Source organism: Carcharhinus amblyrhynchos, chromosome 6 (genome assembly GCF_965287045.1).
Source record: "Carcharhinus amblyrhynchos chromosome 6, sCarAmb.v2.hapA, whole genome shotgun sequence".
NCBI lineage: Eukaryota > Metazoa > Chordata > Chondrichthyes > Carcharhiniformes > Carcharhinidae > Carcharhinus > Carcharhinus amblyrhynchos.
The window spans coordinates 37,696,216-37,840,394 of NC_137329.1; the positions used below are offsets into that span (position 1 = coordinate 37,696,216).

At 43.1% G+C, this 144,179-nt stretch overlaps 1 protein-coding gene across 3 annotated transcripts; it reads right to left on the bottom strand.

Moving 5' to 3' along the window:
• Positions 1-18,486: 18,486 nt before the first annotated feature.
• Positions 18,487-77,573, bottom strand: LOC145343832 (uncharacterized). 3 transcript variants are annotated; one of them, XM_080190230.1, is made up of 7 exons: positions 77,165-77,573; positions 73,507-73,578; positions 68,835-68,930; positions 47,629-47,677; positions 23,358-23,615; positions 21,459-21,581; positions 18,487-20,889 (listed from the first exon to the last, which is right to left on the bottom strand). In XM_080190230.1, the coding sequence occupies exons 5-7, from the start codon at positions 23,575-23,577 to the stop codon at positions 19,478-19,480; spliced, it is 1,755 nt and encodes a 584-aa protein (XP_080046356.1). In that variant the 5' UTR covers positions 23,578-23,615; positions 47,629-47,677; positions 68,835-68,930; positions 73,507-73,578; positions 77,165-77,573; the 3' UTR covers positions 18,487-19,477. The 3 variants fall into 3 exon arrangements, with proteins under 3 accessions (XP_080046356.1, XP_080046354.1, XP_080046357.1); XM_080190228.1 differs by lacking the exon at positions 73,507-73,578; XM_080190231.1 differs by lacking the exons at positions 47,629-47,677; positions 73,507-73,578.
• Positions 77,574-144,179: the final 66,606 nt, after the last annotated feature.

The following is a 144,179-nucleotide window of genomic DNA, read 5'->3' on the forward strand; positions in this document are numbered from 1 at the left end:
GGTTGTTGAAGGTGAAGACGTTGTGGTCCAGGATGAAGCGGATGAGTTGTAAAATTGCATCAGGAAATTGGCAGTTGTCGGCATTGAGTACTGAGCAGTTGCAGCAATGCCATTGTTGTGGTTGGACTTTAACCTAGTGTCATGAGACTTCTTACTGTGTTTACCCCAGTCCAACGCCGGCATCTCCACGTCTGGGATTCAGACCAGCTCCTGAAAGGAGGTGAGCTGAAAATGCTTTGTAAGGAAAACTTTAGACATGCAGGACTTGGCAACTGAGCGTGATCATCAAATTCTGAGTGAACAGCTAATCCAATTTGTAAGATATGTCTTAGTTGCATCTGCCATTCAATGGACAATTTATAGTTTATATTGGGCTGATGACTTCCAAAGCATGTTGAGCTTGCTGCCTCACACTGAATCTGGAAGATTTCACACTCTGTTGTGGGCCCCTCAACTTTCCTCACAGGGAGTGCTGTTCTTGACAGCATGTCTGTAATGTAAATCTGTTCCCTTGCTTGTATATCACATCCAGATGATAATTTGCGAATGAAGTAACATTCTTTGCAAGCACTTTAGAGCAGGTAGTAGCAGTGTGAGAAAAACGCTTTGAAGAGGCTTGCGGTTGGATTCCGCTGTTACTTTGTCTCTCCCAAGCAGGTATTGATGATAATTCTCACAGGCAGAAACAGCAGCCAGCTACTCTCTTTCCTGATCTGATTGTAGTACTGTTTATTTTGCATTGATGCCTTGGGTGCAAATGTGGAATCATGGAATCCCTACTGTACAGAATGAGGCTATTTGGCCCATTGAGTCTGTACTGACCACAATCCCATCCAGGCCCTATTCCCATAACCCCACACATTTACTCTTCTAATCCCCTAACACTGAGGGGCAATTTTTCAGGGCTAATCAACCTAACCTGCACATCTTTAGACTGTGGGAGGGAACCGGAGCACCCGGAGGAAACCATGCAGACATGGGAAAAACATACAAACTTCATATAGACAGTGACCCGAGGCTGGAATTTAACCCAGGTCCCAAGCACTGTGAGGCTGCAGTGCTAACCACTGTGACTAGTTATCCTTGCTGCATCTGAGTTGTTCCCAAAACTATTATCCCACACAGCAAAGTGACTTCATCATTGACAGCATAGTTTGTCGGCATTGGTATGGTCAACACTACAAAGAATAAAGAACAAAGAAAATTACAGCACAAGAACAGGTCCTTTGGCCCTCCAAGCCTGCACCAATCATGTTGCCCAAATTAACGAAAACCCCCTACCCTTCCGCAGATCATATCCCTCTATTCCCATTCTATTCACGTATTTGTCCAGACATGCCTTTAAAGTCGTTATCGTTTCTGCTTCCACTGTCTCCCGGCAGCGAGTTCCAGGCACCATCCACCCTCTGTGTTGTACATCTCCTTGTCCCTCACACCTTAAACCTATGCCCCCTAATAATTGACCCTTCCACCCTGGAAAAAAGCTTCTGACTATCCATTCTGTCCATGCCCATCATAATCTTGTAGATTTCTATCAGATTCCTCAACCTCTGTCGCTCCAGTGAGAACAAGCCAAGTTTCTCCAACCTATCCTCATAGCTAATGGCCATCCATACCCGGCAACATCCTGGTAAATCTTTTCTCTACCCTCTCCAAAGCCTGCACATCCTTCTGGTAGTGTGGCGACCAGAATTGAACACTACATTCTAAGTGTGGCCTAACTAAGGTTCTCTAAAACTGCAAGATGACTTGCCATTTTTACATTTAATACTCCGGCCGATGAAGACAAGCATGCCGTATGCCTTCTTGACTACCTTCTCCACCTGTGTTGCCACTTTCAGTGACCTGTGTACCTGTACACCCAGATCCTCTGCCTATCAATATTCTTAAGGGTTCTGCCATTTACTGTAGTTTTCTTATCAGTATTAGACCTTCCAAAACGCATTACCTCACATTTGTCCAGATAAACTCCATGTGCCATCTCTCCACCCAAGTCTCCAGCCGATTATATCCTGTTGTGTCCTTTGACGGTCCTCATCACTATCTGCAAGTCCACCAACCTTTGCGTCATCCGCAAACTTACTAATCAAACCAGGAACATTTTCCTTCAAATCGTTCCTATATATTACAAACAACGAAGGTCTCAGCACTGATCCCTGAGGAATGTCACTTGTCACACCCCTCCAGTCAGAAAAACATCCATAGAAGACCCTTTGTCTTCTATGACCGAGCCAGTTCTGTATCCATCTTGTCAGCTCACCTCTGATCCCATGCGACTTCACCTTCTATACCAGTCTGCCAAGGGGGATCTTGTCAAAGGCCTTACTGAAGTCCATGTTGACAACATCCACTGCCCTGTCCTCATTAATCATCTTTGTCACTTCCTTGAAAAACTCAATCAAATTAGTGAGACATGACGTCCCCTTCACAAAACTATGCTGCCTCTCACTAATATGTCCACTTATTTCCAACTGGGAGTAGATCCTGTCGTGAAGAATCCTCTCCAATAATTTATCTACTACTGATATAAGACTCACCGGCCTGTAAATTATCCTTGCTACCCTTCTTAAACAAAGGAACAACATTCACTATTCTCCAATCCTCTGAGACCTCCCCTATAGTCAGTGAGGAAACAAAGATTTCTCTCCAGGCTCCAGCAATTTCTTCTCTTGCCTCTCTCAGTATTCCAGGGTATATCCCATTAGGCCCTGAGGACTTGTCGACCTTAATGTTTCTGAAGACCACCAATATCTCCTTTTTGATCTCAACATGACTCAACTATCTACACATACTTCCCCAACCCATCAGCCAGCAAATCCTTCTCTTTGGTGAATAATGATGCAAAGTACTTATTTAATACCACACCCATTTCCTCTGGCTCCATGCATACATTCCTCCCTTGTCCTTGAGTGGGCCAACACTCTCCTTGGCTACCCTCTTGCTTTTTATATATGTATAAAAAGCTTGGGATTTTCCTTAATCCTGCTGGCCAATGATTTGTCATGACCTCTTTTAGCCCTCCTTACTCCTTGTTTAAGTTTCTTTCTACTTTCCTTGTATTCCACGCTTGCTTCATGTGTTCCCAGCCTCCTAGCTTTGATAAATGCTTTCCCTTTCTCCTTGACTAGGCTCTCAATATCTCTTGTTATCTAAAGTCCCTGAAACTTGCCATGTGATGGTCCTGAATCCCTATCAATTTACACTTGAAAGCCTCCCACATGCCAGATGTTGATTTGCTCTCAAACATCTGCCCCCAACCTTCAGTTCTTGCTTCATATTGTTGAATTAGCCTTGCCCCAGTTTTGCACCTTCACTTGAGGACTACACTTATCTTTATCCATCAGGACCTTATAGCTTACTGAACTGTTCCCAAATTGCTCCCCTACTAAAACATCGACCACCTAGTTTGAGTTTAGTGAAAGCTGCTTTTTGTTCTGTGTCCCAATCCCACTTCACATTCTTGGCAGTGAGCTTGCATACTTGTTCACAAACTGACAAACAAATCAGGCAAAACTTTTGCTAATTTGTTCATAAATTCAACAAATCATTGCCCTGCTTTCACATCTAATGGTATCACTGCTGCAACTCTCACCCTGTCAGGCTCAGGGCAACAATGTTTTGGTGTCAGTATATAACCTATGTACTTGACTTCAGGAATCTTCAGTTGCAATTTTCTTCTTGTTCAGGTTCTGGCAAGCTCTCTCCAGCAGTTGTATTAAATTCTGATCATAGTCAGCTATGGCTTCTTCCAATGTGTCCCCATATCCATGGACTAGTAAAATATATCCATAGACTAGTATGGCTTCCACTCTGGGAAGATCATTGACTTTCTCATGTCTGTATTGATACTCTTCTGTGGAAATGCCAAGCAGCATGAATAACCATCCGTATCTCCTGAACACTGTTTTCATTCAGCTTCATTTGCATATAACTAACATTTGCATCTGGGCTAGTTAAGATCTTTGCCTTGGCAAGTTGTGGCAAACTCCTTCAATGAGTTATGAGAGCTCTCCATGTTTTATTTCAATCCTTTGTGTCTAAACATATTGGCAGCTTTCCAGGTTGTTTCATTGCTACTATGATGTTAATCCAGTCTGTAGGAGTTGTCACTGTCTTCATCATTCCCTACTTCTCCAGCTCTTCTATTTTTTTAGGTTTGATCTGAGGGCAGTTGGAACTTTTCTCAGCAGATGCTGAGTTGGTCTTATATACTCATCTACTTCTCGATGACATTCTCCAGATAGACATCCCAACCCTGTAAACACATCTTTGCACTCCTTTAGGATCTGCTCAGCAGTCAATTGTTTGTGCGCCATGACATATTGTAAATATTGGTTGGAACATTTAGGTTTACCAGTCCAAGCTTAGGCTTGTTCCAGCTGAGAGGAGTGGCTGTTGCAAAGGTCTGTGATATGGAATTCCCCAGATCTTCATTCTTGTCATTGCATTTGGCTTTCAGGCTAATTTGTCCTCTCGGTGTGAACATTGTGCCATTACATAGCCTCAAAATTAGCTTGGAGGGTTTAATTTTCAGAGTGCCATGTTGAGCCACTTCACATAGGTCAGTGAAGGTCATTATTGGGACTTTTAGACAGTATAAAGACGGATAAATCTCCGGGGCCTGATGGCATCTATCCCAGGCTGCTAAGGGAGGTGAGGGATGAAATTGCTGGGCCTCTGACGCAAATCTTTGTCTCCTCTTTGGACACAGGTGAGGTCCCAGAGGATTGGCGGATTGCAAATGTAGTACCGTTGTTTAAGAAGGGTCAGAGGGATAACCCAGGGAATTATAGGCCGGTGAGCTTGACTTCAGTTATAGGCAAGCTAATGGAGAGGATCCTCAAGGATAGGATGTATGAACATCTGGAGCGCTGCAATCTGATCAGGGATACGCAGCATGGCTTCGTTACAGGGAAGTCGTGCCTTACGAATCTAGTGGAATTTTTTGAAGAGGTGACAAAAACGGTTGACGAAGGACAAGCCGTTGATGTCATCTATATGGATTTCAGTAAGGCGTTTGACAAGGTCCCTCATGGTAGGCTGATAGAAAAGGTGAAGGCTCATGGGATACAAGGCCGGGTATGTAGATGGGTGGAGAACTGGCTTGGGAGGAGGAGACAGCGGGTAGTAGTGGAAGGCTCCTTTTCCAATTGGAGGTCTGTCACCAGTGGTGTGCCGCAGGGCTCGGTACTAGGACCTCTTCTATTTGTGGTATATATTAATGACTTGGAAGAGGGGGTAGGTGGTGTGATCAGCAAATTTGCTGATGACACTAAGATGGTTGGATTGGCGGGTACTGAGGAGCAGTGCCTGGCAATGCAACAGGACATAGACAGGCTGGTAGATTGGGCAGATAGATGGCAAATGGAATTTAATCCGGAGAAATGCGAGGTGATGCACTTTGGCCGGAATAATGTGGAGGGGAGTTATACGATAAAAGGTAGAACTATCCAGAGTATAGATACGCAGAGAGACCTGGGGGTGCAAGTGCACAAGTCCCTGAAGGTGTCGGTGCAGGTGCAGAATGTGATGAGGAAAGCGTATGGTATGTTAGCCTTCATAGGAAGAGGTATAGAATATAAGAGTAGGAGTCTGATGTTGCAGTTGTATAGAACGTTGGTTAGGCCTCACTTGGAGTACTGCGTCCAGTTCTGGTCGCCGTACTACCGGAAGGATGTAGAGATCCTGGAGAGAGTGCAGAGGAGATTTACCAGGATGCTGCCTGGTATGGAAGTGCTGTCTTACGAGGAAAGATTGAATGAACTTGGGCTGTTTTCCCTTGAGAGACGTCGGCTGAGGGGGGATCTAATAGAGGTTTATAAGATTATGAAGGGGATAGATAGAGTAAATGGTGGTAAGCTTTTTCCGCTATTAGAAATGGATAGAACGAGGGGTCACGGGCTTAGGGTGAGGGGGGCTAGGTATAAGACAAATATTAGAGGGCAGTTTTTCACGCAAAGGGTAGTGGGGGTGTGGAATGCACTACCGAGTAAGGTGGTGGAAGCAGGCACGCTAGGGTTGTTTAAGAGTCACTTAGACAGCCACATGAGCGGGCTACATATAGGGGGATATAGTAGGCCTTACTAAACATTGTAGGCTTGGGATTACGTTTTGCCTCAGGGATGTTACAGTCTTTGCCTGTTTAATAATGAATTTTTTTGTCACCACAGGCATTTAAGTCCAGCAAGGGGCATGCATGCGGCAGGTTGTAGTGGGCTGCTCTTGGACGTTGCTTCGGGAGTTGCCTATTGCTTCATGTCATTAGTGTGCTTAAACTGGACCATCTCGAGGGCAACATGACAGCTCAGAGACTATCTCTGTTACTGTGCGGACACATGGATTTGGGCCTGTGTCTGTGGGAGTTTGCACGTTCTCCCCGTGGTTGCGTGGGTTTCCTCCGGGTGCTCCGGTTTCCTCCCACATCCCCAAAGATGTGCTTTTAGGCTGATTGATTGGGTACTAAATTGTCCCTAAATTGGACCTCTCCTCGCACATTAGGCGTAGACTAAAATCATGAATAGGTCACTGAGACAGTGGGACGGCGGCGCGGGCTCGTTGGGCCGAAGGGCCTGTTTCCCGTGCTGTGTTGTTCTTTGTTCTGTTCTTGTTCTTGTTCATTATCATGCATGAAGGATCAGTGTCTCTCTGACAATTCATGATCACTTTATATTCTTCTCCTAGTTTCACCATGGTACCAGTCACAAACCATTTATCTCCAATAGACTTGATGGAACAGACTGATGTATAGTTCTTCATCTTCTTCCACTGATATATCTCTGGTGGCCACCTGTGTAGGTTTGTTTCACTTCTTTCTAGCCAAACACTTGTATGCAAAATGAGTTAGCTTCTTACATTTAAAACACTGCTTTCGCCACACTGGAAAATCCTTCTTTTCCTTTGTATGATGTTGTCCACAGTGTTTGTTCTTTGTCTGTGATTGTTCTGCTCTTTCAACCTGGAATGTTTTTTGTCATCATGTATCCCTGGTCTGTTCTGCCATACGTGTGCCCTAATTGGTGTTTTCCAATCTCTGCATTTCTGCACATGCCTACTGCTTCCTTGAGAGTAAGTTTCTCCTCTCTCAGTAGACTTGCTCTCTCTGTTGGATCTCTGAAGAGATCATCTATTGAGAACATCATTTTGTTGCCCAAATTGATATTATCCTGTAAGCTGTGTTACTACAGTCACATATTGATCAACAGATTCTTTTTCACCTTGAGCCCTGTTGAACAGCATACCATTCATAAGTTACACTGACTTGTAGTTCAAAGTATACTTTCAAGGCTTTCAAAATTTCTGCAGTCTGTTCCTACCAATATTGAGAATATTACAACCTCAGTTAAAAAAATTGTAAACAGGCCTATCACAAGCAACAGCCAAGAGTGAGGACTTAACTACCATAAGCAGTCTTCAGCCAGCAATTTGGATACAACATGCCTTACTTTTGTGTTGCCTCTGTCTACTGCTGTCAGAAATGTTATGATGTGGAGATGCCGGTGTTGGACTGGGATAAATGCAGTAAGAAGTCTCACAACACCAGGTTTATTTGGTAGCGAAAGCCACTAGCTTTTGGAGCGCTGCTCCTTCATCAGGTAAGTGGGAGTTCTGTTCACAATCAGGGCATATAAAGAGACAAACTCAATTTACAAACTGATGGTTGGAATGCGTGTCTTTACAGGTAATCAAGTCTTAAAGGTACAGGCAATGTGAGACAGCGTTAAACATAGGTTAAAGAGATGTGTACTGTCTCCAGACAGGACAGTTAGTGAGATTTTGAAAGCCCAGTTGTGGGGATTACAGATAGTGTGACATGAGTCCAGGATCCCGGTTGAGGCCATTCTCATGTGTGCAGAACTTGGCTGTCAGTCTCTGCTCAGCAACTCTGCGTTGTTGTGTGTCGTGAAGGCAGCCTTGGAGAATGCTTACCTGAAGATCAGAGGCCGAATGTGAGGTGGTGAACCTATAACACAGACAATGCTGAAAGACTTTGCCGTCGCACCTCTCTCACGCTCCTCAACCACCTCACACACCAGCTCTACAGCAAACACTACATCCTGAAAACCAAGATAGAGTCCATATTCTCAACTTGCGTTCAGGAAGCACAGCAGCTGCGAAACTCTGCCAAACAGATGAAACAAAGGAACTACACCATCTACATGCACACCAAGAACAGGAAACTTGAGAAACTCAGCATCACCACCAGCAGCAACCAAGCCTCCCCTGGTACCACAGTAGAAAACAGTACCAGTGCAGGGAAGTCCATTGTTAACTTGTTGGACTATGCACTTCAACTAGATGAAATTGAAGTTCTTAGCTGAGGGCTCAATTGCTGCCCCACCACCAAAATAGAACCCATCAGTCTTGCAGCAGACACAGAGGAATTCATCAGGCGAATGAGGCTGCGGGAGTTCTTCCACAAACCCCAAGAGGCCAACAGCAAACACAATGAGACAGCCAATGAACCAGAACAGCCGACAGAGAGATCTGCAGTGCAGCAACCGAAGAGGAAAGAGTCGAATTGGTTGAAGACCAATTGAAGAGTTGAAGAGTGAATCACCTGATGAAGGCCAACCCCAAAAGCTTGTGAGTTTACTATCAAATAAATTGGTTGGACTTAAACCTGGTGTTGTCAGACTTCTTACTGTGTTTACCCCAGTCCAACGCCGGTATCTCCACATCATATTTTGGTTTCCTCCCACAGTCCAAAGATGTACAGGTTAAGTTGATTGGCTGTGCTAAATTGCCCCTTATTGTCAGGGGGATTAGCAGGGTATATACGCAGAGTTAAGAGGATAGGGCCTCAATGTTGTTGGTGTAGGTTCAATGGGCCGAATGGCTTTCTTCTGCACTGTAGTGAGTCTATGATTCTATGTTGTTAGCAGCACAACTTGGTCTCACTTTATCCAGGCAATTTAACAACCTGTCGGTTGGAACTTTCCCACTGACAAACATCTTGCTTAGAGAAAATACTTCCAACTGCACAAATGAGGCCAAAATGTGAAATAAAGAATGTAATTATCGAGCTGAAAAATAATTTGTTAAAAGATGAGTTTTGGTGTACAAATTGATACGATTTGCAGATTTGATGAAAATTGTTTCCATTCATTTAATTTCTAAGCTGAGTGTTCTTAGTTGGGCAAAAGCATCATTGAAGTGGTACACAGTGAAATTACAGATTAGAGTCACTGATAGGCAGAATTCAACGCGTTATTGAAGAGAAATAATCTTTCACAATACCCCACCCAGTGAGATAGACATTCTCACTAGCAGAATAATCCCACAACAGAAAACTGTGCAGTTCAAAAATGTTAAACTCCTAAAATTATTGGCCAGAACTCTCTGGCCTCCCAGACATGTGTTTTCCACTGGTGGGAGGTGGTGGTTGTTTGCTAGCAGCAGGATTCTCTGGTCCCATTGCTGTCAATGGGAATTCCCATTTGTGTCACTCCATTCTGGTGGGTAACCTGCAGAGAATTCCAGCCAATGTATTTTAAACAGACTTGAGCTTTGCTTTAATTTTGTAGTCTCTCTATGTTATGTACAGATGTCCGTTCAATTGTCAGGTCCATTTACACATTAAATACAAAAACAAAATGAATTGGATATTATCTACAAATATGCCAAAAGATTGCATTAATACAAAAGCACAGCTCAAAACAACTATATTTAGTTCTGCTCCAGATCCAAATCACTGATCATTAATATTGGTACATTAGTTTCAATGCAAAGCTATGTACCAATGCAATAGTAACAATAAACCTCAGCTACCATATCCTGATCTAATCTGTGAGTGTACTAAAGCCAGGCACTGAGAGAGCCTGCCCCAACCACTGCACTGCATTATGGTGAATTTGCGACAGCTGAGTGATCTCTTGGGCCATTTCAGAGAGCAGTTAAAAGTCATACACTTTGCTTATGAGTATGGACACATGATGTGGAGATGCCAGTGTTGGCTTGGGGTAAACACTGTAAGAAGTCTCAGAACACCAAGTTAAAGTCCAACAGGGTTATTTGGTAGCAAAGGCCACTAGCTTTCGGAGCGCTGCCCCTTTGTCAGGTGAGCAGGAGTTCTATTCGCAAACAGGGCATATAAAGACGCAAACTCAATTCACAAAATAATGATCTTTGATATCACAGTGGTAAACTTCCTCCATATCATTACCAAAGGCTGTGCTACCCTTCCAAAAGTGTGGTGTCTAGAATTGTACACAGAGGGTGACGCTAGCAGGCAGAGGATTAACAGTACTTTGTAAATGTTTAGCCTTTCTTGTTTTTGTGCCCGATGCCCCTATTTATCATTTAAGAACATAAGAACATAAGAACATAAGAAATAGGAGCAGGAGTAGGCCATCTGGCCCTTCGAGCCTGCCCCGCCATTCAATAAGATCATGGCTGATCTGTCGTGGCTCAGTTCCACTTTCCCGCCCTCTCCCCATAACCCTTAATCCCCTCTCTTATCAAAAACCCATCAACCCGCTTCTTAAAAATATTTAGCGAGGCAGCCTCCACCACTTCAACGGGCAGAGAATTCCAGAGATTCACCACCCTTTGAGTTTATTCCTAGTTTATTCAGCTTGATTTAAAATCAAGTATCCCATAAGCTTTCTTAACCACCTTAGCAATGTGCCCTGCCACCTTCAAAAATTTGTGGAATGTCCCCCAGATCTCTCTGCTCTTGTACTCTCTTCATAATAGTATCATTTGGATCATGCACAATGACTTCCCAAACTGCAGGGAAGCAGTGAGATGAGATTTTGAGGTCATGAGCTCTGAGGCAGCAATGGCTGCATTAGAGATGGACTGATTTCCAATGTCTCTTTGAATTCTCTTTTTTTAATGTGGATATGATCTAATAGACTGGTCTCTGAGGCCTGATTGCTGCCTGTAAAAAGGTAGATGTTCATTTTCTGAATAGAGAACCTATCTTTTTTAAGGATAGATGCAAATTAAGATAGATGCAACAAATTTACTATCTCCTCCATGACCGTAACGGTTGAAGCTACAAATCAGTATAAATTTAAGAGATATACATAGAATCATAGAATCATACAGTGCGGAAGGAGGCCATTTGGCCTATCGAGTCTGCTCCGACTCTCTGACAGAGTATCTTGCCCAGGTCCTCTTCCCCACTCTATCCCCGAATCCTCACATATTTCCCATGGCTAATCCACCTAACCTGCACATCTTTGGACTGTGGAAGGTAACTGGAGCACCCGGAGCAACCCATGCAGACACGGGGAGAATGTGCAAACTCCGCATAGACAGTGACCCAAGGCCGGAAATGAACCCGAGTCCCTGGAGCTGTGTGGCAGCAGTGCTAAACATTGCGCATTGCAGTTTTAAAAAGTATATATTCATGCTTACTAAAAGTTTTATGAGCTACAATAGTTCCGTACCACACGGATTTGTGTTGTGCATAATTGCAGTGATGATCATAAAACCTCGTTCTGTGTGTAATTTGCGGTCATGTATATCACATATCCTGTACATGCTAAAATAGAACTTCAAGATTTAATGTTGCTAAGAAATATAGAGAGTTATAAAGAAAATTGTAAAGCGTTAATTACATATGAGTCAAATTTACAATGTAGATTTTGTGACATATCAAATTTTAGTTGAGGCAATTCCAAATATTTAGCTGCTTTAAGTGCTCTGCAATGATTGCTCAAGTGGTGGTAACAAATAGGATAAAAATAGATAAAAAGGAAGTGCAATATAGGTGGACATTGCTCGAAGTTAAAAAAAACATCTGGTCCAGATGGGATTCATCCAGGGTTGCTGAAGGAAGTTATGACTGTGATAATAAATAGAAGCTCTGAACAAAATCTTTCAGTTCTTCTTGAATACAAGTAGTGCCAGAGGACTAGAGGATTGTAAATATTCCACCCTTGTTCAAAAAGGATAAGGATAAATCTGTTAACAACAGATTAATTTGTCTGTCTATCTGTCTGAAGCCTCCATCAGTCCCACTCCAATCCAACCCCACTCAACAGCCCTCAAACCTTCCAAATTTTCACTCTGGGCTCATCCTGGGAACACATTTGGGAAGCACTGTCATGCACCTTCTCCATATTTCTTCCCAAAATTTCATCACTTCTTACTTCCTAAATTTCACCACTGCATTAAATTGTATCTGTCACACATCCATTCCTGTCATCAGTCCAGTCACACCCCTCGCCCCCACAGTAATCTGCTACTATTCTGCTCACCACATACAATATTGTCAAATGTTATGTCATTCTCAAGCTTTGAAATTATGTTTCATATACTCAAGTCCATTTTCATTCCATAGACATGCAAAGAAATACTCCAAATACTGACCAAGTGATCCCACTGCACACTTCTCTCTTGCACTACTCTGTGCCTTCAATCCTTTAGTCATGTATGTAACCAAGTTACCATTATTCCTTTAATACTGTGTGCTACTATTTTATGAATAGTCGTTTTCCTGCTATTTTATCAAATGTCTTTCGAAGATCCATCTGTGCAGCATCTACTGGACTGCCTTCACAAATCTTCTCCATTACATCATCAGAGAACTCAACCAAGTTCTCAGATATCATTTTTATTAATAAATCCATGCTGACCCATTAACTCAAGCTTCTCAAAATTAAATTTAGTTTTCTTCTTCCTCTTCTGCTTTGGTTGTATTAGCGTCACAGACTATATTTCACTTACATAAATGCACTTGCTAAACTAGATATGATCTTATAATATGGTAGTCCTGATAATAAACTGATACATTGATATACTGTCTTGGAAACATGCTTTTTTGTATTTTTGTCAATGACTACCTTCTGTTTGTTATTGCTGAAGGGCACTAGGTACTTATCTCTGTCAATTCCTACCAGCCCATTCCATATATTATAGAACGTGGTCAGTCTTTTCCAGCATTGACATTTGACTTATAAATCTCTAATCACCAGGTTGATCCTTCTATTTTTCAATAAATGTGGAATATTTATAGTCCTCTGGCACCCCTTGTATTTAAAGAAAACTAAAAGATTTGTTATCAGTAACCTAGGTTGAATCCCATCTGGATCCATTCCATCTAATTAATCTAGCCCATAGATGTTGTGGGGCAATTTTTACCATGGCCAATCCAACTAACATCTTTGGACTGTGGGAAGAAACCGGAGCACGTGGAGGAAATCCACACATGATATGGGGAAAACGTGCAAACAGGCAGTCACCCAAAGCTGGAATTGAACCTTAAGATACAATCATCAACTGTCCCTTAAATGCTTCCCTACTGTTACATGAGCTATTTGGTTCACCTCATTCCCACAAACCAAGTTCAGCAATGCCTCCTTTCTCATTGGACTGGATATATAATGCTATAGAAAATTCTCCTGGACACACTGTAGGAACTTTTGATTTGCTATGCCCTTTGCAGTACTACTATCCCACTCTATATTTGGATAACTATAACTATTCTATAATTTTTGCACTTCTCTGCAATTGCTTTGTACATTTATTCCACTACATCATCCCCACTATTTGATGGCATGTAGACTACAGCAATCTAATTCAACACTTTCTGTTCCTTAGCACTAGCCATATAGATTCTGTGCTTGACCCATTTAGGACATTCTCTATTTCCAGCACTGCAATGTTCTTCTTTGCTGCTCACAATGCCCCTCACTCTTTCCTGAACATCTTATATCCAGGAATATTTAGTACCCAGTCCTACCCTTCTTTGAGCCAGGTCTCTGTCATTGCCACAACATTATATTTCCACATGGCAATTGCCACCTGTAACTCACTAATCTTATTTACTACAATACATGCATTCACATACATGTACAGCAAGTGTGATTTAGACTCTATTATCTTCTCCCTCTTTCTGATCCCAACTATTAACTTACTATTCCTTATTTTCCTGCTATCTCTCCCAATTTTCAGTGCACCTTGGCATTTCTCTCTGATTTTGCATCTTGGTTTCCATTCCTCATCCAAGTTAAACTCTCCCCAATAGCAATAGCAAATCACCCCACATGGGACTCAGTCCTGGCTCTAGTTTGTGTAGTCTGACTGATCTGTACAGGTCCCCTCTTCTGCAGATCTGCACCCAATGACTCAGAAATCTACAGCCCTCTCTCCTGCACCATCTTTGCAGCTATTCATTCACCTGCTTCAACCTGCTATTTCTATACTCACTTTGGCATGGTACAGGGAATAGACTGAAGATTATGACTTCTGGTGTCCGGCTTGCTAATTTCTTATTTAGATCCCTAAATTCTAACAGCAGGGCGACATCCATCTTTCTGCCTACATCGTTTGTACGTATGTACCTATTCTGTACTCAACATTGTGTTCAACAACTTCAGATCATAACCACTGTTCTTTTATTCCCTTCCTTTTCGTTCTTTCTTCCTCTTCATTCCCCCTTCCCCTTTCCAACCCCCCCAGCCCTCACCCCCAAGCCCCCTTTCCTTGCATTTGTCTTGCTTAAAACCTGTTACATCAAGTTTTCACATTTTCTAGTTCTGTTTGCGGTATTTACTCTGTTTCTCTCTACAGGGTGACTTGGTTTGCTAATATTTCCAGCATTTTGTGTTTATATTTCAGATATCCAGAGTGTAGTATTTTTCCTTTTTGATTTTGTGCAACACTCATCTTAATCTGTGATTAATACAAGATTGTTATACTATAACTTGCATTTATACAGTCACTTTTAATGTATTAAGAAAACATCCAAAGCATTGTATTGATGGTCATAAAAAATGGATTTAGGCTAATCTAGGAAGATGGAGTTAGGAAGAATTGCTGAAGACTAGATTAAAAAGATGGATATAAAGGAAAGCTTTTAGCAGTTTCTCAAAGTAGGATCAAGATAGCTAAAGTCTCTGGGGAGAGGGCAATGTACAACAGTCCCATGGAAGATATTTGAGAGGGTCTGGAGGAGATTGTGGAAATCCATTGGATGGTGATTTTGCTTAAAGATAATTTTGAATTGATAATATTCAAGGTTGAGGAGCCAGCGTCAATGAGACCATTGGAGTTGGGGTTGGAGGGGTCCTACTGCCACTCAGCATAAAGATCGGGGCGGGGGGGAAGCAGGGAGGCCAGCGATTGGCTGGGGAACTGGTGGAGAGGGTGGGTTGGTTGGTAAAGAGGCCAGTCAGCCTGCTGGGTAGGGGTGAGATCAGCACTACAGGGAGGGGGGGGTGTGTGTCAGGAGGCCGGCAAGTAGTAGCCACTGCACGTGCCGATTTCGGCACTGACAGTTCAAGCACAGAAGCCCACTCAGCACACCGATTTCAGCCTTTCCAGTGGGAATAGGCCCCGCCCCCTGAAATTTAATAATATTCACTCTGGTGGCCTCTGCAAAGCACAAAGTGTGGGAGATTCTTCTCTGAACACCCACGGAAAGAATCAGCATGAATTAGTCCAGTTTTCATGCGAATTTGACACTTAGAATTTTTTTGGGAGAATTCCGCCCAGGGTCTACAGGTAAAAAGATCAGCTTCCTCAACATGTCTGAAAAGCACCAGGAGGCCCATGTCTTCACAGTAAATTGTTGCTTACATCAGCAGCCTCCTAGAACAGGACCTCTTTGCCAGGGTATGTCTCTGGTCATTGGAGGCCCATCACCAACCTACCTCACCCAACTCCACATCTCTGCCTCTCTTCTCCTACAAGAGGAGAGAGCAAGGAGGTGAGTGCTGGCATGTGAGCACAGGAGGGAAATACTTTGTGGAAGGTCAGTGTGAGGCTTGACTGCAGGAGAGAAATAGGCTGAGGGTTAATGTGAGTGTTGATTGTTTGAATGGTTGTGAGGTGCCCTCAGAGAGGGATGAGTGGAGGTGCAAGTCATGTTCACTGGAGAAGTGCAATGCAGGAGAAGCCGGGGTAAGTCAGACACTGGGATTGGAAAGCAAAATGCTGTGCGGCTCACCGATCATGTCCTCCCGGCATCCTGAATTCTTTTGGTGCACTGTCTCAAGGTTGAAGCAATCATACTCCTGCTGCTGACTTCCTTGGTCACTTTATCCATTCCTGCTTGGTTGGAGAGGTTGTCTTTTTCCACTTGTCCTCGGGTGAGTCACCTCACTGCAGCTGCTCAGTGGGAAACCTGGGTTTATAGGGTGGGGGGAGGAGGGGGTGTTGGGGAATGCGAGGTGGAGGGGGAAAGTGTGGGCAAAGTCAGTCTTCCCAGGTCAACTCCCTATGAGTGCTGCAACTTGAAAAATACAAATGCTGTGGAGCCTTTCTGAAACATGTCATGTTTCCTTTACATAGAGATCCTTCTTCTGACAAAATGGCTCCATCATCCCAACAGCACTCCCTCAGTAGTTGAGGAGCCTGGAGGAAGGCTCTCAGTTGGTTTGCTCTTGTTAAGGCCCACTAATTGGGAGGTTGGGTTTATGACCCATAAATGATCCTGATCTGGTGCCAGGGTCAAAAGTGGCAAGCTTTCGCTCTTGAAACTGGACAAGGGCTGAAACTTCCACCCCCTAATCGGGAACACAGATTCAGCAAAATTCTGGCTCAGGAGAAAATGCCCTAAATTTTCGCATTTTTGTTCTGGAAGGGCAGATCTGTAACAGGATTTGGGCCACCAACCCTGGCAAGTGTTCAGAGGCAGCCATGGGCTGCTGGCTATCAGTGTAGTAATTCAGCCAAATGCCAATTTCCTGTCACTGACATCCTTTATTGTACAACAAAGGAAAAGGCCGCTCCTGCTGCTTACAATCAGGTAGTCTTTACCTCAGGATCTACAACTCTGCTCCAAGTAAAGTTACAGTCTAAAAAACCCCAGCATGCTGCTTCCAATTGGGCAAGCCTCAGCTTGCTCAATAAGGCAGCCAGTAATCCACAAAGCCCATAGCTAGATCTATTGATGATCTCCTTCGTGGTTATCATAACACTGACCATTATGGAAAGGGCCATTGCTGAGGCTGTGATCAATGATAGGGTTGAAACCACTGAGGCTGGCAGTATCCGCATACCTAAATCCCCCTCTCCCATCCCACTTCTTTCTCATCTCAGAGCCTGGTCTGATTAAGAAACTGTTGATGTAAGCATGTGCTTTTTACTTTCGCCTCTTCCCTCAATACATCCCCAACTTTATCCGTCTTTTTATTCAGATATCCAAGAACCTCAATCTATCTAGGCAGTGAGTTCCAGGCACCCACTACCCTCTGTGTAAAAAATCTGCCTCATACATCTCTTTTAAACCTTTCCCTTCACACCTTAAACCTGTGCCCCTTAGTAATTGACTCTTGCACCCTGGGAAAAAGCTTCTGACTATCCACTCTGGCCATGCCTCTCATAATCTTGTAGACTTCTATCAGATCACCCCCTCAACCTCTGTTGTTCCTGTGAGAACAAACCATGTTTCTCCAACCTCTCTTCCCAGCTAATGCTCCATACCAGGCAACATCCTGGTAAATCTTTTCTATATCCTCTCCAAAGCCTCCACATCTTTGTGGTAGTGTGGCAACCAGAACAGAACACTATCTTCCAAGTGTGGCCTAAAAGAAAGAACAAATACCTCAGCCTCAAGTGCAGCCCAAGCAATACCAACCACTGCTCCCATGCAAGCTCAGACAGGTACCATCATGACATTTAATATCAGCTAGTAAAGGAGCTTTGCACCACCCAAGCATTTGTTCTTCAACAGGTTTGCTTTCTCAAAATCTTCTGCAGTTATGCTCTCCTGCTGAGGGCTCTTCGTCTTCCCTCTTCTAGCAGTTTGTCCTGCTCTGTGTAGCTTCTGCCTATTCTCCCAGTCATTATGCTCAATATCAAGAAGCTGCTCTATAAGGCCACCTTGTCTGTTCGCATTTGTTTTGTGTGCAAGACTTTAAGTCAGCAAAAATGTCCATCAGCATCAGCCAGATCACACTGTGTATATTACTGAAAATTTTAACAATTTGGAAAAAAGCATCCAAAACACAGAATTATAGCAGCCAGAGGAAATAATCCAACAACTGATCTGTAAGTAGGTAATGTTCTTTTGAAATAGCACTGGGAAATGCCTTCATGCCACTAAATATAGTTTAGCTGTGGAAGTTTAAAGAAAGCGCAGACTGGATAATGGAGCACCAAAATGGCAGTGCTGGTGTCAAATCAGCAGATCATGATCTGCCTGCTCTGAGGGCTTTGATGCATGTCCAATATGTATTCATGTTAATTCCTTTGCCAATATAGCATCCAACGCACCTCATATCAGAACACATGCTGCAGAAACAAATTTTACATACATAAGGGCTCTCATAGCACCTCAAAATAGGTGTTACTCAACCCAATCTCACCATTTAGTCTTGCTTATAGAGTGCATCTATTTTTCACAAAGTCTTTGTAACATACTTTTTTTTTGTTTTTATTCCAATTCAATCAAATCAAGTCCAATTCAGAGTCTCAACAAGTTGAGACATTCCCGATCCAAGCTGACAAGATGGGGCTCTCACCTCCTGTCTTGGGCTTGATCTAAATGATCCAAGCTGATTGGAATAGGCATAGCTCCTCCTCCAAGGCTTGATCTTATTTGCATCTTAGCCAAAAGTCCAAGATGCCGCCACGCCATGCATTCCATGTTTTGAAAATTAGTGCAATTGAGGGGAAGAGCAACAGACATCCAACATGCAGCAATTTTATCCTGATAGCTGCTGGGCTTTGCTCTATTGCGCCTAAGTTGCTGTTAAGAGACACCATATGAAAGACATATACTAATGTAGTACAAGTTGTGTGAGCTTTCTACTATTATATGTATCAGTTTTGGTCTTCCATGAAAGTAAATACTGTATTACAAAACAGCAGAGCATTTTCAGCAGTGGGATATAATCGTATCTCTGTAATTAATATACAGGAGCTATTTTAATAGTTATATGGTGAACTAAAACACAGGCATCACAAAATTATACACGAACATCTCCCAGAAAAGAGATGTAGATTTCAGAAATGTATGATTAAAAAAATTAAATTTTAAGGCAAGAAAACTGCATAGTGATAGAGTACAATTGTATATTCCGGCTCAGTGTTCAGTAGCACTGTTTCTTGTACTGTATTCCTGGGAAGGTTATTTTAGGTTACTGCATTGTACTCTTTAAAAATTTATTTTATTGCAAAATTCCTTTTTAATCAAAAATACATCAAGGACATTTTTAAATGAGACAGTGGCTGAAGCAGTTTTTTTTTGTTGTTGCATTTCAATCAAAGAGGGCAGTCCCCAAAAATATTTAATCAATATTAACAAATGGGAGTAGTTAATCTCAGGATAGCCCAAGTTAGAATCACAATACCTATTTTCATCATAGTAATACATGGAAATTCATGATATTTCAAGCAACTGAACCTCCAAAAGCCCCCCAGATGTTCCAGAATGAGACAGTACTGTTTGATTTATGGCACAAGTTGCTGCTAATGCGCACCATACTTTCGACCAATGTGTTTAGTTTGATGGCAGAAACACTCTCATTTCCGTAATGGAGAAGTGTTACGTTTCTTATATTTCTCCCTTCCCCTTTTCTTACATTTCTGAATCAGCATACATTCCATTTATTAAATAGTCCACTTGCATGTAGTCTTTCCTTTTATAGCTTTCAAAAGCTTTTTGAACAAACAATAGAATACTCACTAAGAAAAACAGCAGCCCAAATATTAGCACAGCTATTAAGGAGCTGGTGTCAGCTAGATACTTGATTAGGGATCCAGCAGGGGCTGAAGGGAAGATGTAATTCCTCTCATCATTAAAAGCAAGTGTAGTTCTGGATTTTGTTTCTGGTGGCTTCGATGCTTCTCCAGCCATTGTGAGGATGGTTCCAGGAGTTGAACTACTCATTTTGCTTCCACCTGTTATTTTCTGCAGTGTCACTGCTTCCTGGGTGAGTGGGATTGGTGATCCATTTGTTGGAATCACAGTCAATGTAAAGGTTTTGGTGGTCAGTTTTGGGGTCGATGATGGGGCTGCTGGTTTCATGGAATGTGGTTGAGTGACATTTGCAAGCAGTTTTGTAGATGATACATTTGTCATTGTGGTTGGATGAACAGCTGTTGGAGTTGGCGTAGTCTGTTGACCAGTTGATGCTTGTTGAGTGGTTTCCACTAACCTAGTTGTGGGAAGTTGTGTGGTATATTCAGCTGAAGATGTAAGTATCATTGCAGTTGGTTCAGTGGCATTAGTTGATGATTTTTCTGTAGCGAGGGTTGCTGTCATTGTTGTATTTATAGCTGATGGTGCACTTGAAACGTTTGAAGTTGTCAATGTGAATGTATTTATAACTCCTGATGACACCGTAGTTGTGGCTGTGGTTTTCATGGTGGTAGCTGATGTTCCAGTTACTGTGGTTGTACTGGTGACAGTTGGTGAAACTGTAGTTGTAGCTGTGGTTGTACTGGTGACAGCTGGCATTGTTGCAGTTGTGGATATACTGGTGACAGTAGGTTTTACTGTAGTTGTGGTTGTACTGGTGACAGTTGGTTTTACTGTAGTCGTGGTTATACTGGTGACAGTTGGTTTTACTGTAGTCGTGGTTGTACTGGTGACAGTTGGTTTTACTGTAGTTGTGGTTGCACTGGTGACAGTTGGTTTTATTGCAGTCGTGGTTATATTGGTGACAGTTGGTTTTACTGTAGTTGTGCTTGTACTGGTGACAGTTGGTTTTACTGTAGTTGTGGTTGCACTGGTGACAGTTGGTTTTATTGCAGTCGTGGTTATATTGGTGATAGTTGGTTTTACTGTAGTTGTGGTTATACTGGTGACAATTGGTTTTATTATAGTGATGGTTGTACTGGTGACATCAGATGCAGTGGTGATTGCTGATGATGCTGAAGCAGTTACCTCTGGTCTATGTGTTTCTGAAGCATCTTGTGAAAGCTTTTTATTAATTGTTCTCCTCTTTCGTATACGATTTAAAAAAATCTTGATTGGTAAACTTTGCCCTAGAAAACACAAGAAAACTCAGTTAAAAATGTTTAGTAATGCTACACACCTTCTCATTCGGCACACATTATTCCTGAACTGTTACTCGGAATGTTTACATTAAGACATATGATGGGTCTGCATGGGTTCAAGATCCTTCTACCCCAACCCACATAAATAGGAAGTTAAACCAGTGTCATTTCCAATACTTTGCAGCATTGAAAAAAACAATTGGAGGCTAACCATTTCCACACAGGACTGAACTACTTTGATTATGTTCGGCTGGTTGGTATTGGCAGAAGCTTATTCTCCTTTCAGTCACTGAATAATATCACGCACTCAAAAAGTCAGAGCAGTAAAGCATTGAAATGTACTTAATTTTAGAAAAAGGCCAAAAAAGTGTAAATTACTCTGGAAGATCCATCGACCATGTAATCTGCAGTCAAAAGAAAAAGCAATAAACTTATCAAAAGGTTTCTGGATTTAAAATCCAAAATATTTTACACGGTTGTTAGGTATTGTCAATGGCATTAACAAGTGCTAATTTTATGCAGTGAGCCCTTAAAAAGTAAACTGATTTTGTTCATACCTATTTGCAAAGCTTTAACATCTTCCACAGTTACTCCTTTACAGATCCGAACATCAAGACAGTGTAAATAAAAACAGAGGTTTTGTTTTTCTTCAATAACCACCCAGTTACACTGCAAGCCATCTGCAACAAAAGTGAAAAGTATGCATCATGTGCACTGCTTTGAACCTATTAACACTTCACAGAGAGATACCACAAATGGCTAAAACTAGGTTTGTGGCATTCCTTTTGGGTACGATGGATGTGAACAGAAGGAAATTTGCCACGGTTCTACATGGGCCAGGATGTTCTGAAAACACCCTCAGAAAGGATGAGGAGCAGGTAGTCACTGAAGACAATTCCTGGAGTCTATTCCTGGCAAGCTGGCAGCTATACTACAAGAAGCCTGTTGGTCTCAAGTGGATGGTCAAAATCAGTGAATGCATCATCAAATGAAGGATTTGAAATTTGGATTGTTAACAACTGATTTCTCTCACAGAGTGCATGTTGCACCACCAACTGTTTTCAGCACAGCCCCTGGGGTTCATCACCTTGTGATATTTAGCTGTCAGTAGGCCTATGTGACAGCACAATAAGACCGGTTCAGTTGCTTTTATTTCTTTCATGGGATGTGAGCGTCACTGGTAAGGCAAACATTTGATAAGCAACTGATGTGTTTGGACCACACTGGTCCATTCAACAAATTTGCAAGGCACTCACTAAAGATCAATTGTTCAGCTGTAAGAAGGGCTCGTGACTAACGTTATATAAAGGAACTGGCAACCAACTTGCAGCTAGGGTAATATTGAAAAGCCTCTGATATTGTCAATTATCTGAAAGCACCATGGAGTTGCTGTGCTGTGCTACTAGATTTGCAGGATAGACCTCTGCTGCATCTCACAGGGAGGGCACAAGGTAATCTATCCATACAAAGGAATGGAGCTGCAGTTACAGTATTCATTTTATTTAATATTCAAGTCCTCTGAGCTTTATCTAAAGGGACATGGCACAATTCTTCACTTACCTTCCCCGTGTTTCCAAGAACAGGGGTTGCTGGGTTCATAAGGGTCTAGTCTTGGAGTAGCTAAAATCAGGGCCGAGGCCTGACGCTTGCAAAGTTGTCCCTGCAACCCCTTATTGGTTCCTACCATTACCAGAAACTGTACTATTGTTTATTTCTTCTTCATGCCTTATTTTTCATTAAAGTGCACATTCTGACACACAGTTAAAGTACATTTTAGGAAAAGAGGATTTTACTTTAAAAGGGAGTTGAATGTAAAGTATCTATTGTGTAAGTGTCACTATCAAAACTGGACTCCAAATATGTGTGGGTTAGATTGATTGGTCAGGCTAAATTGCCCCTTAGGAATTAGCAGTAAATACGTGGGGTTACGGGAGAGGGCCTGGTTGGGATTATTATTAGTGCAGGCTTAATGGGCCGAATGACCTCCTTCTGCGCTGTAGAGATTCTACTCTATGGATTATATGAGAATTCTACACAGGTACATCTTCGGGATTATAAAAAGTAATAATACAGCTGTTTTATTATGACGTGATATATATGTAGTTTTAGGTGTCGAATTAAGTACCTCAAGAGGTGTGTTACAACAAAATAAGCATTTCGTATGAGAGACAAAATGTGGTTGTACATTTTAATAATTGGGAAAAGTGTTAGGGTTAATGCATGCTACTTGGACTGGTGATGTGTACTAGGGCTCAATCTTTATTCCTGATTTGGAGTTGAACGATCAATGTCAAAATTCCCTAACAACACATACGCAGGGGGCTTAGCAAATACTGAGAAGGAATGAAAAATACTAAAGGAGGTCATACACAGGTTAGCAGAATGGCAATGGTGGATAAAACATCCTCTGACAGTATTCTCTCGCCCTCATATTTTTGCACACTGACATTCTTTACCTTGGTCTGCCACATTGTCACAAGTTAGGTTACATTCTTCTGCATCACTGACACGAAGCGACTTCAGCACTTTGATTTGATTATTTTGTAAATTATACATTGAGCTTGCAGTCAAAGAGGAAATGGATATGTAGAGAATCAGACCAAGAGGAGTCCACATTTTTGGGGACAATCCAAACAAAGTCCTGATTTGGCCAGAACTGCAGCATGAAGGAGTCATTGGTGGACTGATCTAATTTTGTTTGCTCTTTGTCAAATCTGAAAGAAAAAAACAAACATTAAAAAAAAATACGCTTACTGATTTTCAGTTTGCAGTTGGGGGAGGCTGACAATCTATATATGAAGCTCAGGCTGCGGAGCCAAGTTCAAATCTCAGCATTGATAAATATTTGATCATGGTTCATCCCAGTGGGGAATGTTTTCTAGTTCTCAGCTTGGTTGCTTGCAAACAAAGTGCTTCCCAGCACCAATCTACCCTCGTCTTTGACAGGCAGACGAAACCAATTTCACCCAGAAAAATCACACCTGTGGTCAAACAATAAGGAAGGACACAAATCTCTGCCAATGAAAGATCTGTGTCCTTGATTGCATGGCTCCATACCTCCATGGGCTTCCTTAGTGACATGGCACCACATTTGCTTTCAAACTACTTTGAAAAAATATCCTGCTTTCTGTTAATATTACAAGAAGTATAATGGCAGATGGATGATGTATTTATAATCTACCAATCCTGCAGGTAAAACCTTTGGGGTAGCATTTTCTGTTGTGGGGGGGGAAGCGGAGGGTGGGGGGGGGTAGCGGAGGGTAGGAGGGGGCTGGTCTCCCGATAATCTACTATAACTTCAGCTGATCTACAGGAACCCTTTAATCTTTGTTTTAATCTCACCCAGCATGGGCAGCAGTGGCTCCTTCTCACAGTAAAAGCTTTTCGCCGGAATTTTACTGCCCCGCCCGCCATGGGAACCAGAGTGCATGTGGGGCAGTCGATGGAGAAGTCCTTTGACATCAAGCAGGATTTTCCAGTTTCGGGACGAGCAAGGTCAGAAAATCTCACCCGATACATCAATTTCGGGTATGTTTTTAAGAAATGTATGGGAGATCCTTTCGATTCCTTTGAGACTTTTTAACCCAGTTTGATACTCTATCACTGTCAACCTTACTTTCAGACAGTTTCACAAGTTTGTATCCTCTTGGACCTTGACTCTGGATTTATAACAGAATTTCTGTTGTTTCTGCCCAGTGGAAACTGTTTGGTGGCAATGTTGACATTGTTGTATAAATGAGTGCAACTTAGCGTGGAAAATGGAAGTGAAGTATAGTTCAGAAATTAACTTCCTGTGGCAGTTGAACGCACCATATTCACAATAATAAAGGACGATAAAGAAAAAAACAACCGTTCAGGAAGAGAGTGGCATGGTAGTAATGTCACTGGACAAGTAATCCTGAGGCCCACACTAATGCTTTGGTGAGATGGGTTCAAATCCCACCAAGGCAGCTGTGGCAATTTAAATTTAAATTAATAAATTAGGAATTGACAGCTAGTCACAGTAATGGTGACCATGAAACTATTAGTTATTGTTACAAAAACCCATCTGGTTCACTAACATCCAGTAGGGACGTAAAGCTACTGTCCTTATCTAGTCGGGCCTACATGTGATTCCAGATTCACAGCAATGTGGTTGACTCTTAACTGCCCTGAGAAACGGACAATCAAGTCACTCAATTCAAGGGACAATTAGAGATGGGCATCAGATGCTGGCCTTGCCAGTGATGCCTGCATCCTATGAAACAATAAATAAATAATAAATATCGAAATAAGCACAAAGCTAGGAGTAATATTAGCTGGTCAGTCAGCATATGTGGAGCAAAAGACAGCATTAGCAAATAGTTTTTGTCCAAAAATATTCAAGACAAGTAACATGACCAGAATATGCAAAGCAGTGTGCAGACCTAAGTGCTGTCACATGAAAGGCAATTTTAGCTGCATTATCTGTGGCTTCAACCTGGGCAACAAACATGTTCATCTAGGTACAAATCATGCAGGACTGAAAAAGCTGCAATTCAAAATAAGAGGTATCAGGAGCAGATTTATTTAAAACAGCATCTCTGGAATCAAGGGATAGAGGAATAGAACAGGAAAACAGAAATTAGGTTGAAGTGGCACCATGATTTTACTGAATGGTGGTGGCATAGTGGTTAGCACTGTTGCCTCACAGCACCAGGGACATGGGTTCAATTCCTGTCTTGAGCCACTGTCTATGTGATCTGCGTGTTCTCCCTGTGTCTGCGTGGGTTTCCTCCCACAGTCCGAAAGATGTGCTGGTTAGGTGCACTGGCCATGCTAAATTCTCTCTCAGTGCACCAGAGTGTGGCGAGGATTTTCAAAGTAACTTCATTGCAGTGTTACTGTAAGTCTACTTGTGACTAACAAACTTTTAACAGGCTCGAAGGGTCATATGGCCTATTCCTATTTGTTATTTGTGATCCTTATATTTGCACAAACACTAAGGTACATTCACAGCAACCTTCAGTACCCTTAACGATAGCTAGAAACTTCTGCTATTTTTAAGTTTGTGTCAAAACGCTGAGGGTGAGGAGCTGCAGCGGAGGATGAGTCAGAAGCTACACAAACACAATTCACCCAGTATTTAGAATTTTTCTAAGTTAAAAGGATCTTGAAATTGAGCTTTCTATTCTGGGTCCTTCATACGATAATACAACTGGCTACTTCAGACAATACTTGGGCTGCGTTTTTATCGGACATATACTTGGCGAAAGATGACTCAAAGCTCTGAAGAACTGAATTAAAATGGCCCGAATTTGGCTTCTCTTGAGCGTATTAGGGTAATTTCTTTGTAAGTTGAAAGAACGCATGGTGAGCAATCCCCCCATTGTGCAATGGATTGTGCTACAGTGCACACTCACGATCTCACACCAGTTTTCCCACTTCTGGCAATGTTGTTAAACCATGATAGGAGGCTTCATGATTCCTTACAAATAAAAATAAATTTTAGTCAACAGGTGAGTCACCTCAAGCCTTTTGGCACACCTTCCAGCAGCTGTTCAAAAGGGACAGAATATGCCGGAACCTGCCTATTCTAGCAGGGAAATGGTATGCAGCATGGAGGAAGGGGGTTAGCGAATAAGAACGATGTTTGAAGCTATAATCGAGTTTCCGATCAGATTTGTTTGAAACCACCTTGAGTGTAAAGTAGACATTGTTTTTTAAAAAGGAAAAGGTACAGCAACTGCATGAGTACAATCAACATACTTTGATTCAGCACTGCAGTCATCTGCAACACTTCAATAGTATATGACTCAAGAGTGCCCCCCGCAGGAAAACACCAATTCCCATCACAATCTTCACTAAAGTTAGCTCCCTGTTTCCGTGCTACATCAAATGATCTCACTATTTCACAGCTAAACATCAGCCCACACAAGAAAATAGTTATTTATTTCCTTTAATCTAGATGGAGAATACACTTCCAAAGCCAGATGATGCAAATTTCTGTGTGGGGCACGATTGATCAAAGAGAAGAAGGAAGCATTTGTCAAGGCTAGGAGGCTGGGAACACACAAAGCAAGTGTGGAATACAAGGAGTGAAGAAACTTAAGCAAGGAGTAAGGAGGGCTAAAAGGGGTCACAAAAAATCATTGGTCAGCAGGATTAAGGAAAATCCCAAGGCTTTTTATACATATATAAAGAGCAAAAGGTAGCCTTTTGAGGGTTGGCCCACTCAAGGACAGGGCAGGGAATTTATGCATGGAACCAGAGGAAATGGGTGAGGAATTAAATGAGCACTTTGCATCAGCATTCACCAAAGAGAAGGACTTCATGGATGATGAATCTGGGAAAGGGTGTGTAGTTTGAGTCATGTTGAGATCAAAAAGGAGGAGGTATTGGGGATTTTGAGAAACGTTAGGGTAGACAAGTCCCCAGGGCATGAGTGATGCAAGGGAGGAGGAAATTGCTGGGGCCTTGAGAGAAATCTTTGTATCCTCACTGACTACAGGGAGGTACAGTAAGAAGTTTCACAACAGCAGGTTAAGGTCCAACAGGTTTATTTGGTAGCACAAGCTTTCGGAGTGTTGCTCCTTCTTCAGGTGAGTGAAGAGTTGTGTTCATAAACAGGGCATACATAGACACAGACTCAATTTACAAGTTAATGGTTAGAATGTGAGTCTTCACAGGTAATCAAGTCTTTACAGCAATTACTTGATTACCTGTAAAGACTCGCATCCCAACTATTAATTTGTAAATTGAGTCTGTATCTATGTATGCCCTGTTTGTGAACACAACTTTTTACCCACCTGAAGAAGGAGTAACACTCCAAAAGCTTGTGCTTGGTAAATAAACCTGTTGGACTTTAACCTTGTGTCGTGAGATTTCATACATGGCTTATCCCAGTCCAACGCCAGCAGCTCCACATACAGGGGAGGTCCCAGAGGATTGGAGAATAGTCAATGTTGTTCCTTTGTTTAAAAAAGGTAGCAAGAATAATCAAGATAATTCCATGCTGGTGAGTCTTATGTCAGTGGTAGGGGAATTATTGGAGAGGATTCTTTGAGACAGGATTTACTCCCACTTGAGAATAAGTGGATGTATTAGCGAGAGGCGACATGGTTTTGTGAAGGGGAGGTCATGTCTTACTAACTTGATTGAGTTTTTTGAGGAAGTGATGAAAATGATTGATGAGGGTAGGGCAATGGATGTTGTCTGCATCGACTTCAGTAAGGCCTTTGACAAGATCCCTCATGACAGACTGATGCAGAATGTGAAGTTGCATGGGATCAGAGGTGAGCTGGATACAGAACTGGCTCGGTCATAGAAGATAGAGGGTAGCAGTGGAAGGGTATGTTTCTGAATGTAGGGCTGTGACAAGTGGCGTTTATCAGGGATCAGTGCTGGGACTTTTGCTACTCGTAATACATATAAATGATTTGGAGGAAAAGGTAACTGGTTTGATTAGTAAGTTTGTGCACGACACAAAGGTTGCTGGATTTGCAGAAAGCAATGAGGACCAACAGAGGATACAGAAAGATATAGATGGGCTGAAGGCTTAGGCAGAGAGATGGCACATGGAATTTAATTTGGATAAATGTGAGGTTGTGCATTTGGAAGGTCTAATAAAGATAGGAAATATTCAGTAAATGGCAGAACCCTTAGGAGTATTGATAGGCATAGGGATCTGGGTGTACAGGTACACGGGTCACTGAAAGTGGCAACACAAGTGAGAAGGTAGTCAAGGAGGTATACGGCATGCTTGCCTTCATTGGCCGGGGAATTAAGTTTAAAAATTGGCAAGTCATGTTGCAGCTTTATAGAACCTTAGTTCGGTAGCACTTGGAATATTGTGTTCAATTCTGGTCACCACACTACCAGAAGGATGTGGAGACTTTGGAGAGGATACAGATATTGCTGGGTATGGGGGGGCATTAGCTATGAGGAGAGGTTGGAGAAACTTGGTTTGTTCTCACTGGAACGATGGAGATTGAGGCGACCTGATAAAAGTCTACAAGATTATGACAGACATGGACAGAGTGGGTAGTCAGAAGCTTTTTCCCAGGATGGAAGAATCAATTACTAGGGGGCATAGGTTTAAGGTGCAAAGTTTAAAGGAGGTGTACAAGACAAGTTTTTTTTTACATTAAGGGTGTTGGATGCCTGGAACGCACTGCCGTGGGAGGTAGTGGAAGCAGATATGATAGTGAGTTTTAAAGGGCATCTGGACAAATACATGAATAGGATGGGAATAGATATGGTCCCTGGAAGGGTAAGAGGTTTTAGTTCAGTCGGGCAGCATGGTTGGTGCAGGCTTGGAGGGCTGATGAGCCTGTTCCCGTGCTGCAATTTTTCTTTATTCTTTGATTTGTCACATGGCTCCGCCAACATCCAGTAATGACTGGCAGAAATAGTCTCTAATTAACAATCGGGAAGTCTGAAACCACTTTCTTTGATCCCCACTACAAATTCTAACCAGTAATTCTAATAATCCCTCTGATCGGTGAACGTGGCTGCAATGGACCATTTGTAATCTTGGCATTCCACTGAGCTGAGTTTCTGACCCACTCTATCACTCAGACTGCCTACTTTCACCTTTGTGACTATGATCATGCCTGTCCCTCTCTTAGCTTCTCTGCTGTGGAAATATTAATCCGTGCCACTGTTACTTCTTGACTTGAATATTCTGGCATGGCGGAATATGGCAGCACAGTGGTCAGCACTGCTGCCCCGCAACACCATGGACCCCGAGTTCAATTTCTGGTTTGGGCCACTGTCTGTGCAGAGTCTGCACATTCTCCCCCTGTCTGCGTAGGTTTTCTCCGGGTGCTCCGGTTTCCTCCCCACAGTCCAAAAGATATGCTGGTTAGGTGCACTGGCTATGCTAAATTCTCCCTCAGTGTACCAGAACAGACACTGGAATGTGGCAACTAGGGGATTTTCACAGTAACATCACCGCAGTGTTAATGTAAGCCTACCTGTGACACTAATAAATAAACTAAAACTAAACTAAACTCCAACCATCTTCTGCAGCCTCCAGTCTTCCATCCTTCATAAACTTGAGAACATCCAAAACGCTGCTTCCTATATCCTCACTCACATCAAGTCCTATTCATTCAACACACATTTCTGACCCAAGCTCTGCAATTCCCTCCCGAAAAATCTACCTCTCTCCTCCGCAAAAACAACCTCTTTAACTAAGCTTTTGTTGGCCTGTCCAAATTGCATGGCTCAGTGTTTGAAGCACCTTAGGATGTTTTACTATGATAAAGGTGCTATATAAATGCAAGTCTCTCTCCTCCCCCCTCCCCTCCCCCCAGGGGTTATGGGGAAAAGGCAGAAGAATGGGGATGAGAAAAATATCAGCAATGATTGAACGGTGGAGTAGACGCGAGTGGCCTAATTCTGTTCCGATATTTTATGGTCTTATTTATGGTCTAAGTTGTTGTTGATGATGAAAGAAAATTGTTGAACAAACCAACATGATAAAAGATTTTCCAACAGGTTTCTGCTGTTATGGTCTGTCAACAGTATGCTATTTTACTGCTATTAAATTGGAAAGTAGTTGCTACATATGGCACAGAACATGTCGGGGGGGAGCACGGTGGGGGGTTGATTACTAAGATGCCATTAGCAGCTTCACACAGGTAAAATGCTGCTGTCACTTGATGTCTTAAATACATGAGGTCATTAAAACACTTCACTACCCACCCTACTGTCACCCCCTCAACATGCCTTGTGGCTCGAAATGCATCGTTTTGGCTGGTGAACTCGAAGTCCAGGATGTAGTCCAGGATTCTCTCGGACCATTGCACTGCTCAAGCAGCGCAGCAGGCTGGGATATACCAGTGTGTGGGCCTTTAGCAAGGTTCGCAATTGACATTAGGCTGGTTGCTAGTCCCCCAAGCATTTTTTTTTAGTGCAATCAGCATCATGACGGAAATCGGCGCGAAGCTGATTATTACATTGGAATTAGGATTTCAATGTGATTAGCCGGCCTGGGACAGTATTCTCCAGGCCTACTAGCATTCCCCTTCCCCCCAGGAAATGTTCCCTCCAGCGCCATTTACAACTGCTCTCTAACAGGGAACAGGCACCCTAACCATGGTGGATGGAACAGAAGCCATTGAGGCTCTCCCTGGGAGGTCGGAAGCGGGGGGCGGGGGGGGGGAGGTACCCCTTGGGCAGTGCCAGGATGCCAGATTGGCACTGCCCAAGGGGCACACTGGCCTGTCTGCTGGGCACCAGGCAGTGCCCAAGGGCTGGGGGCCAAAGGGGGTTGGCCATTGAGTGGTTGGACCTGTTCATCAGGGTGGGCATGGGGGGAGGGGAAATAATCAGTGGGACATCGGGGCTAGCCCAGGAAGGTCCAGTAGGCCAGCAATCACAGGGCTGTGGTGTGTGGGGGGCGGGCGGTGTCAGAAGGCCAGCAATCAGGAGGTTACAGGACTGGCCAGCAATCGGAGGCTGGCAATGGGAGGCCACTATGCATGTGCCAGCCTCTGCTCTGACAGTTCAGCACATGCGCAGTGGCCCACCCAGCACTGTGCTACCAGCCCCTCCAGCGGAAATAAGTCCCACCCCTGATTTCCAGAGTGAATCCTGGAGGGCACTCTGCAATACTCAAGAGTGTAAGAGATTTGCTTTGGCAATTATGCCAAAAAATCAGGCAGGAAATACTCCAGTTTTCTCGCCCACTGGGCACTATGTTTATCTTTGGGAGAATCCCAGCCCTAGTCTTTATCCAAACATCCACCATGTCATGAAAATTAAATCACTGTCAACCACATTAGTATTGCCAACCCCGCAAAAAGGGAAACAGCCATTTCTTTGAAGTTGTTTCCTGAGGCAGACAGGCTGAAGATTGACACAACCTGTTAAAAAAGGCAGTGAACTGGGTTTGAGTTGCAAGCAACCTCAAAACTCAAGACCACGACTTTATAGATCAAACATCGTAAGATTCATTTATGCAATTTATTGGATCAGAATGGTGGTTAGGGAGACTTCCGGACACAGGCAGTAGTGCTGCAGTTCAAACTGGAAACCCTAATTTGCAGACATTATCTCATTGCTCTGGGGGCAATATCTTTAGTCTGGATAGAGTACTGTGGCGGTTATGTCACCAGCCTAGTAATACAGAAAACATGAATTCAAATTCTACCAACGCTGTTTGACAATTTTAATTGTTTCTTTAAAATCTGGAAATAAAACACTTATTTCAGTAAAAGCTGTCAGACTGTCATTCGTTAATTTCCTCTGAAGAAAAAAAGACCTGCATTTATGCAGTTGTTCTGCGGCTGTACTCTTTATTGTTGAAAATATCATCTGTCAACTTTCAACTGATTGGAACCTTTGCAATCTGAACTAAGAGCAAATTGCTTAAAAATGCAAGGCTACATTCCAAGGTGAAGGTGAGAAGCCAATAAATCACCCTCAAGGGAGTGTGAAGGGAGAATTATTTCCTATAGTCCAGACATGCATCGAAACTCGTAACTGTCTCAGGAAAGGACATTAAAAATGCAAACTGCTGGATATTGAAACAATTGCTGTCTCAGACAGATGCACTAAAACCTCTTGGAAATACACAATGGGTGAGATATGTCAAGGCAAGGCTTCACAGCCACTAGAGGGAGGTTGCACGTGAAACAGGCAGTTGCCGGAAAGCCTTCAGCAGAGGAAGCAAACTGAGGACTGCTCGCTCTCCCTCCCTTTTGGAATAAACACGTCACCCAGTTCAAGAAGCTAACCCTACCAGAAACCTACTAGTGAACTGAGATCTGGGAATAATTACAACATCCTCTACATCTGACTGAGTTCAACAAGAAGTCTCACAACACCAGGTTAAAGTCCAACAGGATTATTTGGTAGCACAAGCCACTAGCTTTCAGAGCGCTGCCCCTTCATCAGGTGAGTGCGTACTCACCTAGTGAAGGGGCAGCGCTCCAAAAGCTAGTGGCTTGTGCCACCAAATAATCCTGTTGGACTTTAACCTGGTGTTGTGAGACTTCTTACTGTGTTTACCCCAGTCCATCGCCGGCATCTCCACTTCATGAGTTCAAGAAACAAGCTAAACTAATTCAGCTGAATGTTTAAAATCTATGCTTCAAGCATAATAAAAACACATTTACTCATATATTATCTTTATTATTGGACTCTAACTCTCCTTATTTCTGATTCCAGTGTATGAACATGTGTGTGTGTGCGTGCATGCATGTGTGCAGGTCCAATTGACCACCTTAGGCTGAAGGCTTGGCATTGTGTTTTTATTATTTTTCCCAGGTTTAATGGTTCATAAACTTGCTCTTTCTTTGACTCAGAACCTTGCTTGATTGGCTTCTCACTGCTCACAGCTTGAAAAGTTAAATACTTTCTGATTTGGAAAAAGCAAATTCTCAAAAATAAATTTAAACCATTATTGTGACCAAGAAGGAAGTTGAATAATTGGGAACCAGTTCATCCCTTCTCACCTTTTGTAACACAGCAGCTTTCTCAACCAATCTGTCTCAAAACTGGTTTACAAAGTGCTTTTGAAATGTAGTTACTGTTGCAAACTGCTGCCAATTTGTGCACAGCAAGCTCCAACAAGCAGCAATGTGGTAATAACCATATATTCTGTTTATGTGGCATTGATGGAGGAATTCTGGCCAGGACATGTGGGATAACTTCCTTGCCCTTCTTCAAAACAGTGTCATACATCTTTACGTCCAACTGAGAAGGCAGATGATGCGTCAGGTTAACCTCTCATCTAATGGTACTTCCAACGATGCTGCACTCCCTCAGTACTGCACAGGAGCGGCAGCCGTGATTTTTGTGCTCACTTCCCAGAGTGGAACTTGAATCGATAAACTTCTGACTCAGAGGCAAGAGTGCTACCAATTAAGCCATGGCTGACATGGTGAGGGAAGTCAGATCTAGCTCATATATGACTCCAGTACACAATGGGCAGAATTTAATGGTCAAGATGTTGGGCCTGCCCATTGGCTAGAAAGCCAGTGGCAACACTGCCGCAGCCATTTCTGGAAGCCCTGATGGGATTAAATCCCAGTCAGGCAGTCTGCTGTCAGAGTTCGTAGGACTGCAGGACAGAAAGCTGCAGGCCAATCAGAGGCTGAAAACTCTTCAGTATCAGCAATGGCACTGGGAGAAATCTAATGGCAGCAAGCCCAAGGGGAAGGGTCATTGATGAAACCTGGAACACAGACATCTGTGGCTGACTTGCCAGGGTGGGTGTAAAGGCTAGGCAAGTTTTACTGTATGGGCGGCCCTTGCTGGTAGCCGATTCCTCCATTGGGTACAGAATGTCTGAAAAGGTGGGACCCCACCATCCTAGCTGGCTGAAGGCTTCCTGGTTGCATGTCCATATGACATGGCCTCCACCTTTCACTGCTGATTGAATGCGTGGCAGTTTAAGTAGCCAATTAAAAGTCTTAATTCATCTTTGATAGGAAGAATATTTTGACTCTTTCTGCTCTGACTTGAGGCTTTTTATACTTGTACAAAGAGCTATCTTGGATCTGGTGCTATGTAATGAAGCGGGTAGAATTAGGGACCTTGTGGTGAAGGATCCTCTTGGGGAGAGTGATCATTGTATGGTGGAGTTTCTGGTGCAGATGGAGGAGGAGAAAGTGGGTTCCCGGACACACGTCCTTTGTTTGAATAGAGGGGAGTACGGTAGGATGAGAGAAGAATTGGCGAATGTGGACTGGGGGAGCACGTTGGAGGGAGGGTCTGTTGAGGAGCAGTGGAGGATCTTTAAGGAGATCTTTCTTGGTGCTCAGCGGAAATTTATTCCGATGGTCAAAAATGATAGTAGGAGGAGAGGTAATAAGCCTTGGATAACGAAGGAGGTGAAGGAAAGTGTTAAATTAAAAGCGGAGGAATTTAGAGTAGCTAAGAGTAGTGGGCGAGAAGAGGATTGGGAGAGGTTTAAATGTCAACAAAGATTGGCAAAGAAGTTGATAAAGAAGGGTAGGAGAAACTATGAAGCTGGGCTAGCGCTTAATATAAAAAAGGATAGCAAGAGTTTTTATAAATATATAAAAAGGAAGAGGCTGGCTAGGGTGAACGTTGGTCCTTTAAAGGATGAGAAAGGGGACCTAGTGGTAGGGGATGGGGATATGGCTAAGGTATTGAATAACTTTTTTGTTTCTGTCTTCACGGAGGAGGACGTGAATAATTTGCCAGGTGTTAGCGATGGAAAGGTGGTAGGACTGGAGGGTCTTAATGACATTACTGTTACTAGAGAGGCGGTGCTCGACAGACTGGAGGGGCTGATTGTGGACAAGTCCCCAGGACCGGATGGAATGCATCCGAGGGTTCTGAAAGAAATGGCGGAGGTGATAGTGGATGCCTTGGTGGTTATTTTCCAGACGTCGCTGGATTCCGGGGAAGTGCCGGATGATTGGAAAATGGCTAATGTTACGCTGTTGTTTAAGAAGGGTGCCAGGCAAAAGGCGGGGAATTATAGGCCGGTTAGTTTAACGTCTGTGGTAGGTAAAATGTTAGAATCTGTCATTAAGGAGGAAATTGCGAGGCATCTTGAAGGGAATTGCTTGATAGAGCAGACGCAGCACGGTTTCATTAAAGGGAAGTCGTGTCTGACAAATTTGCTGGAGTTCTATGAGGATGTGTCTAGGGCGATGGATAGAGGAGAGCCGGTGGATGTGGTCTTTCTAGATTTTCAGAAGGCGTTTGACAAATTACCTCACAAGAGGTTATTGCAGAAGGTCGAGGGACATGGAGTTGGGGGTAGGGTGTTAGCGTGGATAGAGGATTGGTTGTCACATAGGAGGCAGAGAGTGGGGGTCAACGGGTGCTGTTCGGATTGGCTGATGGTGACTAGTGGAGTGCCCCAGGGGTCGGTGCTGGGGCTTCAGCTTTTTACCATTTATATAGATGATCTGGAGGAGGGAACCGAGTGTAGGGTGTCGAAATTTGCTGATGACACCAAGATTGGGGGAACGGCAAATTGTGCGGAGGGTGTGGAGAGTCTGCAGAAGGATCTAGATAGGCTGGGCGAATGGGCCAGGAAATGGCAAATGGAATTTGATGTTGGCAAGTGTGAGGTGGTCCACTTTGGTAGGAAGAATGGTAGGAAGGACTATTACTTACGGGGCGAAAAACTGCAGCAGGCGACGGTGCAGAGGGACCTCGGGGTCCTTGTGCATGAGTCGCAAAAACCCAGCTTGCAGGTGCAGCAGGTGGTCAGGAAGGCAAATGGGATGCTGGCCTTCATAGCGAGGGGGATTGAATATAAAAGTAGGGAGGTCTTGCTGCAGCTGTATAGGGCATTGGTGAGGCCGCAGCTGGAGTACTGTGTGCAGTTTTGGGCACCGCACCTGCGCAAAGATATTTTGGCCTTGGAGGGAGTGCAGAGGAGGTTTACTAGGCTGATACCGGAGTTGAGGGGGTTGAGCTATGAGGAGAGGCTGAATAAACTAGGCTTGTACTCGTTAGAGTTTAGAAGAATGAGGGGAGATCTCATTGAGACGTATAAGATGATGAATGGGATGGATAGGATAGAGGTGGAGAGACTCTTCCCGCTCAAAAAAGACAGTAGGACTAGGGGGCACAGCCTCAAGATAAAAGGGGAACGGTTTAGAACGGAGTTGAGGAGGAACTTCTTCACTCAAAGGGTGGTGAATCTCTGGAATTCTCTGCCCGTTGAAGTGGTGGAGGCTACCTCGCTAAATATTTTTAAGACGCGGGTTGATGGGTTTTTGATAAGAGAGGGGATTAAGGGTTATGGGGAGAGGGCGGGAAAGTGAAACTGAGCAGCGACAGATCAGCCACGATCTTATTGAATGGCGGGGCAGGCTCGAAGGGCTGGATGGCCTACTCCTGCTCCTATTTCTTATGTTCTTAAGAGGGTGGCCAGGGAGAGGGTTGGCCCATTCAAAGACAGGGGAGGGAATCTATGCATGGAGCCAGTGAAAATGGTGAGATATTAAATGAATACTTTGCGTCAGTATTCACGAAACAGAAGGACTTGGTAGATAAGTCTGGGAAAGGATATGTAGATAGTTTGTCACGTTAAGCTCAAAAAGGAAGAGGTATTGGGGTTCTTGACAAACATTCAGGTAGACAAGTTTTCAGGACATGATGGAATATACCCCAGAATACTGTGAGAGGCAAGGGAGTAAATTGTTGAAGCCTTGAGAGAAATCTTTGTAAGCTCACTAGAAACAAGGGAGGTCCCGGAGGATTGGAGAATAGCCAATGTTGTTTCTTTGTTTAAGAAGGGTAGCAAGAATAATCCAGGTAATTACAGGTCTGTGAGCCTTACATCAGTGGCAGGGAAGTTATTGGAGAGGATTCCTCAAGACAATATTTACTCACCTGGATATATTAGTGAGAGACTAATGATTTTGTGAAGGGGATGTTGTGCCTCACTAACTTGATTGTGTTTTTTGAGGAAGTGACAAAGATGATTGATGAGGGTAAAGCAATAGATGTTATTTACATAGACCTCAGAAAGGCCTTTGACAAGGTCCGTCATGGCAGACTGGTGCAGAAGGTGAAGTCGCATGGGATCAGAGGTGAGCTGGCAAGATGGATACAGAAGGGGCTCAGTCATAGGAGACAGAGGGTAGTAGTGGAAGGGTGTGTTTCTGAATGAAGGGCTGTGATTAGTGGCATTCCTCGGGGATCATTGCCAGGGTCTTTGTTGTTTGTAATATATACAAATATGATTTGGAGGAAAATATAACTGGTTTGATTAGTAAATTTGTGGACGACACAAAGGTTGGTGGAGTTGCGGATACTGATGAAGATTGTCAGAGGATACAGCAGGATATAGATAGGTTGGAGGCTTGTGCGGCGAGATGGCAGATGGAGTTTAATCTGGACAAATGTGAGGTAATACATTGTGGAAAATCTAATACAGATAGGAAATATACAGTAAATGGCAGGACCCTTAAGAGTACTGATAGGCAGAGGGATCTGGGTGTACAGGTACAGAGGTCACTGAAAGTGGCAACGCAGGTGGAGAAGGGGTTAAGAAGGTACACGCCTTCATCAGCCAGGGCATTGAGTTTAAAAATTGGCAAGTCATGCTGCAACTTATAGAACCTTAGTTAGGTCACACTTGAAATATAGTGCTCAATTCTGGTCGCCACACTACCAGAAGGATATGTAAGCTTTGCAGCGGGTACAGAAAAGTTTTACCAGGATGTTGCCTGGTACGGAGGGTGTTAGCTATGAGGAAAGTTTGGAGAAACTTGGCTTGTTTTCACTGGAATGACAGAGGTTAAGGGGCGACCTCATAGAAGTCTACAAGATTATGACAAGCTTGACAGAGTGAATAAATCAGAAGCTTTTTCCCAGGGTGGAAGAGTCAATTACTAGGGGCATAGGTTTAAGGTGCGAGGGGCAAGGTTTAAAGGAGGTGTACCAGGCAAGTTTTTTTTTTACACAGAAGTGCCTGGAACTCGCTGCTGGGGGAGGTAGTGGAATCAGATAAGAAAGTGACTTTTAAGGGGCGTCTTGATAAATACATAAATAGGATGGGAATGGAGGGATATGGTCCCCAGGAGGGTAGGAGGTTTTAGTTCATTTGGGTAACATGGTCTGTGCTGACTTGGAGGGCTGAAGGACCTGTTCCTGTGCTGTAATTTTCTTTATTCTTCATTGGGGTGAGTCGTGAAGCTGATGGACTTTCCATTCTGAACTTAGCCAGCCCATTATACAACACCACAAGCCTCCCAACCTGCTGCTGTGGGGTGGGGGGACATTAAATGGCAAGCCATTCAGCGGTCCAAGAACATAGACTTAGATCAACTTGGTATAGGCAAATCAACCTTGTCAATGATGCCCAATGACAAATAATGACATTTCTAAAAAAATTGGAAGAGATAGGAAGCCAATCAGAAACAGCTAACTTGGTTAGCTGTATTCCAATAGTTATTGAATACAGAAATATATGCAACATGCCTGCATTGAAACACATCCAAAAAGAACATAATCAAATGAATGAGAGAATGAGAAAATAGACAATGGATGCTGAACCAACAAGAAATCAAAAACTCGAGCAGCCTGCACCTATTCAGATTTTATCAATCCTTATTCAGGTTTGACAGCAAACTTATTTGCATAATTTGACACTACCTTCTCAGTTTTTTCTGCCTATATCTTGATTTACAGACTGGTCCATGTTCCATATTTGCATACATATAACAAATATCCTTGTAGTCATAGCAATAAGTGCAGAATGCAGAAGAGTGTAAATAGTAACCTTTTGTGATCTGAATATAGTCTCTACAGACAAACCCTGAAGAAGAGCACCAGCAATGTAACTTAACCCTAAATCATGGGATTCAGAAAAGTCGACTGTAAAGAAAATCACAGTGAGAATAAACAGGGTTTGTATTCAGTTATCGGGTTGTACTGTGGCATGGCTATCTTGCAGAGCCAGGGACCTACGTTCGATTCCCAGTTTGGGTCACTGTCTGTGTGGAGGCTGTATGTTCTTCCCATGTCTGTGTGGGTTTCCTCCGGATGCTCCGGTTTCTTCCCACAGTCCGAAAGACAAGCTGGTTAGGTGCATTGGCCATGCTAAATTCTACCTCAGTGTACTCAAACAGGCGCCAGAGTATGGCAACTAAGGGATTTTCACAGTAACTTTGTTGTGGTATTAACGTAAGCCTACTTGTGATGGTAATAAATAAAGTTTATTCAGAAACTTGGTTCATCCTGCATGTTGATTTTAGTATAAAAATTAAATTGCATTAAATAAATGTTATTCATAGTATTTGGTTCCAAACAATTCTGTGGCCTGGCTGAATCGCATAGTGAATCATTCAGCAAACCTGTTAACTACATTGAAATTTTTTTTTTGTTTTCTCTATTGTTTGGACAGATTCAGTTAAAAAATAAGGAACTTAAAAGTAAAAGAAAGCCAATGCTGAAAACCTGAAATAAGAACAGGAAATGCTGCAAATACCCAGCACATCAGGCAGTATCAGGAGGGGAAAACTGTGTTAATATTTCATCAAAATTTGAAGGTTTTCCCTTTTGCTGGGTTGGATTTCAGTTCTTACACGTGTATTTCAGAGCTTACATCTCCATTGAACAATACATACAACAGATCAACAACCAGTTCTTCAGAGTTGAGAAAGGGTTAAGTTACTTTCCTGTCATTAGATCTCCAAGGAAATGAAAGCTACAGTGTAGAAAACATTTCAAGTTCAAATAATGAATTTTAAAATTACCTGATTGCCAAACACAGAGTACTCTTCCATTGTAAATTTTGGCAATCTATTGATATCATTCCTTTCTTATATAAAAGGTTCTGCAGTTGGATGCTAACAGGACATGAAGGAGCAGCAACCTTCGTGTCACAAAATAGGAGGGCGTATATTCATTTTCAGAATCTGCTTGGTGTCTGATCTGTGGTAGACCACATGATGACTGCGGCATTTCCCATAGCAGCTGAGCAAAAAATAGGAGTTCGGCTTTGGGAGTACCTAATGTACCCAGCTGCCAGCTAAAAAAGAATGCGAGTGTAGGAACAGACCAAGGTGTCCATTTGTTCACTTCGCAGCAAAATCATAAATTAATTGATGAAAGCAAAATAATTGGGCAAATCACCTGTTTTGAATTTTTTTTCTTTTAATTTCAACCATGGCATGAGCAGGGTGATGTTGAATCTCGCCTCACCCTGGTAATTGGGGGTGAAGGAGGAAGAACGGGAGGTGTTGCTGAGATGAGACAGGGAGTGGAGAAGCAGAAAAGGGAAAGAGCATGAGTCACATACTGACTGTAAGTCTGCTTATGTGGAGATCAACTGAGGCAGGATCAGGTTCGATTGTACTGTCTAGTCCAGGTGACCTGGAGAATGGTTATTTGCCTGAGTTACCAAAGGGCACTTAACATCTGATGGTCTCTTACCTGGCAAGGGGAGGAAATGAAAAAGACAGCAGATAATATTGATGAAGGGAGCAAGACAATTTTGGTTTAAATTCATGGGTACTCTTAGTTATGGACCAGAAACATATTAGTTGTTTATAAGAATGTATGAGAATTTTGGAAGGATACACTGTTTTGTAAGGATAGGAACTTATATTACATAAAGTATATTGCATTATTCTATTGCTATGGTGAATTGTGCACATCTGGCTTAATTTATAAGCCATGTTCTCATTGTTTTGAGTATGTACACCTTGCAATAAAACATGTTCTAATAAGCAGATTGTAAAAACAATTAATGGAGATCTGACTCAACAAAAGGCAGGACTGAGTATTAAATATTCCAAGATACAAGATATTCAGCTAAAATAGGGAAGGAAAGCAGGTAGCAGTATTGATTAGGGAGAATATTACAATGCTGGACAGAGAGTCATGGACATGTCCAGGAGTAGGTGGTGAAGGAAGTTTAAGTTGAACTACATCAGATGAAATAGACTCAGTGAATCCACAGTTGATTTTGCACCATGCCCAATCTTCTTTCCATTGAAGTTCACAGAACAATAGGTCAAACTTGTTTCGAAGCTTCAATTTTCTCATCTGTCACTTTTACTTGGTTTGAAATTAAACACTTTGCCAACATTTTCCAGGTCAATGGAAAGTAAACAGCACTATAAAAATTCAGCTGCTGATTTGCTATAAGCCTGCTGGCATATAGACCAATTTCACCAACCTTTCCTCTTTCCTTTAATTCCTGCAGAGGCATAGGATAAATCCAATGGTGAAGGACATTATCTTTAACTTGTTATTGAAATCTATTTCACTATCAGGTTTAGTGAACATGGCCAGAATTCTTCAATGTTGTCCTAGCGAGAACAGAGAATTTGACGCTCAGCCAAAACTCAATTCACTGTGGTGGGACCAGAGAATCCCAGCCACGGGCAGTAGAGATTGTTATTTTACAGCAATGCTTATTTCTGTGGATCTTGCCATTAGGATGTTTTATTGTGTTAATGGCCGAAGAAAACTAGAAACTGTTGCTGTTGAAGCTTGAGAGACAGGGAGTGATGAGAAAGAAGCTGCTCAAGTCCACTGTCGTACTCTTTCCATTACAGCTTGCAGTCAAAAAGGTGGTTCCATCCCTATTGGATTATGCCAAACTACCCACCAGCTCTTATCCAAAAGATAAAAACATAGGAGAAAGAAAGGAAAAGATGAGTGAGCATGTCTGAAGACAAGGTGGACAGATAAGTCATCAAAGATTGATAAGAAAGTGATCATATTTCCCTTTTCTTGACTGAATGCAATGCTAGGGAATATTGCGTGTTGAAGTTTCTCTTCCAAAATATGCTTACAATAAAGAAAGCCAATGATTTCAACTCTGTGAGACTAATCCCCTGCACCAGTAAAAGTATCCTTTATCATAGAATCTCAGAATGGTTACAGCAGAAGCTAGATTCATAGGGTGGGATTTTACAGCCTCGCTCGTCCCAAACCATAAAATCCCACCCGATGTCAACAGACCTTTCCATGGTCCACCCTTCAGCCACTCTAATTCCTGTGGCAAGTGGGACAGTAAAATTCTGGCCTCAGAGGCATTGAGAAATATAACTTGGAAACAGGCCCTTCAGCCATGCTGATCATGGTGCCCTCCCAGATAGTCCCAACTACCCACATTTGGTCCATTTCCTCCTAATCTTTCCCATCCATGTATTTATCCAAATGTTTTTTTAAATGTTGCTATTGAACCTGCCTCAGCCACTTTCTCTGACAGCTCATACCATATACACACTAGAATGAAGAAGTTGCCCCTCAGCAAATCTTTCCCTTTTCATCTTAAACCTATGCCCTCTGGCTTTCAATTCCCTTAACTGGGAAAAAAGACGATGTATGTGTATCCTATCTATGCCCCTATGATCTTATATATTTCAATAAGGCCACCCCTCATTCTCCTACCTTCAAAGGAATAAAGCCGTAGCCTGGCCAACTGCTCCCTAAAACGCAAGCCCATTAGTCCTGGCAACATCTTTGCAAATCTTCTCTCCACTCTTTCCAGTTTATCAATGACTTTCTCACAACAGAGTGACCAAAACTGTACACAATACTTCAAGTGCAACCTCGCCAACTGAGCAGCATGGTGGCACAGTGGCTAGCATTGCTGCCTCATTGCTCCAGGGACCTGGGTTCAATTCCTGGCTTCGGTGACAGTCAGTGTGGAGTTTGCACATTCTCCCTGTGTCTGCATGGGTTTCCTCTGAGCGCTCCAGTTTCCTCCCAGAGTCTAAAGATGTGCGGGTTAGGTTGATTAACCACGCACAACTTCCTCTTAGTGTCAGGGGAACTAGCTAGGGTGAATGCGTACAATTATGGGTAGGATTTGGTTGGTGCACTCTCGATGGGTTGAATGGCCTCCTTCTGTACTGTAAAGTTTCTATGGTTTTATACAATTGTAACAAAATTTTCCAACTCCTGTATTCAATGCCCTGACTGAGGAAGGCCAGCGTGCTAAATGTCTTCTTCACCACTCTGTCTACCTGACATCGCTTATAACAAACTACGTGCTTATACTCCTTGGCCCTTCTGTTCCTCAACACTCCCCGGGGCCCTACTATTCACTGTGTAAGTCCTACACTGGTTTGACTTTCCAAAGTGCAACACCTCATTTGGCCATCATAACCATACCAGCTGTCTGAACGTGTAACACAGTCAGTCCCATTCACCCCGTCTGTAGCTCTGCAAATGTTTTCTCTTAAGTTACTTACGTAATTGCTCTCTTCTGAGAGCCACAATTGAATCTGCCACCACCACACTCTCAGGCAGTGCGTTCCAGATCCTAACCACTTGCTGTGTAAAAATGTTTCCTCATGTTACCTTCACTTCTTTTGCCATTCATGTTAAATCAGTGATCTCTAGTTCTCAACCCTTCTGCCAATAGAAACAGTTTCTCTACATCTACATGCCAGGACCGGATGGGATGTACCCCAGGTTACTGTGGGAGGTGAGGGAAGTGATTGCAGAGCCCCGGCGATGATCTTTGCATCGTTGATGGAGACGGGAGAGGTTCCGGAGGATTGCGGATGTGGTTCCTATTTTCAAGAAAGGGAACAGGGATAGCCTGGGAAATTACCGACCGGTAAGTCTGACCTCAGTGGTTGGTAAGTTGATGGAGAGGATGCTGAGGGACAAGATTTATGAGCATTTAGAGAAGTTTAGAATGATCAGAAATAGCACAGCTTTGTCAAGGGCAGTTCATGCCTTACGAGCCTAGTTGAGTTCTTTGAAAATGTGACTGAACACATTGATGAAGGAAGAGCGGTGGACATGGTTTACATGGACTTCAGCAAGGCGTTTGATAAGGCCCCCATGCAAGACTTCTTGAGAAGGTGAGAGGGCATGGTATCCAAGGGGCTTTGACCTTGTGGATCCAGAACTGGCTTGCCTGCAGAAGGCAGAGAGTGGTTGTGGATGAGTCTTTTTCTGCATGGAGGTTGGTCACCAGTGGAGTGCCCCAGGGATCTGTTCTAGGACCCTTGCTGTTTGTCATTTTCATAAATGACCTGGATGAGGAAGTGGAGAGATGGGTTAGTAAGTTCGCCGACGATACGAAGGTTGGTGGTGTTGTGGATAGCCTGGAGGGATGTCAGAAGTTGCAGCGTGACATGGATAGGATGCAAGACTGGACGGAGAAGTGGCAGATGGACTTGAATGCGGATAAATGTGTAGTGGTCCATTCTGGCAGGACCAATGGGATGAAGGAGTACAATTATCAAGGGTAGGAGTCTTAGCAGTGTAGAGGAGCAGAAGGATCTTGGGGTCTGGGTCCATAGGACTCTTAAATCAGCCTCGCAGGTGGAGGATGTGGTCAAGAAGGCGTATGGTGTACTGGCCTTCATTAATCGAGGGATTGAGTTTAGGAGTTGGGAGGTAATGCAGCAGCTTTATAAGACCCTTGTCAGACCCCACTTGGAGTACTGTGCACAGTTCTGGTCGCCTCGCTACAGGAAGGATGTGGAAGCTATTCAGAGGGTACAGAGGAGATTTACAAGGATGTTGCCTGGATTGGGAGGCATGCCTTATGAAGATAGATTGAGGGAGCTAGGGTTCTTCTCCCTGGAGAGACAAAGGTTGAGAGGCGACCTGATAGAGGTTTATAAGATGTTGAGAGGAATAGATAGGGTGGATTCTCGGAGGCTATTTCCCAGGGCTGAAATGGGCACTACGAGAGGACACAGGTTTAAGGTGCTGGGGAGCAAGTACAGAGGAGATGTTAGGGGTAAGTTTTTCACTCAGAGGGTGGTGAGTGAGTGTAATCGGCTGCTGTCGGTGGTGGTAGAAGCAAACTCACTGGGGTCTTTTAAAAGACTCCTGGATGAGTATATGGGATTGGGAGTTACAGATAGTTCTATGGCTTGGTAGGTATAGATGTGATTGGCGCAACTTGTGGGTCAAAGGGCCTGTTTGTGCTGTAGTGTTCTATGTTCTATGTACTCTGTTCAGACCCCTCCTGATTTTGAGCACCTCTATCAAACCTCCTCTTAATCTTCATTGAAGAGAATAACCACAGCTCCTCCCCCAATCTTTCCAAATAACTAAAATCCCTCATCCCTGAAACTATTCTTGTAAACTTTTTCTGCACTTCCTTTACTGTCTTCACAACATTCCTGATGGCTGGTGCCCAAAATTGGATACAATACTTGAGTTGAGGCTGAACCAGTGTTTTAAAAAGGTTCATCAGATATTCTTTGTTTTTGCACTCAATGCCTTTATGTATAAAGCCCAGGAGCCAAATTGCCTAATGAACCACTTTCTCAACCTATCTCATCACCTTCAGTGAACACTAGATCCTTCTATTAAATTGCTTATGTACCACCTTTAGAATTAAACCCTTTATTTTACATTGCCTCTCTGCATTCTTCCAAACGAAAAGTAACATTTCATACTTCTCCACATTAAATTTCATCTGTCAATTGTCCTCCCATTTTACCAGTTTGTTTGTCCTCTTGAAGCTTATCACTCTGCTCATCACAGTTCACAATATTTCCAAGTTTGGTATCATTTGCTAATTTTGAAGCTGTACCTGCATACCCAAGTTTAGGTTATTAATCTGGATCTAGGAAAGTAAGACTAATACTAACCCACAGGGAACTCCACTGTAAACCATCCTCCAGTCTGACAAAAAAAACATAAATTGTACACTCTGTTCCCTCTCACTCAGCTAACTTTGTATCTATGCTGCCACTGCTCCATGGTCTTTGCTAACAAGCTGATTAAGTAGGAGGTCCATTTACACCACGTCATCTGCATTACTCTTTGTTGCCTCATCAAAACGCTGCAGCAAAGTTAGTTGAACAAAATTTGCCTTTAAAACAACTGCTGGCTTTCCTTAATTAATCCATATTTCACTGACTGGCTGTTAATGTTGTGCTGGATTATAATTTTTTTGATTTGATTTATTATTGTCACAGGTAATAGTATACAGTTGTTTCTTGCAAGCTATCCAGACAAAGCATGTCATTCATAGAGAAGGTGCAGAATGTACCTTCTAGGGTGTAGAGAAAGATCAACTTAATATAAGATCGGACCATTCAGAAGTCTGATGGTAGCAAGGCAGAAACTGTTCTTGAATCTAAACATTTCCCCATCACTGACATTAAAGTGACTGGTACGTAGTTGTTCACCATATCCTTACACAAAGGGGTAACAATTGCAGTTCCTTCCAAAGAATGGAAATTGCTTCAGCCCAAATTTCCTTAAATAGCCAAATTTTCATTAATGGCATTTCTGAGTTGCCATTTATTAAGGTTAAATACTTTCCATTGACTTAGTTTGCCTCACAATCAACTTTCTTACCTGGCTTTTATTGAATTTCTCTTTGGCAATTTTTTTGACAGTTTCCTTACTTTAGTTTATTAAATGGAGCAAAATGGCAATCTGCAATGCCAACCCTTCTCTCTGCAGTTGGGGTGTGGAAAAGAAACTAGCAGTACAGAAACTTGGATGCAACTTGTGGCCAGTTTCTGGCAAAATAGCTTCCACATCCTCTGCGGGTTGGCCAAGTAGGTTTAGTTTAATAAATAAGTGTCACAAACAGGCTGAGGGAGTACAATGAGGAAGGATTTAGTGTGGCCAACGCACCTGAACAGCACATCTGGGCTGTAGGAGGAAACTGGAGCACTCGGAGGAAACCCATGCAGACACAGGGAGAACGTGCAGACTCAGCACAGACAATGACCCACACCCGGAATAGAACCCAGGTCCCTGCCACTGTGAGGCAGTGGTGCTAACCACTGTGCCACATCAGCTGATGACTGGTGTGAGAGCAAAGAAAGAGGGGCTAAGTTAAGAGTACTAATGGTGTCATTAATCTTCCACTAGCCTATATTTGCAGTGAATGAATGTCAACCCCGAATTTGAATGAATGCAGAAAGAAGTGAATTCCAGTCAATAGTACTATTGGAGAGAGCCCACAGACAGCAGAATCAATGTTTGAAGCTGCAGCACTGGTAGTCTGTGCCTACGTTTCAGATCAGTGCAGAATAGTAATGTGGATCTACAGGTAGTAAGGATAAAGAAATAGCCTTGACAAGCAGTGAGCAATTATTTTGGTGCCACTCCACCTCTTAGCTAATGAAAGACTGACAGATCATTGCTAGGATTCTGAAATGGAATAGGCCTACTTCACATTCTGTTCATTTATACAGCTTTGTACAGAGTCCAGAAAAATAACATAAAAGACAGGTTTTATGTCTTCCTGGAAGCCTATCAAGAAGATAACATGGAGCACCACTGATAATAACAAGTCCATTACAGTAAGTAATTAATTCAAGAAAGGACAAATTCATTTTAAACATTTTAAAATATACTCACGGATTTACTTTAGGCTAGATGACTGTAGGGATCTTTCATCCGTCTTACGCTTTAACAACAAGAGAAAGAAAGTGAGTTGATTTCCCAAACAGAAGTATTCATAAATATTGCATTGATCATCAATCCTAGTGACACTGGAGGGGGTCATAGAACTGCAAGTTAGTGATGCAGTTACTAAAGAGACTGCTTACCATCCAGAGGTAGTATATTGCCTAACACAGTTCCCAGAATAGGATAAAGTTGTTTTTATTTTCTGTTAAGCCCAAATTTAATTAAATTTTAAAAGCCTACACATCTAATATCTTCCAGTGTGATCATTTCAATGTGAAAACAAATCCTGAGTTTTAAGAGGCTTTAGAGTCTGTTAAATGATTTTTAAATAATTATTAATGGGGTGTGGGCACAAGTGTCAAAGGCAATTTTTTTTGTCCATCGCTAACTACCCTTGACAAGGTCATGGAGTCCGTCTGGTGTAAATACATCCACAGTGCTGTCAGGGAGGGAGTTGCCAGCAACATGAAGAATGGCAATATAATTCCAATTCAGGATAGTGTGTGGCTTGGTGGGGAACTTAGTGATGATGTTTGATGTCCTTGTCCTAGCTGGTCCTTCTAGCTGGTAGAGGCGGTTTGGAAGGTGCTGTTGGAGAAGACTTGATGGACTGTGCATCTGCTATATGGTACACACGGCTGTCAATGTGCGCTAGTGAGTTAATGCTTAAGGTGGTGGATACTTTGTCTTGGATGGTATCGAGCTTCTTGAATGATGCTGCACTCACCCAGGCAAGTAGTCCACGTATATTATTATTCATAGCCTCCAAGTGACTTGAGCCTTGAATATGGTGGACAGGCTTTGGGGAGTCAGGAGGTGAGTTACTCCCTGCAGGATTCCCAGCCTCTGGCTTGCTCTTGTAGCCACAGCATTTAAATGGCTAGGCCCGTTCAGGTTTTTGGCCAAAGGTAATCAACCCTACAGTTGATGGTGGGAATTCAGTGATGATAATGCTGCTAAATATCAAAGGGAGATGTCAGATTCTCTCTTGTTGGTGACTGGCATTGCCAGGCATTCAGTGGGAATTCAGTGATGATAATGCTGTTAAATATCAAAGGGAGATGTCAGATTCTCTCTTGTTGGTGACTGGCATTGCCAGGCATTAGATCAAGCCCATATGTTGCCAAGGTCTTACTGTATGCAGACATGGACTGCTTCATTATCTGAGGAGTCATGAATAGTACTGAACATGTTTAGTGAACATCCCCACTTCTGACCTTTTGCTAAACATGTAGTCCACATGTGTTATCACTCATAGCCTCCAAGTGAAATTGCCAATTTTGTGCTAATATAAAGTTAATTGTGCTTTGTTAGATTCAACCCATCAGCAACTGGATCTAGCCAAAGCCCTACCACTTCAACTAGGATCTCAATAAGCCACCAGATATAAGCCATTTTTTCCTTCTGATATCCTTCCTCAGACTATTTGAAGGTGTTGAAGCTGCTCTGGTTCAGTCCCACTGGACAAGCAGCCTTTGAGTGACTCCCTCAAAAAAATGAGCACTGGAATATCATTCTACATGACTTCACAGATGAGCTTGATCCTAACCTCTTCAGACATCCACACACAACAGGGATCACTTAGTAACCACTGTCCATTCCTGGAAAACCTCACTCCTCTAATACTGCTGCCTTAAGTGAGATGGACTAGATCACCATAATCCAGGCATCCATCTCACAATCTTCTGTATAAATCAGGTTCAATTTTAACCTTTGGTTTTTTTTATCTGCAAATATGCTTAACAACAATAACAGGCCTTTAGGCGGATTTATATTTTGAATTAAAGATTACTTTTCTTGAAGAATGTAATCAATTAGTTGCTTCTGATCTCTGTTCACTGATCCTTGCTGTTGGTGAGTATATGGGAATGCTGAGTGAGGGCATGATCTGGTTTGGCTCTGATTTTTCTATGCATAACAAAGGCTGACAAATTTAAAAGTTTAAGAAGTTAAAAGTGTCACAAGTAGGCTTACATTAACTCTGCAATGAAGTTACTGTGAAAATCCCCGAGTCACCACACTCCAGCACCTGTTTGGATACACTGAGGGAGAATTTAGCATGGCCAATGCTAAATCCACTCCATTACTAAGACTATCTGCTTCCACTCCCATACATAATTGCCATTCTTTGCCTCTTTCTCACCTTATCTGCTGCTGAAACTGTTGTCCATGTGTGTTGCATCCAATCTCAACAATTCCAATGATCTACGGCTGGCAGTCTATCTTTCACCCTCCATAACCTGAGCTCTTCCATGCTCCATTGCTGCCTGTATCCTAAGTTAAACAAAGTCCTCTTCTCTCATCACTCCTCTGGTCGCTGACCTATGCTGAGGCATTTGGCAAATTTGGAGCCAAATTCAAAATTCTCACTCCTCGTGATCAAATCTCTGGCCTCGTCCATCCTCATCTCTACAATTTATGCCAGTTTTTGAAAATTCTGCATTCCTCAAATTCATGCCTTTTGTGCATCCCGACTTCTATCTCTCCACCACTGTAAAATACACCCTCAGGTATCTAGATCCCAAGCTCTGGAATTCCCTGTCTAAATCTTCCCACCTCTCTACTTATCTCTCCCCTACTGTGAGATGGTCCCTAAGATCTGCCTTTCACAAGAAGGTTTTGATCACCTGTCCTACTAGCTTCTTGGGTAGCTTGGTGTCAGATTCTGTCTGATAAATCTGTGAAGCATCTTGATATGTTTCACTATGCTTAAGACACTGCCCAAATGCAGCTTGTTGTTAATGCAGTTGCCAGGCAGCATCATACCTTAAACCACAATCCTCTTGCTACCACACCTGAGGTTAATCCTTATCTGGAAACTGGAAAGTTGTGACTGACGACATTATCAACCTCGTGTAGATAGGCAAAGAATACTGCCAGCCAGCAGCCACCACTATCAATTATTTACAATGCTGTACATGTATTCACCTAGATGCTTCTTGATGGGCAGGTTGTTGCCCTGCATTTAAAATCCTCAACACTGATGAGTTCTTTACTGTTGTATGTGATGTAGGAGCTCTGGACATTACTTCCCTTCAAAAAGCAAAGTCATAAAGAACGGTTAATATGGGTTACTCTCACATGTGGATGACTCTCAACTTCCCTCTGAAATGGCCTAGTAAGCCACGGAATTTCAAGGGCAACTAGGGATGGGCAATAAATGCTGGCCAGCCAGCGATTCATTTATGTCCCATGAATGAATAAAAAAAATCTAGAGTTGAAGATGAGGAAACTCTGGGAGCGCCTCTCCTATCAGCTGTCTCAGCTGTTAATGGTACACACCCCAGGGAATAGTGAAAAAATAGAAACAATTAAGAAAACCTGACTACTTTCAGAATACTGTAGAATGATGACATACAATCCAAATCTTTAATTGTTAAGAACAGCGTGTGTTAACATTTTGTCCTGTCTATTTCAAACATACATCAGGAAGAAAAAGGCATCACTCACATAAAATTATTGGATTTATTCTGACTACACAAAATAACTACAGTATTTCAAAAATAGAATATTGTATTGTTGACATGGGCCTGCGATTATATTCTGTGGGTCACTTAACATTTGCAGGTACCGCAAAGCGCAAAAGGCATTCCACACTTGGGAATAAACTCTTTTTAATCCATGCACGATACATTTTCATTAGAAGCTGGACAGGAAAGCAAAACCATTTTACATTCCACAGATTGGATGGTTCTGAGAATATTTGATTCAACATAGGGAACAAAGAGAATCGATTCAACGTAGGTAAAAATCAGTCAGAATCAACTGGGATTCTTTATAGGCATATGAATGGCCTCTCACTGCTCATGAGCAAAGAATACTGTTCTACACTTTCTGCAGCCTCCACTGTATACTACAACCACAGTAAAGAAAATAAGTTTGTATTATGATGTGTAATTGTGTCAAAGACCCAAATATGAGCACATTAATACCGTTTAACCATTTGAGACAGAATATATAGAGAATAAAGGCTCACTTTAGAGTCAGTTTTAACTGCCATGTAGCTTTTTCTTTAAAAACAAGGAAATTGCACATCTTTAAACCCAAATTTGTGTTTCTGACTGAATTCTGTGCAATTATATAACTTGTATGGAAGAATGATTGTGGAAATTTCAAGATGAGAACCAATAGCTGATTAAATTAACAGAAAACAAAGTCTCTATTTTATGCTTCAGTTATTTACAACTGTGAGGATTATGAATGTTTTTTAAACGATTCATTTATTGAAACAATTTCCTTCAAGATAGCAGAGTAAATTACAAAAAAAAAGAGGCACCATATGATAAACTTTCTCTGTTTCATATAAGTAAGTTACATTATTTATGGTTTGAACAAAAGAAAATGGATTTGCAAGCAACCCAGCGACACAGGTTACTGACTGCCTGCCTCGAGCCAGATGGTCTCAAGCTCCCAAAGTCTGTCGCTTCAAAGCCAATTAGGAAGAGACATTTTCAGCCCTTAGTTGGTACATTATGGTGAAAATAAAAATCTACTGGTCAGATTTATCCAAATTTTCATTAGCTAACTAGAAATCAGCACTGCCACTCATTTGAGAGAATTACACTGTGTATACAAAGTTTCCCATCTATACAATTCCTAAGGGAAATGATTGCCGGGATGGGGGTGGGGTGCTGGAAAGGGAAAGGAGAGAGGCGGGAAATAGGGAGAAGAGAGGCAAAGAAGGGATAAAGTAGAAGATGCAAGCAACAAGCCAGCCTTTTTAAAAACCAATGTCAAATAGAAACTAATTACAATTAGACATAATTTTAACATCTAGCTCCTGTATGGCCAAGGATTTATTAGTTTTGTGGCACAGATCCATCAGTATGAATGATGGATCCTAATGCTACATATATATTGGTCACGCTTCTCCTGAATGGCAGCAATTCTCCTGAACTGAATCTAGATGCTGCCGCCAGCGGGGAAATTGATGCATTTCTTGCTGGTAGTACTACAGAGGTGGGATTCAACGATGTAAATACTAAAAAAATGCCCCCACGTGAATTGCACCAGGCCAAACATGCCGGGCACGTGAGGCTCCTGAATTGGTGATCAGCTTTTCAGCTGACGTTCAAGAATGCTTCTGGCTTTTCCTTCTCTGAAGATAACTGAAGGAAGAATAACCCAGTCTCATATCATGCAGGAAGCATTTCATATCCAGTGTTTTATGAGGCCAACCTTTTTGGATTGTAACTGCAGGATTTACCTCTGACAGTCTCTAATGCACCAAAATCCCAAAAAAACGTTATTGAAGCTTGTAACTGAACTGTTCCCCAAATATTTAGTTCATTACATGACGAATTCGGTGTTCCACACAATGCCCATTTCAGACTTAATGAAGTGTGAACTGATTGTATCAACAATGAACTGTTTAATCTGCCCTGGAGTGTCAGAACAGCTTTAGGCAGCTAATGGGCCATTATTTCCTTGTGTAAATAAACCTTAGCTAATCCCCTCTTTCATCTGCTCTGGAACTGTCAATCAGCTGAGAATTTAGCATGGCCAAAGCACCTAACCAGCATGTCTTTTGGACTCTGGAAGGAAACCGCAGCACCCAGAGGAAACTCATACAGAACGGGGAGAACATGCAGTCTCCAAACAGACAGAGACCCAAGCTTGGAATCGAACCCGGGTCCCTGGCACTGTAAGGGCAGCAGTGTAACCACTATGCCACCATGCCAGTCACAGCAGCACATCATTATTAAACTACAAGAGGGGCGTTCATTGTCAGATTGAGAGTGGGTGAAATCCACATCAGTCTATAAAAAGGTGGGAGTTGCAGCATGTGGGAGAGAGGCAGACCACAGTAGTTTAACTTTGGGGGCTAGGGGATGGGGAAGCGCTCCTACACCTTCTGGCCCATAGACACAGCCGCTTACCAGCTGGGTCTGAAAGCTTCAAAAGCAACAATAAATCCTATCAGAAGCTATTAAATCAAAATGATGGTTGAAATCTAAGGTACACAGCCTCAGTAACATATTAAAAACTTACTGACCAACAATCGAGAGCAGATTATTTGTCCAGCCCCTCCGATCTCACCCATATCGTCCCAATTAAACTGAAAGTTGGTGCACTTAGTGGGTTGGGTCAGCTTTCCCATTCTCAGGAACATGATTTTGAGTTTAACTAGTTTCATTGTACAGTATATATAAATAAAGTAATTAGAGCACAAAGATGGCCCTATGAGACTGCTCCATTAGTCATTTAGATTTTCTTATCCCCAACTCTACCCTCCTGCACCAGCTCTAAATCCCTTGATTGCTTTAGTATCTAAAATCATTCGACCTTTGTATCAAAAACACTCACCGACTAGGCAGTACCCTGCAACACAGAATTCCAAAAGACTCACAATCCTTTGAGCAAATAGGTTTCTTCTCATCTCAGTTTTAATAGTTGGCCCCTTATTTTGAGACTGTGATTCCTAGCTCTAGACTCCTCAGCCAGGGGGAACATAGTCCTTTTCCTGGCTAGCATTTGAAGCATTTTATATGTTTTAATGAGATCACATCTTTCTTTAACACTCCAGGGCAGCATGGTGGCATAGTGATTAGCATTGTTGCAACACAGTGCCAGAGACCTTGGGTTCAATTCTGGCCTCAGTAGGCTGTCTGTATGGAGTTTGCATGTTCTCACCATGTCTGCATGGGTTTCCTCCAGGTTCTCTCTTACATCTAAATATGTGCAGGTTAGGTTGCTTGGCCATGCTAAATTGCCCTTAGTGTCAGGGGGATTAGCAGGATAAATACGCGGAGTTACAGGGAAACAACCTGGGTGGGACTGTTGTCGGTTCAGGCTTGATGGGTCAAATGGCCTCCTTCTGCACTGTAGGAATTCTATGATTTCCCAAATTTGGTTCCGTGGAACGTTGTAATCCCGTAGGACTCATCCAGGGGCTCTGTGGCAGATCCAGCTGTTATGAATTTGAAAAAAGCGGTCCTTTCAGCTTGTCCAATTGGTTTTTGCACTATGTTGATTCCTGATAGGAGCACTAGTCAGCCTATCAGCAGCCAATGCATTAAGGAACCAGCTCATCATTAGACTAGCAGGGAATAATGACAAAGCCAGTATTGAAAGTCCTAGGCAAGTCAGAGAACAAAGGCGAGTGGACAGGGAAGCTGGCAGAAGATCGAGATAGGCCATAGCCACAGGAAAGCAAAGCTGACTCAGAGGTCAGGGAGAAACCAATTTGGAGAAGGGATGGGTGGTGGATGGGGGTGTGTGTGTGTGTGGGGGTGGAATCAGTCCAGTGATCTTTGTTGTATTCCTTCAAAGACAAGTATAAGCTTTCTTAGGTAAGGAATAAATTGTTGAAGTTTGATTTCCTAATTGCTTGCTACATGTGCATGTCAACCTTCTGTGATTAATGTACATGGACACCCTGGTCCCTCTGAATTTCAATATTTCCCAGTCATTCGCCACTTATAAAAGCATTTTCTATTTTCCCCACAAAACTGGACAACTTCACAATTCTCCACATATTTGATTTGCCATATTCTCACCCTGTGTAAGTCCTTCTGCAGTCTCCTGCTCAATGCTTACTCTTCCACCTATTGTGGTTATTGTATGGTCAGCAAACTTGGGACACATTACAATCAAGCCCTCAGCTAAGTCATTGACATGAATTACAATGGGTCGGGACACAAGTATTGATTCTTGCTGTAGCTGACCTTATACAATAATAATTGCTCCCTGTCACTCAAGTTAGGCCTGGGCCACTCACTCCTGACCTTACTACAGTCTTGATCCAAACAGGGACAGAAGAGCTCAGGGATGAATTGAGAGTGACTGCCCTTGATGTCAAGGAGGCATTTTTCTAAGTGTGGCATCAAGGAGCCCTAGCAAAACTGAAGTCAATGAGAATCACGGGGATATGTCTTGTGAGCTGTTAACTAGATTGTTCCAACCATACCACTATATCGTTCTCTGATTTCTACTCCCCTCCCCGTCTCGGTCCATATCGTCATATCACTCACTTTAGGTCCAATGTCAGGACTTCACAGCTGCCAGTAAAATTGTGTTATTGTATGAGTTCTTACGCTTAATTCATTATAAAGAGCCGTCTTAGTCAACACACCTACCTACCTGATCAGCAAAAACCTATCATCACAATTCAGTCCCACTGTAAAAGAGTCTGGTTAAGCAAAGCCTTTTCAGATGATCTGACAGTAACAATGGCAGAATCTGAATGGCAACCTCCAATATTAACTAAGGAACGTTATGGGGAGAATAAGGGAGCAATTCCATATGGATCTGTACCCACTAAGTGGTGAATCTTCAAGTCATTAAGGGTCAAATATAATATTTATGAGGAGGAGAAAAAAAACTGCACAGGAAACTCTGTTTAGAAAAAGCTTCATTTTCCCGTTTGCGGCCAATGGTAAAGGATTCTGATAAGTGTTTGATCATTTCTGGGAACGATTTGTTGCTTTTGTTTCTTGCATGGGGAATTTATACACGTTCTGCAATGAAATTACTATATACCCGCAAAGAATGTAAAATAGCGTTTTAAGAATATACTTGTGAACGTGTAGATTTCGATTTGAAATTCTTGTGCTTATAAATCAAGTACATCATGACAGGATGATAAATATTTCTGCTCACAATACAAGCCAGAAATTTCTGACATGATACCAATCTTAAATTATTGGTTCAGCAGTATTTGGGGATATTGATCTTAGCTCACTGTTGGCCAAAACATACACTGTGTGTAATTAGTGCTGTGACAATGCTCACAGTATCATAGCCCCAATGCAAAGTTCTAATCTTCCCGAGTGTGCATGGAATTTCAGTTTGTGGCCACAATAAAAATCTAGCCTGTGAACTATTTACTCTAGAAGATGCTGCATGAAATTATAGTCACTGTATTGTAGAAAATGTCTGTCAGATAAAATACAGCGTGACGTCTAGCAGATGAGTGCCTTCCTCTGACTTTCACAGCCTAGCACCAAGCAAAGTATTGATTAAAGGAGCATGCACAGTATTAGTGGCTGAACAAAACAACTATTATTTGCATCACTGATGTTGTTTGGGATGTAATTACGTTGGTTAATCTACAGATAGCGGGTATCCTCTGGAACATTCAATGTACATGTCTGATAAGACTATCTTCAGCAATTGTTTTCTGAAAAATGTGATGAGTGAATGTTGTTTTCTGAAAAATGTGATGAGTGAATGTTGGTCAATCCAGGAATTTGAGTTGCACCATTTTGAAGTTCCAAAACACACAGTGTCACAGTAAACTCCTCGAAACAGTGTTGTCATAAGGGACATTGGGTAATTGCCTGTTCTGCAATTAGACTGTGGCAGAATAGATCAGACAGCTAGCCAACGTGCACTGTGTATGTGCTACTCAGACAGTAACACTGATAGCACGGTAGCATTTCTCCAGCGCAGCCTCTCAGTCAAGGAAGGTGTTGGGCACAAAGATGAAAGAAGTGGAGAAAATACCTGAATAGCATAAAAGCCAGAGTCAGGTTTGTGCTGGTTATTCAAAGCTGAAAGCCCACACTCTGTTGATAATTAAGATAATGGTAAAAGATCAGTCTATGAGCCACTCTCAAATATCTACCAGCTATAACTTTCTGTGAAGTATTTCAGCAAGGGAAAGATGCTGTTAGGGTGATCATCAAAATAAATCTCCTTTTGTTTTGTGACAGAACATTTTGCTTTTACTGTATTTTTTGAATAATGTTCAATTTATTAATGGTCACCTTTGAACCAAATACATTGTAATCTTCCAAACAGATTTGAGTTAAAGTTTTGTAGAGCTGAGACAGAACTTAAATATGGCAATTATATTGAAAAAGCTTTCACCAAACTCATGTTAATATGGGATTGTTTCACTGATAAGTCCTGGAATTTGTTGCCTGTGAGGATGTTGGAAGTGAAAACAATCAATAATTTAAAAAGAAAATTGGATGGACACTGGAAGGACATAATCTTGCAGGGACTGAACTGGGAAGTGGGGTTGACTAGGTTGCATTGTGGCAGTCCACAAGGATTTGGATGGGCCAAATGGCCTCCTCCTGTGCTGTAAATGACACTTAGTTAAAACAATTAAATTAAAAGGATTACTTGTCTCTTTCCCTGCCCTGATGTCCATAATACCTTTTAACGCAGAGTTTCTGTAGAAGTATTATTCAAGATCCTTCTTTCCTAGCTTCCCAAATTTTCTTCACATTTTGACAGAGATCTCATCTTCCCCAGTTTCTCGTCTCCTGAAAATCTTACCCTTGTTGAAATATATAACCACAGTATTGTAGTTCTCCAGTAACTTCTCCAAGTGGCTACTCTTCATGAATGAGCTTGGAAATATAATCAGCATCACATCTGAGCTTCAAACTATTCTCACTTCATATCTACATATATGTTCAGTGTCTAACGGCACTTGTTGTATTCCTAACATGGGTGGGATCCTTGCCGGGGCACAAGGCACCAATTCTTGTGTTTCAACTGCCAGCTCCAGTTTGGTCAGCTGACTCACCACAAGCCAGGAATCTAACATATGACTTTTTTGTTTGTAGGACAGATCAGTGGTTATATTCTTTACTTCAAAAGGGAATGCTCATCTTTGGAGATAGAATCATAGAAATCCTAAATGTAGAAGGAGGGCATTAGACCCATAGAGCCCACACAGACAACAATTCTGCCCTGTAACCTCATGTATATACTGTGCTAATCCTCCTGACACTAAGGGGCAATTTAGCATGGCCAATCTACCTAACCCGCGTATCTTTGAATTGTGGGAGGAAACTAAAGTACACAGGGAGAACATGAAAACTGCACACAGTCACCTAAGGCTGAAATTGAACCCGGGTTCCTGGCGCTGTGAGGCAGTTGTCCACTGTCCGCCATGTCACCCATAATTATTAGTTCAATTAATTACTACGCCAAGTTTAAATGCCAAGTCCTGAGTATGGTAGGTGTCAGCAGAGTGCAGAAAGCAGAATTTAGAACCGTAAACTGGTTCTAAATAGAATGACTATGACCGATGTGTAACATGACATAAATCTTGTCTCTGGGGTTCTAATTAACCAGCCGGTACTGTGAAAATGGCCAAGCAGTCTAACCATGCAATTTTATCTCAATGAACTTTAGCTCAATATTTTTAAAATTCATTTGCTTTTTTTCTGTGAAAAGAAATGAAGTGATTAGGGCTTATCTGCAAATTCTCTAAATTGCTGCTGGATTATGAAGGATTTGCCTCAGCAACTCCATATGGCTTATGTAGCCGACATGAAACTTTCCAGCTGGCAATTCAAGATCACATGCTGTTGTTAAAGAAAAAGAATGGAAAGCATCACTGAGATAAAAGCTTCTTACCAAACCTTGATACCTAAGTCTTTAATAATTTTATCAAGTTGTAATATGGAAACTATACACAAAAACCCAGAAATTAGCACTGGCAGTGATAGCAGACCAGCATGTTTCTATTGTCATTGACTTCAGGAAGCGTAAAGGAGAACATGTCCCTGTCTACATCAACAGGGACGAAATAGAAAGGGTCGAAAGCTTCAAGCTTTTAGGTCTCCAGATCACCAATAACTTTTCCTGGTCCCCCATGCCAACACTATAGTTAAGAAAGCCCACCAACGCCTCTACTTCCTCAGAAGACTAAGGAAATTTGGCATGTCAGCTATGACTCTCACCAAACTTTTACAGATGCATCATAGAAAGCATTCTTTCTGGTTGTATTACAGCTTGGTATAGTTCTTGCTCTGCCCAAGACCACAAGGGACTACAAAAGGTGGTGAATGTAGCCCAATCCATCACACAAACCAGCCTCCCATCCACTGACTCTGTCTACACTTCCCGCTGCCTCGGCAAAGCAGCCAGCATAATTAAGGATCCCACAAACTCCATATATTCTCTCTTCCATCTTCTTCCGTCAGGAAAAAGATACAAAAGTCTGAGGTCACATACCAACCAACTCAAGAACAGCTTCTTTCTTGCTGCTGTCAGACTTTTGAACGGACTTACCTTGCATTAAGTTGATCTTTCTCCACACCCTAGCTATGACTGTAACACTACATTCTGCACTCTCTCGTTTCCTTCTCAATGAGTGGTACGCTTTGTCTGTATAGCGTGCAAGAAACAATATTTTCACTGTGTGTTAATTCATGTGACAATAATAAATCAAATCAAATTCAATTTGTCTTTGAACACAGGAATAAATCAGTCAAGTTAAACAGGTTACCACCTTTGGTAAAATAGTAGATGGAGAAATTTCATATGCATATATCAGACAGTAATCACTAATCTCACCAACAGTAATTTTGAGGCTAGCGTTTTCAAGTACAGTTGTAGAGTTTGAAAGATCATCTTGTTTTGAGATGAGAACTTCTCATTTAGTTTACCTTGCAAAAAGTTGCATTTAAAAACCTATTCTCCATTAAATATCAAATTAAACACTTAAATAGTTCAATTGCACACAGACACTGACAAAGGGATCTTTAAAAATGATATTTACAAAAGGCTTTTCATGTTTAATGATAGCACTGGATAGCTTTTTGCCAGCGATGCAGTGTAGTGGTTCCAATTTCAAACAACTTGATCTACAATACAAACATAGTCATCTGGCTGCTGTCCAACCACATGAAGGCAACAAATCCAGGGATATGTGGGTTAAAAAGTTTCTGACAGTGTAATGTCTTTAGTTATTTAACTTGTATAGGGATTGTAACATGGGGCTGAATCTTCTGATGAGTGGCAACCACCATTGGATTGCCACTCCACTCCTATTAACTTATCCTGTCACGGAGTTCCACATTTCTTGGTCGGACTTCTGAAGCAGGCCTCCTGAGAAATTGGGGAGCATTTCTTGCTCCTGGAGTCCTTCTCTCATAGAGCAGGAGTATTGGGGGTAGCCAAGAAATGCCCCTTTTTGAAAACACTAGCTGTCATATTCAATGTTTACATGCCCAAAACCACATTGACAAGCTAGTCAGCTAAGTGGGTGAGTGGGTAGGATTGGCCGCTGTGGGGGGAGGTACAGTGTTTATACAGATTATGGAGGACAGTCAGGTGGCCAGGCTGGGTGGTCAAGGAGGGGTCTGGGGAGGTGATTGACTTGTCAGGGATTGGAGAGTGGTCAGGGTTATTCAGTGGTCAGAAAAGTGATTGGTGGTTGCAGGGCTAGTTAGAGGGTCCAGTAGGGATTCTGCGGGGTAGTTGGAGTATCAGTACTATAATTACCCAAAAGCTAGAACTGGAATTAATCCTTTTAACTTTTCCTGCATAGCTATTCTGCTAAGAGGGTCAGGACCATCTGAAATCTCCAATTTTAGCTCAGAATTTCGGTGGGTTCCAGAGACAGGGTAGCTACCCATTGCAGGGAGGATGAGCAAACTGACTACAGCACTGCAATACACAGGGTTAGGGATAGAGTTAGTAATAGATTGTTGTTCAGGGAATAGGAATGCAGTAGCAGTGATGGTAGTAGCAGTATTGTTCAGGGAATAGACATTGTTCTCAGCAGCCGAGGGTTTAAGTCTCCAAAGCTGTGTTGCCTGAGAGGAACTTGGAGTGGGAATGAGAGGACCCAATTGTGGTCCACAATGTAGGTAGCACTGAAAAACAGGTTTTGCTAATGGAATATGAGTAGCTTGGAATTAAATTAAAAAGCAGAACCACAAAGCTAATGATCTCTGGATTACTACTTGCAAACAGGCAAAGGGTAAACAAGATCAGTGAATTGAGTGCATATCTCACAGATTGAGGTGGGAGAAATTAGTTTTGATTCATGGAGTGCAGGTACCAGTACTGGAGAAAGATGGAGTTTACTGATGGAAAGGCTTTACTTGAACCAAGCTGAGACCAATGGCTGGCCTATAACTATGTTAGAGAAATTGTTAAACAAAATTAGGGCTTGGAGGATTGGGGGAGGGGTTCACATGAGAGTGGATTTAGAAAACTTAATGCAAAAAGGATAAAGTAGGGTAGCAATATGGTTAATGATGACCGGAGTGTGACAGGAAAGGACAGAACATACAATCTTAAGAATGCACCAACCAATAGGGTCGGAGTAGGAAGAAATGACAAAAAGACAGAATTAAAGATTTGCTACCTGAATGCATATAACACTTGCAACAAGTTGGATGAATTGATGGCACAAATAGAAATAAATAGTTATGATTTAATACAGAGACACAGTTGAAAATTGACAAAGGTTGGAAATAGATATTCAAGGGTATTTAACGTTTTGGAAAGATAGGAAGAAAACAGGAGATGGAGTAGCTCTGTTAATGAAGAATGAGATCTGTCCAGAATGAGAAATTATCTTGCAAGATCAAGATGTAGAGTTAGTTTGGTTCGTTGGAAATAAGAAATAGCAAAGGAAAGAAGTAACAAGTAGGGTTAGTTTATAGGCTTACCAACTCCAACTCCACTGTAGGACAGAGTTCAATCAAAAATAATGGGGCCTTCTAAGATAGGTACTGAAATGATTATGGGCAATTTTAATCTTCCTATAGATAGGACAAATAAACTTGGCAAAGAATCTTAAGGATAATTTCATAAGTGTATTTGGGACCATTTCTTAGAATGTTTTGTGGAAATAACCAGGGAATAGGTTATTTCAGCCCTGGTAATGTATAATAAGGCAGGATTAATTAATGATCTCATAATAAAGGATACTCTAGACAACAGTGATCATAATATGGTGGAATTTCACATTTAAGTTGAGAAACATGGATCAGAAACTAGTATCTCAAATTTAAATAAATAAGATTACAGGACAGGATTGGGCTGGGAAAACAGGTTAAAAAGGTAAGACAGCAGATAAGCAGAGGCAGACATTTAAGGAGGTAAATCATAATTCTTAGCAAATATATACTGCATCAAGAAAGAAAGACTCGATGAGGAGGATGCACCACCAGAAGTAAGGAACTTTAATAAGGTGCCACACCATAGGCTCCATTGAACCACAGAATGTTACAGTTCAGGAGGCGGCCATTCAACGCACATGAGTCTGCACTGATTCTCACCCCGCTTCCCCAACTTCCGTAACCCTGCACATTTACCATGACTAATCCACCTGACCTATACATCTTTGGATACTAAGGGGCAAATTAACATGGCCAATCCACCTAACCAGCACACCTTTTCGATAGCAGGAGGAAACCAGAGCATCTGGAGGAAACCATGCAGAAATACTCCACAAAGACAGTTAACCAAGGACGAAATCGAACCCGGTTCCCTGGCGCTGTGAGGCACAAAAAGATTAACTCACAAGTTAAGGGCTGAGGAGTTGGGGATATATATAACAAGGAAAGATGATTGGTCAATGGACAGAAAACAGAAAGTAGGGCTGCATGGAGCATTTTCAAGTTGTAAGGATGTGACTAGTGGAGTGTCATGAGACTGGGTCATTAGATATATTCTAGGTTGAGTTAAGCAGATCTTTGGTCTACAAGGTAGAACAGTGGAGTTCAGACCACAGTCAGATTAGCCAAGATATAACTGAATGGCTGAACAGGTTCAAGGGACAAAATGGCCTACTATTGCTCCTATTTCTTATGATCTTATGGTATTAGTATACCAAAATACTCTACTACTTGAGATCATTTATTAAAAGTTATGTTTTAGGATAGTGCATCTTTTATCTTACTTATTCAGTCAGTCACTATTTCTCCAGAGTCAAGCAAGGCAGCAGAGCAGTGAGTTAATTACACACATTCTGATGCAGTATTCTACTCGGGAAACAGAGCAGAAAGACAAGTGGAATTGCATAATCTGAGCTCCTTCCTCTAGATCATCTGTAATATAGTAAATTGGACATGATTACAAGTAATTATCCACTGATTTTAATTATTCAATGTCAACAATACGTATTATAGACTTTTTTAAAATTGAAGCAAATTTGTTCTTAACACAACTCATTTAACTAAGCTTAATTATGTGAAAATCTCTTGCTAGTCAAATGTATTAAATCTCACAGGTTTCATTATGAAATAGGTGGGGTGGTGGTACAGTGGTTAGCACTATTGTCACACAGTACCAGTGACCCAGGTTCGATTCTGGCCTTAAATGACTGTCTGTGTGGAGTTTGCACATTTGGGTGGGTGGGTTTCCTCCAGGTGCTCCGGCTTCCTCCCACAATCTAAAGATATGCAAGTTTGGTGGACTAGCCACGCTAATTGCTCCTTAGTGTCACAAGATGTGTAGGTTTGGTAGATTAGCCATGGTAAATGAGCAGGGTTAAGGGGATGGGGCAAAGGGGAGGGACCCCCGGGTGGGATATTCTTCGAAGAGTTGTTGCAGAGTGGCCTCTTTCTGCACAGTAGGGATTCCATGATTTTATGGAAAGGAAACAGCCAAACAGATTGGAGTTCTACCACACAGCAGTTTGATAACAAAACGAAACAAATCATGCTTAGTCTTTTATCTGAAACATTCCTGCCAAGTGGTAGTAGTATAATTCATGAACAAATAGCAACTCAAGACCCCAGTCATCTAGCAAGATATCATAAATACAGCTCCAAGATAGAAAGTTCCAATGGTTTCTGATTTCCATGCAAAATAATTATGGCCTGAGCACAATACAACATCAAATGTCTGACAACCCATTTTTATTTAAGACATTTTTATTCAGATATGCATGACACACTTGTCATTAATGTAATTTGTGTGTTATACTTGCATTGAAGAAAGCATCTGAAAATAAATCATAGAAGCTTTACAGTGCAAAAGAAAGCCATTCGGCCCACCAACTCTGCACTGGCTCCCTGAACAAGCAATCCACCGAGTCCTTCTCTCCCACCTTATCCCCACAACTGCCTACACTGTTTTCAGATAGCAGTCCAATTTCCTTTTCAACACCTCAAATCGAAGCTACCTTCACCTCCATCTCAGGAAGTTGTCCCAGAGTCTAGCCGCCCTCTGGGTGAAATAAGTTTTTGCTTGCATCACTTCAACTCCTTTTGAATCTGTGCCCTCTAGTTACTGATGTCACCTTGAAATTTTGCTATTTATCTTGTCCATGCTGCTCAAATCTCCTCTCAGCCTTTCCTCCAAGGAAAACAGACCCAACCTCTCCAATCTATCCTCATAGCTACACTTCTTTATCCCAGAATCATTCTTACAAATCTCCTCTGTACTCTCTCCAATGTCATCACATCCTTCCTCAAGTATGGCGCCCAGACTGCATGCAGTACTGCAACGAGGCCTAACTATTGTCTTATACAAGCTCAACAAGACTTCCCTATTTGCACTCAATGCCCCTATTAATAAAAACTAAGATACCACATGCTTTATTTACTGCTCTCTCAACATGCCCTGCCACCTTCAATGACTTATGTACATCTACACAGAGATCCCTTTGCTCCTGCACCTCCTTTAGAGTTTCTCCCTTTGTTTTACACTGTCTATGTTCTTCCTGTCAAATTGAATCACCTGATACTTCTTTTCATTGAACTTCATCTGTCATTTGTCTGCTCAATCCACCTTTGAAACATAGAAACCAGAAACAGGAGTAGGCCATTCTGTCCTGAGAGCCTGCTCCACCATTCATCATAGCTGATCGTCAAATTCAACATCCTGATCCCCCCCACTCCCCCCATATCCCTTGATCCCTTTAGCTACATCTAATTCCTTCTTGAAATAACAAACATTTTGGCCTCAACTACTTTCTGTGATACTGAATTTCATACATTTATTAGACACTGGGTGAAGAAATTTCTCCTCACTTCAGTTCTAAAAGGTTTACCCCTTATCGTCAGTTCTGGACTCCCCAACCATTGGGAACATTCTTTCTGAATCTACCTTGTCTAACCCTGTTAGAATATGATAAGTTTCTATGAGATCCCCAACATGTTTATGTTCTTTTGACTATCCTCATCACAGTTGACAACGCTTCCAATCTTTGTATCATCGATAAGTTTCGAAATCATTTCCCTAACATATCCCCAGCATGACCACAGTAAAATACAAGTATCGGTTTTACATGTGTCCAGAGTGCTGAATCAGAAGTCAACTGTAACGTTCCTTCCGAGGGGAGGTTGAGTGGTCATAGAATGCTCCATCTTTCCAGAATGTGATTATCACAACAAGAGCAAGCACGCAGAGTCAGTTGGTCTGGAGGGGCAAGTTCCAAGGTTCCAGCTGTTAGCAGGTTTGATGAGGGTCAGTGTTTTTTCAGCTGCACCAGCATGATGATAGACAATACAGGCTGTTGCCTGAAGTTCTGTTCACATTGGAGGTCAAACAGTAACTGCAAGAATTTAGTTCCACAGGATGATATGGCAATGAAGTTTGGGACAGGTCATGTCTCTTCAATGTTAGACACAGGGTGTATGATCCCAAGGATGGAATTTACGTGATTAACTGGAGTCAGGATTCCTTTGTTCTAGGGGACATTGCTTTCAGGTTGGTAAACAGCCTCTCTCTTGCTGAGGCCATTATGTTCCAACCACTAATGCTTCGTCCATTAGCACCGTTATGGGCAAGTAAGACCTGTAAAGCCTTTCTTTTGGCTGAATCTCTGGAACTCTCTTCCTGAAAAGGCAGTGGAAGCAGTCTTTGATTATTTTTAAGGCAGAAGTTGATAGATTCATGATTAACAAGGGGAGAAAGGTCATCGGGGTAGATGAAAATGTGGGGCTGATGTTAGAATCAGATCAGTCATGAGCTTATTGAATGACAGAGCAGGCTCAAGGGGCTCTTAATTCATATGTACGTAATCCTCAATTAGTGAACAAATACCCAAAAGATCTATTTGTGTCTTTTCATGATTAACAATGGAATGGTCAAGGCTAAAAGACTCATGCTTAAAACCAAAGGCTACTGTTACCAAACATTCAGATTCACAGACCCAAATGGAATTAAATCAAGAAATCTTCGTATTTTCTGAGACGTTGGCCTTGAAACACAATTTTCTGTGATTGAAAATGACTTGGTGTTTATCTTTCACATTTTCCAGTACTTACACTATTTTGTTTTTCATTTAGCTTGTGCAGAATTCATATGACCAAGTTAGACATCTTTGGTTCTTCCAATTTTCCTCTCCTTTCGAAAGAGATGGTTTAAGCTTAGGACAATGCATCAGGTGGAAAGGACCTTGTGGCAACTTAAGATTTGTATGTGTGAGCTGCTGATCATGGGAAAGCGGATCAGAGTTTGGCCTCACCCGTTGCACATGTTCCATTACAGAAGACAATGATTTAGTAGTGTGAACTTTGGTTAATATTTTAATGTATGTAGTCAGCTAATTCAAATAATTATGACACTTTTACTGCTGTTACAACTGAAATTTGCGAGACATCTTCCGAATAGCACGTTGCAGCCTTCTGAACTCCACGTTAATTTCAACAACCATAGAGTGTGAACTTTCTCCTCCATCTTGACCCCCTTTTTTCTGTTTGTCCCAATATAAGCTGCCATCCCTCTCTGGGCCATCTATCACTTGTTCTTTAGTTTTGTTTTCACTGAGTACCAACCTTTGTTCTCCTATTAACACATTCTGCTATCATACCTATATACCACTATCAGCACTTTCTTCAGTCTTCAATGCTACCACTAATACTTCCTTTGTCATGTCCATAACATCTTTGCCAATCCCTCACCTTTTATTCTGTTCCACCTTCTAAATCCATATAATCCATCATATTTCTACTCCAGTTCCGAAGAAAAGTTATAAGGACTCAAAAAGCTAACTCTGTTTCTCGCACAACAGATGCTACCAGACCTGTTTATCCAGGATTTTTTGTTTTTATTTCAGATTTGGGAGGTGCCCAGTTATGTACCACACAGTGAGGTATATTTATTCAATGAGTCACTGCAAGTTAAATATCTTGCTGTCTGGACTTCATAACTCACACACACAAGCTATGCAAAAAAAAAATTTCCAATCACATCAGAATAATCCTTAGGTTACACTATGCTTTAGGTTATTAAACAGTCTAAAGGTTAATTGACAATAATATATGAGCAAATGCGACAGAAAATTAATGGACAATGTAATCTGTTATCCCTGATAGAAGTTTCTCAGTGAAATGCTACTCATAAATGGAATTAAAGGACCAGAGAGAACACCAAGCAATAATTTTTAAATTGTGCGAATTTGGATAAATCAATTTAGTCACATTTAAATAGTACTGATGTCTTGAATGTCAAATGCTGCATCCAAGTGGGCTTTTGTATTTTGGGTGGAGGTAAAAATGGATAGTTAGATGTGCATTTTTACATTCCTTTTGATTCCATAATTGTAATTGTAATATGGTTCCAGAACCTAACAGAGGAGCTGTAGTTATCAGCATCAATTGTTCAACCACCAGGGCTGCTGGCAATTTTCAATCAATTATTCTGTTCTAAAGGGTAGTGCTCACACACACACAGAAGCTATGTAAAGAAAGAATTTCCATTTGCTTCAAAATAATCCTTAGCTTACACTAAGTTTTACGTTATTAAACAGTCTCATGGTTAATTGACTATAATATATGAGTAAATGCTACAGAAAATTAATGGACAGTATAATCTGTTATCCCAGATTGGACTTGGAATTATGGAGGAACACTCCATCTCAGCATCCTCCAAAATGAGAAGGGTTAAGAAAAAGAGGTCAGAGTCATCACCCAAGCATCTTCCACGGCTATCATTAAAGCCAGCTAGAAAATTATATGGTCAGTTTGCACTGTACTATCTCTCAGTGGACTACACCACACCTATCCCTGGCATATCAGCAGTTCTTTCTTCCAAGATACAACTATATCTTCCAATGCCCCTGACATCTAAACATAAAATGTCATCAGAAATTCCTTCAAGGTAAAATTTTGAGATCATGCAAGAATTTTTAATCATTACTTACACATTCTTAGCATATAAATTTATCACACAAAATGCATTCTTGCATGAATACTAACTTGCCTTAATAGTGCGTACACCAAGTGCGACTGTGTTGCTGAACAGTAGATAAAAATCAAGCCTGCAGTTAGCTGTACACACAGAAAATATCTGCCATGCAGAAAGCAGATCTTCTGCTCCAGAAAGCTCACAATGACATTACTAGAGTCATAGATTCTAGTTTTATGAAGAAACATTAACTCTTTCACTTGCAAGTACTTATAATTAGTTTTGAAAATCTTGGTCTCTGGTTTTCAGAGATATTCATCCCAGATTTTCCATCTGTTAAAAATGATTTTTGGAAGTAAAGTGAGCCTTACCGAAAAGAAAATGGGGTGGAGATGCAGCACAAATGGGATATCTGCCGATTTTGCATATTTTCATTGGGGGAATATATGCATGCAAAGAGCTCCAATCTGCAAAAGACAGAAAATTGATTTGAATATTTTAATACCATTCTAATAACATCATTTAGATATATTTATGCAACTACGTCTGAACTATCTACTTACTCACATGGTATTAGTGTTCTGGTTGTTAGGGTCCGAGTTGTACCTGCAATTTAAGAAGCCAGTGTGTGCTTACCCTGTTTTTCAGCCAATTTTAACCAAGATCAAGCATCTTTGGATCAAGCCCAAGATGCGGCACCCTGCCTTATCTTGTTAGCTTGGATCTTATTTGTTTCTTCTGTGGGGACCTTGAATTGGATTCAATTAGTTTTTGGAGCAAGCAAGGGATGGATTTTGGTTTGCCCAGTCCATTCTGAGCACTGGCTTTGTAACTTTAAGAGTGGAGTATAAAAAAGCCTCTCAACCTTTATTTAATTACTTTTCTCCTCAACAATGTTGCTTAATATACAGAAACAATTATAACCATCAATGACAGTCCATTCCAATATTTGACCCAGATCAACAAACCCTTACTAATCAAGGTTATGATTCCTGATAACTTTATGATACTCCAAAATGCCAGTTCAATACTGAGCTGTAAACACCCAGAGCAGTCACCAACAGGTATTCGTTTTGAATGTTAAGCCATTACAAACCATAAACCAGAGTCTGAAGGGGCTCTCTCAAAACATTGACTCTGTTCTCTCTCCACAGATGCTGCCGTACCTGCCCAGATTTTCCAGCATTTTTGTTTTTACTTTAGATGCCGTCCTATAAAGCTGCATGTAAAGGTGGCTGCATTGTCCTGTATTCTGCGCAACTTCATCCTACAAGGAGGAAGTAACATGGAGGATGAAGGCCATCAGGCACTGGCATTGTCACGTAGAAGGAAGAAGGGCCCCTTGGCACAGGGACAGGAGAAGCCTGAAGATGCTTATGAGCAAAGGCTGAGGGACTTGAAGCTGTTTTCGTTATAGAGAAGAAGGTTAAGAGGTGACTTAATAGACACATACAAAATGATCAGAGGATTAGATAGGGTGGACAGTGAGAGCCTTTTTCAACGGATGGAGATGGCTAGCACGAGGGGACATAGCTTTAAATTGAGGAGTGATAGATATAGGACAAATGTCGGAGATAAGTTCTTTACTCAGAGAGTAATAAAGGTGTGGAATACCCTGCCAGCAACAGTAGTGGACTCAGCAACATTAAGGGCATTTAAATGGTCATTGGATAAGCATATGGATGATATTGGAATAGTGTAGGTTAGATGGGCTTTAGATTGGTTTCAATAGGTCAGTGCAACATTGAGGGCCGAAGGGTCTGTACTGCGCTTAATGTTCTATGTTCTACGCTGCACAGGACAATAAAATGTGGGTTCTGGTAGCTATTTGACAAACTTTCACAAAGTTTGTGGGGCTTGGAGAGCCTGTTCCTATGCTGTAATTTTATTTGCTTTGTTCAAAGGTCTTCTCTTGCATATAAAGGCTGCCACTGTACTAACAATCCTGTATGCACGATACCCACTGCAAATGGTACCTTAAATCTCACAGGTAACGCCCAAATGTTTCATGATGATGAAACAGATTCAAATCTTTGAAGCAACACTTCACACAAATAATTCAATGTAATCAGATTTTAATCGGATACGCCATATGCATGAGTACCTGGTGTTTGTTTCCATTGTGCTTCCTTTTTGTTGGCACTTAAATGATTATGTTCTTAAACCTAGGCTTGGATTTTCGCTCCCAAGGCAGGTAGCACAAATCGGGAAACTTCCCAACATCTGGCTCAGGTGGAATGTCTCCAAATAGGGCCTTCATTCCACAAAGGGACGAGTGCTGGATGGTGTTGGCCCACTGCGTGGGTTTCCTCTGGGTGCTCCGGTTTCCTCCCGCAGTTCAAAGATGTGCAGGTTAGATTGAATGACCATGCTAAATTGACCCTTAGTGTCAGGAGGACCAGCTAGGGTAAGTAAGTGGGGACATGGGAATAGGGCCTGGGTGGGATTGTGGTTGGTGCAGACCCGATGGGCCAAATGGCCTCCTTCTACACTATAGGTTTTCTAGGATTCTATGATTGTGCTGTTCTTGCAAACTACCATCCAATTTCCAACTCTCTTTGGGTACAATTGGATAGCTCTTTCAGGGAGGTATGAAAAGCAGTTGCCTAGTGGTATTATTGCTCGACTATTAATCCAGGAAACTCAACTACTGTTCTGGGGACATGGGTTCAAATTCCATCATGGCAGATAGTGGAATTTGAATTAAAAATGTACTGATCACCATGAAACCATAGTCGATTGTTGTAGAAACCCATCTGGTTCACTAATATCCTTTAGGAAAGGAAATCTGCCGTCCTTACCTGGTCTGGCCCACATGTGACGCTAAAGCCATAGCAATGTGGTTGACTCTGTACTGCCCTTGGGCAATTAGCGATGGGCAATAAATGCTGACCAGCCAGTGATGCTACGTCGACAAATGAATTTAAAAAAAGCTGGCAAAGGCCCAAGGGGCCAAATGGCCTCCACTTATGCTATATGATTCTGTGAATACATGCAAGCAGACATCAGTGTTCTAAATTCTGCAGATGACAGTCAATAATTTGTAAAACTGTACACTGTGCTTTTTATAACAACAGTTATCAGATTTCAAAATAGCTGCAAAATTAAAGTTGATGATGCTGAAACCAAAGGGGTGAGTATATCTGGACTTGTGTTGGAAGAGCTCTTCACGTTTGGAAACAAAACGATTCTAAATGATTAACAGGATTTGAAAAAAAAGACAAATATATCGAGGGCAATTGTGCATCACAAATGTTACTATGAGTTATCGATTCACCTTTTGTTTAGGTTATTTCAGGTCTTAGGGTGATGCAACCCATAAGTCCCTTAAGCTTTGTAAGAACATTGAAAAAAGAACAAAGAAGCCTGGCGTAAATTATGTCAACATATGAAAAGAATTTGACAAGCACAAGATATAACAGGGGATAATTTTGTTAAATGTAAACAATAATTTTTAAAAAGTCTTGGAGAGATTATTGATGTTAGTTAAAACAGAATTAATGACATCGGTGCTGCACGATTGACTTGAAAAAACAGAAAATGTTGTTTTGCTTCCAATAGGTTGGGTATTCTGTGCTGGGAAAGCTAAATGCTAATCAAGGTTAGTATAGTTTCATAAGCAGAAAGCTCTTGGGAGCCAAAAGAATTACCTCTTCGAAACTTGTCCAGATAGTGCAAAAGAGGAGGTGGTGTGCCTACTCTGAGATTACAGAAACACCTTGAATGTCTACTTCACATTAAACAGTCGAACCTTGTACACAGGCACCTCAAAGTTTAAAGGTCCGCATTTATTGCACAGCATTACATCTGCATTCCTTGAGGTCAAGATAAGTGTCCACAGGTAAGTGAATAAAGTGAGAACAGATTACAAAGATTTTATTGCTATTGCAAAATAAAGGTATACTTGATTGTATGGTTCAAACTGTATTTCCTTGTGCTTTTTAAAAATTCATGGGATGTGGCCACAGCTAGCAAGGCCAGCATTCATCATCCTTAATTCTAAAATTGTCCTTGAAAAGGTAGCACTACAGACCTTCTGGTAAAGGTGCACTCACAGTGCTGGTATGCTTGGGGTTCTAAAATTTTTACTCAGCCATGATGAAAGTACAGTGATATTTTTGCAAGCTAGTGTGCTGGGGCTCGAGATGGAACATGTGGGTGGTGGTGGTCCCTTTTATCTGCTGCCTTTGTTCTTCCCAGCAATGGAAGCCAAGGGTTTGACCGGTGCTGCTGAAGAAATCTTAGTGAGTTGCTGCTGAGCTTCTGGTGGATGATACACATAGCAGCCATGATGTGCTGGAGGAAATTATTATTTAAGGTGATGGATGCCAATCATAAGGGCTGTTTGCCCTGCATGGTGTTGGAGCTGCACTCATCCACGCAGCATTCCACCATAGTCCTGACTTGTGCCTTGTAGAAGAGGGAGAAAATTTTGGGGAGTCCAGAAGCAAGTATTCGTCTTAGAATACACACTCTAAAACCCGTTATTTTAGCCACAGTATTTATCAGGTGACTCAGTTAAGTTTCTGATTCATGGTGTCTCCTCAGGATGTTGATATTGGGGAATTTAGCATTGTAAGACCATTGAATGTCAGGAGGAGAGGGCTACACTCTTTCTTATTGGAGATGGTCCTGTTTGACACTTGGTGTGGCACAAATGTTATTTGGCACTTCTCAGCAAAAGACAAATGTTATCCAGATCTTGCTGCAAGCAGAGTTTCATCATCTGTGGAATTGCACTGAAACTGAACATTGTGCAATTATCAATGAACATCCCCACATCTGACATTATGATAGAGGCAAAGTCATTGATGAAGCAGATGAAGATGGTTGATTATAGGACACTTCCCTGAGGAACTCCAGCAGTGAAGCCCTGAGCTGAGATGATATTTCTCAAACAACCTAAACCATCTTTCCTTGTGTTAGATATGACCCAACCAGTGGGGAGTTTTCCCCAGTTTCTGGTGATTTTAATTTTGTTAGGGTTCTTTGATGCTATACCTGGTCAAATGTTGCCTTGATGTCAAGGGCTGTCACTCTCACCTTATCTCTGGAATTCAGTTCTTTTGCCCATGTTTTGATCAAGTCTGTAATTCAGCCTGGAGCCAAGAATTCCTAGAGGAGCTCAAATTGCATATCAGTGAGCAGTTTATTCATTAAGTAACTACTGCTTGATAGCATTGTTGATAATACCTCCATCATTTTACTGATGATTTTGAATATATGAACAGGGTGGGCAATTAGCCAAACTGGACTTGTCCTGCTTTCAGTGGACAGGACATACATAAGCAATATTCCTCATTGTTGGGTAGATGCCTGTATTGGAGCTGTTCTGGAACAACTGGAGTGGTGGCAGACACTAATTAAAATTAATTTACACAGGTAGAAGTTCCCTAGTTTAGATGAATTATGTTTTCTCCACAGCAGTAACATGTTGCTTTAATATTAGAAAAGTAACTGAAGTCTTGCTGAATGTAATAGGTAAATATGATAATTAAATACGATTTTGACATACTTGAATAAGTGCTTGTGTTAGAGAAACGTTCGCCCTTTGAGTATTGAAAAGCCATGTTTTTCGGCATTACAAATAATGGCAGAGATGAGGAAGGTCAGCACAAACAAGTGCGAGTTCACAAAGTTGCTAATTCTATTTCAATCACATTAGCTTGTTGAATCATTAAGCGGTCAGTGGGGAACAAAGATATAACCCAAATTTTCAAACATATTAGTATGACAAAGCACCAGTATCCTGAAAAGGATGAAAGTAATACACTTCGAGACATTAGTGCACACCAACAAAGAAAGAATCAAAGATTGTCAGCCAATAGAACACTTGAAAACATGGTAGCACTGCTATCCAGCAGGCAAGGACTGGCGCTGTAGATAACTGGCTACCTAATGTTAAGTACCACATAGTTTAACTTGTGCTGCTTAATAAATCTATTGTCACTCATAATCATGGTATATACCTGTGTGGTCTTGAATAAGTCATGACTCAATCTCAAATTGAAAATCTGACAGTTTTTCTGTCTAATCGCTTAATACAGGCCCAGGTTAGCAGATATTTCATTCAGGATTTGGTCAGTAGTAATGCTACCAATCCATCCTTGGTGATAGATGCTAAGATTCTCCACCTGGAATACGTTACATGCAGGCTACCCTCAGCGTTTCTTAGAAGTTCAGTTCATCATGATGGAGAGCAGTTGTGGTAAAGCAGCAGGAGGCTGGCTTCCTTGCCTCCCTCAGACATGCAATGAGACTTCAACATTGAGGACTCCCATTGCACTCCCTCCTGATTGTATATCACTATGCTGTGATGAATATTGATTGCATTAATACTCAAAACATACATGTTCATCAACCCCTGTGGAAATAGATAACACAAATTGTGCAAGGGAGTAAATTTGCATCAATGCCAATCCCCACACCTACTGTTGAGCACTAATGTGCATTAAACAGCAAATTATGGAAGTCACACCTTATAATTTGAGCATCAGAAATGTTTCAATTACTGACATTAACCTGGCTGTCAGGACATGACTGCAAGAATTTCTGCAGAAGCAACATTAATTCACATGGGAAAACGGAACCCAATATGACAGGTTTAACCAAATACACAAATATTTTTTATTCAAACAGTGGTTTGTGAAGTTACTGAACCTTTAAAAGCAGAACATATTTATTAACATCAAGAAATCAACACTGTTCCACTAAAAACCAGGCTTTTTTGTAAAAGTACTGCCCATTCTGGCAGTGAATCATCTAGATCATGAAAGACCCAAGTACAAACTTATTGCTTAATTGGCCTCAGTTACATGTTAAGGAGAGAACAAAAAAAGAAACAAAGTGTCCCACTACTGTTATCCTGTAATCAGTGCTGGAAAGAACAGTTGTATGGAAGTCAGGATATAATACCTTCCATTGTTCTAAAGGCCAACACTACCACTCACTTTGGAGTTCACGTGTGAATCATATATTTTTGCATAATGTATTGGCAAGAGACCACCATGACGGAGCCATGCTGCAACAAAATCGGCTGCTTCTACAATAAAGGGACAATATTGAAAAAGGGTGGCATAGTGGTCAGCACTGCTGCTTCATAGTACCAGGAACCCAGGTTCAATTCCAGCCTTCGGTGACCAGGAGGAGTTTGCATGTTCTCCTCATGTCTGCATGGGTTACTTCTGGATGCTCCTGTTTCCTTCCACACTCCAAAGATGTGCAGGGTAGGTGGATTGGCTATGCTAAATTATCCCTCAGTGTCCAAAATCTGGAACATTGCTGCAGGAGATTCTAGGTCCAAACATCTTGGTCAGAAGTGGGATATTTACTTATTACATGAATCCAGTCTGATTTGTAATTCCTCAGAAAATCAGTCTGTGCCCTCATGCAGCAAGACCTGGTGAATATAGGTTTTCACTAATTAAGTTGCATTCATGTCACATGTGCCAGGCAAAGACCCACCTCCAACAAGAAAGAATCTAACTATCAATGACATTACCATTGCTCAATTCCCCACCAACAGCCTTGCAGTTACAATTAATTAGAAACTTATTTATAGGCAAACTGCATAAATACTGTGACTACAATAGCAGAAACTGGGTATTCTGCACAGAATAACTCACTTCCTGACTCCTGAAAGCCTCCACCATTAAGCAAGCACAAGTCAAGATTATGATGGAATATGCTCCACTTGCCTGGATGAATGCAGCTCCAACAATACTCAAGAAGCTCAACACCATCCAGATCAAATTAGCCTGCTTGATTGGCACCCCAACCACCACTTTCTCCCTTCATCACTGGAGCATAATGTACCATCTACAAAATGCACCGCAGCAACTCACTAAGGCTCTTTTATCAGCACTTTCCAAATGACCTCTGCCTTTTAGAAGGACAAAGACAGCAGGGAACATCACCATCTGCAAACTCACTAAGTCAGTACCATCCTGAGTTCGAAATATATTACCTTTCCTTCACTGTCACTAGGTCAAAATCCGGGAACACCCTCCCTAACAACACTATGGACAGACCCACACTGCAGGACTGGAACGGTTTAAGAAGGTGACTCACCACTTCCTTCTTAAAGGCAATTAGAGACAGGCAACAAATTCCACCTTTGGCAGCAATGCCTACAACCCATGAATGAACAAAAAACTCATGATAAGCATGAGATGCAATAGAACCCAATCGCATGTCACAGCAAGGAGGCAAGTAGCCAATTACTCAGAAGCAGTACTTTAACCATGCATCAGCAACAAGTATGGATAAAATGGCATGTTCATGGTATAATAAGAGGAAGAGCAAGTATGGGTTATCTGAAATATTCAACTGATCAATATGAACGTCTTTGCTCATGAGCGTGTTGGTCAAATTACTCAATGAATACATGTCCTTGAATTTTGACATCTCATAAACCCCAAACAAGGATTTATACAGAACATACTAGTATATTTACTTTGGAAATAGGGAGGGGGAAGGCATATACTACGAAACTGCGAATTGTAGAAAATAAAAACATTAATGAACTGCTATCATGTCATACACACAGAATTGATTACTAAACCAGATTGCCTTTTGAAAGATTAAAGTACATCAACAACTAAGAGACGCATTTATGTGATCAGCCTAGATTCTGTAAATTAACTTCTTGAACTAGGCCAGGCAAAACTTTCAGGTCTTAACTTTTTTTTACGTAACTTACCATTTCTACTGTGAATCGAAGTCTCCAACTTGAGCGAAGTCACACTGCAGTCAGTCAGTCAGCAAGCAGTAGCAAGGCTATCTCTGCTCTTTCAGGTACAGGGGGTACAGGAAGGAGCCGCAGTTTACATCGGGTGAATGTGGACCCAGCCTCTGAAGGAAGCTTTGCTTTCTGCACTCTGGCTTCGGAAAGCTTGCAACGTCATCGCATGCCTGCACTCAGATTGTCAAAGTGAAGAGAGAGAAAAAAATCGCCAGCAGTCCCGCAAGCGCCAGCGGAACTGAGGTAACCAAACTGAACAAAGCAGTCAAAACAATGCGAGGCTTGGTGCGATTTAAGGGATGTGGAGAAATGTGTGCGCGGGAGCCTTGGGCTCTTCCCTGTCCCTTTCTGATTCCCAAAACGATTTTACTTTCAACGCACGACAATTACGTCTAGGAATAATAATTGCAGCACGTTTGAACCGGACGCACACGTCTGCCTCTTTCCCAGGGATAGATTCCTGTTCCCGGCCTGCCCTTTAAGCAGGGCCGCGCGAATGCTGCCAGCAAGATCCAAGGCAGGGGCTATTGGAGAGAATGATATGGAACAGTCTAGTTCTGCAAGTGTAGCCACTGAAACCTTCATTCTAGGTGTGTTATAAACCTATAATATCTAAACACCTAGAACAGATATTACATTGAGGGAAAATAAACACAGCACCCAGCAGATTTTAGCATTTTTAAGGTGTTAAATCCACACCATATCTAATTAAATAACAAAATACCCATTTTCAGCCAGGCAGTTTGAAGGATGGCCATTTTAAACAGTTATGCTACCTCTCCACCCCCAATCATGCTCTCAAGACTTAGGAAAGGTGTTATTAAACTTAAATTGGAGTTGGATTTAGATGGAGTCTATATAGACCTCCCTGGCAACCATAACATAATCAAGACATGATTTTAGATTGAACATTGATGTGAATCAGCAGCCAAAATTCATGGAGCAACTTTTACATGAAAACAGTTCCATGCGTTTACAAAATAGGGATAAAAGGAAACAGGAGTCAAATTTTGGAGTTGTTTGCTGTACGGTTCTGATGATGGGATGTCTGCCATTTAAGGATGGGCGATTAATGCTGGCCTAGCCAGCAAAGTCCATATCCCTTGAATGAATATATAAAAAAAATGAAGAAGAAGGAGCATAAAGACATCTCATCTTTGACATAAAGATTTTTCAAATTGGACATAAGGATAAAATAGTCAGTTGGCAGATTCTAAATCTGCAATATTCATTCTGGGATTTTGTTGCTTCAGAAATTCCCAAGCTGTTACAGTCTCCAGGTGCTCATGAGAGGCTTCCTGCAATGTATTCTAAATATGGGTATTGGCCTCCTCCTTGTTCTCCATTATCTTAATCATTACTGTGGAAACTGTCTACACCGGCTTCATATAAAACCTCGAGCTCTGAATCATTATTCTTTTTTAAAACTGAGCCCCTGACTTCTGGATCCCTAGATTCTTCTGTGAGGAGGGTAATTTCTCTAACCACTGTGAAGGAATGCAGTGTCTCAAACTTCCACTCCCGTTTCAACCTCCTCAGTCAGACTCAGTGATTGACCACAACAACAGCTCTGACGAAGGGTCATCCTGACTCGAAATTTTGGCTCTATCCTCTCTCCACAGATACTGTCAGACCTGCTCAGATTTTCCAGCGTTTTGTGTTTTTGTTTCAGATTACAGCTGCATTTTGCCTTTATCTCAGTGATTCACTAACCACTTTCTCTCAAGGTGGTGGTGTATCCAGGCTGGTGCTGAGGCTATACAAAGTTGGTGAACTTATTATCTGACCTCTTCTGTTAAATCAGGTTTTAGGATTTAAAGAGTGCAAATAGTTATATGATTCATTGGCTCGGTGCACCACTAATGTTATATTTTGACAATCCACATGAAGCTGAAAGGACCTCTGTTTCTCCTTGCTCTGCCCCTAATAACCTGATCTGTGTAGCCTTCTATTTCTCTGTCTCGGTATATTTCTCCTATTTGGCTTCCAGTGAGTTAGAAAACTTAATTCTCACATGCATTTAATTTTTTCAAATTTGGTGCTCCTCCACCAACAGAACTTGTTCAACACTGGTTATGTGTGACCTGTTCCTTTTGAATGTGAAAAGGCGGAGTTAAAACAATGTGACAGGCAAGAACACCATATTCCTGCTGGAGACCACTGCTGTCCGACTAGAGATGGAGACTCCTTTAAACACCTCTGTTTTGAGGCTAGCAAAACCTATTGTTGCACACGATGTAAGTTCGTACAGTGGTTTAGGTTTAACAAGATCTATCACTGAATCTAGATACTCCCCTGTGAATTGGCCGGTTTTCTTTGATTTGATTTGATTTATTATTGTCACATGTATTAGTATACAATGAAAAGTATTGTTTCTTACATGCTATACTGACAAAACATACCTTCATAGAGAAAGAAAGGAGAGAGTGCAGAATGTAGTGTTACAGTCATAGTAGGGATGTAGAGAAAGGTCAACTTAGTGTGAGGTAGGTCCATTCAAACGTCTGATGGCCACAGGGAAGAAGCTGTTCTTGAGTCGATTGGTATGTGACCTCAGACTTTTGTATCTTTTTCCCAATGGAAGAAGGTTCCGTTGAAGAAGGTGGAAGAGAGTATGTCCGCAGTGTGTGGGCTCTTTAATTATGCTGGCTGCTTTTCCGAGGCAACGGGAAGTGTAGACAGAGTCAATGGACGGGAGGCTGGTTTGTGTGATGGACTGGGCTTCATTCACAACCTTTCGTAGTTTCTTGCAATCTTGAGTACAGCAGGAGCCACACCAAGCTGTAATACAACCAGAAAAAATGTTTTCTATTGTGCATCTGTAAAAGTTGGTGAGAGTTGTAGCTGACATGCCAAATTTCTTTGTCTTCTGAAAAGGTAGAGGCGGTGGTGGGCTTTCTTAATGATAGTGTCGACGTTGGGGGCCAGGACATGTTGTTGGTGATCTGGACACCTAAAAGCTTGAAGGTTTCAACCATTTCTGCTTCATCCCCATTGTGATAATAGACTGCACTACACTTCCTGAAGTTGATGACTATCTCTTTCTTGTCACCTGGGTGATGATAGCTCAGGAAGTTTGTCATATCCTACCTGATCTATTGGATGTGAGTGCAGAATGGTCTTTTCAATCACTTTGGCCAACTTTGAAGTTATTACACCACTTTCTGTATCATTTGCAATTCATGGGATGATTGAACTTTCTGCCATTGCTTCTGTCATCCTTCTCCATTAAGTATAGTGTTTTCCATCCTTAGTTCCCCAAAAAACTTCACATCTGGATCTTATTTTGGTGAGAAGGAAATCAATGGTTTAAATGCAGCAGCACCACTGCTGAATTTCTCCCTCCTAGCAGCAGGCAAACAATGAGCAGTGGTTTTACTGCTTCCATTCCAAAAACTAATGAGGTCAGACCAGGAAACTAGAGCAGGATGAAGGTACAGTCTTTGAGATGGGTGGGGTCCAGTCACATTGTTAATTCATCAATGAGAAAATGATTGAACCCTTTTTGTCTCAAGGATCTGAGAATAATGTAATCCACACCTGCCTGCCTGCAGTCAAGTCTAGTTTAAAGAGAATGCCCTGTGTTTGTTTACAGTTTTGTAAATGTTCGTTCATTATGCTACTAGCCAAATCCTTTGGGCATTTTTTATATTTGCCAGTGACTGATAAAATCTAGGTTTGGTATGGCTTATCTATGACCTATAGCTGGGCCTGAGCTATTGGTGAGCTGAACCCAGATTTTGCCTTTCTTGCATGAATTTCCTTGGGGGTTACACCAGATTCATGCCATAACTGTGATGGGCAAAAAATTGTAGAGATCTGATTGTGTCAGGTCTCTGCTGTTTTGGGAATTCTACAACCTGTCTTACTTGTAAGGCATGTGGAGATGCCGGTGTTGGACTCGAATAAACACAGTAAGAAGTCTCACAACACCAGGTTAAAGTCCAACCAGTTTATTTGATAGTAAACCCACAAGTTTCTGGAAACGTTGTTCCTTCGTCAGGTGTGTTGAAAGTTCTGATCAGAGAAGGGCATATGAAGACACACACAGTTTACAGAATACTGATTAGAATGCGAGTCTTTACAGCTAACCTGCAAGGCTGTTCCCTTCCTGTTGGTGAACACTTCAGCGGTTACAGCCATTCGGGTCCTAATCTTCGGGTAAGTGTTCCCCAAGGCGGCCTTCACGACACACGACAGCACAGAGTCGCTGAGCAGAGACTGATAGCCAAGTTCCACACACATGAAGATGGCCTCAAACGGGATCTTGGGTTCATGTCGCACTATCTGTAACCCACATGAATTGCCAGAACTGCAACACCTCACTTACTGTCCTGTCTGGAGACAATACAATCTCTTTAACCTATGCTTAATGCTATCTCCATTCACATTGTCTGCATCTTTAAGACTTGAATAGCAGGTTAGCTGTAAAGACTCGCATTCTAATCAGTATTCTGTAAACTGTGTATGTCTTTATATGCCCTTCTCTGATCAGAACTTTCCACGCACCAGACAAAGGAATAGTATTTCCAAAAGCTTGTGGGTTTACTATCAAATAAACTGGTTGGACTTCTTACTGTGTTTACTTGTAAGGAGCAGAACTTCCTCAACTGTGCAAATCTGCAGGAACTGAACCAGTGAGGCAAAGCTGGCTTTTCTTTTCCACTGTGGTGGCCCTTCAGTTGTTCTCCAGTCACTCTCTCTATACGTGTACAGGGTACTTAAACCATTCCGTCCTGCACTCTGTCTTGGGGTGGTGGGGGGTGCAGCGATACAACACTACCCCATGCATAGGAGGGCAGATGGATGCAGAAGATTGTTCCAGCCGCATGGGTTACCACCAACCCCATATTGACCTAGCAAGGTCAATGCATCAAAAAATGAATCCCAACATAACCATAGGGATCACGATCCATAGATACATACAGTTGTTCAATTTTTGCAGATCCGGCTCTGCAATATATTTGGGTGCTTAGCACTGGCAGGAGCTGGCAGAATTCTGGATGGTTTCCAGTACAAAAGGGCCATTGGAATGAAGTGGTGACTGCTCATTATAAGCTGCCTGCTTGAGTCAAGTATCACTTCACTTCCACCATTATTTGTTAACTGAAACGTTAGAATTCGGAGAAGATGATTGATGCCGGTTTAATGATTTAAAAAAATATATATTTAACTATACTTGCAAGAACAGTGGTAAAATTAATGCAAATTCCAGACACTTTCAGTAAGTGTAACATGCAGAACATATAGAAATGTTGTATCTTATCACACACATCAGCAGTCAGTTAGCATCCCTTGTTCAGTACTGCTAATAACCAGGATGTAACTCCACATCTCAATCAATAATTCATAGATATTTCAACATTAAGAATTTTATGTTCAAATATTGGAGGGATTTGGGCAGCAGAAACATTAATACAAATTCACTAATCCTGCAGAATAGCACACCAATTAAGCTCTTTATTTTGACTAAATGGGAAAGCCTATTGTAGAGCACAAGGGTGGCCTCGTGTCTATGGTACTCGACGAGTATCTCGAAGCGGGTGGGGTAGAAATTGCATAGTTCCCAAAGTTGGAGGCTGAAGGATCACAAGAAATTATTCCTCTGGCCTCACATAAATATTCAGGGTGAGTTGCCAGCATATGAGTGGGATGCAGGGTTGGGGGGGGGGGGGGGGGGGGGGGCTGCACATGGCGGACAGCCAGAATGGGGGAACCAAGTGCCAAGTTATAAGTTATCTTCTAGGGAGTCCTTCTAGTTACACCCCCTGCCTGTTACTGCATGGGAGATTCCCTTCTGATGCTTATCTTCAGCTACTCCTGTTGAGAGTAGAAGGTACAAGAAATGCCCAGGTGAGGCAGCCCACTAGACCTCAGAGGGCAGTTAATTATTTCATTTTATATATTTTTACTACAGTTTTTCGATTTTTACAAATGACACAACATAGCCTCAAAATTGGAACAGTACAGCACAATCATTATGTGAATGTAGAAGAATACGGGAGGACACCAATGTAATTGGTTCAGCTTGTTCATTATACCCAGCACTTCCATTTATACAAAAACAATTGAAAGGACAAGTGAGAAGATGGGGGGGAGGGTGGTGGAAAGGAGGATAAAAGCATAAGAACATGTCAACATAGTGAGCACCTTCGAGCACAGTATGTTAAAGGCAATGCCACATAGCTTATGAAAAACCTTGTAGGAGCAAAGCAGACATTCCAGAACCTATATGTTTGAGATAGGGGCCCTATACATTTCAGAATGCATTTGATTTAGACTGGCGTATACATGTTAGGAATTCCATTGAGATACAGTCCATGATAATTGTATGCCAATTCTAAACTGAAGGAGATTTTTCACTAAGATATTCTTGCGAGTTGCAAGTGTTAGGATATTATACAGCTGTCTTCATTAATGTCAATTATCTTTCTATCTAGAATCCCCAGAATTAAAAACAAAGAATCAAATCCTAAGGTCATTTCAAATATCTTCTCAAACTCTTTAAGTATGCCAGACAGTAGGATTTAATTTTGACACAGGGCCAAACACAATATGTGTAGTTTTCCCTGATTACTTTGCACTTTTGGTACAGCAAATATATGGTAGGGTTAATTCTGTGTCTTAAGCTTGGTGTAACATGCAGATGATGTAACACTTTAAGCTAAGTCTCCTTCATTCTATTCCAGACTGAGATTCTATTGGCATTTTCCCATATATCGCCCATGTCTTCTTAGCAATATTCACTGTAAAGTCTTTTTCCCAATACCGCTGAGTATTTAATATATTCACATAGGACCTGGAACATAAAGTGTCATAAAACTTGCTGATTAGTTGTTTAGGTTCATTGAATATCTGCACAGTGCACACCTTAACTAGAAGGAGCATGCTGAGGAGTGTTTTCAATTAATGACAAATGGAAGCTCCTGGTATTCTGAAGGATTAAAAAACTCACTGTAGTGCTCAATTACTCAATCACCCCTGTCAGCATGATAAAGAACAACACAGAATCAGAAGGCATTATATTGACCAAGAATAGAGTCCAGAATTTAAAGTGAACTGCAGATTGTTACTCCAAAGTATTACCTTCATGGAGTTCACAAGAGCCATGGCCTTAGCTGAATTGTCAAATATCTTTACAGAGTTGTCAAATGTCACTCTCAGTGTAGCAGGATCCAATCGGGCACCCCAGTAGCCTTCAGCCATTTTCCTACTTTACTGAAATCCCTATGCCTCTGTTGTATCGCTGAAAAATATTAGAAGAGTCCCTTGCTCTATCATAGAGCAAATCCCTGTTATCTGTAGCTGCCTGCAATACTCTTTGGTGATCTCTGATTTTATGAAAATGAATAGTTATGGACCTGGGTCTTTGATTGTTCCTTGGCCTCAGCAATAGGATACGGTATGCCTTTCTAACTTAATATGTCCAGTTTTCATCTCCAGATTAAGAACATATGGTAGCCAAGAATTGAACTGGGAGTTTACCTTTAGCTCCTTCTGGTAAACCAAGAACCTGGACGTTTTTCTTCTGGCCTTGTTTCTCCAGATTACCCTGGGATTTTGTCATGCCTTGTAGCTGTTTTTCCAAGGATTGTAAATGTTAAGTGGGCCTCAATGAGGAAGTTGCATTTTCGATAGTTAGGATTCTCTACTCCACTTCAAGTCTTTTATAAGTATTCTACAGTTCGATAGCATCAGGACTGTTGCTCTGCGTGAACAAGCCAAATTTTTCATCAGTGACAATAATATTAACAGTCATCAGCTGTAAAACCTTATAGAGTGCCAGATCGAAAGACTGTGGATTAAGTCACCATGTTGAGAAGTCATCTCCACCCCAGTTCATTTTGACTGCTCTCTTTTGTTGATGATTTTCTTAATATTTCTCGGCATTTTATCACAAATGTTCAGCCTGAATTCTTCTAGAGATATTAATATAGAGTTCTCACTCCAGGGTTAGGTAAGTATAGGTTGCATGAGCGTGATAAATGAAAGGATTAAAGGATGAATAGCACTCGAGCTCACAGAAACACATCTATTCCTGTGCTCGCATCCCGTAACCCTGAGTTAATATATTTCAATGAATTGGTTACAATGATAAAGGCAAGAGGAGTGATTTTGGCCATCACTGATTGCTAGTGTCAGCTGTGGCTGATTTCTGGGAGCCTCGACTGATATTGTAGATTCTATGTCTACAGTTTAGAGAGTGCCTGTGATGAAGTTGAGAAGTGTGAAGATGTTGACCATCACGGGCAGAACAGTTCTGACATTTGAATGGGGAAGCTGGTTACAATATAGAAGGCTGCATAATTCATTTAGTACTTTTCTAAACAAGTGTATGGCTGAAGGTAGAGCTTATCACAGAGTTCCCCACAAGATCTGCAGGACCTATTATTGTTGCAGTGGGGATGAAGGGTGAGCACTGGGGTGGTGGTAAAGGGGGTGAAGATTAAAAGTAGGCTGATTTCGTCCTTCTTTCTTGCCTGGCTGTCTATTGCTCTTTTTGTTTCCCCGTCAACTCCAATCAAGAGAACCACTGAAGGGAAAGCCAAAATAATGCTGCTTCATAATACCCTTACTGTAGCTTGACAACGAAGATGTGATAGCAACCAGAGAGCATGTCACCCTGGTAGTTTAAATTGCAACATACCTGCTCACCAAAGCAACAAAAACAGATTAACACAACATGCAGGTAGCCCTGAAAATGGGCAAAGATTTCTGGATGAAATGAATTAATTCTGACAAACAGATCACGTTGTGAGATGTGATGTCTTACCTATATTCGTGCAAATTACACTGATAGAAGTGATGTCTAATAGAGAATAAATTAAGGTATTTTGACATCTTACACCATGGAGGTAATTTACAAGTGCATATCGCATCGGGCTTGAGGTGAGGACGTAAGATAATAAAACTGTGACCTTTCCTTAGGACTAATTGGGATCAGAGAGAGGATGGTGAAAGGAATAGTGAAAACATGGCAAAGTGTAAGATTTATTTGGCATCTGATGGCTTGATGCCATTTCCTGCTCTGACTCCAAACTGGTAAATTTAATCACCTTTGCTTTCAATTTTCACCCTTCCTCCTCCACATCTCATACTCTTTCCTTCCTTTTCTTGACTTTCATTTCCATTTGACCAGAATTCATGGTCCTTCTACCAATATTTTGCCAATAGCCCACGGTTACCATGACTACAGTTCTTCATACCTTGCTGAGGACTCATTCTCCCAGTTTCCCCATCTTTTATCGCATCTATTCTGATGATGCCATTTGCCACATCTGTGTTACATTTTTCTTTTATCCTCAACCAAGGAATCCTCTCCACCCTGGTTGACAGGGTCATCAGCCATGTACGTTCTATTTACGACAGCCTTCCAGAACTGATCAGACTCCACATTTAATAAATCATCCTCTGCCATTTCTGCCATCTTCAGCACGATGCCAAACACATCTTCCCCTCCTCTTTCAGCCTTCCAACTTGAGTCTTAATGATCCCCAATAACTCCTTCCCTCCTCATGCCAGCTCAAGAGAAGTAACAACGTCCCTTTTACAAAGAACAAAGAACAACCCAGCACGGGAAACAGGCTCTTCGGCCCAAAGAGCCCACGCCGCCGCATCTTCCTACACCTACCCTGCCCTCTGTGTATGTGAATGGAACCCCTAATGTAGCCAGATTCAGGGGAGAATAGTGTCAATTTGGTACACCAATCAGCCTAAGAGCACATCTTTGGGGTGTGGGAGGAAACCGGAGCGCCCGGAGGAAACCCATGCAACCACAGGGAGAATACGCAAACTCCCACAGACACAGGCCCAAATCCATGTATCTGCACAGCTAGCAGTGATAGTCACTGAGCTGTTGCGGTGCCCATCTGCTGGTCCAGGATTAAGCATACACAATGACACAAAGTACTAGGCCACTCCCGGAACCTCCAAGAGCAGCCCACGCACGACCCACCGTGTGCATGCCCCTTGTTTGACAACAAGGTGGACCGACACCTGAGGAATAAAAAGACAAAACATTAACATGTAATACTACATTTCTGGTGTCGTCCCGAGGCTCTGACCCTATTTAATACCCTCTACTATAACCCTCCATCCCTGTTTCGCTCATGTGTCTATCCAAGTAAACCTTAAACACGTCCAATGTGCCTGCCTCCACCACCCTACTCAGCGCGTTCCATACCCCCACGACCCTCTGCGTGAAGAACCTTCCTCTCGTATACAAATTATACTTCTCCCCCCTCACCCTTAGATCGTGACCTCTTGTAATCGTCCCCAATCTAGGGAAAAGCCTACCACTGTTGACTCTATCTATTCCCTTCATTATTTTATACACCTCTATCAGATCCCCCCTTAATCTCCATCTTTCTAAAGAGAAGAGCCCCAGTTTCTCCAACCTTTCCTCGTAACTCAGTCCTTCCATGCCAGGCAACATCCTGGTAAACCTCCTCTGCACCCTCTCCAGGGTCTCCACGTCCTTCCGGTAATAAGGTGACCAGAACTGGGCGCAGTACTCCAAATGCGGTCTAACCAACGTTCTGTACAACTGAAGCATTAGACGGCAGCTCTTATACTCTATACCCCTTCCTATAAAGGCTAGCATTCCATAAGCTTTCTTCACAACCTTCTCTACTTGTGTTGACACCTTCAGAGACATGTGCACCTGTACTCCCAGGTCCCTCTGTATTTCTGTACTCTTAATCGGTCTACCTTTTATCACGTAACTCCTCCCTGCATTATTCCTTCCAAAATGCATCACCTCGCATTTGTGAGGATTAAATTCCATCTGCCATCTATCTGCCCAATATACCAACCTATCTATATCCTGCTGTGTGACTTGACAGTCCTCCTCAGTATCTGCCAATCCTGCCATCTTGGTGTCATCCGCAAACTTGCTGGTCACACCACGTACGCCCTCTTCCAAGTCGATTATATATACTACAAAGAGGAGAGGTCCCAGTACTGAGCCCTGCGGCACACCACTGGTGACTGACCTCCAGCCAGAAAAGGACCCTTCCACTACTACTCTCTGTCTCCTATTGCCCAGCCAGTTTTCGATCCACCTAGCTACCTGTCCTTGTATCCCATGTGCCTTAACCTTTTCTACCAGCTTACCGTGAGGGACTTTGTCAAACGCCTTACTGAAATCCATATAGATGACATCAATGGCTCGCCCATCGTCAACCGTTTTTGTCACCTCCTCAAAGAATTCCACCAGATTCGTCAGGCAAGACCTCCCCCGTACAAAGCCATGTTGCGTATCCCTAATCAGATCGCAATGCTCCAAATGCTCATACATCCTATCCCTAAGAATTTTTTCCAATAATTTTCCTACCACCGATGTCAAACTCACTGGTCTATAATTACCAGGGTTATCCCTACTACCCTTTTTCAACAGCGGTACCATATTAGCTACCCTCCAGTCCTCTGGGACCTCACCTGTGTCCAAGGAAGAGACACAGATTTGTGTCAGAGGCCCAGCAATTTCATCTTTCACCTCCCTAAGCAGCCTGGGATAAATACCATCAGGCCCTGGAGCTTTATCCGTTTTTATGCTACCTAAAAGCCTTAGCACTTCCTCCCTCGTAATGGATATTTCCTTCCACTGATCTACAGCTCCCTCCAAGACATTACACGACACCAAACCCCTCTCCTTCGTGAGTACCAACGCAAAGTATTCATTCAAGATCTCACCCATTCCCTCAGACTTGATACATAGCTCCCCTCCTTTGTCCCTAAGAGGACCAATTTTCCCTCTAACCACTCTCTTGCTCCTAATATAAGAGTAAAATGCTTTTGGATTTTCCTTAATTCTATCAGCCAAAGCCATTTCATGCCCTCTTTTCGCCCTTCTAACTCCCCTTTTTAGCTCCCTCCTACTCTCTCTATATTCCTCCAGCACACTCTCCGTTCCCAGTTGTTTCGACCTAACATATGCCTCCCTATTCTTCCTAACCAAGTCTTTGATACCCCCTGTAATCCACAGCTCTCTAATCCTGCCTTTCCCATCCTTCCTCTTTGCCGGCACATGTCTTTCCTGCAACATTATCAGTTTGCCCTTGAAAGCCTCCCGCTTACCAACCGTGGACTTGCCAGCTAACAACCCCTCCCAATCAGTGTCCTTCAGCTCCCTCCTAATCCGACTATAGCTCGCTTTCCCCCAGTTCAGCACCCTCCCCTTCGGACGGCACTCATCCCTTTCCATTTTTATCCTAAAGTAGTCAGACTTGTGGTCACTGTTAGCCACATGTTCGCCTACCTCAACCACCTGCCCCGGCTCATTACCCAACACTAAATCCAGTATAGCCCCCTCCCTAGTCGGGCTAGTTACATACTGCTCCAGGGACCCTTCCAACACACATTTTACAAACTCCTCCCCATCCGTACCCCCAGCTCTAGGCACCTTCCAATCCACTCCAGGAAGATTAAAGTCACCCACTACAACCACCTTATTCTTTCTGCACCTATCTAAAATGCCTCTGCAAATACCTTCCTTCACTGACCTCGGGCTGTTGGGTGGCCTATAGTATACCCCTAGCATCGTAATCTCTCCCTTTTTATTCCTCAACTCCACCCACATCAACTCAATCCCTAACTCCTCCTCCTTTCCCACCATCCATGGTTCTAAACACTCCTTCCAGGTGAAACAGTGATGTACTTGTAATTTTTTAATAATTTTTTCATGTTTGCCTATCACCATGCAATCACCTCTGGGACAGGGAGACAAAAATCACCAAGTGTGACTAGCAGTTGAAAGTATTCTTCCTGCATGCTGCAGTTTACAAATCTATCTTCCTGGGAGTCCTGTCAAAATTTGACCATCCAGTTACATCTCTTGTCTTTCTTCATGGGAGATTTCCACAATTTAGTCCATATGTATGACTTCAACAATCCAGTCAGTTGTCATTTCAATTCTCCATCCAATCCCAATCAGACTTCTTTGTCCTTTCTTCACATATATTGTTTCAATTTAGCTCAACATGAGTTCAAGGAACATCACCTCATCTTTCAGTTGGACCCTGTTATAGTCTTTTGGACTCATTGATTTCAGCATTTTCTGACCTCATTTATTCAGGCACTTACAGTTAGATGTAATACTCCTATTTATGTTTGTTCCAGACCAATCTTTTGCTTCTTTGCTTATCCCAAAATCATTTCATATAACCTTGCATAATCATCTCTGTTTTCACGTAATCACTCCTGCACTCCACCCTATCTCAAATCTTCCCTTTTGTTCTTCAACAGCAACCCATCACACACCTTCCCTTGTCTCTGTATTTGCTTAAAACTGATTTATTTTTTCCAGTTCTGATGGAAGGTTACAATGTTGACTCTTTCTCTCTCCGCTGATGTTGCTTGACCTGCAAACTATTTTCAGTATTTGCTGTATTTATTTCAGACTTCCAGCATCCACAGAATTTTTGCTTTTGGCTCAGCGATTTAACTATTCCAGTTGGGGGGGGTTGCTTAATGATGAATCCTTTGATGTCAATGGGGGTCTTTGCAAATTGGTTTAGTCTTTTCTCCCAGTTCAGCAACATCTTGACTTTAAATTTATCATCCTTGTTTACAACTACCTCCATGGCCTTGCCCCTTCCCTATCTCTGTGATCTCCTCCAGTTCTACAACCTGTATACTTCCCTCCAATCTGAAAAACAAACATTCATTCCTATCAACTTTCTATCATGAGCCAATTTTGTATCCATGCTACCACCATCCCTTCAATCTCATTCACCTCAATTGTGCAAACAAGCCCATTCTTTGGCTTTTGAAAGTCTATATATACAACATAAAATGCAGTACATAAGAACATAAGAAATAGGAGCAGGAGTAGGCCATCTCGCCCTTCGAGCCTGCCCCGCCATTCAATAAGATCATGGCTGATCTGTCGTGGTTCAGTTCCACATTCCCGCCCTCTCCCCACAACCCTTAATCCCCTCTCTTAACACTCTCCATCACCTCATCAAGAAGCTCAATCAAGTTCCTCAAACACAATTTTCCTTTAACAAATCGGAGCTTTAATTTTCCGTATGCCAATTATTTTTATCCTGCATTATTGTCTCTAAAAATATTCCCCGCCATTATTATTAATCAATTTTGGCGTATAGTTGCTGCATTTATCCTTCTCCCCTTTTTAAAAAAGGGTGTGACTTTTGCTGTTCTCCATTCCTTTGGTACCATCCCAATATCAAAGGAAATTTGGAAGATATGGTCAGACACTCTATACTTTCCTTCTTATTTCCCTCAGTTACATCCTGTGTTGCTTCTGCAGAGATAAAAGCAAGTTGCTCAGATCCCTGTCCTGACAGTTGAGATGCTTTTGGCTCATGTTTTCTGGATTGGGAGCCACTGAGTTCCCCATGATATGCTTGCTCCCTGTGGGGAAACTATGAACTAAAGTAACCGTATTTACTGAATGGCCCCAAATGAATCATCATCATGGAATATCACAGAATCCCTACAGTGTAGAAGGAGACCATCCAGCACATCGAGCCTGCACCAACAACAATCTTACCCTGCTTATCTCCCTGACACTAAGGGACTATTTAGCATGGCCAATCAACCTAACCCACACATCTTTGGAGCATGTGAGGAAACCAGAGCACCTGTAACTTTTGTAACTTTTTCTTAAATGTGAATCAGAACCACTGCTAATTAAACATAAATTAACAGATACTTTAAATAAAAAGGTAAATTTCACTTTAAGCAAAGCTACATCTTACACAACCACTGGCATTCCCCTTCAGCATGTATGGTGTTATGTAACAACAGAGTTCCACAATATGCTAATCTTTATTCATGTAAAGTAGGTCAGAAATCCTCTCCAACAACTTTCACCTCCAAGTTTTATGGGTACAATTATCATGAGGATCCGCTTGCCTTCTCACCCATGCCAAACCTGTCCTCCATATTACAGTGGGCAGGTAAAGCTCCAAACAGTCTCTCCATCCTTGGACCTATTGAGTGGACATCTAACTCCCAATTAAAGGTCTCGTCCCACTTCCATCATAATTTTTCGGTCTGCAGGGGAAGGCGGGAGGAATGCAAACAGACCTGTACTTTCACTAAATTTGATTTGATTTATTATTGTCACATGTATTGGTATACAGTGAAAAGTATTGTTTATTGCACATTACACAGACAAAACGTACCATTCCTAGAGAAGGAAAGGAGAGAGTGCAGAATGTGGTATTACAGTCATAGGTAGTGTGTAGCTTAAGTGCAAGGTAGGCCCATTCAAAAGTCTGATGGCAGCAGAGAAGAAGCTGTTCATCGGTTGGTACGTGTTCTCAGACTTTTGTATCTTTTTTCTGATGGAAGAAGGTGGAACAGAGTATGTCCAGGGTGCGTGGAGTCCTTAGTTATGCTGGCTGCTATTCTGAAGTGGCGGGAAGTGTAGATAGTGGGTACCAATAGGAGGCTGGTTTGAGTGATTGACTAGGTTTTGTTCACGACCCTTTGTAGTTTCTTGCACTCTTGGATAGACCAGGAGCCATACCAAGCTGTGATACAATAAGAAAGAATGCATCTATAAAAGTTGGTGACAGTCATAATGAACATACCAAATTCCCTTAGTCTTCTGAGAAAGTAGAGATGTTGGTGGGCTTTCTTAACTATAGTGTCAGCATGAGGGGACCAAGACTGGTTGTTGGTGACCTGGACACCTAAAAGCTTGAAGCTTTAATGTCTTCTGGTGGGCAGGAAGAGGACGAGGGATACCTCCTTTGAGATTACGCCACCCCTCCCGAATAAAATGGTATCCTCCCTTTGCCCTTTCTCACTCGCCTCTCTAACTTGATCCCCACCTCTCCTCCTTGTTGGAGTCTCCCAGCTAAGCCCTCCCAACATTCCTGGACTTAACTAAGTCAGGAATTCACCTTCTGTTCTTTGCTGGGCATTGATTGTAGCCTCAACAATGACCATTACTCTCTTCTGTCATGAATAGGGGCTACAGAGTTACTGGCCAATCCCTAGGGTGGGTCCTCCTATCCCTGAGAGACAGATGTCCCATTCTCACCCTATAAAGGCCAGCCCCAGCATGTTATCACCACACACAGGTGGATTTCTAGTTGGTGTGTAGTCGACTGGCTTTCATCTTGGGGCGGAGATGACTCATCTGTCACCCTTGTCAAATCCACTCCCTGAGCACCACACTCCTGCTCTTCCCCTCGTCAGCTACCTTGGGCTACGTCTTCTTAATAAGAGCTAGAGGTTTCTCCCTCTCGTTGCTGGAGAAAGTATATGCTGCCCGCTCCTGATTGTATTCAACAGTAATTCCATTGAGTCATCATTAAATCTGAATGCTGTTCTTACTTCATCATCGTCATCTATTCTAAACATCTGAGGACATGGTCGCATACTGGTTATGTTCTTGGATTATTATTGCAGAGGCCTGAACCAATATTCTAGAGACATGTGTTCAAATCCCACCGTGGTAGCAGGGATATTTAAATTTAATCAATTACTGAACCTGGAATACAAAGCTGGTTTCGGTAATGATGACCATGTGAACTACTGGTTCACTAATTCCCTTGCATAGAATCATATAATCATAGAACCCGATAGTGCAGAAGGAGGCCATTCTGCCCATCGAGACTGTACCAACAGCATTCCCACTGGGCCTATCCCCTTAACCCCATGTAGTTACTCTGCTAATCACTCTGGTATTAAGGGGCAATTTAGCATGGCCAACCCACCTAACCCCCACATCTTTAGACTGTGGGAGGAAACCAGAGGAAACCACAGAAACATAGGGACAAAGTGCAAATTCCACATGGACAGTCAGCTGAGGCCGGAATTGAACTTGGATCCCTGGCGTTTTTAAAAGGAGGACTGCTGTCTTTAACTGGTCTAGCCTATATATGACTATACTTAATTGCAATTTGAAGTGGCCACTTAGCCAAAATTAATTGATACAATTGAATTGAGATTCCTGATTTTGACTTGCTCAACAGATTTCTGCTTTCTCCCATGCAATCCTTGGGCCACCCCATGTTTCACGCATCTCACTCACCCATCACAACAAAGCACCAGGCTACAGGAAGGCTCCCTCACCACATGCCATTGTGGGCTTTGTCCAATTCCTAGGCCTCAAAGTTCAGTAGGGTGGACCAGAAAATAAATAAACCCTTAAATTTTCATTGCAATATCTTTACTCTCCATTATAATTTTACTGCCCTCACATGACCATGCACCAGAAATTACTGTAATTTAAATTGTGATTTATATCTGTGATAGCATTGATATAAATACTGTGAATCAAAGCTATTCCTGTCTGTGTGCATATTTAAAGTTTATGTATATGGTAGAGGAAACAGATGAGTTATTGTTTGACAGATTGTAAGTGGCTATCTACAGACCTGCTGTCTTTATCTGCTATAAATGTTAGAGTTTGATGTCAGTTATGTAATATTTTATTGAAATTTGACCGATGGCAGCATTGTGACTCTTCATGCCATTTCTAGTAACTATGAAACAAATTATCAGTTAAATATCCAAATGTTGCTGTTTTAGTGATGAAGTTTGTGCTGTATTTATTTGTTAGCTGCAGATTAACAAGTAATCACTTATGAACCACAATGTTTGGCACTAATTGCATTTGTTACTATCATCACATAATAGAATAATTGCGTGAATCTTTCAATGTTCAAAACGCAATGTTTGTTACACAATCTTGACACCATGAGGGAGTCATCCTTGCCAGCAGCTATCAGTGAGAAGCTGAGAAGTAGGAGGATCATGAGGAGGACAAAAGACAAGGAGAAAGCAGAAAATGAGGAGAAGGAAGGGAACCTGCAACCTGAACAGTCCATTTCTGCCTGGATTATATTTGAAGAACTTGTTTGACCCCAATTTCCAATCCACAGACCTTCCCACATACCTCACTCTTCCTGTGTCACTGACTATCACATCGTCCTCTCGGCCGTGAATCAAAAATAAAGCCAATACTAACTTTTCAAACCAAATTTATCAATTAAACCAGGCCATTTTACATTGAAAAGGAAACTAATTTGCGTTGTGCTTTCCCTGTCTTCTGTGTGCCTGTGCCTTTCCTCGAGCTCTTATGAAGTACCTCCCCAGTGGCAACAGCATGACTGATGGAAGGTTGCAGTCTTTCAGTAGAGGCAACTACAGGTGTCCTTGGAGGATAACCTTCAGCTTCTTTGGGCCTTGACGCCCCAGGTTCAGACTGCATCATTTTAGTTTGGGAGCAGAAGTCTGGGCTGGCTGGATGACAGACAACAGCAAGGACAGTGCCTGAGAGGGATGGTTTGGTGCGGGGGTGGAGGGTCATCATATAGTCCCTACAGTGCAGAAGGAGACTATCTGGCCCACCACATCTGCACCAACAATCCCACTCCAGACACTACCCCCACAACCCCACACATTTACCCTGCTAAACCCGTTAACTTCTACATCCCGGGGCAATAAGCAGCAATTTAGCATGGCCAATCAGCCTAACCCGCACATCTTTGGATTGTGGGAGGAAACCGGAGTACCTGGAGGAAACCCACACAGACATGGAAAGAATATGCAAACTCCCCACAGGCAGTGACCCAAGCTAGGAATCGAACCTGGGTCCCTGGAGCTGTGAAGCAGCAGTGCTGACCACTGTACTACCGTGCTGTCACTGAGCCACTGTCATGCCCCTGGAGCTGCACCTCAGCAATTTAAATCAGCCCTGCAAGCCATTTGAACACTGCAATGTACTGCCATGACAACTGCACACCCTTACTTTCAGTGGAAGTTCATTGGGCTGCAAGGGAAGCTGAGACATCAGCTGTCAGATGTTGCATCATGGTTGGGACCACAAGGGTGTTGGTGGCATTAAGCATCACTGTCATGATGGAAAGTGTGGGCTACAAGCTCTGTCAAACCCATGTGGCCCATGTGTGCGAGACTCCTCTGTGCTCCTCCACATTTCTGGCAGATTTCCCAGTGCAGAAAACGTTTCTGTGTTTAGACCCATTGGTCTGGCAGCATTTGTGCAAAGAGAAACAGAGTTAACGTTTTGAGTCCCTATGACCCTTCCACTGATAACATGGACTTGAAACATTAACTCTGTTTCATTCTCCACAGACGCTGCTGGACCTGCTGAGTTTATCCATCTTTCTCTGTTTTTATTTCTGATTTCCAGCATTCTTAGTATTTTGCTTTTATTATTCCTGGTCGATCAAAATTCTCACCTGAATCCTCTTAGGTGGAACTTGTGTAACTCAGCCTGCTGGTAAGCTGGCACATGCACTACCTCCGTCCTCTGACCTGGCTTCAGGCCACTCACATTTGTTATCTCACTACTTGCAGATTCTGCCTCAAGGGCAAGGAGAGGATTGTGGAGAGGGCTAGGGAAGAGGTGCATGCTTCCACCATCTGCAGATTGTGATCAGAAGAGATTGTGGAATGTGGGAGGAGTGGGATGTGAGGATCATGAGGTAGGAGGATACCCGTATCATCAACAGATTCAGCCCCACTGCTGGCCACAGCCTCAGTGACGTCCCTCTGATAATGCACTGACACCTCCATGGGGGTTCAAACACCAGGCACTGCTCTCCACTTCTGGTTAACTCCTGCTGCCTCAGAATATAGACCACTTCTAGGTAGAGAGAGAGAGAGTGAGGTGTGTCACTGAGTATCATGCAATCTGTCATGGTTGAATAGCTGGTAGTAGATGCAATCTGTGAGGTGTGGATGGGAGGCTTGCAATCATGCAGAGTATGTAAGGTCGAGGTGAATTAAATCAATCTTAACTCTGCATCTTCGCCTATTAAGATTGTTGGTAGTTCAGTGATGGTAATGTGATTAATTGAGCAGTGATTTTGTTAAGATAATACATTTGAAGATGCATTCACTGACCTTCACCACTTGTGTAAGATTACTAAACTTCCTGTGGCACTGCATCAAGATCCTCAGGCCTAAATCTCTGACATTGAGCTCTGTAGCTATCTATTTCCACTGCCTTCTTATCTTGTATCTGCAGAGCTTCTTGCTCCACAATAGATGCAGAACATCTCTTCCTCTTTTCATCTCTGCCATCAAGGCCTCAAGTGCAGTGCCTGAAAACTTAGGTGCTCAATGCTCTCCCATGTTTATCTGCTCATCTCTCTTGCCCATGTTTGATTCAGCTCACAAAGTTCTCCTCCCAATCCCACACCATCCTGACTTGGAGGGGAACTTTTACTGTCACTGGGTCAAAATCCTGGAACTCTCTTCCTAACAGCACTCTCTGTGTACCTACATCAAATGGACAACAGTGGTTTAAGAAAGTGAATCACCACCATTTTCTCAAGGACAATTAGTGATGAGCAAGCCAGCCAGTGATACTCACATCCCATGAATTTTTTTTTATAAAGGATGTCAAGCATCTGCTCCAGCCACATTCCCCTCTTTAAGAGGTGAAGGCCAGCTTTAAACATCACAGGCTGGCTTGAAGTAGTGCTTATAAATTTGATTTTCAGTCCCCTACTGTTATGTGTAGCAAGTGTAAAATGTTGTTTGAACTGGCTGCACACAGAAATCATGATAATGAGCAGGCAACATGAAAGATGTTGTTGTGACTTCATTGTACTAAATGGATACAACATAATCAAAGGTCAAGAGTCTGGTGAGGAGAAGCTCACTCCTGACTTCGCAAAGCCTGCTCACCACCTGCAAGGGATCTGTTCCCCTTGCTGGATGAATGCAGCTCCTACAATGCTTAAGAAGCTCAAAGCCATCCAGGATAAAGCAACCTGCTTCATTGATATCACATTTGCAAACATTTGTTCCCTCCACCATCAATGCACAGTGGCAGCACTGAACATGTATACAAGGGCTCCCTTAGACAACATTTTCCAAACTCACAGCTGCTGGAAGGACAAGAGCAGCAGGTACATGGGAGCATCACCATCTGCAAGTTTCCTTCCAAGCCACTCACATCCTGACTTGGAAATACAGTGCTGTTTATTCCCTGTTGCTGGGTTAAAATCCTCAACCTCCTTTGTCAACAGCACTCTAGTTTGCTGACACAACATGGACTACAGCAGTTTGAGAAGGTAGTTAACCAGCACCTTCTCAAGGGTAATTTGGGATGAGTAATAAATGTTGGCCTGGCCAGTGCTGCCCTCTGCTTCCTAAATTTTAATTTTACTCATTGAGCTGCCTCAGCAGCACTGATCTATTCTAGCGGGGCTGCCAAGGCTTCACAGCTGTCAACCCTCAGATTGGGCTAGCAGCATTAGGAGCTTACCTACCATCCTTAATTGCATGTGGAGCCCGCCGGCAACCAATTAGGAGGTTTGCAAGCAGCATCTGCTGCTGGCAAGTGCAGGCTCGGGACATGCCTTTCGGCCTAGTGCAGGGTAATGAAGACTGCTGTAAAATTGAGCTGATAGAGTCATGGCTTTGACCTATTGAGTTCATGTAGATTATGCAGGGAAAGGTGTGAAGGATTATATTGCTAGTCAGGGCTAAAATGATCCTGTTTGGTAGGAAGATGGTCAATGTCGGCTGAGACTTGGATGGGATTGTTTGGTGCCAGCTATAACAAACAGAATGCAGCAGCTTTTATATGTTGACCTGCAGCTTTCAAAGCCATTCCCACGTGTTGCAGCTGAAGAGTCCTGGCAATGACATATGTTTCTGTAGCAAGCTTGATCCCAGATAGAAAAAAGGGAACATTTTTGACAATCAATTATGGTGATTACACAGGAGTATTTCATAGTGAAATTCTTGTATCGAGGATATTCAAAATAAATTTTAAAAAATCATTACTATTGTTCCACATTCCTGCAGCTTAGATTACATTCCTGATAATCAAGGTTGATGATTAATTATGATCTTGTATCGGCCTCAAAAAAGCAGAGTTATAAGTGGAGTGTGTTAGCCTTTAATGTGGTGCCATCCATTAGTAATGTGACCCGCTGTATTTAATTTCCAGCTATATGATTACTGCACAGCATACAACATCCATTTCTTCCGTCTGTCAAAAGAAAGAACGAAACAAAGACGTCCCAAATATATAGGGTGGCCATTTAATACAAAATTGTACTTGCAGAAAATTCTATGGCAACATATAGATAATATTGGAAACTGGCGTTTTAATTAGTTTATCAATTTTATATGTTCCATCATATTGCAGATTGTTTATTAACTCAAGGTGATGGGAATGCAGTTTCCTTATCTGACAGCAGTAAAAGTTTCAGAGGCAGGATCATACTTCAATGTTATTTTTTATTGTACGGAAATTATGAAACAATTAAAAATGGGTCAGAGATCCAGTGTTGTGTTTATGCCAGGGTTTTAGTGAACTGGGGACTGTATTCCTCCAGTAGATCAAGCCTTAAAATTTATTAGAATATTTGCCTTCAGTTTCTGACAATGGGTCAGAATCACTTCAGTGATTAATTGTTCAACTCCTTCAATACATTGAGAGAATATAGCTCCAATGACATTGCCCAATGCGTCTGTTATGACATATGTTTCTGCATGTGGGTTGTGGGACTGGTGGAGGTGCTATCTTGACCTTTAATATGGGAAACACTTTTTGCTTTGTGATTGTTCATTTTATTTATGCATCTTTAGCTTTCAAAGATGTTCCACAATCTTGGGGTACTTAGGAATGCATTTGTTGTAAATGTTGCTAGTATTGAGGAATTCTGTCAGTTCTTTCACATTAAACATGGCTGGAAGGCCATAAATAAGATAATTTTGACATTGTCTTGTGTCACTCTGCAGCCTAGAAAATAATTCTCAGGTGCCAGCTTGTGAATTCATCCTTGTTAAAGAAAATTTTGGTTTTGGAAATGATCGTAATATCAGTGCACAACAGAAATGTCACCGCAGAAAGGTTCATGTTTTATATAGCCAAAGGTAGAAATCTTTTTGGTCAACTTGGCTAACTTGCAGACCCCACATTAATGAGATTAATGACACAGACTATACCCAATAGCCAAGTTATCAATTTATTATCTTTAAGCATCAAATTATGTTGTGCGAGTCGAGTGAGCACTGCTGAAAGTTGCTGATCGTATCTTCCTTTGCTTTGTACCTTCCATGGACAATGATGTTGTTGAATAGGTTGAACATCCCCTCAACGTCTGACAAGACTGAAGAAATTATCTTTTGGAATGCACTAGGTGCTGAACTTAGTCCAGAGGGCAATCTGCAGTACTGAAATCCAACTTTGTGAGTAACAAAAGCTGTAAGGTATTGGCTTTGCTTCACTAGCGGTATATCATATATGTTGAATTCGCGAATACTGTGGTGTCAAATGATGTTGATGGCTCTTGGATTGTAGGAAGTAAATGCTTGCCTGGAACAGTTGCCTTTTTCATGGTCGACATATTGTTTAAATTTGTAATTTGATTTTTTGATTTGATTTAATTTATTATTATCACATATACTAATATACAGTGAAAAGTATTGTTTCTTGCACACTATACAGACAAAACATAACATTCACAGAGATGGAAATGAGATAATGCAAAATGTAATGTTGTAGTCATAGCTAAGGTGTAGAGAAAGATCAACTTAATGCAAGGTAAGTCCATTCAAAAATCTGACAGCAGCAGGAAAGAAGCTATTCTTGATGTGGTTGGTATGTGACCTTAGACTTTTGTATCTTCTTCCTGAAGGAAGAAGGTGGAAGAAAGTATGTCCTGGGTGCGTGGGGTCCTTAATTATGCTGGCTGCTTTGCCGAGGCAGTGGTAAGTGTAGACAAAGTCAACGGATGGGAAGCTAGTTTGCATGATGGATTTATGATCTTTTGTAATTGTTTGTGGTCTTGAGTAGAGCAGGAGCCATACCAAGCTGTGATACAATCAGAAAGAATAGTTTCTATGGTGCATCTATAAAATTTGGTGAGAATCGTAGCTGACATGCCAAATTTCCTTAGTCTTCTGAGAAAGTAGAGGCATTGGTGGGCTTTCTTAACTATAGTGTCGGCATGGAGGGACCAGGACAGGTTGTTGGTGATCTGGACACTAAAAGCTTGAAGCTCTCAACCCTTTCTACTTCGTCCCAGTTGATGTAGAAAGGGGCTTGTTCTCCTTTACGTTTCCTGAAGTCGATGACAATTTCCTTCATTTTGTTAACATTAAGGGTGAGATTATTGTTGCCTCACCAGTTCACCAGATTCTCTAACTCATTCCTGTACTCTGTCTCATCATTGTTTGAGGTCTGACTTGAAAATCAAATTGGAGGGGAATTTGGCCACACAGTCATAGGTGTGTAAGGAGTATAGTAGGAGGCTGAGAACACAACCTTGTGGGGCACCAGTGTTGAGGATGATCGTGGAGGAGAAATTGTTGCCTACCCTTACTGATTGTGGTCTGTGAGTTAGGAAGTTCAGGATCCAATCGCAGAGGGAGGTGCCAAGGCCCAGACCACGGAGTTTGGAGATGAGTTTCGTGGGAATAATAGTGTTGAAGGCTGAACTGTAGTCAATAACAGGAGTCTGACATAGGTGTCCTTCTAATCTAGGTGTTCCAGGGTTGGGTACAGGGCTAGGAAAATGGCACCTGCTGTGGACCTGTTCTGGCCGTAGGCAAACTGTAGTGGATCCAGATAGTCCAAGAGGCTGGAATTGATTCGTGACTAATCTTTCAAAGCACTTCATAATGATGGATGTCAGAGTTACCGGCTGATAGTCATTTAGGCATGCTGCTTGGTTTTTCTTAGGTACTGGAATGATGGTTGTCTTCTTGAAGCAGCTAGGAACCATAGATTATTGTAAAGAGAAGTTGAAGATGTCTGTGAATACCTTTGCCAGCTGATCCACGCAGAATCTGAGTGCACGTCTGGGTACCCCCTTCTGGGCCAGTTGCTTTTTGTGGATTGACCTTCAAGAAAGGTAATTCTTACGTCACACACTGACTGGGTTCAACGTCTGTGGCAATGAGTTGATTCGCTCAATGACATAATCTACTTCTCGTTGTTTCAGCCCCTTCTGCACCAATTACAAATGGCAACCTTCTCAAATTTTGCAAAATTAATGGATCAGTGCAAGGAACTTGATAATACCCCTGAATCTTAAATCTAGTTAGTAAGGAGGAAACCTTACTTCCTAGATTTAAGGGTATAGTCTGTGTCATTAATCTCGTTAATGTGTGTTCTGGCGGGATCTGCGAGGTAGCCGAGTTTACCAAAAAGGTTTCTAACTTTGGCTATCATGAGCCTTTCCAGGGTAACATTTTTGTTGTGCACTGAAATTGCAATTGTTTCCAAAACCAGAATAGGTAAGTTATCAATAGCTTGAAGAGTGTTGCAGGAACAAGAAAAATTTGCAAAAAATATCAGTAGTAGAGTTTGTTGTTTAATGTAGATACTTCCGCACCAACTTCTATTGGCAACAACACTGAGATATCCACGTTCTTTAAAATAACTTGGTAATTTACTGTCCATGGTGGTATACACATGTTGTACTGTCATGTAGAGACTCCTTCATGTGTTGAACTGATGAAGTTTTCTTCAACCTGCATACCTTTGCAAAGTGACTCCACTTTGAGCACGAGTTACATTTATTTTTCTCTTGACATGGATGTGGTTTTGGGAACCTCCTTAATTTGGGAACATTTTTGACTGTGATGGTTTCTCTGGCACTTCTGATGAAATATATTCATTCAATCATGGCAATTTTCTTTGGCCCAAAGTATTTTTCAGGAGCACTAACTGCCCTATCAAATGTATCTTCTGTTCGCTGCCTGAACATTCACTGGATTTCTGCTCTGAGACAATGTATGAGTATGACCTTCTTGTGATACCTTTTGTTACATTTGGGCTCTCTATCCCAAGGTGTGAGCATGTCTGCCTTGAACTCGAAATCAATCATTTCCACATCATAACCTGTGTATCTCCTGATGAAGAAAGGAATGACGCTGGAACCAGTAAATTTAAATGTTTCTCCATCATTTTCATTGCTGGCCATTGTGTTTTATGTCTTGGAGATATGCAGAGATGGCACACTAAATGCTGTGTATGAACAGGCATTTTATTCAATGCTTTAAAATGCCTGCTTCAGTTTAGTTTCAGTTTCTCTTTGGCCACACTTAGGCTTGACTAATACAGGCAGAACAGAGAACACTGATCAAACAGTTGAATTTAATGGATGGGATTCTGTGACCTCCCTGTGGCTTCTTTCTTGTGGCAGGAAGTGGTACGCCTTTCCTGGTGTTGGGATCTTCTGGTTCCATGGCTGTCAATGGAATTTTCTGTTGACTCCACCGCATGCCACTGGGAAATTTGCTGAGGGGCTGTAGTGTCAGACCAGAAGATTCTGCAGGCATAAACAGCCGGAAAGTTCCGGCTAATGTTTAGGCACTGTGAAATGGGCAACATGGTGGCATAATGGTCAGCACTGCTGCCTCACAGTGCTAGGGACCTGGGCTTGATTCCCAGCTTGGGTCACTGTCTGTGTGGAGTTTGCATATCCTCCCTGTGTCTGTGTGGGTTTCCTCCAAATGCTCCAGTTTTCTCCCACAGTCCAAAGATGTGTGGGTTAGGTTGAGTTGATTGGCAATGCTAAAATTGCTCTTTAGTGTTAGGGAGATTAGCGGAGTAAATACATGGGGTTACAAGGGTGGGATCGTTGTTGGTGCAGGCTCGAATGGGTCAAATGGCCTCTTTATGCACTGTAGGGATTCAATGATTCAATTCAATATTGGAAGACATTACTTTCTCCTGCTTTCACACATTTTACAATGCAAGCTCAGCTTGTGTAACTTCAGATTGTAGTCTCCTGAAATTATTCCACAGGCTCTTATTTGATAGCGACGTCTGGAAGATTCACAAAAATTCATCAGTCGGTGATCTGTAGAACTCCCTGAGGAATAGTTCAAAATGACTTAAAATTAACATTTATTCCCAATGTCTCCACATCTTTTTATTAATCTTTCACTAAGATAAAATCATTTTATGGGATAGATACACCAAAGCTATTTTCTCTAGTGGTGAAAACTGGTGAGCAGAATCTTAAAATTATTGGTAATCCATTTCGGAGGAAAACCAGCAGAGATGTTTTCACACAAAGGGCAGTTAAATCCAAAAGGTTGCAATTGTAGGGTCAATTGAGATTTTCAGAACTGAGGTTGAAAGTTTTTAATTGGGTAAGGGTATTAAAAGAGATGGGATCAAGGTAGGTTAATGGAGTTGATGCATAGTTTAGCCAAGATGTATTTGAGTGACAAAAAACACTTGTAGGGCTGAAGGATCTACTCTTGTTCTTCTGAGATAAGGAAAGCACCCCAGAAATCCCCTCTCTCTATGTTCAAAGAACTTATCTCAAATGTTTGTTGTTTCTCTAAATTTGAAATGATGCAGTTTTTTGCTTTAATAACATAGGAAGCAGAATGTGCGATGGCATAGTTGAGGAAACTGTAGGAGTCTGAGGATGGGTAATGAATATTGGTAGACAGTCCACCTCCAGTAATAGAGACAGGTCAAGGAAGGGAAGGGAAGTGTTGGAGATGGACCCTGTGAAGGTGAGAGAGGGCTGGAAATTGAATGATGATTTTTTTTTCCAGTTCCAGGAGAGAACATGAATCAATAGCGATACATTCAATGATGTACTGGTAAAAAGGGTTGTTGGGGGGTTGGGTGGGGGCTTGACTAGGACAGGAACAAGGAATGTTGCACATACCCCACAGAAAGACAGATGTAACAAGGGCCCTTGCAGCTACCCATAGCCACACTTTTTATTTGAGGGAAGCAAGGCAAGTTAAAGGAGAAGTTGTTCAATGAGAGATTAAGTTCATCCAGGTGGTGGAGGATGATGGTAAATGGGGATTGTTCAGGCCTCTATTCAAGGAAGAAATGGAGATTCCCCCAGGCAATGGTGGAGGTGTAGAGGGATTGGACATCTGTAGTGAACGGGAGGTGAGGTTAGAGCCAGGAACCTGGAAATCGGTGAGATGATATCGAGAATCAGAAGAATCATGAATGTAGGTGGGAAGAGACTAGACAATGGGTGAGAAAATAGAGTCCAGACAGGAATAAGTACATTCAGTGAGAGAGAAACTGGCTGAAATGATGGGTCTACCCGGGCAGTCCTATTTGTGGATTTTGGAAGTGGTCATTTCTGAAGAAGATACTTAATTCAAAACTTTAACTCCGACATCTCTCCACAGGTGCTGCCTTCCCAGCTGAGTTTGGCCAACAACTTTCAATTTTTAATTCAGATCTCCAGTATCCGCACAATTTTGCATTTATGTTATTGTTTTCCTTTCCCTGCCCTTAAAATTTAAGAGGAAATTTCCATGCAGTTCCGCTTTACCAACGTAAGTGGGAGTGTGACAAGAAACTCTTTCATATATATAAATAGAATTTTTGCTGCACTTCCAGCAATGTTGTGGCTGCAGAGCAGTGGCAATTCCAAGGTGATTTCTAACCTTGGCTAATTTTTCCAGCTGCAACCAGTCATGTCAGGTATTGAAGTGGAAGATGTCCCAAAAACAAAAAATACTTCCAAGTAAAATATAATTATTGACATAAATTTTTATGCCTAAGTGCATTACCTGATGCTTACTGGCATTGAAATCCATGGACCCATTAATGTATACTGCTGGGTCGGGGGTGAAATCATAGAATCCCAACAGTGCAGAAGGAGGCTATTAGGCTCATTCAGTCTGCACAGACTGTCTCACAGAGTACCTCATCCAGATCCTCTATGCCTGCCCTATCCCCACACATCTGCCTTGGTTAATCTCCCTAACCGACACATCTTGGGACACTAAGGGGCAATTCACCTAACCTGCACATCTTTGGGCTCTGAGAGGAAATTGAAACACCCGGAGGAAATCCTCAAAGACACGAGGAGAACATGCAAACTCCACACAGACAGTCACTCAAGGCCAGCATTGAGCCTGGGTCCCTGGTGTTGTGAGGCAGCAGTGCTAACCACTTTGCCACCCTAACCACTGTGCCACCGGTTCTCAGACCCTCTGGTGAAAATGCCAACGGCAAAAGTGCCCCTGTTCCAACGTCCCCCGCCAGCTGTTTAATGCTTAGAGGGATGTTCAGAGGTTCAGGGCGCGATATCCAACTGAGATGGACAGGAAGTTTGGCCTCCAAGAGCTTTCTGCCCCAGTCATATCATGAGGAGCAGTGGCAAATGCTTGAACTGCACCCAATTTCCAATGAGTATCATCACTGGTGTTGGATGGAGAGGTACGTTTTGTTTTCAGCAGGGCCAAGGGAGACGGTCCACCACAATAGCGTATGTTGCACGCAGTGGTAGATACTAGTTGTGATTTCCATTGATATTGGCAAGTTAACCACATATTCTTTTTAAAATGAAGCTCCAGATATTAGCAACCAAATTATTTGAGAGACCACATAGGCATCTGCAGTAATTCAGAACTTCATCCTTATAATGAACTTCAGAAGGAGAATAAATGGCCTGACATCGTTAACTGTGGTAAATTATAGCAGACAGTTTGTTTTTCAAATAGAAAAGCAGCAAATGCTGGAAAACTCACTAGCTCTGGCAGCATCCGTGGAGAGAGAAACAAAATTAATGTTTTGAGCCTATGTGAGCCTACTTTGGAACTGACTTCTGAAAACATTCTGAAGTGGAGTTATATTTGACTTAAAACATTAACTGTTAACCTCACCACAGATATCGCCAGCCCTGCTGAGTTTGTCCAGCATTTTCTGTTGTCAGGAAGCACGGGTAGTTTTTAAGTGATCTTTGGTTGTACTGTTGGATATTAGAAATTAGGTATAGATTTAAATGTGTTTAATTTAGCGTTTTTGTGTAAGAAAGGGTAAAATTCTAATTAGATTCATGTCAACCAAAAGTTGGGTATGGGTATGTATGGGGGGTTTTTGGTTTCAGTTCAGACTATTTCTGTATTGTGCTTAAAGAGTTTATGATGTTAAAAGTAAACATGAGCCTGGAGAAAGAATGAGCTGTTGCATAACAACCTGAGGCACCTTTAGGGTAGGAAAGCTTTTTGAGTTTAATTTTAGCTGAATTAATTGCAGTTGGCGCTTAGCAATGAGAGACAGGGTTGCTCTCACAGCCCTGCTAGAAGCAGGAAACCCATACAATGGAGCAAGAAACCAAGTCCAGAATCTAAAGGACAGTTAGTTCTAGAAACTAGAGAATGAAGAGAAATTTCAAGGAAGATTGAAGTAAACAGGAACAAAGAGGAACTGCCATTGGAACAGGGTATTGTTTGTTGATATTAAAATCAAAGTTGAAAAGTGCAGACCTGGTGGAGTTCGTTACTGAAAAGCCAATGATATCAGAAGCACTCCTCAGGTTGGTGATATCTTACTGCAGCCTATGAAATAAAAGATTGAAACAATTGTGAAGCCTTTGGTGGCTGTATCCCTGAGAGATGATGGGGTGATCTTATCAGCATTTGACAGAGTGTCAGTTCCAGTGAGAAAACTGGAGTGAATCGTGTCGACAGCTCCCGTGTAATTTCTGACTGAATCTTGAGCTTCATTGACAAAGCATCTAATGGCCATGAGAATAATGCCCCGCCTGTGACGGCCTCCCTCTGATTCACCTGCCATAACTTCACGTAATTGTGCCAGTCACTGGGGAGCTACATATAAACAACTCCCCAGCACGCCCTAGCACTGGCTCCACAGTGACTCCAGGGGATGGCAGCCAGGACGTCCACACCATGTTCCTCAGAGAGGTCCCAGACCAGACTGCTTGATGGAGTTGGGCAGAAATGGGATGCACTCACTCCAAGCTCCAGGAGAAGACCACCCACCAAGGTCACCACCCATGCTTGGGATGTAGTGGCAGCTCTGGTGAGGACAAGCTCACTGAAGAAGTGAATGGAGCAGCAGTGCTGGAAGAAGATGAACGCTCTCTGTGCTCATCTAGGGTAAGTCAGCGTCATGCAGCCTTTCTCTGGGCCCCCTCACACAGCCCTCGCACCTCCACCTCCATCTCTCATCCAGTCACTTTGGCCTTTGCCAACACCAGTAAGGAGGTACTGCTCCCCCCTCCCTCAATCACCATGTTGCCCCCCCTGTACCCCCACCACCATCCCACTCACTGTCATGCTTCTCACCTTCCAGCTTCCACTCAAGACCTATGCCTGCCACACCTCATTACCATCTTAAATGTCAAGTCTGCCGCACATACTCTCCCTGTATGTGTTATTGCAGGACTATCTGAACCACAACAAGCATGAGCAAGCAAGCCCAGTCAAAGGAATGCCAGAGCTAAAAACCCTCATGCGTTCCAGGGATAAAACCCTTGAGCTGGCTGGGGAGGAGGAAGACCACACCTGCGCTGATGGCGAAGTGAGGGCAGCAGACAAACATGAGACTCCTCAAGATATTGCATCATTCCTCAAGTCTCAAGTGAGTAACCAACGTCCCCACATTTATCTCCTGTAATGCGCTAATGCCATTTCCCTTCGCATACAGACAAAGCAACCAAACAAGCTGGACTATCCTCGCAGACCCCTGGAGCCACAGACTCGAGCCGCTCTGAGGAAAACTTCTCAAACCCACTGTTGTAGAGGTGTCACAGCTGTCACCTACACCCAATACCAGTGCAGATACTCACACCTCAGTAGGATCACTAAGCAAGTAGGCTTTTGGGTCACTCACTGATGAGCATCTCACAGCTAAAGATCCACAGTAAGTGGAGGCAGGGAAGTCCCAAGGAATCGGCACCCAGAAGTCCCAAGGAATCGGCACCCAGAAGGATGTCAGAGGCTATGATCTGCTGACCCTTGATCAAAGTTATGCCCCTGGGCCCAGGCATCCCAGAACTGTTGGAGCTGCAACGAATTGAATACAATCTGGAAGTGGTGATAACAGAGACCATAGCCCCCATATCCACTTCCATTTTTAATGGTTGGCCATTTGCTAACAACTCCAACATTATAGGGGCAACCTTTGTAATGGAGATGCAATTTTAGTTCATTTCCCTGGTGGTAGCCCTATCTGCAAGATATGTTCCAGTACTGGCCTTGCCCTTTTCTCAAAATAGCATACATTTTGACTGTCCCTATTTCTTAGCTTTGACTGTGTAATGCTTGCAGTAGCTTGGCATCTATAACATTATGGAATATGCTTCTTGGGAGTCTGAAGACTGTCTCAAACTTCTTTGATTGCCTGGTGATGCAACTTGGGTTCCACTGATACCATCTTTTTCAGATGAAGGATGGTTTTTGCATGAGGCCCTTCCTCCCAACTGGAGGACACTGCTACCTGATGTTTTGTGTAGTTCTTGAGTGCTTTTCTCTGTATTCTGCAATGATGGAGCTATCTAATGGCTGCTTTTAGATCGAAATTGGATTCCACCAATCATTTATTTTAGACTGTGACCTCGTTAATTCCACAGACCAAAGACAACATGTCGTTTTGGGGAGGTCTGAATTCACAGTGTTCTGCCAATTCTCTCAGCCTGATCAGAAATTCTCACAAGAAAGTCTCACAACACCAGGTTAAAGTCCAATTGTTACCCCAGTCCAACACCGGCATCTCCACATCAGAAATTTGGCAACAGATTCCCCAGGGGTTCATTCTACTGTGTTAAAGCAGTGTCGTTGGTGTATGATGGAAGATTTAGGGTCATCATAGCTTTTGACCAAGTCCACCAATTCATGAACGGTTTTGGAGTCATCTGGCATCCGAATAGGCCAGATGTTTTATTACAGTGAAGGTTGGGATGCCATGGTGTCAACAGGATCACTTTCTGTTTCTTGAATGCTTTAAGTACTATAGGTCCAAAAGAAATAATGCATGTACTCTACATACTGGGACCAGCCTTCCATGCTTGCTTTGTGGGCTTCAAGTTTCCCGGAAAGAGGCATGTTTCTTACAGGAGGGTTATGTGTCTTGATGGTAAAGATGGTCTGAAGGGAATAAAAAAAACTCACTTTACTCCTTGTCACCAATGTAATAATCTTACCACAGCCAATCTTCCATCACCAATCACCTTTTTACTTACAGTGATATTTGAGCACTGTTAAATAGGCGTGCAGAGCCGTCCTGAGTCTATCGATTGCCGGTCTGAGTAGGGCCAGCCGTTTTTAAACTCCCCGCTACTCCTCCTCTATTGGATAAGCCTCTACTTGCCTAAAAGGGGAGCGCATATTTAACAAGGCCCATGGGAGATCTTTTGATGATTCCTTGTGGCCCTCACAATGAGTTGCTGGATCAGAATTCATGAAATGAGGCAGCCCAGTCTGTAGGTGGAAAGGGAAATCTCTCTGCAGGACTGGTCACAGAGAAGGCTGAAGCCTTGCACCCTTTTTGTCACTTCATTGAGCCATAGAGCTTCTGGCTCTGATATCCACCCCTATAGCCTGACATGGGAGGCTGCCTTGATCGAGCTAGTGATCACAACATTTAAGATTTCGATGAGCACTTGAAACACCGTAACTTACAAGGCTACGGACCAAGCGTTGGAAAATGGGATTTGAATAGACACGTGCTTGATGGCCAACACAGACACGATGGGCCGAAGGGCCTATTTTGGTGCTGTAAAAATTCTATGACACATGACAGGGATATGGTGGGGGAGGGCGCGGGGTTGGGAGTTGGTGAATGGTTGGCAGGGGGGGGTGAGGGATCTGGAAAACATGCTCCAGTGTCAATAAATTGTTGATGTGAAATAGTCTGTATGGGACTGTAATTAGATTAATTTGTTGCCTGCCTTTTTGGAGTGTACAGCCAACCCTGTTCCCAGCTCAACCTGGGAAAGTTTCCCTGAGGCAGGAAAGTGCCAGGGAGCTTCCTGATGCTGCTTGCTCTATTTTCCTGGGAAAATTCAGCCCAAAATTTTGTCAGAACTGTTGGAGTTTATTCTTTGCCCAAAGACTGCTCAGTGCTAGGCAGTCAGGTGCAGTTGTACAATTATTGGTGCTGGAGCAGTTTTCTCACAGAGACCCTGGTACCAGATATTTTGTGATTGGTGCAGTCACCAGCTGTTATCTTTTACTTGAGCAGTCTCCTGGGCTGTCAGCTTCCTCTTGTCACCTTGCAACTTTCACTTGCAATGAATTCCTCTGACCTGAGACCCAGAGGTCCTGAGCACCAGTCGATTGTGTAATAACTATCTTGGCAAATCAATAACCAGGACAGTGAAAAACATGAAAATGGGACTGAAGATGCAGTGATTGCAGGTGAAAATTACAGAAACCTCTGGAACTGTCCAATTTATTCCAGTGACTGGATATTCACAGCATTTGCATTTGTTCTGAAGCACTGAACCGGAAACTCTGTTCCTTCCCTATCATTAAAAAGTAATTAAGTTCTTCAAATGCGGAACTCCTTTTAGAAATTCGAGTCAACTGTCAGCTAAACAGATCGAGTAATTTTAATAACTATCCGCCAATTAATAATGGATAGTTGAGCCTCAGGCATGAAATCTGTACAGTCCTAACGTACATCTCATTTATAATTTCTTATATAATTATTTTTCGATTGAGTCACCTCAGTGCTCAACACTGCGATGCACTGACTAAAAATGAATTGCAAAATAAAGTTTCAAGAAGAATATTTGGATTGATACAAAGGTATAAAAGTCTGAGGTCACATACCAACTGACTTAAGAACAGCTTCTTCTCTGTGCCATCAGATTTTTGAATGGACCTACCATATTGTGATGACTTCAGTCAGGCTGAATGAGGTTGGCCTGCTGGAGTATGATCTTTTTGGATCCTCTCAACAAAAGATGTCCCTGATTGAGTCCTAGTTGATGACCCAATCAGGGAGCCTCATGTTCCCCATTTAAAGCAGGTGTGTCAATCTCTCTGCCTGCTGAAGCAGGAAACACACAGGGAGCAAGCACTCGGTTGTATAGTGTGTCTTGTAAATAAAGGAACTTTTGGTGACGGGACCTTCGTCTCTGTGAAGTTATTACACTAATATTAAGTTGATCTTTCTCTACAACCTAGCTTTTACTGTAACACCACTACATTCTGCACTTCTTTCCTTCTCTCCTATGTACCCTATGAGCAGTATATTTTGTCTGTATAGCGCGCAAGAAACAATACTTTTCACTGTATCCCAATACATGTGACAATATTAACTCAAATTAAATATTTTTCTGCCTTTATAAAATGAAGAACTTATTTTAGTGATCAAAATCTAAAACTAGAAGAATTCATTTTTTGGTGAAAACCTGCCTAAGTTGTGTTAAGGAAGTGTCATATAGAATAGCAAGTTATTCGTTAAAGAAAGAAAATCAAGTTCTACTGATTATATGTACTAAAATAATTCTACTCTGCTTTCAACATTGACTATAATGGTTTATTAGCTCTGCAAAATCAACTTTTTTCTTCCTTTCAAATATTTAAATCAGTGGGGGTGATTCACCAAGCCCATTGCATTGCTTTTGTAGCACAGCGGCTGGGAGACTCAAGTGGAGGCTGTTTTGCAGGCTCCCTGCTGGGTACCACGGCCTCTGTGAGTCTCTGGCAGCGAAATTTCCAACGTCAACAGCTCCAAGGCAGAAATTGGTGCAGAGCTGCATAATTTATGTAAATATGCATTTAATTGTAATATAAATATCATTAGGACTGAAGCCTCCGGGCCCGCTAGCATCTCTCCTCCCCGCCAGGAGTGCTTCACTCCAACGGGTTTTACTATAGCTTCCCACTTATAGGGAGCTAGCGGCCCAACCTTGTTGGAGTGAAGGGGGGCAATTGAGGCCCTTCAGAGGGTGAGGGTACGGGGGAAGGCCTGCTGGACATTGCCATCTTGCCAGTGTCAGCCTGACCCTCTGGCACTGCCCAAGTGGCAAACTGACAATGTCCAAGGAGGCACCTTGCATTGCCCACCAGCTATTGTGCATGCCAAAGTGGTGCCATTGACAGGAGAGGATCAGGAGATCAGGGCAGGCCGGGGGCGGAGATTGGGGTGGGCCGACGGCGAGGGAGGTGTCGAAGCCGGCCCGGACATGTTTGCTGGGTGGGGTGCGCGTGACCAGCGATGCAGGGTCACAGAGCATGCGATCGGGAGGCTGGCAGTGCAGAAGTGCAGAGCTACTGCACATTTGACGATCTTGGTGCTGAAAGATTGGTGCATGTGCAGTGGTCTGCTCAGCACTATGCTGCTGGCCTTTCCAGTGGGAATTGGCCTTGCCCACTAATTTTTTGTGAGATTTAAGCTAGTGCATCCTGCAGTGCACAGAGTGGGAGATCCATTTTGAAACTCCTGCTGAAAAACCAGCGAGATTTACTCCAGTTTTTACACAAATTCGAGACTTAGAATTTTTTGGGAGAATTGCCCCTAACATCTTATGTCATAGTAGTTAAGGTAGTTGCTTTGCATCATTTAGGAGGCACTGTGGGTAGCTTCCCTGGCTCTGAGCCAGAAGCTCTGGGTTCAAGTCCCATCCCAGGACTTGATGGCAAAAGAAGATGCATTCATAACGCATCCAGACAAGTTGAGTGCCAGCCTGAAATTCCTTCCAACATGCCAATGGCTGGCAGTAAGTGTTGGAGAGATCCCTGGTCCACTTGATGTGGAGAGGCAGCCCTTAAGTTAAAAACCTTTGGCGACAGACTAGTGACCTGTTCCAGGAATTATAAGCTATAGAAACAGATGGAAGTCTACCTTAGTGCATCATTAGGTGGAGGAAGAGAATTGGAATTTGCATCATTTGGCTAACTGCCCAAGCTGCTGATAACATCACCCAGAATTCCCTTTCAGATGAATTCTTGTAATACTTCTGACAGGTGCGGAGTCAGAGGTAAGGCCCATTCAAATGTGAGATCAACATCAACACTAACCATCATGCGGCATTAAAACAAAAAGTTAATCTGTCCTGATATTGTACACAGGAAATCCAAATGCAGCCTTCATGCAAAGGGTTGGGGTTTGAGGCCAGTGGATATTTAGATGAGGGCATGTAGATGTTTTTCAGTTCTTGTTTTAAATTTGTTTAATCTGTTCATACTTATACTTTTTTGGTATACATTACAGATCCTGAAAATCTTTTGTGGCCTGCTGAGATGCACTTTCCGACAAGCTCTGGTGCTGGCCCAAGTAAGGGAGAGGTTATTGTCAGTGTACATCTGCATTAGTGGGGCACACCTCGGACATCAATTTAGAAAAAGGCTGCACATTTTCAATCTGTGAAAAGGTGACTGTTTCAGGAAATCCAAAGATGTGCAGGTTAGGTGGATTAGCCACGCAAAGTTTCCCCACAGTGGCCAACGATGTGCAGGTTAGGGGGATTAGCCATGCTAAATTGCCCCTTAATGTCCAAAGATGTGTTGATTAGGGGGATTATCAGGATAAATTATAGGGTTACGGAGATAGGACGGTGGTTGGGCCTGGGTATGATGTTCTGTCGGAGGGTCATTGCAGACTCAATGGGCCCAAAAGGCCTCCTTCTGCACTGTAGGTATTCTATGGTATTCTATGATTGTTGATGATGCCTAGAAATATATCAAGACTATCTCATGGCCCCTTTATAAAGGTTTTTTTTTTAATTTGATGTTGGAAAGTACTGAAGGATAAAGACGTAAGAACTGCAACACAGGGAGTCACTGCTTCCCTTCCTTCTTACTGCTTCTACACTATAATCAAAAGGATTGTCCTTCATTATCTCAAACCCCACCCAGATTGCTAACCCTTCCAGACGAATCCTTCTGAAGTTATAGTGCGGTATGCTGGAAGGGCCATGGATATATGGAGGCCACTACATCCATATTTTTAATGCAATTTTTATGTGTAAACTTATCATATGGTAATTACACCCTTCTATGCACCCAACATTCTAACAAAGACCCAAAGATTTAAAATGTTTAAAAGCCCCTGAACTCTAGTACGGACCTTTTATCTATGTTTGATCATGGTTTGAGGTCTCAGTGGAAACCACAAAAGCACTTCTCAAAGGCCTTTACCAGTGGTGTACTGGGCAGAATTCCTAGGACAGCCGAGGAATTCCATAAATGCTACTTTGAGAGATTAGAAGCAGAGAATCAGCCCATTCACCCTCACCGGGACTAACAAAAGGAGCAAAACAGGGTTCCGCCTCAAATTCTGGATGTGCTCCTGGGCTACTATCTTGTTTTTTATCTTTTGGAAGAGGGTGATACTACAAAGTAAAAAACAAAACTACGTCTGCAAGCTGCGTTGTAGAGAAATTGTGGCCCTCAGCAGCTCCTTTTTCACTTATCCCTTAATTCCGAGCAAGTCCCCTATTATTTAACCTTATTATGACCTAACCCTATCCCTACTACCCTCACCATCACCTATCATCATCCATATCTCTTCCCATTGCTATGAGCCCCATAGGGATTTTAATCTTATATTTTAAAATTTTCATTCTTGTTTTCAAATACTTTCCTATCTTTGTATCCTCATCCAGCCATGTAATTCTTCATTTCCTGAATTCTGGTCTCTGGTACACCACTTTACAATTGGCAGCTATACCTTCAGCTCCCTAGACCTTCAGCTCCAAATTTCTCTCCCAACCTCTAATTTCTCCTTTAAGAGGTTTGCTTAAAACCTACTGCTTTGACGAGGGTTTGGTCATCTGATCTAATATTCCTTTTATGTAGTTTAGTGTTTTAATAACAAACTTATGAAGTGTTGTGGGGTGTTTGCTAAAACAAATATTAACATTACCATTGTTAATGTGGTAGCTTCAGTGCGAGAGAATTGGAATCCTGACTTTTACTTTATTCAGCTTATAAATAGGCCACTACATTCTTAAATAAATTAATATTAATCCAGAACAATTTACTTTCACGAAAATTTCTCAATGAATCTTAAAATTGTTCTGAATTTACCATGATGTGACAACTGAATGAACAAAGACTAATCAACTTGGATTTTCTTTTAGTTTTCCACAGCCAAACAAATTGAAGTGCCTGCAAAAGGAAAGGACAAATTATGACTTTTTGGTGTGTACATTTCATCAGAATCTGAATTTGTCATTATCTGCCTTTACGTGTTATAGCTACAGATGATTTGTTGTACATTTCAACCTTTATCTTTTTAAATTGTAGATTTCCACTATTTTCAATCTTTCCTTTTTAATTTACTGTGTCCCTCACAAAGGAGCTTCAGCACAACTTGTCTCACTGATCCATCAGAGATTTTAGCAACTGATAATGTATGTTAGGCAGGCAAGACAAGTAAAAATTATTTTGATTATTCCATTTCAGAAAAGTTTCCTATATGTCTAAAAAATTATGAAAACAAAAAATGAAAATGTATCGATAAAGTTTTTCAAATCAATTCTGCTTTGTGTGCCTGTGCAGACTCAGTCCTGCGGAGGGCGAAAGAGATCAGTACAAAATCATACAAATGCTCAAGAATTGACACAGCACAAAGATTGGTGTGGTGGATATGAAACAAAAAGCAATAGCAACCTGAGTCAAAATAACCAATTTGCACGTCAGTGATTATGGCATCGTTAGTTATATCGTAGGATCATGTGAATATTTTCCACTGTTGCCACCTAGACATAGAGTCTAGCCTGGGCAAAATGCCAAGAGGAAAATCACAAGACAAGGATTTCTTATCTGTAACAGATCCCACCCAATGGACAAAAATCTGCCCTGTGGAATCTTGAAATTACAGCAAAGCAGAAACCATTTGACTCATTTGATGCAGCTAGTTCTTTAATTGAAAATCTAATTGCATTGTCCTGCCACTTCTCTGTAATCCCTTATGGCCTTATGCCTTCAAATGTTTATCTGATTCTCTTTCAAATGATGTTATAATTTCTACCTCACCTATGGTGAGGCAAAAAATGTTCTTCAACCTTCCATGTAAAGTGAGCAATATTCAAACTCTCCTTTCATCATCCTTTTGTCACCAATTCGCCAAATAATGGTAACAATCTCTCATTATTTATTCTCTCAAAATTCTTCACGATTTCAAAAATCTGTCTGAGAAAGTACCTTTGCCTCTATTTCAGTGAAAAAAAGCACAAACTTCTAAAACTTTTCCTCATGGTTACATTTTTGATAGAATCACAGAATCACTACAGTGCAGAAGAACCAATTCAGCCCATTGAGTCTGCACCAATTCTCCAACAGAACATTTTATCCAGGCCCTAATCTCCACCCTATCCATGTAAATCCACACATTCCCCATGGCTAATCCACTAAAGTACACATCTTGGGATATTAAGGGGAAATTTAGCATGGTGAATCCACCTAACCTGCATATCTTTGGACTGTGGGAGGAAACCGGAGCACCTCCACACAAACTCTACACAGACAGGCAATTGAACCCAGGTCCCTGTGAGGCAACAGTGCTAACCACTGTGCCATTGTGCCGCCCATAATTCCAATTTTATTTTTGGAATTTTGTTCCAACTGCAATATCTGAATTGTGACTTAACTTGGGTTTCAGCTGCGTAGAGAATTGCTTAAGTTGACCAATCCATAGTGTAATGCTGTTCATAGGCGTTATGAATAAGATTTTGATTACATTCAGGCGATATATTTATTATTCATATCGTTGAAAATGAAAGTTAGGTGATTATGTGACAACGTACCTTCTAATTATTTTTGGAGCATGTGGGTAATATATTTAAATGCGCAACTGGTTTAAATGTTCCTGTGCTGCTGCACAAACATAAGAACTTGAAGGATCTGACTTGTGCCTAATCAGCGAGGAAATGTTCAGGTTGTTGCACAGCTGCATGGCTGCTCAGATTACAGGGAACATTGCTGTGCAACACAACTGCCCTTTTATAGGCTCCTGCCAAAGTTGAATTTCACATTCAGCTTCTCCGAGAACCTGTGTTACCATTCAATTACAACTGGGGACTAGAAAAATCAAAAACAAAAATCAATCATGTATCAGCAATATTCACTGATCCATGAGAGGACTACACACATTTAATCACACACAAACACACACATTTGTACAGAAATGTATGTTCATATACATCTATTTCCATGCTTTTTTGTATTTCTCACAAATTACTTTTCATTTGTAAGATATTTATTTTGTTTATTAATGCCACGCATCATTGCACCAAAAACGGTCTGGTACACGGTTTGCTGCATGATTTCTTTCTCACTAACAGCCCAGAAGGTCATGGCAGAGGTACTGTGGGGGCCAGATAATACACCTATCTATTTCACTCCATGCCTAAGACCAGAAAAGCACAACTTGAGACTGTCATAAACACGTTAATCACTACACATTGGTCAATTAATTCTGGGCCTGTCCTGATAGTTCATTATGAGCAAGACATGATCTAGCTATTGCAATATTAGTTTTACAAATCTTAAATCTATTGTTTGCTCTGCCATTGATAATTACCTGAATCATTGGAGTCAACACCAAGCACATCTCCATAAATGAACAATGGCTGGAAGGAGGCGGGGTAATGGTGTTAAAAATGTAAAATCATGTAAGAAGATCCTCGGCTGTGTGTACCAACTGACATGTTTACAATGGCGGGTTGTGCAGGGTTCTGTGACTGGCTTTCAAGAGGCAGGATGCTTTATAATGACATTTAATTTAGATTTTCACAGATGCATTTAGAAGCCAGGTTTAACAGCAGATAGCCAGGAAAATGACAGCTGAATGGAGATGAGAGCAATCGGATGAAGTAGTTGATGTGGGATCGCTTTAAGAGACTAAGTGAAAAGTTACTGAAGACAGTGATGACAAGTCTCACATGACCTGGACATAGACTGAAATAGTAACAGGTGTATAAATGTGCTCCTACACTTGTTTTTTCATATGTGCTAATTCCAGTTACAATAAATAACCTAATATTAATCATATATTGTTTGTATTCTTGTGATTCCTATAACCCAGTGAAGAATCAGATTAGTTAGTGCTTTTTCTAGCACTGTTGATGAGTTTGGAAGAGCGTGAGTTCATCCCTCCCTTCACTTTCTACTGAGTCTGAGCTTTCTCCGTAAAACCCAACATGCTTCCCTCTTGATTACCATTCTGCAAGCCCACCCCAACATGCCCAATTGCCAGGGACCATCCAATACTCTGGTCGTGACATTTTTCAATCTTTTGGGTAGAGAAACGGAATTAAAAATGGTAGAGGCCCAATGTTAAATTTGATATAACCTGAAATCTCTGGGTATCAGCACCTGCAACTGCATTCCATTGCCACCCTGTGAATGCTGGGGCCATTGTACTTCAGATCTTATTGAACATGTACACAAAATTAACATTCAAATTAATTAGCTAAATGCTTCAATCAACAGCATTTTTTGAAAGAATTTGCAAAGCTCTGCTTCTCCACAAATCTGACTGGAAGTCCCAACACTAATTACCTGAATGTAGGTCTGGGTTTTCAAGAGCTAAAGGTTTTGGTATCTAGGTTTCTGAGCCTAATGGCATTCTCTTGTTATTCCATAATCCGAATTCCACAATAATTATTTTGCTGGAGGCCATCCTGTAACCATAAAATTAATCATGCATATTTTTAATTTCACATTGTTTGTCTTTGGAACAAGATGATAAAATAATGCAGTAGATTTCTTAGGGCTGAATTGTGCTTGTATCTGTGCATTGACACATATAGAAATAGTCTTTAAAGCATTAAAATTATATTGTTTAATGGAATGCTGCATTGTGCCGCAGGCAGCTGTGGCAATTGGGTCAGTTTTAAACGGATGAAGATTAACTGAATGATACCTGGATCCAGTATTAAGTGAATTCCACCCTGTACAATGGAACAAGCTGTTGGCTCAGAGTCAGAATTTGGTTTGGATTTGGATTTGATTTGTTATCATCACATGTACTAGTACACAGTGAAAAGTATTGTTTCGTGCACGCTACACAAACAAAGCATACCATTCATAGAGAAGGAAATGAGAGAGTGCAGAATGTAGTTTTATAGTCACAGCTAGGGTGCAGAGAAAGATCAACTAATGCGAGGTAGGTCCATTCAAAAGCCTGACAGCAACAGGAAGAAGTTGTTCTCGAATCGGTTAGTGCGTGATTTCAGACTTCAGTATCTTTTTCTCAATGGAAGAAGGTAAAAGAAAGAATGTCCAGGTTGCATGGGGTCCTTAATTATGCTGGCTGTTTTTCCAAGGCAACGGGAAGTGTAGACAGAGTCTATTGATGGGAGGCTGGTTTGCGTGATGGATTGGGCTACATTCATGATCTTTTGTAGTTTCCTGCAGTCTTGGGCACAGCAGGAGCCATACCAAGCTGTGATACAACCAGAAAGAATGCTTTTTATGATGATTCTGTAAAAGTTGGTCAGAGTCGTAGCTGACATGCCAAACGTCCTTAGATTTCTGAGAAAGTAGAGGTGTTGTGCACTTTCTCAATTACAGTATCGACATGGAAGGGCCAGGACAGGTTGTTGGTGATCTGGACACCTAAAAACATGAAGCTTGCAAGATTTGAACCCTACTCCAGACCAGTCCAGGCAACTGTTCTGAATTTTAGGTTGACATCTAGCAGGCTACTCATGTTGAGTGGGTGTGAAAGCCCCCACCATGCTTTTTATGGGTTGTGACAGTCCATTAAACTCTGTGGGCAGGTATTAAGGTGGTTACAGCCTTGGAGAAGCAATCATGTCACAGACCGTGAAACTGTTATTCAGCTTGCAGATCCTTCCTAGCACTTGTCACTTTTCCCCAAAGAAAGTGAACTAATGTATACATTTTAAAACAACCAACCCATTCTTTGTATGAAACAACCAAATCTGCAAAAATTGCAGAAAGATGCATTTATGTCACAGAATGTAATAAAAACATTCTTTTTAATGTGATCCTAGCTTAAAATAAATGTCATTTGTTGGTCAGAGTGGACAGCAATTAAGAATGCAAGGGGAATGTGATCCAAAAATAACAAATAGTATTGTTACTGGTATACTAAATAATCTCAACATCTCAAGCAGTGAATTCAAATTAATAACTCTACAATTGCTAAATAATAAACCCAGATGTAACAGCAATTGTTCACCCATGCATATCTCGCTTTTCAGAGGTGTATTTGAAATTCAGGAACAAAATATTTTTGCATTCCGGTTTACTTTATCCTGATTTTAAATACCAAATGTAAAATAACATTTTAATCCATTCCTTAAAATCGGAACTTCTAACTAATGTGATCTTTTCATTTAACACGGCTTCTAACTGGAATTTAATATTGGTGGTTAAGACTTTGTGCACAGAAAAGGCTAAATTCAACCAGTTTTTACATTTTCATCAATGTGCATGTGTTCAACTGTTATTTAGGTCACAATATGTTTGCATCTACATCATTATCCAATTTAATATTCTACCCCATGGGCAGGGTTTTTGAAACATTTAGTGTTTCCTGCCCTGCTGCCTGATGAGTTGGTGGGGAACATATCCCACTGATCACAGCAGTCATGCAGCAATTAATGCTCCAAGGAGTGTTAACTGGCTGGGGATGGGGCTTCTGCCCCTCTCTTGGGGCTGAATTCTCACCTCAGCCAGCATTTGACCAATCTGATTGGCTGGCAGCTCTGTAGTCCCAGCAGTGCCAGAAGATGTACCTGCAGCAATGATAAGAGGTAGCTCCGGGTCATATTGAGCTAAATTATCAGGTGATATCAATTCCTTTCTTACCAGCTTGCCACACTGGTTGATTGGCAAAGCGAGCTGGTAAGAAAGAGTGAGAGGTGAAAAATCGGGTTTGTGCCCAATTTGTCACCTCTTGCGATGTTGCTGGCTTCATTTTGCCGGAAAGGATGTCCAGAAAAGATGCGAGGATGATTTAAATATTAATTAAATGACTCACATGTCATTAAAGAGCCCCAGGGAACCCACTGTGGGTGTTTGCCATATGCGGCAGTGGAAGATCCCGACAGTGGGAAGGGCTGGAAAATTTCCACCACAGTTTCTGTGATTTCTTTCTTTTAATATTGGAAGATAGACTTCTATGATCTTGAGTTCTATCCTTCCCGGCCCATACATCTTTTTGCATGACAGCTGAAGAGAACTTTTCTCTAACCACAGCTTAGCATCAGGAAGATCTAAAGTTGTTGCATCTGTTTCTAACCAGATTGCCCAACTGGTGTGCTGTGGCACACTGATGTGTCGTGAAGACCTTATGAGTGTGCTGCAAAATAAGATTTAAAATGATTAAACATTAATGTAAATAAACTACATCTAGTCTTATTTTTTCAGCTTTGTGGTTGGCATCTCCAGTTCTTGGGCTGTCTGCGTTCACTTGCCTTAGCCGCCTCGCTAGTCAAGGTCCTCACTGGCAAGGATCACAGACAGTCCCCACCAATGGGGACCAGGTGTGGTATCCTTGTCAGTGGGACCGGAGATCATGAAGCCCTCAGGTGTAAGGGGCAGGGCTGGGCAGTGCCCATGACGTAGTACCAGCCTGGCACCCTGACACTGCCAGCCTGGCACCAGGCAGTGCCAAGGGGCTGGGGTCTGAAGGGGAAGAAGGAGGGGGGAAGAAAAAGGGAAAACTCGGACGAGGGGTTGGGCTGACTGGTGGGTTGGTGATCGTGGTGATTGGGGTGGCAAGCAAGTGGCGGGAGGCGATGTCTGGGGCCCCAGTGGATTGGGAGCAATCAGTAGGGGTGATGATTGGCTGGAGCAGTGATCGGGGAAGGGGTGGCAATCAGCCGGGGTGATTCCACTCATCAATTCTCCAGCCATTCACTTCCCACCAGCACTGCCAGTGACAATGGAGAATTTGACGCCTGGCTAAATCTCCGTTCACTGCAGCAGAACCGGAGAATCCCAGCTGCAGGTGAGATCAGAGCTTAATTGCAGATAGCTAGGTTGGACAGAAATTTTCCGGTTTCTGCTCAAGAGTGTACAACTCTGGTTCTGAATTACATGCAGTGGGCACGATTTTCCACCTCTCCCTTGCAATGTGTTTTGCGGCAGCAGGGGTGACCTGCCAGTGGCTGGCAGCGGGATCTTTTGATCCTGCTAATGTCAATGGCTAGTTCTATGGCTCATACCTTCCACCACCAGGGAACCCACTGCGGGGGTTTGCCATCTGTGGCACGGAAGATCCCGGCAGTGGGAAGGGCTGGAAAATTTCCGCCACAGTTTCTGTGATTTCTTTCTTTTAATATTGGAAGATAGACTTCTATGATCTTGAGTTCTATCCTTCCCGGCCTATACATCTTTTTGCATGACAGCTGGAGAGAACTTATTTCCAACCACAGCTTAGCATCAGGAAGATCTAAAAATGTTGCATCTGTTTCTAACCGGGTTGCCCAACTGGTGTGCTGTGGCACACTGGTGTGTCATGAAGACCTCATGAGTGTGCTGCAAAATAAGATTTAAAATGATTAAACATTAATGTAAATAAACTAAATCTAATCTTATCTTTTCAGCTTTGTGGTTGGCATCTCCAGTTCAAATGAATCTTGGGCCTCCTGCGAATGGGTCAGCTGGAATGGGCCACATACACACAGTTTGGATTTTTTCCATTGGTCAGGCCTATGCGCATGACCAATGTGAAAAATCAGAACTGCGCATGCATGGCCCTTTCCTGGCTGGCACACACACATTTCAGGTTCCCAATATAAAACCTTCCAAATTGGGCCTGAGCAGCTCTTTCTTGGCCGATGCATGACCAGGAGATCCCGTGTTCTGCAGGAATTGGAGATGCTGACCACAGGGTTGAAGACTAAGGCCCCTTGTGCCTGCACAAAAAGGGTGCAAAAGTCTGGGAGGGGCAAGGGAGACAGGGAGAAGCTGAAAATAAACAGGAGAGAAGAGAGGGAGAAACTTTAACAAATCCCCAGTAAGGGAAGAGTGATGTGGAGTTGCCAGTGTTGGATTGAGGTAGGCACAGTAAGTAGTCTCACAACACCAGGTTAAAGTCCAACAGGTTTATTTGATAGCACGAGCTTTCGGAGCACTGCTCCTTCATCAGGTGAATGCAGAATTTGTTATATCATCTATATCATATATAGATACACACTCAATTACAAGATAATGGTTGGAATGGGAAGAAGACAGAGGGAAAAGACAGGAACCAATAAAGTGAAGGAAAGGAGAAACAGGCTATTGTATTTGATATGCAAATTGTGATAAAGCTTTCATTGCAAACTACTTAAACTCATGAAAGTTGTGTTAACTGGTGGTTTGACATGTTTTTAGGAAGTTTTAGAGGTAGAAGGCTTTTGTGAGAGGCAGTCCAGTTGGAGAAAATAGTGCGTCTCAAAATTTTTTATAGTATAAAGATATGTCACGACGTAAAAATGGTTGGGAACAACTGGTCTCATTTAAAGTGCAATTTGCTTCCCTCTACTGTGGTATTAGCATTCCACTTTGTAGCTGGATCTCTCTAAGGAAAGGTATCTCATTACCATGGATATCATTTACTTTATGGATCTTGCCAATTTTTGAAGCCTTCCTTTTGTGTGTCTTCTGTACCAAGCTCCTTACTACAGCACACAGCCTAGGAGTTACCCATCTTTCTGCATAAATGTAATTTGGCTTTTCTGGCAGGGCGCATTCACACTGCGAGGGATGGGGTTCCCAAACCATGAATATCCTGGTGTCCTGACTATAAGCTTGGGGATAGGGGTCTCTCCTGTTTACACATCCCATGCCCACAATGGGCCCCCCAATGGCGAGGGCCGCCCCCATTTGAAGAACCCTTCCTGCTATCCCAACTCTTTCTAATGTTCATCCTCCTAACCCCACCAGGGCCCCGGCGAGCCCGTCCCACTTACTTTTACTTCCAGCTCGGCACTACTCATGCTCTGGGGGCCTACTGCAGTCTCACTCCCTGAGGCACTTTAAGTTGCACAGTTGTGAGTTTTAATTTTTTTCTACAGCCTTGATGAGGTGTTATCAACACATGAAGGTTTGTCAAGGCTGGCACCGAGATAAACAGGGTGAATGTTTGGGCTTTGAACTGTAATCGGTCTGATGTCACATCTGGCTTTCTGTCGTCATGGTGACTGTGCCATGAGGCTATTTCTCTGGAGGGAGACATCTTGAGAGTCAGTTCAATGAAGCCATTGATGAAGCACTGCTATTCTAGTGTCAAGATGTGGAGATAAAACAGATTTCTGAATCCTACAAATGTTGCAGAGAAGATATTGAGAAACCCAGGCTCCTGGAAATGTTCGAATCTGCAAAAATGTTTTTGAAAAAAGACAGAGGGAAAGCAAACACTGTAACTGTAGGCTGTAAATAAAATGCTGACTGCACAGAAGACTCAGTTCAGAAATGCACACTAAATAGTTCAAATCTGCAACATAGCTTGCAGAAAAATGTGGATTTGAATAGGTAAAAATGATCCGATTAAAGAGAAATTTGTTTTAGATGTGCAAGACCCCACAGTGAGTCCCTTCCCAGCAGCATTCGGAGTCTAACTCCTGAAAAAGGACAAAGGAAAAGAAAACACGAAAGAAATCAAACACATACCGAAGGAGCAAGTAAATGCCGGGTGAGTGAACATGGCGAAATTTGTAAATTTTCCAACCACATCTCCAGAAAAACTGAAAGGTGAAAAATGGCAGAATTGGCAGTTTTTCCACTTACAATGGCGAAACAATGACACTGCAAAACACTTAATGAACTGATAAGAATAGGCACACTCCTAATGCTGCTGGGGGTGGGGGTGTGGGAACTGCTTGCAAGAACCCCTCGGGGGTCAACTGAAAGATAAGAAACAAATGTTAAAGAAAGTGATAGATGTGTCAAAACATGGAGATTGTGAAATATCAACTCAAACTACGTATGGGAGAGCAGGAGGTACATTTTGTTAAGATACATTCAGGCTGAGAGAACTAAGCAATTACAGATAAAGGGCAGGATGCAAATAATCCAGAGGTCATCATACAGAGGAAAAGAATTGCCCAGGATAGGGAAAACAGTATTTTAAATACAAGAAGCCAAATCATTTTGCACACAGGTATTTGTCTAGAAAGAAATAACATGAGCCTTTACAGGTGATGATGTGGGTATGCCGGCGTTGGACTGGCGTAAACACAGTAAAAAGTCTGACAACACCAGGTTTTAGTCCAACCTATTTATTTGATAATATACTCACTAGCTTTCAGGGTTACCCCCTTCGTCAGGTGAATGGAGAGTTCTGGCCTCATATGCTTTATATGCTCTGTCTGAGGCCAGAACTCTCCATTCACCTGACGAAGGGGGTAACCCCGAAAGCTAGTGAGTATATTATCAAATAAATAGGTTGGACTAAAACCTGGTGTTGTCAGACTTTTTACTGCCTTTACAGGTGGCCACTGGAGGGATATCAGTGGAAGAGTTTGATGAAGAACCAAACACCAAACAACAGTTGGTTCAGTCAAGTCTATCAGAGATAAATGGGTTGTGACTGTTACAATAATGATCCTAGGAGGAGGGTATTAAGCAACCATGAATTGTCAGATAGACACTGGTTCATCATGCAACATGATGACATTCAGAGACCTGTGTGAAGTGGCTCATCATGCTGCTCCAAAAATTAAACTCTTGAAAGTAATGTTGCAACTGCATGATAGCACAATGTTCATAGCGAGAGGATAAATTAATCTGAGAGCCGAATGCAATGGCAAGATTGCATTAAAGATAAAGAGTTTCAGACATGGGTGGGACCTAATGGCCACTCCTCTCAGCTGGCACAAGTCTAAAGCTTGGATTGGTAATCCTAACCCTGCTAACTGAGACTTACAATGTGTCGCAGCGCACAAAATCATTGACTGCAAGCTGATGCCAGTGGAGTACAAGAATGTGCTTAGATATTTCGGATGTCTACCTGAAGTATATCATGTGGAAATAGATGAAAATGTAGGACCAGTTCAGCATCTGCTGAGAAGAGTTCCAGCTGCCCTCAAGCCTAAAAAACAAGCTGGAAAAGAGGGGAGTAATCAAGAAAGTGACATCTCCTGCAGTCTATGTTAGCAACATGGCAGCAGTAAAACAACCTGGAAAGCTGACAGTATGTTTAGATCAAAAGTATCTAAGTAAAGCGCAGAAGAGATCTTACCACCCCATGCTGACCATCGAAGGAATTTAGCCACAACATGCCGAGGCAAAAATCTTGCTTTCCAAGATAGATAGAATAGTTGCTGGCAAATGAAGCTGAATGAAAGCAGTCGCTTTTATAATGATATTCTGGATGTCATTCAGGAGGTACAGGTGGTTCCATATTCTGTTTGGTATTTCCAGATAAGTATGAACACAGACAGCATGAAATAGTCAGTGATCTTCCCGGAGTAGAAGCCATACTGAATGATTTATTAGTCTATGAATGTGAAGGCACAATGGAAGAAACCATGGTGGACAATGATCAGAATTTAATACAATTACTCGTGAGATAAATCTGAAGCTGAACAAGCAAAAAATTGCATCTGAAGATGCCTGAAGCAATGTATTGATAGCTAAAGCTCTCTGCTAAGATCCTGACAGCTGAGAAATATTGCATTGATGCAACTGCCAACAGATGTGAAAGCAGTGCAACAAATAGTTGGATTTGTGAACTACTTCAGAAAATCTTTGCCTAATTTCTCGACAGAGTGCGAACCATTATGCAAACTCATTGTGAAGGAGGTGCTGTGGTTTTGGAGAACAGAACAAGAAACAGCATTCACTAAAATCAGGCAACTAATGACGACAATGCCAGTACTGATGGTACCATGATGTCAATGCTGATGTCACCCTGCAGCATGACGTTAGTGAGAGAGGTCTGAGAGCAACTCTAATCCTGCAAAGACAACCATCTGGGAGAGGAAAGTCTTCTCCTCTCTGTCCGACATGGGAGATTCCGTATTTTAAACTATGCCCTAAATTCTAGATTCCCCTACCAGAGGAGATATCCCCTTTGCAGCAAGCCACTTCAGAACCTTTTATGTTTCAATAAGTTCACACCATATTCTTCTGAACTCTAAAAGGGATAGGCCCAACCTGCTCAATCTTTCCTCATAAGACAACCTCTTCATCCCAGGAACTTTCTCTGAACTATTTAATATGTAAATATATCCCTCCTTAAGTAAGGAGATGAACACTGTACAAAGTATTTCAGGTGTAATCTCACCAATGCCCTATAGAGTTGTAACAAAGCTTCCCTACTCTTATACGCCATCCGTCTTGCCTTGATCAAACTTCAGTGTTGTCTCATCAAATAATTTACTCAGTTTAGTCAGAGTTTTATTTTATTATTTCATGGGAGGTGGGCATTATTGCCAAGCCTAGAGTTTCTTGTCCATCTCTAATTGTTCTTGAGCTGAGTGGCTTGCTTAGCCATTTCAGAGGGTGGTCAAGAGTCAACCAAATTGCCTATGTAGGCCAAATCAGTTAAGGATGGCAGATTTCCTTTCATAATGGATATTAATGAACCAGAGTAGTTTTGATGACAGTTGATAATAGTTTCATGATCACCATTACTAAAGCTAGCTTTATATTCCAGGTTTATTAGTTGAATTTAAATTCCATCAGTTGGCATGATGGAATTAGAAATGTCATGCCCAGAGGATTAGTCCGACCTCTAGATTATTGGTTCAGTGACTTTACCATTATGTCACCGTCTCCCTTATACAATCATAGAATCCCTACAGTGCAGAAGGAGACCATTTGGCCCATCAAATCTGTACTGACCACAACCCTATCCAGGCCCCATCCCTACAACCCCATGCATTTACCCTGCTAATCCCTCTAACACTAGGGTCAATTTAGCATGGCCAATCCACCTAACCCGCACATCTTTGGACTGTGGGAGGAAACCAGAGCACCCAAAGGAAACCCACACAAGCATGGGGAGAATGTGCAAACTTCACACAGACAGTGACCCAAGGCCGGAATTGAACCTGGGACCCTGATGTTGTGAGGCAGCAGTGCTAACCACAGTGTTATATATACAAATCCAAGCTGTCTCTCTTTGATTAACTCATACCTTTCCAAATACAAGTTTCTTTTGTTCCTGATGATAACTTGATTTATTCCTCTCCCCTTTCTTGAATAGCGGCATGACAATTAGCAATCCTCAATTCCTCCAGCACCACTCCATGTCCAATATGGATTGTAATATTGTTCCCCACGCCTCTGCTATTTCTTCCTTTGCTTCATTCAACAACCTGGGATGCATAACAGGCTGAACGGCCTCCTTCTGTTTTGTGTGTTTCTATGATTCTATGAAGCAGGCTGTCAAATCAGAAAAAGTGGAGGGGTTAAGAGAGAATTGTGCTGAGGTAAAGGTGGGTATTGTCAAAATATATGCGGACCAAGTGTTTGTTGGATATTGTCACTGAGCAGCAGCAAGTAGATGAGAGCTAGGAAAGGGTCAAGGATGGACCAAATCAACATTCAGATCAAGGTTTTCTCCAATATTGGCCACGATCCTACCATTTCACCCGTAAGCCGATGTGTAGGGTCAATTCCTTGTCTCTGCGATCTTACTGGCACCGGATATCCGGCATGTTTTCATCCAGGTCAGAAACTCCGAAGTATTTTATGAACTTAGATCATAAGTTTTACATTTTGAATTCGGCATGAGTAAGCATAAGGTGCTTGACTCCAGGTATGATTCAAGTGACTCACTAGGAAGCTTTTATCAAACAAAGTTTATTTAAGAATGCAGTTAACATATAACAAGAAAATTAACAATAACTTTTACCAATTACAAAAACACAACAATAATATTGTGTAAATCTTAACAGCTAAGAATAAGCTATTCCAAGCCAAACAAATCCCACAGACACTCCATTCAAAGCTTAGCACAGCAAGCAAGTATGCTCACATAATGCTGGAATTTGCAGCTTTGCAACACCTGCTGTGAATTAGTCCTTCGGATATGGAATTGAAATGCTGAGGCTTTCCGAACCTGAAACTTTCAGCACATCTCAAGAGGCAGAGACACCACATGCCTCGAGCTTTGAGCTAGCCAGCCACCGATAGCAGAATTTCCAGTACTAGGGAGAGAGAGAAGAACACTGCTTTCAGCCTGCAGTCCAAACAGTTTCTGCCAAAATGAAACTAACAACCTTTCAGTTTCTCCTGTGAGGAACAAAACAATTATCTAAAAGCACCTGACCTGCTAATCAGTCACAAATCAAACAATTCCCAAAAGGGCCCTAAAACTCCAAGACACTACATTAGGGCCAGATTGAAAATAAATAAATTTGCCAGAGCAAAAATAAACATAATACTTCAGTAAGAATAAAAAATACCAACTCACAGACAGTTTGGTACCAAAATCAAAAAGGAAAGGGCTGCTTAAAAAAATTATAGACAACATGATTGAAATACATTTCGTAAAGACACACTAGCATGCAGGTGAGATCAGCCTTGCACCTTTTTCAGGCGCGAGGCTGATTGTAATATTACATCCTATGTTAAATAGTGAGTCCAGGATTCAATTGTTCAGGCTCATTTGCCTCTGCGGCCTTGCCGAAGAAGATCCTCCCTGGCAATGGACATGTATGATCCCAATCAATGGGAACCTGTTGTAATGACCTCACCGATAGGAACAAAGAACTTTAAGGCCTCCCTTGGATGTTGGGGCAAAGGAGGATGCCCCTTGTGTAGTGCCAACCTGGCACTGCCAGTCTAGCACCCTGGCAGTGGCCACCAGGCATTAGGCAGTGTCAAGGGAATGGGGCCTGAGGTAGTAGGGCCAATTGGGAGTGGGGCTTGAAGGGGTGGGCCAACTGGTTTGGCAGGGGCGGGGGAAACACAGCGTATGCTGCAATCAGCAAATGGTCAATCCGTGCACGTGGGTGTGGGGGGGACTGGCCACAGAACTCCACAATAGTGGGGAGTGGTGTGTGCAAGAGCAGTGGTGGGGCATTCGGTCTGGGTGTGGGGGAGTGGAAAGGAAATCAGGAGGGCAACAATAGCCAGGGGAGGAGGGTGATCAGCCATGAAGGCCAGCTACATCTGGGGGAGGTAGTGAATAGCAGCTCTCTGTATCCACAGAACACAGAGAATTGAACATGTGCAATGGTGCCCTCTTCTGCAACATGTTGGCTTTTGGCAAGCTTAGGCCCCACTTCCTCCCCCTGCTGGCAGGAAGCAGAGCTTGCATGTTTTTTTCACAGAGTGAGTAAGATTCCATTTTTGACTTGCCCAAAAAAAAGCACAATTCTCTCCCATTTTCATGCCAGTTTGACAGTTGAATTCTTTTAGTGAGATCACCCCCAATGATTCCCCTGAAATAATCAAAGGTGTTTATTGGGATTTCTGCTTGTGTTGACTTTTTTCACTTTTATTTCAGTACTGTTAGAATCTATATGTAAGTTGTTAATACATTACACGTGATGTTTTTCAAGGATCAATAACAGACAAACTAGGTGCAGTGTTCACCATTAGTGAAATGTGATCAACTAAGAACAATGGAAACTCCAATTGTTAATTGGCTCCTGTATTAAGAATTTTAGTCAATGTTTGAAGATTGCCTATATTCAATATCAACAAATAGCTGTTTAGTTCAATTAAATTGTACAAGGTATATCATTTGCTGCCTTTGTCCAAGAGTCTGCTGGATATTTTCGTAATCCCCAATAATTGATTAAAGGGTACATCTGACTTTGGCTAGTTAGTTTAATTGAGCTGTTTTTGAAATCATTGACTGGATTGGCTGGAGGCTTCTGTAATTAGCAATTGGTGGGATGAAACATAACAAAGCCAACACATCAAAGGTAAACTAGCTGGGGCTATCAAAACTGCTGGTGAGACTTTGCTAATATCAAGATTTCATGCAGTCAACCGACAGAGAGCTATCAAGGTATTTTCTCCTTGTCTATAGCAGGGACAATCTTGATATGCATTCTCCTGAATCATCTACTTCCGGTGGCTGAGAAAATCTTACAAGAGACTCAGGCTGGAATTTTACCGCCCAGACTGGGAATCGGAGCAGGTGAGGGGCAGACAATGGAAAGGATTTTATGGCTTCAGGATGAGCGAGGCCGTAAAATCTCACCAACAGTGTGGCTTTAGATTTTTCAGAGGAATCTCTGACTTGATGGACCTGATTTTGCCATCATGTTGCGCCTGTTTTTGGGCACAAAAACTTGGTAATGTCGGGTGTAAGGCAGGTACCATGATCCATGCCCGCCACCATGCCAGTTCCCCCTTTACCAAGGCCTGAAAATGGACATGATTGGGACCACGCCTGAAACGGGCGCGATGGCCATTTAAATACATTTGAATGTATTTAAATTGATTAATGGGCTGCACACCCAATTTTACCAGCACTGTCCCATTTACCACCACGTTCGCCAATCCGGAATCGGCACAAAACAGACATGCTCCAGAAAAGTCCGATTTGGGCGCTCTGTAACCGAGGGTTAGTAAGGAGGTAAGTGCTAGCGTCCAACAGTTCTCTGCTGCTCATGGGTGTCCTTTCGTTGCACCCATTTTGTTTCCTGGGTCAGAGGTGGCTCTGCGAGTGTTTGGGGAGTGGGGGGCTGTTGCTCAGCAATGTTTCCAATGTCCAACTTGCAGCATTGATCCGGGTCTCAGCAGTGCTGCTGGATCCTAGAGCACTCAGCTCACTTCCAGCTGAAGGATGTGCACAAAGCCCTTGCAAATTGCAGCGCTGCAGCCTCTCAACTTTTCAAAGAGCTGTGATTGGGGGGAACATGTGGCTGGGGGAATTGGGGGGCTGTGATTGTGGGGAGTATGTGGCTGGGGGAATTGGGGGGGCTGTGATTGTGGGGAGAATGTGGCTGGGGGAATTGGGGGGCTGTGATTGTGGGGAGTATGTGGCTGGGGGAATTGGGGGGGCTATGATTGTGGGGAGTATGTGGCTGGGGGAATTGGGGGAGCTGTGATTGTGGGGAGCATGTGGCTGGGGGAATTGGGGGAGCTGTGATTGTGGGGAGCATGTGGCTGGGGGAATTGGGGGGCTGTGATTGTGGGGAGTATGTGGCTGGGGGAATTGGGGGGGCTATGATTGTGGGGAGTATGTGGCTGGGGGAATTGGGGGGGCTGTGATTGTGGGGAGCATGTGGCTGGGGGAATTGGGGGGGCTGTGATTGTGGGGAGTGTGTGGCTGGGGGAATTGGGGGGGCTATGATTGTGGGGAGTATGTGGCTGGGGGAATTGGGGGGGCTGTGATTGTGGGGAGTATGTGGCTGGGGGAATTGGGGGGGCTATGATTGTGGGGAGTATGTGGCTGGGGGAATTGGGGGGGCTGTGATTGTGGGGAGCATGTGGCTGGGGGAATTGGGGGGGCTGTGATTGTGGGGAGTATGTGGCTGGGGGAATTGGGGGGGCTATGATTGTGGGGAGTATGTGGCTGGGGGAATTGGGGGGGCTGTGATTGTGGGGAGCATGTGGCTGGGGGAATTGGGGGGGCTGTGATTGTGGGGAGTGTGTGGCTGGGGGAATTGGGGGGGGCTGTGATTGTGGGGAGTGTGTGGCTGGGGGAATTGGGGGGGCTGTGATTGTGGGGAGTATGTGGCTGGGGGAATTGGGGGGGCTGTGATTGTGGGGAGAATGTGGCTGGGGGAATTGGGGGGCTGTGATTGTGGGGAGTATGTGGCTGGGGGAATTGGGGGGGCTATGATTGTGGGGAGTATGTGGCTGGGGGAATTGGGGGAGCTGTGATTGTGGGGAGCATGTGGCTGGGGGAATTGGGGGAGCTGTGATTGTGGGGAGCATGTGGCTGGGGGAATTGGGGGGCTGTGATTGTGGGGAGTATGTGGCTGGGGGAATTGGGGGGGCTATGATTGTGGGGAGTATGTGGCTGGGGGAATTGGGGGGGCTGTGATTGTGGGGAGCATGTGGCTGGGGGAATTGGGGGGGCTGTGATTGTGGGGAGTGTGTGGCTGGGGGAATTGGGGGGGCTATGATTGTGGGGAGTATGTGGCTGGGGGAATTGGGGGGGCTGTGATTGTGGGGAGTATGTGGCTGGGGGAATTGGGGGGGCTATGATTGTGGGGAGTATGTGGCTGGGGGAATTGGGGGGGCTGTGATTGTGGGGAGCATGTGGCTGGGGGAATTGGGGGGGCTGTGATTGTGGGGAGTATGTGGCTGGGGGAATTGGGGGGGCTATGATTGTGGGGAGTATGTGGCTGGGGGAATTGGGGGGGCTGTGATTGTGGGGAGCATGTGGCTGGGGGAATTGGGGGGGCTGTGATTGTGGGGAGTGTGTGGCTGGGGGAATTGGGGGGGGCTGTGATTGTGGGGAGTGTGTGGCTGGGGGAATTGGGGGGGCTGTGATTGTGGGGAGTATGTGGCTGGGGGAATTGGGGGGGCTGTGATTGTGGGGAGTATGTGGCTGGGGGAATTGGGGGGGCTGTGATTGTGGGGAGCATGTGGCTGGGGGAATTGGGGGGGCTGTGATTGTGGGGAGTGTGTGGCTGGGGGAATTGGGGGGGGCTGTGATTGTGGGGAGTATGTGGCTGGGGGAATTGGGGGGCTGTGATTGTGGGGAGCATGTGGCTGGGGGAATTGGGGGGGCTGTGATTGTGGGGAGCATGTGGCTGGGGGAATTGGGGGGGCTGTGATTGTGGGGAGCATGTGGCTGGGGGAATTGGGGGGGCTGTGATTGTGGGGAGATGTGGCTGGGGGAATTGGGGGGCTGTGATTGTGGGGAGAATGTGGCTGGGGGAATTGGGGGGGCTGTGATTGTGGGGAGTGTGTGGCTGGGGGAATTGGGGGGGCTGTGATTGTGGGGAGAATGTGGCTGGGGGAATTGGGGGGGCTGTGATTGTGGGGAGTGTGTGGCTGGGGGAATTGGGGGGGCTGTGATTGTGGGGAGAATGTGGCTGGGGGAATTGGGGGGGCTGTGATTGTGGGGAGCATGTGGCTGGGGGAATTGGGGGGGCTGTGATTGTGGGGAGTGTGTGGCTGAGGGAATTGGGGGGGCTGTGATTGTGGGGAGTGTGTGGCTGGGGGAATTGGGGGGGCTGTGATTGTGGGGAGTGTGTGGCTGAGGGAATTGGGGGGGCTGTGATTGTGGGGAGTGTGTGGCTGGGGGAATTGGGGGGGCTGTGATTGTGGGGAGCATGTGGCTGGGGGAATTGGGGGGGCTGTGATTGTGGGGAGGATGTGGCTGGGGGAATTGGGGGGCTGTGATTGTGGGGAGTATGTGGCTGGGGGAATTGGGGGGCTGTGATTGTGGGGAGCATGTGGCTGGGGGAATTGGGGGGGCTGTGATTGTGGGGAGTATGTGGCTGGGGGAATTGGGGGGGCTGTGATTGTGGGGAGCATGTGGCTGGGGGAATTGGGGGGGCTGTGATTGTGGGGAGTATGTGGCTGGGGGAATTGGGGGGGCTGTGATTGTGGGGAGCATGTGGCTGGGGGAATTGGGGGGCTGTGATTGTGGGGAGTATGTGGCTGGGGGAATTGGAGGGGCTGTGATTGTGGGGAGCCTGTGGCTGGGGGAATTGGGGGGGCTGTGATTGGGGGGAGTGTGTGGCTGGGGGAATTGGGGGGCTGTGATTGTGGGGAGGATGTGAATGGGGGAATTGGGGGGGCTGTGATTGTGGGGAGTATGTGGCTGGGGGAATTGGGGGGGCTGTGATTGTGGGGAGTATGTGGCTGGGGGAATTGGGGGGGCTGTGATTGTGGGGAGCATGTGGCTGGGGGAATTGGGGGGGCTGTGATTGTGGGGAGCATGTGGCTGGGGGAATTGGGGGGGCTGTGATTGTGGGGAGTGTGTGGCTGGGGGAATTGGGGGGGCTGTGATTGTGGGGAGTGTGTGGCTGGGGGAATTGGGGGGGCTGTGATTGTGGGGAGTGTGTGGCTGGGGGAATTGGGGGGGCTGTGATTGTGGGGAGAGTGTGGCTGGGGGAATTGGGGGGGCTGTGATTGTGGGGAGTATGTGGCTGGGGGAATTGGGGGGGCTGTGATTGTGGGGAGCATGTGGCTGGGGGAATTGGGGGGGCTGTGATTGTGGGGAACGTGTGGCTGGGGGAATTGGGGGTGCTGTGATTGTGGGGAGTATGTGGCTGGGGGAATTGGGGGGCTGTGATTGTGGGGAACGTGTGGCTGGGGTAATTGGGGGGCTGTGATTGTGGGGAGCATGTGGCTGGGGGAATTGGGGGGGCTGTGATTGTGGGGAACGTGTGGCTGGGGGAATTGGGGGTGCTGTGATTGTGGGGAGTATGTGGCTGGGGGAATTGGGGGGGCTGTGATTGTGGGGAGCATGTGGCTGGGGGAATTGGGGGGGGCTGTGATTGTGGGGAGCGTGTGGCTGGGGGAATTGGGGGGGCTGTGATTGTGGGGAGAATGTGGCTGGGGGAATTGGGGGGGCTGTGATTGTGGGGAGCATGTGGCTGGGGGAATTGGGGGGGCTGTGATTGTGGGGAACGTGTGGCTGGGGGAATTGGGGGGGCTGTGATTGTGGGGAGTATGTGGCTGGGGGAATTGGGGGGCTGTGATTGTGGGGAGTGTGTGGCTGGGGGAATTGGGGGGGCTGTGATTGTGGGGAGTGTGTGGCTGGGGGAATTGGGGGGGCTGTGATTGTGGGGAGTGTGTGGCTGGGGGAATTGGGGGGGGCTGTGATTGTGGGGAGATGTGGCCTGGGAATTGGGGGGGCTGTGATTGTGGGGAGTGTGTGGCTGGGGGAATTGGGGGGGCTGTGATTGTGGGGAGTGTGTGGCTGGGGGAATTGGGGGACTGTGATTGTGGGGAGTGTGTGGCTGGGGGAATTGGGGGGGCTGTGATTGTGGGGAGTGTGTGGCTGGGGGAATTGGGGGGGCTGTGATTGTGGGGAGTGTGTGGCTGGGGGAATTGGGGGGGCTGTGATTGTGGGGAGATGTGGCTGGGGGAATTGGGGGGCTGTGATTGTGGGGAGCATGTGGCTGGGGGAATTGGAGAGTATGGACAGTAACTGTTGGTATGCTAGGGGCAAGCAGTGTTCCTTAACCTCTACGTGTGTTTTCTTCATCTCACCCACCCCTTCAGTCTGATGAGATGGCTTTTGTGATGCAACCAATTGACCTTACTGTGCTTTTGGTTGCTGCTTCAGCTGAGGAGGAGGAGCTGGAGGAAGAATTATGGGCACTGGAGGCCTGGGCCTTACCACTTGCAGGAGTAGAGGGAGACAACCACCAGAGCAGGAGGTGGTTGCCATTCACCCGGAGAAAGGGGTGTGGGGAGGGTACAGGAGAAGGAAGGAGCAGAGACCCCGGCAGCTCCGTGCACCAACGTCATTTGAACGGATGTCTGACACCATGTTGCAGCTCTTGTGCAGCCGCACTTGGAGTATTGCGTACAGTTCTGGTCGTCACATTATAAGGATGTGGAAGCATTGGAAAGGGTGCAGAGGTTTACCAGGATGTTGCCTGGTATGGTGGGAAGGTCTTATGAGGAAAGGCTGAGGGAATTGAGGTTGTTTTCGTTAGAGAGAAGAAGGTTAAGAGGTGACCTAATTGAGGCAGACAAGATGATCAGAGGGTTAGATAGGGGTGGATAGTGAGAGCCTTTTTCCTTGGATGGTGATGGTTAACATGAGGGGACATAGCTTTAAATTGAGGGTTGTTAAATATAGGACGAATGTCAGAGGTAGGTTCTTTACACAGAGGGTAGTAAGGGCATGGAATGCCCTGCCTGTAGCAGTTGTGGACTCACCAACTTTAAGGGCATTCAAATGGTCAGTGGACAGGCATATGGATAACATTGGAATAGTTTAGGTTAGAGGGTCATTAGATTGGTTCCACTGTTCGGTGCAACATCGAGGGCCGAAGGGCCTGTACTGCGCTGTAATGTTCTATGTTCTATAAGAACATAAGAAATAGGAGCAGGAGTAGGCCATCTAGCCCTTCAAGCCTGCCTCGCCATTCAATATGATCATGGCTGATCTGAAGTGAATCAGTTCCACTTTCCCGCTTTCTCCCCATAACCCTTAATTCCCCTGTCAGAAATCTATCTACCCGTGACTTAAATATATTCAGCGAGGTAGCCTCCACTACTTCAATGGGCAGAGAATTCCAGACATTTGTCACCCTTTGAGTGAAGAAGTTCTTCCTCAACTCCGCTCTAAACTGCCCTCCCCTTATTTTGAGGCTGTGCCCTCTAGTCCTGCTGCCCTTTCTAAGCAGGAAGTATCTCTCTACCTCTATCCTATCTAGCCCCTTCATTATCTTATACGTCTCTATAAGATCCCCCCTCAGCTATGTGCCGCCGATGTCTTCGCCTCAGAAAGGAGACAGTGCCACACCTGTGTAACCTGGCACCTAAAGGCGGAGAATGGGGCACCCACTTGCAGTGCCTGTCAAATTGACGGCGGCTCTGAATGTTTATGCGACTGGCTCTTCCAGACTCCTAGTGGAGATGTATGTAGCATTCCCCAATCAGCTGTGTAAATCTGTGTCAAACAGGTCATGGACGCCCTGTATGCTAGGGCTGGGCAATACATCAAACTTTACCTGGACCAGGCCCATCAGGAAGCTCGGGCTGCAGGGTTTGCAGCCATTGTGGGGATGCCTAATATACAGGGGGCTATCGACTGCGTACACGTCGCCCTCAAGGCCCCCCCTACAGAATCAGCAGAGATTCATCAACAGAAAGCGATTCCACTCCCTGAACGTTCAACTAGTGTGTGACCATAACATGAACATTATGCATGTTTGCGCAAGACACCCACAACAGCTTTATTGTCAGGAGCTTGGACATCCTGGAGGCATTTGAGGAGGAGCCCAGGCTGCGGGAGTGGCTCGTCGGTGATATGGGTTACCTGCTTCAGACATGATGAGGCCCATGTAGCCCCCATGTGATGGTGGAGATGGTGCACTGGGCTCCTCAAAATGCGATTCCAGTGCTTGGACTGATCTGGCGGGGCCCTTCAATACAGCCCTGTAATCTGTACCCGCTTACTGGTTGTGTGCTGTGCCTTGCACAATCTGGCTGTACAGAGAGGTGACTTATTGAAAGAGGAGGAGTTCATGGAGGCTGACCAGCCAAGCATCGCTGGGGAGGATGACCAGCAGGAGGAGGAGCAAGAGGAGAAGGAGGAGGAAGAAGAGGTAGCGCACACTGAGAAACACCACACACATGGGCTGGAATGCTGGAAGCTCAAATGAAGCATGCGAGAGCAGCAAGGAAGGCCCTAATCACCAGGTGGTTCATTCACTAGGGGCTTGTGTCTGTCAAACCCCCCCAAATTCCTTCTATATCCTGTAATGTTGTCACACCAAAGTGGTGGCCTGGGAACACTGGGTTAGTGAGTTTTTTGGCAGGTAGGAGGGCGATGATGACTTGCTAAACACCATTATAATGATGCCTTGGTGCAAACTAGTCTGATTCCTATCCGAGCTCCGCATGCACCCTGACACCCGGGCCCACGTCTGTGTAGTGGGTAAGGTATCTGAAATCCCCATTCAGAACCCTGGGGCAGGTGGGGTAGGGGACAGGAGGGAATCACTTGTGGTGTCTGAGGAACCAATGGCTTCCTTTTCTCAGTATACAGTATTGAGGGGTCTCCCCATCTGACATGAAGCATCGTGCCAGCGATCATCAATGGAAGAGGATTCCTGTTTGAGACAAATCTGAGACAAATTAGCCACAGGTGGGTGGTGAAAAAATATTTAATTGCAATAAAAGTGTTTAAATAAGACATTCTAATATAAGAACTTGTGAACAGAAAACTTTGAGGTGCTTAAATATCTTTCTAACTAGTGCAGCCCTTCACCCGTGCCATCCCAGCGCAACAATAACTTCCTAACCTTACGTGGCCTACCACTCCATCTCAGTGATTCCCCAGAATGTACATCGGAGGTGGAGGGAATCAGCTGCCTACCTCACCCCGTGGTTTGTGCGCGTGACGGTCATTATCTGGAGGCCCTGGACCTTGACATCCTGGCCTGCTTCCAGGTGTCTGGGATGTTTCCATGATACCCTCTTCATTCCACTGCCCCTGAGATGCCCTGCTGTCAGGAAGGGGGGAGTCAGAAGGTGTAGCCACAGCCACAATCTCTTGGTGGAAGGTCCTGGCATGGACTTGAGCACTTCCTTCTTCATTGGGGTTCCTGTGGGTCCCTGGGTCATTTCATGGGACGGTAATGCTTCTGCGGTGAGCTCCAGAAGCCCTGGCGTCACCAATCCTGGGGACCACCTGTGTCTTACCCATGGAGGTTGAACCCTGTGCATTGGCCACTTGAGTTGGGGCTACCTCTCAATGGCTGCAGCAAGTGCACTTTGAGACTGGGCCATGCTCTACAACTCCTCAGCCATGATCTCTGTGCCTGGACCGCTGCTGTAGCCCACTGTGTCTCAGCGCTGCCCCGCGGGGTCTTCTGCAAGCTCTCAAGCCCCTTAGCCGTGGGCCACAGAACCTTAAGAATCTTATTCAGTCTCTCAGCTATGGCCCTCTGGGATTCTGCTGTGGCCTGCTGTGCCTTGGCCATCACTTGGAGCCTGCCACTCATGGTGAGGATCCCCTGCCCCAGGCTTTCCACTGCAGATGCCACCCTTGCAGAGTTGGCCTGGGAAGCATGCAAGACAGGCAATAGCTGGTCCACCTGAAAGCTTTAGGACTCTTCCCAACAGCCTCGCATTTGGTCCAGTGTGGCCGTCAGCCCAGCCTGCATTCCCTGGCTCTGTTGCTGCAATTCCAGCAGCTGAGAGGGAAGTGATTTAAGAGGCCCAGCATGTAGCATGAGGCCAGCTGCGTCCTCGGCTCCCCCATATGCCAGAGGCTTTGGACATCCCCTCCTCCACCCAGTGTACATCATCACATGTGTTGTGTTCACCAGAGTGTGACCCAAAAACCTCACCACTAGCTGGACCCACTGATGTGTCAGTATCTGGGATGGTGAGTTGTGAGGTGGAACTGACGCCAAAACTATGCCACCCTTGGAGGTCCCTTCACCCATATCCCCTGAGGACTCATCCAAGCTGTCTGGACCAGGATGGGTGGGAGCTGCAGTATGGGCCTGGAGTCCAGAAGGCCCCGGGACATCTGGATGCGTCCCTGCAACACAGGACACAAGCGTTAAGAGAGGAATCTGGGATGCCAAACACGTGATTCATATTTCTCTATTGAACACAGAACAAAGCACCAAGAAAATTACATCACAGGAACAGGCCCTTCGGCCCTTCAAGCCTGTAGCGACCAGGCTGCCCATCTGATTTGTCACCCCCTACCCTTCTGGGGACCATATGCCTCTATTCTCATCCCACTCACAAAGCTATAAAGACGCCTCTTAAAGGTTACTATCATATCTGCATCTGCGACCTCCCCTGGCAGCACTACCCTCTCTGTGCAAATAAGCATGCCTTGTACATCTCCTTCAAACCTTGCCTCTCGCACCCAAAACTCATGCCCCCGAGAAATTGCCTCATTGTGAGTGGAGAAATGACAGGTCCTCATGTCTTAATGGCAACCCGACCATGGTATTGCTGACAGCCTGCATCTCCCCTTCTCTTGAGAGCTCCGGCACCCGCTGCTCAAGGCTGCTGAGGACAGGGAGGGTTGGCTCACCACTCCCTGTCTTCACCTCTCACGGATGTTATGGTCAGTCTTCTCCTGTGGAGACTGAAGGAGCCATGGAAGAAATGGTGGCGTGACTCCTGCAGAGTATCAGGTGGTGGCCCTTCGGGGGCAAGCGCAATGGGGCTCTTGGGAAGTTAGGAAGGAGGTGCTTGGGGGTCAGGAGCTGGAAGCATTTAGAATGCTGGAGATGGGAGGATCTGGGGGAGATTTTGGGGAAGATGCAAGATGGGGGGTGTCCTCTGCCACTCTGCCTGAGTGTGGTAGATGTTGTGACCTGGTGTTGTGAGATTTCTTACTCTGCCTGAGATCAGTGGCGGAGAAAAGGGGTCCATGGCCACTCTGCCTGAGATTAGTGGTGGGGAAGGGGGAGGGGCCCGCGATCAGTCTGGGTGGTGGGGGGGGGCGGAGTTGGGAGATAAGGGGGTCAGTAATGTTGTAGGGGTGGGGCAATGTCTGTGAGGTCTGTGGTGGCATTATCCGGCCTGGGAGGGATGTGACAGAGGAGCATTATTCTATCTTTTTTTTCTGCGCATACATAGTTGAGGCGCTGATTGGAGCTGCAGGATTTCAGGTGCATTAAGCCCCACTCACAGGCTTGTGCAGCGCTTTTGCAGGCAGAGTGTGTATGGGGGCGTCTGTGAACGGGTCTAAAAGCCAGATCTGAAACACTCCCAGTTTCAAGTCCGCCCAGCACTTAGAATCAAAATGGTAAAATTGGGTCCGATGTCTTTGTCACCAGACAAATCCAAGAAAAACATTGGAAACAACACCAGGAACCCTTCATTGCATTCATCAACTTGACTTGGCATTCTACTCTCGACAATGGGGTCCCTACTATAATGGAACTTGATATTACATTTGGTCACCCTATCCTTCAGGTAGTGTATTCCAGATCCTTATGACTGCTGTGTGTGGGGAAAAGATTCTCCTCATTTCCCGTCTATTATTTTACCAATCATTTTAAAGCTGTGCCCTCTATTTATGTGAACTTTCAGAAAGTGTTTCATATAAGAGATTTTTAGCGGAAATGAGAGTACATGAAATTAGAAGCAACCTATTGGCTTGAATAGGCAATTAGTTCATGGAGAGCTTTGATAGATTTGACCGCTAGATAGCTCCTTTACATTTCCTTGATAGCTGGACAATTCCTGGCCAACTGCTTGACAACTTGACATTTCATTGACAGCTGGACAGCTCTTTTACAGTTTAGCAGGTCCAATGAGCTTGTCCATGTTTTCGAGATCAATTATAGATTTTCTTATCAATTACTTTCTCCTTGCATTAGCTTTAAATCAATCATCTTCAATATACATAAATCAATAATTATACTTGTCATATACCTTAGCCCATGAGTTCCTCAAAAGGCCACTGCCAAACCAGATTAACACATGACTCCACATCTGGGCATGCATTCATCTTATCTGGACAGTGAATAAACCCTATTCATGAAATTTAATTAAGTGTTCTGAACTTTCCTACTATTAGAGACTCTGCTGATAAAACTTGCATATCCCCAAGGCTTTAATATTCCTTTAGAATATTAAATAGCCCAATGCTCTTTACCATAATGCTTTGCAGCAAACTGCCTTTGGCTAAAGTGAACAATGATTCTTAAAACTACATTAATACATTCTAAATATCAGCATATGTGTTTTTAAATCTCTTGCTATATTTCATATGTGTATAAACTGCTTTCTTGTTATCTTATAAATCTGTTTTAAAGTCATTTAATTCAATGCTGGTAGTTCCATCAGTGTCTTAATGTCTAAATGTCTGATAGTTTCAAAATCTTAGTAAGATTTCCCACTTAGTGTGTACAAAGTGAATAATCATGTTCACTTTTACCAGTTCCAAAGGATGGCTTACCTTTCCCAAAGGATGCCCGACCCCTCCCAAAGAGTTACCCTGACTGTCTGAACGCTTCCACCAAGATCTGACCTCTTCTTACCTATTGTAACATTGTAACGTGTACACTCTGGATTCCACATCCCTATTCTTCATAAGTCTCATTTCAGTGAAGGCAGCTGATGATTTAGAAGGCCAATTGCCTCCACAAATCATGCATGTGTGAACCCAAGCCCGATTCTAGTCCTGCCCCCAGGAGATGGGAATTGTCAGTTTGGGGGTGGGGTGGGTGGAGGATGCGGGCTGCAGGACTTAGAATTTTTGGCCATTTCTGAAATTTTCACAATGATGCAGAGGCTCTCTGTCATGGCAAATATCCAGGCCTAAGTTAGATGACACAGTAAATAGTGTGGCTAGAACAGAAAATTGCAAAAAGACATTGATTGATTGGATGAATGGTAAAAATGTGGCTGATGAACTTTAATGTGCGCAAGTGTGCAGTCATTCATTTTGGATCTAAGAAAGATAAATCAAAGGATTTTCTCAATGACAAGAAGAAAGGAACTGTGAATGAGCAGAGAGATTTAAAGGTCTAAGTACATAAATCAGAAAGCTAATAGACAGGTACAAAAAATAATTTAAAAGGCTAATGGAATTTTGGCCTTTATCTCAACAGGATTGGCAGACAAAAGGATGGAAAGTAATGTTACAGCTGTACAGTGCCCTGGTTAGGTTCCTTCTGGCATATTGCATTCAGCTCTGAACACTGCATCACAGAAATCATGTGTTAGTCTTAGAAGAAGTACAGTGTAAATTCACCATAATGTTACTAATTTCATAGGTTTAAATTATAAGCATAGTTTGCATAGACCAGGCTTGTATTTGCTTGAATATAGTAGATCAAAAAGTGAT

What these genes read in the sequence shown, in the direction of transcription:
- LOC145343832 (XM_080190231.1), bottom strand. Translation starts at nt 23,577, where the DNA reads ATGACTCCTTCATGCTGCAGTTCTGGCCAAATCAGGACTTTGTTTGGA. An exon ending in TGACAATGTGGCAGACCAAG is followed by an intron (nt 21,582 to 23,357) that starts GTAAAGAATGTC and finishes CTTTTGTTGCAG; the next exon opens with ATGGCTTGCAGTGTAACTGG. An exon ending in TGTTAAAGCTTTGCAAATAG is followed by an intron (nt 20,890 to 21,458) that starts GTATGAACAAAA and finishes TGTGTTTTCTAG; the next exon opens with GGCAAAGTTTACCAATCAAG.